Source organism: Nicotiana tabacum, chromosome 8 (assembly GCF_000715075.1).
Source record: "Nicotiana tabacum cultivar K326 chromosome 8, ASM71507v2, whole genome shotgun sequence".
In the NCBI taxonomy this organism is placed as follows: Eukaryota; Viridiplantae; Streptophyta; class Magnoliopsida; order Solanales; family Solanaceae; genus Nicotiana; species Nicotiana tabacum.
In genome coordinates this window covers 30,866,728-31,010,906 of record NC_134087.1, presented here as the reverse complement: position 1 = coordinate 31,010,906, position 144,179 = coordinate 30,866,728, and the positions used below count along the sequence as shown (strand labels likewise).

General features: G+C 39.6%; 5 protein-coding genes across 5 annotated transcripts; 2 read left to right on the top strand and 3 right to left on the bottom strand.

Moving 5' to 3' along the window:
• The first annotated feature begins 51,287 nt into the window (after positions 1–51,287).
• On the top strand, positions 51,288–53,166 carry LOC142163023 (uncharacterized). Its single transcript, XM_075220272.1, has 5 exons — positions 51,288–51,327; positions 51,396–51,801; positions 52,448–52,607; positions 52,764–53,069; positions 53,161–53,166. The coding sequence occupies exons 1-5, from the start codon at positions 51,288–51,290 to the stop codon at positions 53,164–53,166; spliced, it is 918 nt and encodes a 305-aa protein (XP_075076373.1).
• Positions 53,167–58,288: 5,122 nt separating this feature from the next.
• On the bottom strand, positions 58,289–60,345 carry LOC107820421 (uncharacterized). The gene has a single exon (XM_016646706.2). It carries the CDS (start codon positions 59,986–59,988, stop codon positions 58,765–58,767), a length of 1,224 nt encoding a protein of 407 aa, XP_016502192.2. The 5' UTR covers positions 59,989–60,345; the 3' UTR covers positions 58,289–58,764.
• Positions 60,346–70,501: 10,156 nt separating this feature from the next.
• Positions 70,502–73,907, bottom strand: LOC107820422 (histidine-containing phosphotransfer protein 1-like). Its single transcript, XM_016646707.2, has 6 exons — positions 73,747–73,907; positions 73,510–73,640; positions 73,329–73,397; positions 72,871–72,942; positions 71,404–71,476; positions 70,502–70,821 (listed from the first exon to the last, which is right to left on the bottom strand). The coding sequence occupies exons 1-6, from the start codon at positions 73,807–73,809 to the stop codon at positions 70,771–70,773; spliced, it is 459 nt and encodes a 152-aa protein (XP_016502193.1). The 5' UTR covers positions 73,810–73,907; the 3' UTR covers positions 70,502–70,770.
• A 1,859-nt stretch (positions 73,908–75,766) lies between these two features.
• On the bottom strand, positions 75,767–80,349 carry LOC107820418 (receptor-like cytosolic serine/threonine-protein kinase RBK2). Its single transcript, XM_016646704.2, has 8 exons — positions 80,215–80,349; positions 78,614–78,992; positions 77,939–78,190; positions 77,699–77,853; positions 77,316–77,395; positions 77,072–77,207; positions 76,837–76,986; positions 75,767–76,398 (listed from the first exon to the last, which is right to left on the bottom strand). Exons 2-8 carry the CDS (start codon positions 78,972–78,974, stop codon positions 76,228–76,230), a joined length of 1,305 nt encoding a protein of 434 aa, XP_016502190.1. The 5' UTR covers positions 78,975–78,992; positions 80,215–80,349; the 3' UTR covers positions 75,767–76,227.
• Positions 80,350–87,304: 6,955 nt separating this feature from the next.
• LOC107820420 (uncharacterized) lies at positions 87,305–88,840 on the top strand. Its single transcript, XM_016646705.2, has one exon. It carries the CDS (start codon positions 87,305–87,307, stop codon positions 88,838–88,840), a length of 1,536 nt encoding a protein of 511 aa, XP_016502191.2.
• Positions 88,841–144,179: the final 55,339 nt, after the last annotated feature.

Genomic DNA, 144,179 nt, shown 5'->3' with positions numbered 1-144,179 from the left:
GCTATAGAATATTTTCCATTAAATGCTACCAGGTTACAGACATTTATTTTGCCTTAGAACACCATTCCCTTCGGGGACAAACGAGATTGTTTCCTTCAGGTGAGCATTTAATATGAACATATTTTACCCTATACAGATAGTCCCCCGCTTTCCTGTGGCATAACCTTGTGTCACCGGCAAGTTGATAAAGATACCTTTCTTGGCGGAAAATTCTCTAGATATTATACGTGGTTTGTATACTAGTGAATCGATTTGATCCTAAAATGATTAATAAAATAAACAAGAATGTAAGATTTAGCATTGAAATCAAGATACGACCACAGAAATCCTGGTTCCAAGAGCAAAGCTTCCGGAGGCAGTGGTAACAATAGTAGTAAGCAAGAAGATAAAATATTATAGAGCTTTTGAACCGAGTATAGTATGTGCTTGTGAGAAAAATCGTGTCCTTTACAATGGTGGTTGAGCTCACAATTTATAATTGCACCTAGGGAAGAAGGTCCTAGAATCAAGCCCTTCTTAAATAATAATTATGAGGGTCATTGAAGAATGTGTAATATAAGGCAGTGCATGCCATATTCTCTGTAACTATATACTTAATGCTATAGAATATTCTCCATTAAATGCTACAGCGGTGGAAGTCATTTATTTTTCCTTTATGAACACCATTCCCTTCTGGGACAAACGAGATTGTTGCATTCAGACCTGATTGCTTTCTGTCTTTGGCTTCACGTGTCGCTTTGTCATGCAAACATTTAATATGAATATATTTTACCCTATACACTTACTCCACCAAAAATAATTCTCCAACTGGAAGATAATTTTAAACTTTAGTGTAAACTATGAAACGAGTTGGTAAGAACAAAAGCATAAATGGACTAAATGTCTAACGGCGACATTAAGAAATTTCAAAGAGTATAAGGAAAAAGTAAAATATTTTCACTAAAACAAATTATGTATTATGTTCAAATTTAATCTTATTTTTCCTAATGATCTTTTTTACATATTTCAAAAATTAACATTAATTTTACTACTTAAAATTTAAGTTTTAATGTGATGCTTTTTGCAAACTAACTTTTCAACGGAGTAATACTTTATGTTTGCGAATGGCGTATTGACAAAGTATGCTTGCGAATGGCTCTTCTAAAATAACTTTTGGAAATAAAAAAGTTGTAGGCTAACCAAGATTTGACTCCGGGGTTAACAAGTCAATCTACACTCGATTTATATAGTTAAATCTCTCTATAATAGTTTTTTTTGTTTCAATATTTTTTGGCTATTATAGTAAAGTGTTGTTATAAAATATATATATTACAATATAATATAAAACTTGATTCTAAAAAAACTTGGCTTTTATAGTGAATAAATGTTATAGAAAGGTCTGAATGTATTAAGAGATCTCAAAATCAACAACGTTTATCTCTTCCTACTAGAATTTCATGATTAAAAAAAAGAGAAAGTAACAATAATTATAAAAAGTGGTACTCTCTTGCAAAGAAGTAATTCATAAAGCTATATATAGAAGTGATGATTGCTGCCTTAGGCTAAGAGAAACCCTGAACTTAATCCCAGCTTTAGGCCCACAATAATGACATGCATTGGTGAAAGTAGCACGATTGTCAGTTCTCAGATTAGAACAAAAAAATAGTTAGTGTTTGCAAAGTTATTGAAAAATAGCCAATATTTTGCTGAAACATGGAAAGTTTCAGCATAATATATTGGATTATGGAGCTTCTACGTATAAACTTCCAGCATATTGTATTAGACTCTAGCATATTATGAAATTCCAGCATATATTATTGTTTACCGTGAAAATGGTAATTATAATTAAATTTGATTTTATGGTTCTAAAAATACGTGATCTAGTTTTATGCTAGATTTTAAGCAGTGGATGCTAAGTATAAGATTAGGAGACAAGATTATAGCTTAAAAATGATGTAATAACCAAACCGGGTGGTTGGAAATTTGGGCCTCGAGCCGGCATATATAGGGTATCGAGGTCGAGTCAGGTGGCCGGCTTAGAGAAATCGAAGGAGGAATACAGTTATGAGAGCTACGATGATGGCTCTTTATGATCAATGATAAGCAATTAATAAAGAACAACAAATAGAACACAATGAATATAAGCAATAAATGGGAGTAATAAGATCAAGAGAATATTTTAGAGAGCAGAGAGAATATTCTTGTATATTTTGTATTAAATATACGATCCCTTATAAAGTGACAAGGATCCCCTTTTTATATGAGGGAGAATCACAACATAGTACAAATATATTTATTACAAAGATATGGGGTTGGTACAATCATTTAATGCCTTGATTCGGGTCTGATCTAGCCCACTAGACTTTGTCAGCTCTAGCTACGCGCCTTGGGAACTTCACACTTTTTCACCATAATCATCGATCTATGCTGCCCCGAGGTCGGGCATCAATAGCACTTTGGGTGTGAATATCGACCATAATCTCGATCCCTTGAAGATGTACTCATGAGGCATCGTAGTGACCGAAAATTGGACCCTCTGATTTTACCGTATACATATAGTCCCCGCGTTTCTTAGAGTGAAACGATAAGAAATGACTTTGATATCCATCCCCTTGAACTTCTCGCGATGATGTCATGCATATGACATCATCTTTTGTGATAACTGAGATGTCCTGTCGATGCATTTTTCCTAGGAACACTCATTACTCTGCTAGTTTGTTATTTCAAAGTAATAACGCTGTCGCCGATCCGTCTTTCAAAAATATTGACTACACTTGTCGGTACATTTTTCAAAGAGTATTGATTGCGCATGTTGGTTGCACTACCCTTTCTCTATAAATAGAAGCTTTCTTGAATCAAAACTTCGCTCAGTCATTCTTCACCATCTTTCAAATCCTTTCTTCTCATCGCCCCCATCCAATTTTATTTCTCATGTTTAATGCATGTGGCCATAGGGTCATGCGACAACGTTTTTACTGGGTATGCAACGGCCCTTTCTCAGAGCTGTCTTTCTCGGAGCGGGATTACACTAACTTCTTGTTGTTGCTACTGATGTCGTCATTGGCTTGAGGCGACGAGATAGAGGCGCCAATTTCCTCCTACTTGGGAAGATATTTTGAATCTACACCGCTGCTCAAGAGGATGTTCGGACTTTACAATGCTGCTCACCTCCATACTCCGGCCTGGTGTGGCAGTTCATCCCTTTGCTTTTCGTGGGGTGAGGTGGCACTACCAGGCACTAACTTGCACGATACAGTGTTCCAGCTTTGCGAGAGTATGTCGTAAGTCAACTGACGTAAGCTTAGAAATGTGATCATCTTTGAAAGTACATAAAGTAAGTTAATAACGTTGCAATGGAGGTTACAAATAATCAAGATCACTAATACCAAGTACCAAGAGCGTTGGAAGGCTTAGAAGCTAAACGAATCGAAAAAAATAAGTTTCGTTGAAAGTCGACAAGCTGGGATGTTATAACATGTAATTTTGGGGTGAGACTAGGGTGCTTAAAATTATAAGGAGTTTATGTTATGAGTTATTTAAAAGTATGAGAGATGTGTGTTATGATTTGAAGTCAAGCGAGTTGTGGAACAAAAGTTGGAAAAGGTCATCACAAGTTACATTCAAAAATTAGTTAAAACTTAGATTAAATATAGTTGAGTTTTAACCCAATATACTTCGAAATAGGGGATGATCTACCTACCAAATTGAAGATATACGAGTCTATTTTCTAACACATTAAACCATTTGTTGATAAGATATTTGAGTGGAGAGATATTCGCATTTACACGCGATAGCGCAGACTGGTAGGTGACAAGTAGTTGCATCACCTACTTGCCAAAAGGAGAGGCCTCAATTAAACCTCCTAAAGTCGGCCAAGAGGGGACATTTAAAGGCTTATAAACTCATTTAATTCACTCATATTTCAGATCATAAAACCAAATCTAACCCCTGCAACTCCTCCAAAAAAATCCCTCACAAACCCTAGGTTATTTCGGATGTTACGGTCTGATTCTAGTGCCGAAAACCCCCGACAACTTGCTAGTTTCTTTTTCTTCTTCATGTGGCTGCGTTGGGGGACTGATTTTTTGGTGAGGAAGGACTAGGTTTCATGGTTATACTCATTCCAAGGTAAATTTATGCTTCTCCTTCCATTACCTATGCTTGTACGAGTTGCAACTCGACCGTAAAGACTAGACCTAGCGAGTTTCGAATGAGTGGTATGATGTTGGTTGTTGCATCACTGCTGGCTGGTTGTGAACTTATTTTTTAAGTTGAATTGATGGATTGTTTATAGGATAAGAGGCTTAATTATGTATTGTTGGTTGTGTTGCTCAATTTGAAAGAAAAGACAAGTCGAAACATGTTTTAGGAAACCGAAAATCAGTTTTCAGTTGTTGAATTTGTGGGACTGTTTTGTGGGCTATTTCATGTTGCTGTTGGGTTGTACATTTTGCTACTGTTTTTATGGAATTGGGGAGGAGAAAGAGTATGGATAAACACCACATAATGGCATGGTGGTTGGCTGGTCGTTCGTTATTACATTTTTTAGGTTATTGGACACTACTTTGATTGTCGTTTATGTATGAAGTGATTAAGGTGTGTGGACTGTTTTGTCGTATATTGTGACGGAGATACACATGGATAAGTTGTATATCATGTTGGGTCGTCATATGTTGAGTATTCCCTTATGTTTCATTCGTGTTATCTCATGACGAGTTTTCTGGCTCATTTACCCATGATAATATGATAAGAAATATATGTTACGTTGGTACTCGGTTGAGTAAGGCACCGGGTGCTCGTCACGTCCCATTTGGTTTGGATCGTGATAGAAGTGGTATCAGAGCAGTTCTTTCCTAGGGTGTCTACAAGCTGTGTCTAGTAGAGTCTTGTTTATGGGTGTGTTATGCACCACACTTATAAGCAAGAGGCTACAGGGCATTTAAGACTGTCACTCTTTCTTCTTATTCTAGATCGTGTGGTAGAGCTCAGTTGTAAGAATTCAAACTCCTAAATTCAACTTTAGTCGTAATACAACGATACCTACATCAACAAAGATGGTTGGTAAGAGATTGAATGTGGCTCTGAAAGAGCTGAGTTAGAGGAACTCGATTTTGCATCTTGCTTATGATGAGTAAATGTAAGGTTTTCAGTAGACTATGTATGTATTAAGACGCCAAAGATGAAGAGGTAAACCATATATAGGTAAATCTTCATAACATTAAATGCTAGTACTCCCCTAAAGGGGGGAAGACAGTGTGATATGGTAGTAAGTCGGAGTTATGTAGTTCACGTAACTACGAAATAGTAAATAAAGAATGAGGTAAAAATGAAAAAGGGATGAGGTTGCATTTATTCAGATCTTACAGATATGATACAACTCCAGAACATTATGCAAGAATGACGCCAGGGAGAGGCAGTAAGGTTTCCTACCCAGGATGTTATTAATAAATAAGTGTGAATGAATACTTGACACATAAAGAGCCTATGCAATAGGTAAGTTGAGACAAAGGACATAACATAAGAGACATTACGTAAAATATAGATATGAGAATGGACCAACGTGTAGTTAGTAGTGATTGGGGAAGAGCCCAGTTATGGCTAGACAAGAGGATACAGACAAATCAGCAGATCAGGCAAGATAAACGTAGTGAACCCCAATAGAGTGAATTAAGTCTCACAGATAGGACATCATGATCCTTCAGAAATATTTAGATAGGAGTTGGGTAATTAAAGGCACCGTATAAGTGCTACGGAAATAAAAGAGAGTGCCACTGGGAACAATCAAAAAATTTAGTTCAGAAGGAACCCTACGAGCACAAAGGCGTGGAGGTAAATAACTAAGGATAATTATAGGCGAGTAAGAACATCAAAAACAATTCCTTCGGGTATAAAATTTAATAAGCTTGCAGATTTACAAGAGTCAGAAGGTCTCCCTATGTACTACAACGAAAGCTAGCTAAGTAAATAAGGAAGAAGACTTCAACCTAAGCCTAGTAACTTGAAGAAGATGTGGTCTTGTAACAACAATCTCACTACAACGTTGTATGCACACCATATAAAAGTGGCACATATCGTGGCTAATGAATGGAAAAAAAATCAAAGGTGATGTTTGAGATAATATGAGGTACAAGAAATTACCGTATTTGTGGGAAATAAGACAAGCCAAGTATTCATGCAAGAAGTGGCAGAACGACCAAGAAAAGTAATTGCTTACATTTAAAGACAATTGGGAATGCACGAAAGGATATCTATGGTGCTAGGAAGTTAAAGGAAGGTTGCGAGTATTATAAATAGATATGTGTAGGTTGTAAGATAATGTATCATAGAGCGACAAGGTTTTAGGATGGTAAGAGTATGGATGAGAAAAGGTGAGTGAGAAGGTGACGAGAATAGGTAAGTCTTTGAGATTAAACACATCAAAATACATGAGAGCTAATGGTTTCCGTAAGTAATAGAAATCACGGTACAACATGAATAAACTCAGAGGAGTCTAAGACTAGGAGCAATTAGAAGAGACGAAATGTTGCCCTCGTGGTAGAATGAGGGTGTAATTGTGATAGATAAGAGGATGATGCTTAGGCTTTTGATTGAGTAACGATTTAACAAAAAAGGGATTCATGAATTGCACGGGATTAGAATACCACCCATAAGATGAATTGTGTTAGGATGCTATGAAATACGGTTATTGAAGTATAGTATTATCCCTAGATGGATCAGGAAAATCACTTCAGATGTTCCCCGATGATACGTGAGCCCTAGTGACAATGTATTACGTAAGAGGTTGCAAGTTATCAGTAGTGGATTATAGATCAACATTAAGGTGAATCAACAATAGATAGATAAAAGTTCCAAAGTATGAGATGATATTTGGTTGTCATCCTTAAGAATAACTGTAATGAGGAAGCATTAAAGGACATAGATTTATTCATATAGGATAAGCAGCGAGAGAGTGACTTGGATCTTGGTAGCAGAACTAGGTAATAATAAATCGTAAGCGTTATGGTATAATATGACCTACCTAGATGCATTAAAGACATAATAATAAATATTCGAGGCTATGACACAAGATATAGTAATAGTCGTAAGTTCGACAAAGTACCAAGCAAAGGACTTCAATACACCTATAGATGCCTAGAGGGACAGCTTGCCATAGTTCTGTATATATTCACAAAGTGAGGCCTAAAGATTGGCTAAAAGCTGGAAGAAGTAGGAGAGAAGAGTTTCATAGGAGCTCATATAAGGACAGAGTTGTACAGGCTGCAGGATAGAAGGTAGCAACAATTACGATATTGGAAGAATTCCGACCACATGTCGTGGTGTAAGAGAGAGGCCTAAAGGGGGAATGCCCTGGCCTTTGGATTTCTTCGTAGAACAGTGCCCTAGAGGGCAAGGACAATATTAAAATATTTGTAAAAGCTATAAGTTATGAGACTGATAAGCGCATCAGTCAATATTTGAGGGCAGATGTTCCAAAAGGGGGAATGATGTTACACCCCATATTTTTATACGTGAGAGTATGTCGTAAGTCAACTGACGTAAGCTTAGAAATGTGATAATATTTGAAAGTACATAAAGTAAGTTAATAATGTTTAAATGGAGGTTACAAATAATAAAGATCACCAATACCAAGTACCAAGAGTGTTGGAAGGCTTAGAAGCTAAACGAATCAAAAAAAAAAAAAGAAATTTCGTCGAAAGTCGACAAGCTGGGATGTTATAACATGTAATTTTGGGGTGAGACTAGAGTGCTTAAAAGTATAAGGAGTTTATGTTATGAGTTATTTTATAAGTATGATAGTTGTGTGTTATGCTTTGAAGTCAAGCGAGTTGTGGAACAAAAGTTGGAAAAGGTCATCACAAGTTACATTCAAAAATGAGTTAAAACTTAGGTTAAATGTAGTTGCGTTTTTAACCCAATATACTTCAAAATAGGGGATGATCTACCTACAAAATTGAATATATACGAGTCTATTTTCTAATACATTAACCCGTTTGTTGATACGACATTTGAGTGGAGAGATATTTGCATTTACGCGCGATAGCGCAGACTGGTAGGTGACAAGTAGGTGCATCACCTACTTGCCAAAAAGAGAGGCCTCAATTAAACCTCATAAAGTCGGCCAAGAGGGGACATTTAAAGTCTTATAAGCTCATTTAATTCACTCATATTTCAGGCCATAAAACCAGAGTTAACCCCTACAACTCCTCCAAAAAATATCCCACACAAACCCTAGGTTATTTCGGATGTTATGGTGTGATTCTAGTGCCGAAAACCCCGGACAACTTTCTAGTTTCTCTTTCTCTTTCATGTAGCTTCATTGGGGGATTGATTTTTTGATGGAGAAGGACTATATTTCATGGCTCTACTCATTCCAAGGTAAATTTATGATTCTCCTTCCATTATCTATGCTTGTACGAGTTGCAACTCGACCGTAAAGACTAGACCTAGCGAGTTTCGAATGAGTGGTATGTTGTTTATTGTTTTATCACTGTTGGCTGATTTTGAACTTATTTTTAAGTTGAATTGATGGCTTGTTTATAGGATAAGAGGCTTAATTATGTATTGTTGGTTGTGTTGCTCAATTTGAAAGAAAAGACAAGTCGAAACATGTTTTAGTAAACCGAAAAATCAATTTTCAGTTGTTGAATTTGTGGGACTGTTTTGTGGGCTATTTCGTGTTGTTGTTGGGTTATTCATTTTGCTACTATTTTTATGGAATTGGGGAGGAGAAAGAGTATGGATAAACACCACATAATGGTAGGGTGATTGGCTGGTCGTTCGTTGTTACATCTTTTAGGTTGTTGGACACTACTTTGATTGTCGTTTTATGTATGAAGTGATTAGGGTGTGTGGGCCATTTTGTCGTATATTGTGATGGAGATAAAGTTGGAACATGATGCATATCATGTTGGGTCGTCATATGTTGAGTATTCCCTTATGTTTCATTCGTGTTATCTCATGATGAGTTTTCTGGCTCATTTACCCATGATAATATAATAAGAAAGATATGTTACATTGGTACTCGGTTGAGTAAGGCACCGGGTGCTCGTCGCTGCCCATTTGGTTTGGGTCGTGACAGATAGTCCTCGAAGGGGGATTTTCTCGGATGCTTGAGGATAAAGATAGCCTTTAGGCTTTTGAGAGCAGTCCCCGAGTAGGGGCTCGCTCGAGTTTGGGCAACCTGGAAACTTGTTTTGAACTCAGAGTGAAGATAGCCTTAAGGCTTTGCAAATAGATTCCGGATGAGAGCTTACCCGGATTTAGATGGTCCCTAGGTTAAAGTAATCGAGAGGGAAGTTTTAGCTCGACCCGAGGACTCATGTAGCTCGAGGGCCAAGGGGTTAGGTAGATGACCCATACTTTCAATAGTAGAAATCCTCGAGGTAGGGTACCACCTTGAGGTCAAGACCATATGAGTAGGTTTTAAAGCTTATATTCTTTTTGAGAGAGATCATCGGGATCGGGTACCATCTCGGGTCTCATAGTGATATCAATGGCTCCTTAGAGTCTATCCTTTTCTTGATAGAGGACCTCGAGATCGGGTATCATCTTGAGGCTTATAATGATGTTAATGGTTTCCTGGAGCCCATCTTCTATTTGACAGAGGTCCTCCAGATCGGGTACCATTTCGAGGCTTGTAATGATATTGATTGCTCCTTGGAGGTCCTCAAGATCGGGTACCATCTCGAGGCTCGTAATGATATTGATGGCTCCTTAGAGCTTTTTTTGTGGAGGTCCTCAAGATCGGGTAACATCTTGAGGCTCGTAATGATATTGATGGCTCCTTAGATCGTTTCTTCTTCTTGGTGTAGGTCCTCGAGATCGGGTACCATCTCAAGGCTTGGTCGATGCATGGGTCCTTGACCCCAAAATGTTGTATGGTGGCGTCAAGTGTATGACATGGTTATAAAATGACTGAGGCGATCCAGCCAGCACATCTTTCCGTAGCGATAAAGGCTTTAGCCAGCATCTTTAATTGGCCTTTGAGGCAGGCGAATAGTCGCCGCTTTCTCCATATATAGGGTTGTCTTCTCCCTTTTAAAGATTTCGCTATTCCGGGTAGTTATCCTCTTTTATAGAGTTCTCCTTTCTTGCGTTAGGTCCTCCATCATTTCAATTTTGACGCCATTGCTCAAATTCCCACTCTAATTCTCTGGTGTTACCACAATCACAGCTGCTACGTCAGGGTTCGCTCGACAAGGAGAAGGGAGTTTCGCCTCCGCTACGTGCCTGGCTGGCGGTGTGTTGTCGGTGCCAGGCGAGTCATCCTCTAGAATTTTACTTCGAGGGGGATCTTCCGTCAGAAAAGTCTCCTAATGTTCGAGGTCATTAGGAGTATGCCTCAAAGTTTATTTCTTTAATAGGAGAGGAGCACCTTGAGTCAGTGAGGAAGGATTGTGGATGGGGAAAAAGGTAGTATTGCGAGTACCTTCCCCGGAAGAGAGCATCATCGACCTTGCCGAGGGGTTTTTGAACGTGTACACTTACCCTTTTACACTGGGCCCCCTTGATAGGGTTGTGCTCGACTTCTGTTGAAAGTACCAGATTACCTTGGCACAGATTCACCCTATCATTTTGGCGGATAATATTGATGATAAGGTTCTTTGTGGAAGAATCATGTCTTGAATTCACTCTTAGTCATATCAACAAGCTGTACCGGCCTTTTCACCATCGAGGTCTGCTAACTCTACGATGCCGATCCACGACGCCTTTCATCGTTGATGATGAAGAAGATGGAGATCGAGGATGGATGAGCCGATTCGTCCGAGTATGGACTGTCGATATTATCCATGTGGAGTTTCTGCTATTTCCTAAGAAATGGAATTTTACATGTAAATGGTACACTCGTGCCTTCGTAGTTTTGCTTGTGGTGAAGGCGGGCTCCGTAAATGCGCCTTCCTTTCCTTTTCTGCAGCAATTTTATGGATGTCGTGCGAGGTCCTCGGTCTGCCGGATTGTGCTTAAAAGCTGGCGACCACTCGACCTATAATGAGCATAAGTGGCGAGCTTTATCTAAGGATAGGTGGGAGTCAAACACCACGGTACATGCTATGTGATTTGCTTCCCCCCCCCTTTTTTGGAAGGGCACTTTTTCTTTCTGCGTACTAACTCTGTCATCGTAGGCATTGGGGAGTCCTTTAAGGCGAGATCGTGCCCTCTAGGAGACGAAAGGTCACCGACTTCAGGACCGAGGGATGATAATAATAGCATTAAGCAAAAAAGGTATTTGCAGGGCGATGATGATTATAGCAAGACACGCCCAGCCCAAAGGCTCAGAGAGGGTGTATCAGCCAAACCCGCAGCACCAAAGATCTTTTGCTTTCGAAAAATGGTCCCCCCTATGCTGTCATCTTCTTTTCTCGACGTAGGTACCTCGAGGAGCGAGGGATCCCTGGCGCCGACTTCTTCTCTCGTCGAAGGTACTTCTAGGGGCGTTCGATGCCAGGGGCCACATATGTTGGATGACCGTATACCAACCGGGAGTAGTTCTATTGGGGTTGACGGAGCCGGGCTAGCAAATGTGCGCTCTACTTTTGAGGGAGCTCAGCGGTTCTACTCCGTGGTAACTTTTAGCTAATCACATTGGTTTTATTGTTTTTGCAATTTTCTCTCTCTTATCATGTTTCTCTTCCACTGGCTTTTAACAAGCTCAAATTTGAGCTGCTTTGGGTGAGGTCAGGCTGCGAAAAGCCATAGATATGGAGAAATACCTCAGGCTTCTTTGCGATAAAAGGGAAGACGAGTTAGCATACCTGCGATATGAGGCGAGTCGCAGTTTGAACTATGAAAGCTACCTCGAGGAGCAGGTAACTTCTGTTTCAAGGGAGTGCGTGTTTATTCTTTTATCTTCTGAGGCTGATGTTTCGTTTACTTCAGCTGCAGAAAAAGACAAAGGATCTGGAACGCCTTAGGAAAAATGTTGGTCAAGCTAAGTACGAGCGTGATGAGCTAAAGGCTTGAGTGGACACCCAGATATCGGCTAAGAAAGATTCTTTGGCCAAGGTTTTTGCCCCCGAAGTGCAACTTCGCAACGCTTACTAGAAAAACTTGGTCCGATTGGACATGATTCCAAGGCTCGAGTCCGAGCTCCTGAAGATAAAGACCTAAGTTGTAGATTCCCAGGGTGAAGCCGACAATCCGAACTAAGGCTGATAAAAAGGTGGTTGTCTATTTGAAGGACGCTGCCGATGCTCGTGCTGAGCTAAGGGGGCTCTCGCCCATGAGAGTAAGAATAAAGAGTACGTGAGGTGTAAATCTCGGAGGGAAACCCTCGAGGAGATTCATTCAAAGGGCTTCAATCTCTCAGAAGAGATAAAGCAGGCGAAGGCGGAAGAATATGATGCTAAGTTCCTTCTGTCTGATGCCGAAGATGGCAAGAAAGAGGCCGATGGACCATAGTCCCCGAGGGGGACGTAGATTGGATTAGGCCTTTCCTTTTTTGTTTTGCGTAGAGTGCTTTCAAAGAACTTTGCAAATGAAGCTTGTATTCCCTCACATATATGTATAAAAGGAAGCCTCGCGGTTTTATTCTTCATGCATTTCCCTTTGCCTTGATTTTAGCCAGATGAACTGATCTTCGAGCTAAAAGGAATCCTCAGATTCATGGTATGGCCCTGGGGCTCATTGGGCTGGCCCGTAGGCTCTTACGCGCTTGGTCGGTACGACCTTTTAGTATAAACCGACGTTTGAGCTGTTGATACCCAATTTTTCTCTATAACATTTTTAAAATGTGTATATACCTTTAAAACCATGCATTAGCATCAATGGGTATTTTTCCATAATTTTTATACCCTTAAAAGAATTTAATTTAATATTTTTCTTCATATAAATAATTGCAAAATCGCATCACAAATAAATTTAGAATACGTCTTGATTTAATATTACTATTATAGGTCCTATTGAGTCAAGATTATTTTATAAATAGCCAAACTGGCACCTTTTGGCTATAATTGCAATAACCTTGCAATTATAGCCCATGCACACATTTTTCTTATTATTTTTCCAAGAAATTAGTCATTTGCATTTTTAAACACTAAATAACTATTTTAAAATTATTTCTACGCATGAAATTTATTTTTTATAATTATCAATTATTTTACAAATTATATTTTAATCAATTATTATGGGTATTTAATAAATAGCCTCTTCTATTTTCAATTTTTCTTGAAATTAACCGGCCCAATACCCCTTTAATACCAGCCCAATTCACCCAAGTCGAATCTGCACCTACCCGACCCAAGATCCCCATCAAATCGTGGTTGTTGATCCTTTAGATTAACTGTCCACATCAATACTTACCTTTTTTAATCAAAGGACCCCCTAAACCCTAATTATTTCCTCTATACAGCCGCTTTTGAATCCCCTCCTCTCTGGTTCTCTCTAAGACCAACCCCTAACCCTAATCGACGTCACCCAAAATTAGCCCTAATCCTTTGAATCCATGTTCGATCTATGGCGTCCTATGGCTGTACGAAGCCTCTACTTGTCTCTTATCCCCCTGGTTGTTCGATTATGTAGTTTTTGTGGAAGAACGTCGAAGAGATCTGGTCCAGATCTCGTTCAAGGCTCTTCAAGAGTTCGTCCATGGTTTTTGAGTAATTTCTATCGAAGTTCCACGGTTCGAATCTCTGGTTCAAAACCAGATTCTCTTTACGACTCCCCTTTCCCTCAAAACCCTAATCTTTGGACATGAATCCGTCCCTATCTTTGTAGATCTGGAATGATTCAGATTTTGTCAATGACTTTCTTTAAAGATCTCTTGTTTCTTTACTGTTAACCGATTTTAGCACTATATTTTGGGTTCTTTGCTATCTACTGTTTGATTCTCTGCATACTTGAAATGTTTTCAAGTTTCTGTGATTTTTCTTTAAGTTCCTCTTATTCCTCTACTACTAACCAATTTTTAAACACTACAATACTTCAGGTTTTTGACTTCTATGACTTCTGTTTGTTCAAATCTCTGTATGTTGACACACCTTTCAGTTTTCTCCTTTAAGTTTTTCCAAATTAGGGTTTCCCGAGAATTTCTTTCTCCAAAACGTTTGATAATTTTGAGTGTTTAATATTCTGTTTCTTATGTGTTTTAACCGATTTCATGAAGTTTGCTTTAACCCTAACCTGTTTATGCTAAAAAGCCCTAATTGTTTTCAACATTTTGTTTCTGAGTCGCTTGTGTACCAACTTTGCCCTATGCTTTGATTCTTGTGATTTTTCTTTAGCCTAATTAGATTTCTTGTGATTTTTATCCTAATGTGCCTCTACTAAGGTCCTTGGTTCGACTTTTTCTACTAATTCTATGTGTCTATATTCATTTTTTCGCCTATTCATGGTAAACCTATACTTTTCTCCTTAAATCAGTAACTGATTTGGATTCTTGATTTATCAATTTGCATTGCTATTGGTAGGATCATTAGGAGGAAGCGGGGTATTGCCCTGTGGCGGAGAATTGTGATAATACTACTGGACGGGCGAATGGTGGGTAGTATAATGAGTAGATGGATGTGATGGAATAGATCTGTGCCTAGAAGATTTAGGGGATAGTGAATAACACAATTTAAAAATATATATGGACTAGTCATACACATTTCAGGCGGAAGATAATACGGAGTAATAAAGATCGGCCAGCATGAATATGGTGTTGCAGAAACTGAAAATGGCGTGAAACCATCAGCACACAAGCCCAATCGAACATTCCTCGATTCACTAGCATAATCAGGATACGTCCTATCAAAATGTTTCCAAGATTCCCCATCTAAAGGATGACACATAACACCAGGTGGCCTTCTATTTTCAAAGCGTCATCTCATATGAGGAGCGGAACTCATCGATGCGTACAACCTCTTTAATCGAGGAATAAGAGGTAAGTAATGCATCGACTTCACATCAGTCTTCTTCCCGCTAGAAAGCCTCTTAAAACGAGGTTTTTCACAAAATTTACAACTTTCTAAATCTGCATCACCCTTATAATACAACATGCAACCATCTTCACAACAATCAATTCTCATAGTCGAGAGTCCTAACTTAGCAACCAATCTTTTAGCCTTATAAAAATATTCAGGAATGTTGAAAGCTTGGTCAACTAGTTCACCCATAAGGCCAATGAAAGAATCCATTCCTTCTTGAGAAATATTGGTATCTGATTTGATAGTTAATAATTTAACCGTAATAGACAAGTGAGAGTGCATACTCCCTTGTTTTAGTGGATGACTAGCCTTTAACTGTTCATAAAAATATTTTTCTTCTTCATTAGGAAGTTGTTCAATACTTTCGTTGGTTTAAACATCGAAGTGCATCCCTAAAACATCCGCAACCATTTCATGGTATCTCGGATGTTGAACGTTATTCCCCACCGACCTACTACTTTTACCAACAGCTACATTATGAAATACACCATCAGTACCATCAATTTCTCCATGACTAGTCCACACAAAATAATTATCTTTAAACCCTTTTTATAAAGAAGAGTCTTAACATCCTCCAGTCCAAAATAATGCAAACACTTGCACTTCACACAGAGACACCTAATCAACCCTCCAATCCGAAACGGTTCAAGTGACATTGCATGCGTAATAAATTCCTCAACCCCTTCTATAAATTCCTCCCTCAAAAAACGACGATTAGGATAATTCCTATTATACATCCAACTACGATATTCCATCTACATAAAGAACGAATAAATTACATGTTATATTGAACATAATTCAAATTAATGGTGCAGACAAACAATTAAGAGAAGACAAACACTTTATTTGGTTGGAATAGTACATGTCTTTCAACACAACAATAATAGTTGACACTTGAAAGCAACACAACTTGTATGAGAACGACACAATTAAGCATATACAAGCATAATAGAGAAAGAAAAAAGTAAATCATGATCGAACCATCTACTTAAGTGCGCGCTATCATCAAGAATTTTAAGAAAGAATATTGGTAATATTTGGTACTACTAGTTGATAATGGAATTCTGTGAAGTGCTATATATGACTTAGAAATCAGATCAGAGTAATTGTAACAATAAAGACATGGGAACATTCAAACAAATAAAACACATTTATCATGCGTATATAGTTAGTTAAGCAACATTTTCTATCTGTTAGTGTTAGTTTATTGCTGTAGGGAAAAGCTCAGATACAAGGTTAGATTATGTAGATGTTTTGTGAAGAACCAATTCTGTTTGTGGAAATAGCAAACATAATATTAGGAATTGTCTTGACCATCTTACACTAACAATACTAATTACACTAACTCATATTCTCACGACCCAAAATCTACTAAGGATCGTGATGGCGCCGGACACCGCTACTAGGCAAGCCCACCATAAATACTTAATTAAATTCTCATTTAAACAATTGTGAAAAACTCTGATTTTTCTTCAATTTTTACTAGTAAAAGATAATCAGTTCAAATTAAATATACATATCAAGATGTCAATACAAATACCCCATAACTATCCCAAAACCCGTTGTCACAAGTGCATGAGCTATTTCTAGGGTCGTGATGGCGTCGGACACCGCTACTAGGCAAGCCCACCATAAATACTTAATTAAATTCTCATTTAAACAATTGTGAAAAACTCTGATTTTTCTTCAATTTTTACTAGTAAAAGATAATCAGTTCAAATTAAATATACATATCAAGAAGTCAATACAAATACCCCATAACTATCCCAAAATCCGGTGTCACAAGTGCATGAGCTATTTCTAGGAAGCAATACAATACAACAACCATCCGGAATATAAATTGGAAAATAAATACAATAATCTGGAAGAAACTCTGCTGGCTGCGGGTCGTCTCGAGAAGTGCAGCTCGCCTAAGTCTCCGCATCAACCATGCTGCTATGCCCGTCAGGCCACTAGTGATGCATGTGCCTACGCAACAAAAATGCATAGCAAGTGTAGTATGAGTACGAAAACAACGTGTACCCAATGAATATCACATCTAATCTCGAAGAAGTAGAGACGAGAGGTCGACTTCGACACTTACTAGTGGTCCAATAATGATACGTCTATAATATAATGAATCGAGGATTTATATAAACATGGTTTGTAATTCAATAGGGTGAAACAAGTAAATAATTCTTTCTTTTATGTGAAATTTCTAAATTTCCTTTTTCATCATTTATACACATATTCTCAAGTCGGGAAGGGGAAATAACAACTTCAATTAGTTTCAAGGCAAGCAATACAAGCATGCGCAAATCATGCCGAGGTCGTATGGCCCGATCCAATAGAAATGTAAAATGTGCACTGTCGAGGGTCGAATGGCCCGAACCATAGATGCATCTATTACCCCTCTCATGAATCATACATGTGACGCAGTCAACATAAATAAACAAATACCCCGCTCGTGAATCATACGTGCGACGCGGTCACACATAAATACACACAGTCAAACAATCAATTAAGAGTTTATCGGGAATGCTTATTTCAATAAAAGCCAATTCTCTTTTATTGATTTAAGAAAAATGAAGTTTAATCCTTTTAGAAATTCATTTACCAATTAGATAGGATTTAAGCAATTCAAGTGTCAGTAAGATTACAAATATTTCAAGTATAGCATGCTTTTGGGTCCTAGACTACCTGGACTTAAACATAATAGTAGCTATGCACGGACTCTCGTCACCTCGTGCGTACATAGCCCCCACAAATAGGAGCACATAACCAATTATTTCACCTATGGGGACAATTTCCTCTTACAAGGTTTGAAAGGAGACTCACTTCGCTCTGAAGATCCATAACCGGCATTCTCCGCTCTTCCGAAGACTCGAATCGATGCACAATGCTCCAAAACTAGCCAATAATTATGCAAATCCATTAATATATGTTCAATTACTCATTACAATCCAATTTATAATAATTCCTAACCCCAATCGAAAAGTTGACAAAATTGCCCTCAGGCCCACATGCCCGGATTTCGAAATTTTTCGAAGATTAAGTTTATTCATAGCCTCACGAACTCAAATATATAATTTACTCTCAATCTCATACCCAAAATCGTGGTCAAAATTCAAGAATATCAAATTTCTAGGTCTTCCTCAAAACCCCAAATTTCTACAAATTTCCTTGTCTAAATCCATATATACATGCTTGGTGATGAAAATGGCACTCCAAAGTTGCTCCAAAATTGTCTCCCATGGAAAATAAAGTGAAAATGAGTAAAAACTCCGATTTTTAAAAGAACACTACCCAAGTGACCCTTCATCGCGAACGCAGAACATCCCTCGCGTTCGCGAAGCTCAGAAATTTCAAGTCCACAAAATCCTTATCCGCGTTCGCGACCCTTTGATTGCGTTCGCGAAAACCAGCTGCCCAGACCCATCGTGTTCGCGTCATCCTCTACGCGTTCGCGTAGGTCAAATGGCCTTGGGCCCAGCTCTCCCTTACTTTCTTCGTGTTCGCATAGCCTTGGTCGTGTTCGTGAAGGCTAAACTCAGCAGCCCCATTTACTTCTCTTCGCAAACGTGGCACTCACTTCGCGTTCGCGAAGAAGGAAACCAGAAACCAACAAACAGCAGTTCCAAAACAGCCCAAAATGATCCGAAACCACCCTGAAACACACCTGAGGCCCCCGGGACCCCGTCTAATCACACCAACTAGTCCTATAATATAACAAGGACCTTCTCAAGGCCTCAAATCACATCAAAAAATATCTAAATCATGAATCACACTCCAATTCAAGCTTAATGAACTTTAGAATTTCAAACTTCTACATTCGATGTCGAAACCTATCAAATCACGTCCGATTGACCTAAAATTTTACACACAAGTCATATTCGACATTACGGACCTACTCCAACTTCCAGAATTGGATTTCAACCACGATATCAAAAAGTCCACTTCCGGTCAAACTTTTCAAAAACCTTAAAATTTCTATCTTTAGCCAAATGACCTACGGTCCTCCGAATTCACTTCCGATCGCGCTCCCGATACCAAAATCACCATACGGAGTTATTCCCAGACTCGGAATCCCAAGCGGACATTGATAACATTGAAATGAACTTCAACCCAAACTTATGAAATTCCTTCAAAATGCTAACTTCCACAATAGGCACCGAAACATTCTAGGGTTTTCCAAAACCCAGTCCGGACATAAGCCCAAGTCCAAAATCATCATACGAACCTGTTGGAACCTTCGAATCCCGATTCCGAGGTCGTTTACTCAAAAACCCAACCTTAGTCAATTCTTTCAACTTAAAGCTTCCGAAATGAGAATCCTCTTTTCAAATCAACTTCGAACTTTTCGGAATTCAATTCCGACCGCGTGTACAAATCATAATACCTGAAGTGAAGTAGCTCAAAGCCTCAAACCACCGAACGGTACGCTAGAGCTCAAAATAACCGGTCGGGTTGTTACATTCTCTCCCACTTAAATATATGTTCGTCCTCGAACGTGCTAAGAACTGTGTTGGGTTGTCCGAAATCACTGTTTAACACCTCGAGCACCTACCCGTGCTACCACAACTTAGTTGGGAACCCTAGCCCGATTAACCCGAAGATATCCTTTTTCACTCAAGCAAATAAGCCTTAGAGCCCAATTCCATCATCTGGAATTCTCTGTCAGGCCTGTTCCAACATACGCTCACCGTATCAATAACTACACACTGCACCAAAACATGACTGCATACCTTACCTGAATTCACAACTTGCAACACTTTACTCACAAGACCACAATAACATTCTCTGATCAAATTAATCGAAATTCCACGAATCTGATGCTCCCATTGCACCTCATGACATACATAGGTCTTGCTGTAACTCTTACAATACCACCGCGTTGGAAGAGGTGTGTAGAAATTCATAACCAACTGCTGAATCAATAAATCATTGGGTCTATACTTCCAATAAGAACCATCACCTCATTCTGAACCAAATAATGGCCTTAGCTCCTTAATATACTTCATAAAATTAGATTGCACTGATCCTAAATCCAATGATCTCGTCTCGCCCAGTACGAACCGCTCAGGCAATAAGCCATCTCGGACATGATCAAAAGTCTCACATGATACCACAATATGCCAATAGTCTACCAATTCGAATGTGATACAAAGGAAATCCAATTGCCCCACTCGCGAATCATACATGCGACACGGTAAACATAATTAAACAAACACCCCTCTCGCGAATCATACCTGCGACGCGGGTACACAGCTAATATGAGTTTTCCTCAGAAACAAATAGGCAACAAAACACATAGAAATAGATATAGGGAACTGTACTCAACATCACATTGTTGTCGCGTGCAACCCGATCCAAAAACATACCTATTGCGGCGTGCCACCCGATCCACACATAAATTCACATAAGGAAATACACACCGAGCTAGATTGCTCATTACATCAAAATACCGAATGTCGGTCACCAGCACGTCAAGTGCACAATACCATCCCTGGGGAGACATATAGCACTATAAGCTACAAACTCAAGCACAACTGAGGTGCGATATACGATCTGAATCTCAAGAGCCATTCTGCCCATATAACATCATCTCTACACAGAACCTCAACACATAAGAAATTCACCAAGTCGTCTCACAACTCACACGGTGCAATACATCATTACATGAAATAGCTGACAACGAAATAACACCCTCACTACTCTTCCATAAGGAGTGCATGGCTGAAATGAACACATCTGGCCTGATATAGAGCCCATTCACATTTAAATCCATCCACAGACCTCAAGCTGATTCTAATCGCACTGAACCATGCTAATAACCTTTCAAAGGTACATAATCACCCCTCTTTTCTCATAACACACAAGAACAACCATCATAACCGGAGTAATCCTCCACAGTCCGCAACCCAATAAACCATGTGCCCTCCAGGCATCAATTCGCAATTTAACGACATCACTTCAATCTTCATACTTGATTTAACTCTTCAATCAATCAAGTGGCTACATGCCACACTAATACAACCTTCCCGTGAGGCACGCTCCCACAACCTTCCATAACAGATAACAGGTATGTACATCCAAACCACCGGCCGTACTAACGCTGAAAAGCGATCAAGAATCCTTAACTAGGATGCAAAGCCTTTTTCACAAAGCACCAATCTCAGGTGACGCTGAGGACAATACCAACTTACTTTAAACATCAAAACTCCCTTCTTGCTCATCTGAGCCCGTGACATCCTTGTCAACACTAAACTGCAACCTTGATCCTTACTTCAATTTCCATACCACTTACTACTCCTATCATGCCAATATGCGATAGAACACGATTTTTATCATAACTCCGGAACCACTAATAGGTTAACGCTTCATCATATAAAAACTTTTCACCTAACTCACTTCAGGAGAACCATAGTAACACACAGGTGAATTCTCATAACCATAGAATATGCCAAACTATAAGTAGTGGTCTAAGCCACCATAGCCCTTCCGGGATCCACCTCCACATAACATGCCATAACAATAGAATGCTTTTGAATAACATTAATTACGGCGGTCGACAAGCCTCACACGTTCTGTCACAATCACTTGCATAACTTGATCAGGTTGAAGGAACTGATCACTACCACCAATATGCCAACTCAACTATGGCTAGTCAATCTATCTTCGCCCAATTATCCTTGATTGCCTTTGAAATAATAATAACACCATTCAACACATAGCTCACTCCATCCGTACTCATCCCGAGTGACCTTGAATCACGAGACCATGCTGTCTCAAATTCCATGAACTATTTCATACCTGCCTTATGCGCACATTCGCATCCTCAACTGGTACGCCCATTCTGATAATCTCTCTACGAATCCGAAGTCCTTTCTCATTTTCCTCCCAAATGCAGCACTGCAAGTCAAAACATCATAGAACATTTTGGGCCTCTTCTCATAAGCCGCTACAAAGCTTGATCTTAACTGTACCTATAAGCTCGAAATCATTAGGTACCACACTTTACCCTTTTGAATCCACCAAGACCGTTGTTGAGAGACACCCGCTATGACTTGGCCCCGAATATAATCAACTCTATGATCTTCTAGCACATGAATACCCTCTCAACAAAGCACCCGGCAGAATCACTTCCCTTAAAACCTGCACCTATACAAGGCATAAATCCTGAATCCTTCCCCAAGTCTGAACATGAGCCAATAAGGCCAACCATACCACAGCTTTAACAATTCTTATGCTCAAATTACCACCTATGTTCTTTTCCCGTAGCTGAAATAACACATCAACATGCTAATAACTAGAAACCTCACAAGTAGTTAACCATGCAACTCAACCATAGGTGGTGGGACTCTCCCACAAAGCTTGAATCCACTATTACACACCTCTGGAATTCACCAGGATTCTTTATCTCTTATTGACATAACCTTGTGCAGTCAACCGCCAAAATTCTCGGAATCTTTCTGTAAAAATCCCTTTTTATATTCTGAATCATCAACATCATTCTCACGACCGATCTCTTTGTTGTATAACCAATAGAATTCTTCGCAGAAGCCTCGCCAACCACGCGACCGCTAACTTGCTCATAGGGAATAACCCACCTGTGGAAACCACTTCTCGACATCTTCCAACGTTGCTGCACGGGGTACAATCACTACGACATCAATAACCCATCTTGAGTCCAAGCTCACTCTCTAGCTGCACAAGTTCATTTACCCCTCGTGGACATCGATTAAATGTGTGACAACATCCTTCCAATTCAAAGTTATGTTTTATCCTTCTTCATTTCAAGCAGCTCTTTTCTGTTATATCAAATCTCCTGCCGCCTAATAGCCCATACCTCAAATTAAATCCATAGACCCCAATCACCCATCACTAAAATTCCTAAGTCGTTCCAAACTCTCCTTAAGGTGCGTAGTCATTCTAACACAAAGCCCATATGCAACTCCGCCACTCTCCCACTTTGGCGGAACTCACCCCTCTAATCGACCACTCGACCTTTACTTCTTATACCTAACCTTCTAGAAATTTTAACCACCGCCTGACACTCCCCACATGTCCTTCCTCATCCTTTGCTGCTCAGTTGTTGCCTTAATAAAATCTATCTTCGCATCACCTGAACCCACAAATCGCTGCTAACTTTAAACCTTTTCGGAGATCATCTTTCTTGAGCCGTCGACATTAGAAATACCGATTCAATCCTGAACTACCGCACCCCGCGATATCCAACCGTAGTTTCTCCAATATTATTTCAGAATATCCTATCCCAAGGGCAAATTGCAGAAGACCATAACACCGGCAAACTTAACACATACAATTGAGGACAACGACACTACACCACATATGAGAATTCCACCACGCTCAAAAATACCAAGTCTCGTTGCTCCATCACCCCCAAATTTGGACATTCATAGGCTAATTGCTTTTCTTCTACCGGAAATGAAATATTAGATCTCTGAATCGTGCACTAGGTAGACTTCCTTTCAAATTATTCACCGCCCCAACACATAGGCAAGTATCCTACCATCAAGTTAATATTGTGTGATAACCAATCATGAGCAATCATAGTGATATGTGCATAGTCTCAAAGCTCTCAGGAATATAGTTACTGAGCTGAAATGACAAGATATCCTCCCGCAAGGCAACGACAATAGCCCAATCAACAATACCGGGAGAAACATCCCACACCACATTTGTAGTGCCATTACAATCCTTCAATTCTCGATTTATAACGAGCGGTTCGCATCGCGTAAGATTGAGTATGAAGGAAACAAGGGCATAAGCCTCAAGGAATAAAATCGCACGATGAGGAATCAAGAAGGGAAGTGCTCCTAACAGTCTTGTAGCCTCTCGAAGATAAGTACAGACGTCTCTGTACCGATCCGCAAGACTCTACTAGACTAGCTCATGACTCATGAGACCTAAGGGAACCTAGTGCTCTGATACTATGTTGTCACCACCCAAAATCCGCTAAGGGTCGTTGTGGCGCCGGACACCGCTGTCAGGCAAGTCAACCAAAAATACTTAATTAAATTCTCATTTAAACAATTATGAAAAACTTTGATTTTTCTTCAATTTTTACTAGTAAAAGATACTCAGTTCAAATTAAATATACATGTCAAGAAGTCAATACAAAATACCCCATAACTATCCCAGAACCCGGTGTCACAAGTGCATGAGCTATTTCTAGGAAGCAATACAATACAACAACCGTCCAGAATACAAATTGGACATAAAATAAATACAATAATCTGGAAGAGACTCTACTGGCTGCGGGTCGTCTCGAGAAGTGCAGCTCGCCTAAGTCTTTGCATAAACTATGTTGTTACGCCCGCCAGGCCGCTAGTGATGCATGTGCTTATGCAACAAAAATGCACAGCAAGTTTAGTATGAGTATGAAAACAATGTATTCCCAATGAGTATCCCATCTAATCTCGAAGAAGTAGAGATGAGAGGTCGACTTCGACACTTACTAGTGGTCCAATACATCTGTAGTATAATGAACCGAGGATTTATATAAACAGGGTTTGTAATTCAATAGGGTGAAACATGTCAACAATTCTTTCTTTTATGTGAAATTTCCAAATTTCCTTTTTCATTATTTATACCCATATTCTCAAGCCGGGAAGAGGAAATAACAACTTCAATAAGTTTCAAGGCAAGCAATACACGCATGCGCAAATCATGCAGAACTCGTACGGCCCGATCTAACAGAAATGTAAAATGTGGACTGCCGAGGGTCGAACGGCCCGAACCATAGATGCGACTATTACCCCGCTCGCGAATCATACATGCGATACGGTCAACATAAATAAACAAATACCCGGCTTGCGAATCATACATGCGACACAGGCACACATAGATATACACAGTCAAACAACCAATTAAGAGTTTATCGGGAAGTACCATGTTGTCACGACCCAAACTCCACTAAAGGTCATGATGGCACCGGACACCGCTGTCAGGCATGCCAACCAAAATACTTAATTAAATTCTTGTTTTAATAATTTTGAAAATTATGATTTTCCTTCGATTTTACCAGTAAAAGATAACCGTTTCAAATCGAATATGAATGTTAAGCAGTTAATACAAGATACTTCATAATCATTCCAGAACCCGGTGTCACAAGTGCATGAGCATTTACTAGGGAATGACGTACAATACAGTAACTGTCCGGAATACAAGTGGACATAAATGAAAATACAGTACAATACTTTGAAGGAGATTCTGTTGGTTGCGGGTCTTCTCGATAATTGCAGCTCACCCAAGTCTCCATATCAACCATGCCGCTATGCAACTAAGCCACTAGCCACATATGAACCTGTGCAACAAAAATGCACAGCAAGTGTAGTATGAGTACGAAAACAACATGTACCCAATGAGTATCTCGTCTAATCTCGAAGAAGTAAAGACGAGAGATCGACTTTGACACTTGCTAGTAGTGTAATAGTAATATTATTAATGCGATGAAACTCAGATTTATTAAGAAAAATAGTAAATTCAAATAAGTCACGAAACAGGTAAGAGTTCCTTTTTATTAAAAGTCTCCGGATTCATAATCCATTAATTAACAATTATCTCAAGTCGGGGAGAGCAAATATCAATATCAATAACTCTCAAGGCAAGTAATACAAGCATGCGCAAATCATGTCGAAGTCGTACGGCCCGATCAAATATAAATGTAAAATGTGCACTACCGAGGGTCGAACAGCGCGAACCATAGATGCGTCTATTACCCCGCTCGCGAATCATACATACGACGCGGTCAAATTTAAATAAACAATCACCCTGCTTGTGAATCATACATGCGATGCAAGTACACATAGAAATACATGCTCAAACATCCAATTAAGAATTTATCGGGGAACATTTATCCAAATAAAAGCCAATTCTTTTTTAATGATTTAAGAAAATGAAGTTTAATCTTTTTAGAAATTCATTTACCAATTTGATAGGATTTAAGCAATTTAACTGCCAACAAGATTTCAGATATTCCAAGTATAACATGTTTTTGGGTCCTAGATTACCCGGACTTACACATAATAGTAGCTATGCACGGACTCTCGTCACCTCGTGCGTACGTAGCCCCTACAAATAAGAGCACATAACTAATTATATCACCTATTCGGACAATTCTCTCTTACAAGTTTAGAAAGGAGACTCACCTCGCTCCGAAATTTTCATAACCGGCTTCCAAGCCCTTCCAACGACTCCAATTGATGCGCAATGCCCCAAAACTATTCAAATAATAGGCAAACCAATAAAAATTCACTCTAATACTTGTAGCAATTCAAATTATATAAGTTCGCAACTCCACTCGAAAAGTTGACCAAAATTCCCTCGGGGCCAGAGACCCAGATTCCAAAATTTCTCGAAGATAAGTTCTACCCATAGCTTTACTAACTCAAATATACAATTTGCTCAAATTTTCATGCTCAAATTTTCATGCTCAAATTCAAGGTAAAAGTCCAAAATTCCAAATTCTAGGTCTTCCCCAAAAATCCCAAATTTATACTAATTTTCCATGTCTAAATCCATGTAAGATCACATATTTAACTCAAAAATAGGAAGAAATCACTTACCTAGTGTTGCTTGGTGAAAATCCCTCCTTGAGATCTCCAAAATCATCCAAGCCAAATGAAAGAAATGGGCCAAAACTCGTGTTTAAAACAATCTGTCCAGGCTTCATCGAGTTGTACCTTGCGCTGTGCAGGTTGTACATCCTATTACCATTTTCCCCTGTTGTACACCTTCTATTAAAACGCTCATAGCTCCTTGTGGAAATATCTAAATGACAAAAGGTTAACTGATTTAGAAACTAGACTCGAAGATCTTTCATTTGATAGGTTGTATACCATATAACTCTATATATATTCCGAGATATGAGCTTCTTAAGTCGGATCCATGCATTAGAAAATTCTATCGAAACTGATCTACCAGCCATCTTCAATTGATCATAACTTTCTGATAAAATGTCCACATAATAAATGCTTTAACTTTCTGGAAACTAGAATGGGAGTGAAACAACTTTTGTGTTTTACAAATTTTCATATTCCTTATAGTTTTCGAGATATAAACTTCCAAATTAGCCTCCTCGATTGCAACATTATTGTCCAAAACAGCAGCTGCAGCAGAAAAAGCAGCAGATTTTCAGCAGCTTCAAATTTCCAAAATTGATCCGTTAGCCTTCTGAAATCCACCCGAGACCCTCGGGACTTCAACCAATTATACCAACATGTCCTAAAATACAATACGAACTTAGCTGAGGCCTTAAATCACATCAAACAACGTCGAAATCATGAATCGTACTCAAATCCAAACTTTATGAACTTGAAATTTCAAACTTCTACATTCGATGCCGAAACCAATCAAATCACGTCCGATCGACCTCAAATTTTGCACACAAGTCATATTCAACATTACAGACCTGCTCCAACTTTCGGAATTGGAATCCGACCCCGATATCAAGAAGTTAAACTCTCGGTCAAACTTCTCAAAAACCTTCAAATTTTTATCTTTAGCCAAATAACTTCGAAATGACCTAGGGACCTCTGAATTCACTTCCGATCGCGCTCCCAACTCTAGAATCACCATACAAAGCTATTCCCAGACTTTGAATCCCAAACGGACATTGATAACCCTGAAATGCACTTCAACCCAAACTTATGAAATTCCTCCAAAATGCTAACTTCCACAATAGGCGCCAAAACGTTCCCAGGTCTTCCAAAACCCGATGCGGACATACACCCAAGTCCAAGATCATCATACTAACCTGCTGGAACCTTCGAATCCTGATTCCGAGGTCATTTACTCAAAAATCCAATCTTAGCTAATTCTTTCAACTTAAAGCTTCCGAAATGAGAATTCTCTTTCCAAATCAACTTCGAACTCCCCGAAATTCAATTCCGACCATGCGTACAAGTCATAATACCTAAAATGAAGCTACTCATGGCCTTAAACTACTGAATGGCGTGCTAGAGCTTAAAGCAACCGGTCGGGTCGTTATGTTCTCTCCCACTTAAACATACGTTCGTCCTCGAACGTGCTAAGAACTGCATTGGGTTGTCTGAAATCACTGTTTAATACCTCGAGCACCTACCCGTGCTAGCAGAACTCAGCCAAGCACCCTAGCTCGATCAATCTGAAGATATTTCACTTAAGCAAATAAGCCTTAGAGCTCAATTCATACATCCGGAATTCTATGCCAAGCATGTTCTGACATACGCTCACCGTATCAATAACTACCCACAGCACCAAAACATGACTGCATACCTTAGCTGAATTCACACCTTGCATCACTTTACTCACAGGACCATAATAACATTATCTGATCCAATTAGTCGAAATTCTACGAATTTGATGCTCCAATTGCACCTCATGACCCACATAGGTTTTGCTCTAACTCTTACATTACTGCCAAGACGGAAGAGGTGTGTAGTAATTCATACCTAACTGCTGAATCAATAAATCATTGGGTTTATACTCCTGACAAGAACCATCACCTCATTCTGAACCAAATAATGGTCTTAGCTCTTTAATATACTTCATATAATCAGATTGCACTGATCCGAAATCCAATGATCTCGTCTCACCCAGTACGAACCGCTCAAGCAATAAGCCACCCCGGACATGATCAAAAGTCTCATATGATGCCACAATGTGCCAATAGGCTATGAACTTGAACGTGCAAAGGGAGAACGAACTCTGGAAGGAACTACTCAACTCACGCACTAATATGGACTTTCCTTAGAAAATAGGAAGCAAGGCATACAAAAATAGCATATAGAAAACTGTACTCAACATCACACTGTTGCGGCATGCAACCCGATCCAAATAACATACCCATGGCGGCGTGCCACCCAATCCACATATAGAATTCATATAAGGAGATATACATCGAGCTAAATTGCTCATTACAACAAAATACCGAATATCAGTCACAAGCACGCTAAGTGCATAATACCATCCATGGGGAGACATATAGTTCCATAGGCTACAAAACGCAAGCACAACTGAGGTGCGATATATGTTCTGAAGCTAGAAAGCCATCTTGCTCACATATAGCCATCGCTACGTGGAACCTCAATACATAAGAAAATTATTGAGCCGTTCACAACTCACAGGACACAATATAGCATTACATGAAATAGCCGACGACGAAATAACACCCCATGTCTGAATACTCTTCCATAAGGAGCGCTATGCTAAAATGAACACATTCGGTCTGATATAAGGCCCATATTCACATTTAAATCCATCCACATACCTCAAGTTGATTCTGATCGCACTGAACTAGGCTAATAACCTTTCAAATGTCCATAATAACTCCCCTTTTCTCATAACACATAAGAACAACTATCATAACTGGAGTAATCCTCCATAGTCCACAGCCCAATAAACTGAGTGCCCTTCAAGCATTAATTCACAATTTAGTGACATCACCACAATCTTCATACTTGTTTTAACTCTTTAATCAATCAAGTGACTACACGCCACACTTATACAACCTTCGTGTGGGGCACACTCCCACAACCTTCCATAACAGAAAATAGGTCTGTACATCCAAACCACCGGCCGCACTAACGCTGATAAGCGATCAACAATACTTAACTAGGATGCAAAGTCTTTTTCACAAAGCACCGATCTCAGATGATGCTAAAGACAATACCAACTTACTTTAAACATCGAAACTCCCTTCCTGTTCATCCGAGCCCGTAACATCCTTGTCAACACCGAACTGCAACCTTGATCCTTACTTCAAATTCCATACCACTCGCTGCACCCAACATGCCAATATGCGATAGAACATAATTTTTCATCATAACTCCGGAACCACTAATAGATGAACACTTCATCATATAAAAACTTTTCACTTAACACACTTCAGGAGAACCATAGCAACACACAGGTGGATTCGCATAACCATAGAATATGCAAATCTCTAAGTAGTGGTCTAAGCCACCATAGCCCTTTCGGGATCCGCCTACACATAACAGGCCATAATAGTAGAATACTTCTGAATAACATCAATTACGGCGGCCGACAAGCCTCGCACGTAGAGTCACAATTCACTTGCATATCTTGACCACACTGAAGGAACTGATCCCTACCACCAATATGCCAACCTAATTATGGCTAACCGATCTATCTTCTTCCAATTATCCTTGATTGCCTTAAAAATAATAATAACACCATTCAACACATAGTACCTTCCATCTGCACTCATCCCGAGTGACCCTGCATCACGAGACCATGTTGTCTCAAATCCCACGAACCATTGCATACCTCCTTTGTGCACACATTCGCATCCTCAACTGGTATGCCCATTCTGATAATCCCTCTAAGAATCCAAAGTCCTTTCACATTTTCCTCCCAAATGTTGTACTACAAGTCAAAACATCATAGAACATTCTGGGCCTCTTCTCATAAGCTGCTGCAAAAGCTTGATTCTTAACCGTACTTGTAGGCTCGAAATCGTTAGGCACCACACTTTAATCTTTGAATCTACTAGGACCGCTATTGAGAGCCACCCTCTCTAACTTGGCCCCGAATATAATCAACTCCATGAATCTTCTAGCACATGAATACCCTCTCGACGAAGCACCCATCAAAATCACTTCCCTTGAAACCCGCATCTATACAAGGCATAAATCTTGAATCCTTTCCCAAGTTTGAACATGAGCCAATAAAGCCAAACATAGCACACCTTTAACAATTCTTTTGCTCAAATTACCACTTATGTTCTTTTCCCGTAGCTGAAATAGCCCATCAATATGCTAATAACCAGAAATCTCAAAAATAGGCGACCAGACAATCCAACCGTAGGTGGTGGGACTCTCCCACTTAGCTTGAAGCCACTATTACACAACTTTGGAACCCACCAAGGTTCTTTATCTCTTATTGACATGACCTTGCACAATTAAACCGCCAGATTCCTCGAAATCCTTCCTTTAGCATTTCATGAACACTCTGAATCTCTAGCAACATTCACACATTAGACCTCTTACCGGATAGTTAATAAAATCCTTCGCCGAATCTTCGCCAACCACGCGACCGCTGATCTGCTCATAGGAGACATCCCCCAAATTTGGAGACTACACGCCGACATCTTCCAACATCGCAGCACGGGGTACAATTACTACGACATCAATAATCCATCCTGAGCATGTGCTCATCCACCAGCTGCACAACTCCATTCACTCCTCGTGGACATTAATTAAATGTGCGACAACATCTTCCAATTTGAAATTATGTTGTATCCTTCTTCATATCAAGCAGCTCTTCTCTTTCATATTGAATCCCCCGCTGTTATGCTAGCCAATATTTCAAATTAAGCTCGTAGACGCAATCATCATCCACTAAAAATTCCCAAATCACTCTAACTTTCCTTAAGGGTGTAGTTATCTTACCACTGAATCCATGTGTTGCTCTACCACTCTCCCACTTTGGACGGACCCTCTTCTTTAAGCAACTATTCGACTTTCGCTTCTTACACTTGGCCTTCTAGAAATTTAACCACCGCATGACACTTCCCACATGTCTTTTCTTATCCTTTGCTGCCTAGTTTTTGCCTTAGATCAATATATATCTCTGTAGCACTTGAACCAATAGACTGCTACTAACTTTATACTTTTCCGAAGATCAAGTTTTCTCGAGCTATTGACATTAGAAACATCGACTCAATCCTAAACAATTATAGTCTAGTTGCCTTTCCTCCCCCAGGAATGAAATACTGAGTCTCTGAATCATGCACTGGGTAGGCCTCCTTTCAGGTCATTCAATGCCCCAACATATTTGTAAGTATCCTACCATCACATCAATACTGGGTGATTGCAACGCACGAATCATCATAACATCGATGCCAGATATCGAAACCTTAGGTAATGCTGATACCGAGCTAAAACGATAGAACGACCTTCTGCAAGGTGACGACAATAGACCAAACAACTACGTATGGAGAAACATCCTATACCACATCTGTAGTACTATTACAATCCCTCAATTCCTGATTTATAATAAGCGCTTCGCGTCGCATAAGATTGAGTAGGAAGGAAACATGGGCATAAGCCTCAAAGGAATCAAACCGCATGATGAGGAATCAAGAAGAGAAGTGATCCTAACAGCCCTGTAGCCTCTCAAAGATAAGTACAAACGTCTCTGTACTGATCCACAAGACTTTACTAGACTCGCTCATTACTCGTGAGACCAAAGGGAATCTAGTACTCTGATATCATATTGTCACGACTCAAATAACAACTCGCACCACATGTGTCTGTTGATACCCAATTCTTTCCTATGTATTTTTACATGCAAATACTTTCAAAATAGCATATATATACATATATAAGTATGTCCAAGTATTTCAATAATTTTTCTAATTTCTAAAAGATTTTTAAACTAATTTATTGCCCATTTTAGCAGCACGAAAACCAATAATACCGTCGCCAATCCAGTTCTCGAAAACGTATTCATTGCGTCTGCTGATACGTCTTTAAAGGCATTGATGGCTCTGTCGGTTACGTTTTTTAAAAAGCACTAATTGCGCCTATCGGTTACGCTGCCCTTTCTCTACAATTGGGAGCCTCCTGGAACCAACTTTTCAATCAAGTGTCTTCCAATATCCTTCCACCCTTTTATTCTCCTCATCCTCATCCATCGTTATCCTTCATGTTTGAGGCTAACGGCCTTAAGGTTACATGGCGACGTTCTCTTCAGCCACACCGTGGCCTTTTTCCTAGGCTTTCCCTTGCTGAGCGAGATTACACTGATTTGTCGTTATTGTTGTTGTTGTTAGATCGAGGTGATGAGATAGGGGGTCAATTTCTTCCGACTCAGGAAAATATTTGGACTCTACACCGCTACTCAGGAGGGTGTTCAGACTATACACCGCTGCTCACCTCCCTACTTTGGCCTATTATGGCACTTCGTTCCTTTTGCTTTTCGTAGGGTGAAGTGGAACTTCTGGCCGGTAACTTGCACTCACACTATCCCAAGAAGTGGACTCAAAGTAGTCATGCAGGTAAGGCCGACGCTCGCCAAATATTCTATCGGGCCATGATCTTCTTGGCCTGGTAAAAGCTTCTTCTCTTTGGAGGGCTATGGCTTTTTCTTCATCTTTTTCTGCTTCTTCACTTTCCTCTTCTTCATCTTCTCCCTTGGAGATACCATTTTGGAAGACCGAAATGAGACCCCCGAGGAGATGGCACTCGAAGATACTACTGCCGAGGATGTACTCCCGAGGAGATGGCGCTCGAAGATACTGCCGCCAAGGATGTACCTTCGAGAATAGATTAGGCTATTTGGCTTTTACTAAATGTATTTTTTTTGCTTCTTTGTTTCTGTGTAAGGACCCCTCGCGGGCTTTTGTAATCATATGTAAGGACCCTTTGTGGGCTTTTGTAAAATATGCTTATGAATACAAAGATGTTCCTCCAATTTATCTTTGATTTATGTTATATTTCCTTTTATTTGCGTTTGTGGAGATTCTAAATTTATGACTCCACCGATTGGTATTAATATCAAACTCGGTTGCAAGTATTTCTTTAGGCCCTTGATCGATTAATACGATTCCCCGTAGAACCCTTTCTCGTTCCTTGGAATGAGCCCGGATTGGATTGGTAAAATCGGGTCGTTGGGATTCCTAATTTCGAGTTGAATAAGGGTAGGGCTTCGAATCTTTTGGTACGAGACTTAGCCTTCAGCCTTTCGGGAGCAGTCCCCAAGTGAGGGCTTGTTTCAAATTCAGTGTAGATAGTTTTAAGGCATTGCAGATAGATTCTGGATGAGGGCTTCCCCGAGTTTTGATGGTACCTTGAGGCCAAGCCCATATGGGTAGAGTTTTAGCGCTTATTTTCTTCTTGAGAGAAGCCCTCGAGATCGGGTACCGTGTCAAGTCTCCTAATGATACTAATGGCCCCTGGAGCCTATTTTTTTTTTTGGTGGAGGTCCTCGAGATCGGGTACCATCTCGGTACATGCAGTGATGCCAATGGCTTCCTGGAGCCTATCTTCTTTTTGGTGGAGGTCCTCGAGATCGGGTACCATCTCGGGACTTGCAATGATGCCAATGGCTTCCTAAAGCCTATCTTATTTTTGGTGGAGGTCCTCGAGATCGGGTACCATCTCGGGAGTCGGTCGATGCGGGGGTTTCTGACCCCAAAATATCATATGGCAGCGTCAAGTGTATGACACGGTTACGAAATGACCGAGGCGATTCCACCGGCATATCTTTCCAAAGCTATAAAAGCTTTAGCCAGTATTTTAATCGGCCTTTGAGGCAGGCGGGTGGTCGTCGCTTTTTATATATATGTTGTCTTTGCCCTTTTGGAGATTCCGCTACTCTGAGTAGTTATCCTCTTTTATAGAGTTCTCCTTTCCTGCATTAGGTCTTTCATCATTTTAGTTTTGACGCTCTTGCTCAAATTCCCGCTCCAATTCTCTTGTTTTACCACAGTCATGGCTGCTACGTCGGGGTCCACTCGGCAAGGAGAAGGGAGTTCCGCCTCTGGGCATTTTATTTCAGGGGGTATCTCCTTGAGTCGGCGAGGAAGGATTGTGGATGGTGGGAAGACGTAGTACTGCGGGTACCATCCCCGGAAGAGAGTATCGTGGACCATGTCGAGGGGTTTCTGAACGTGTATACATACCCCTTTACATTGGGCCCCCTTGATAGGGTTGTGCTCGACTTCTGTCGAAAGTACCAGGTTACCTTGGCGCAGATTCATCCATCATTTTGGCGGATAGTGTCACACCTCCTTTTTCCGCCCCGCGAGGGGTGAAGGAGTTTTTTCCAATTAAAGGACAATCGAAACGGGATTTGTTTATTTATTTCAGAGTCGCCACTTGGGAGATTTAGGGTGTCCCAAGTCACCAATTTAATCCCGAATCGAGGAAAAGAATGACTCTGTATTACAGTCCGCGAACCAGAAATCCGGATAAGGAATTCTGTTAACCAGGGAGAAGGTGTTAGGCATTCTCAAGTTCCGTGGTTCTAGCACGGTCGCTCAACTGTCATATTCGGCTTAAATATCTGATTTTTATACAAATATGAACTTATGTGCAAGTTTTAACTCTTGACCGCTTTTATTATTATATTTTTAAAAAGAATGTGAACATCGTTTAAAAACATGTCTTTGGATTGCGTCACATGAAATGCACCCGCAATCCGGAACACAGTTTTATTCAATGTTTTGGGATTTGGATTTGGGTCGCATGAAATGCGCACCCGAGTTTAAGAAGGTAAGATTAATTAAATCGCGCCTAAAGTGATTAGCGTATTTATTATTTGGGGACAGCTGTGAAGTTCGCTAAGCGGCCGATCCCGAGTTCTAAGTAATTAACACATACATTTTATGAGGGCCCCGCAATCTATACATTTTATTAAGCGAGACTCATCTCATTTATTTTAAATGGACAAATCTTAAAGCAGCTACATTTTTCTATTAAAATTAGTCTCTAAAATAAAGAAAGAAAATCCTAATTAATTACTAGCTTTTTTTATTATTATTTTAAGAAAACATGGCATGCTAATTGCTAGATTAATACAAATATTGATAAAAAAGGAATTTTATTCAAAATTTCGAAATTATAAATAAAATAAAAATTCGACAACTAATATTCAAAAGAATCAAATATAGCTAAATTAAAACTCAGCATTGTTATAAAAAAAATTATTGAGATTAATTATTCACAACCATTTGAAATTAGATTTAACCATAATTACTAAAGCTTATTAGAAAGTTTATTAGACTTAAACATTCTTCTAATCTTGCTTGAACTCAAATCATGCCTTAATGCCTAATTTACGAAATTTAATTTAAATTCATGCCTTAGCTAAATTTATCTACTTATTCATGATTAACCTACTGTTAATAATCTTGAAACCTTCATAACTAGTGAATTAACCCGTTTTGCCAAACCGATTCATTAAAGACTAACTTATGTTATTTTTTCTTATTCCAATTATTATTCAGTAATACATGAAATAGCTTAAATACAATCAATAAAAGGAACAAAAAAACGAAATTAAAACTTCAAAATTTAATTCTTCATATGTATTCATGCTTCCACATTATTAGCTTGCAATAGCTAGTATTACAGTCGTGTACCTGGTATTGAAAACAAAAGAAGATGAAGATGAGAATCAGCAGCAGTAATAACAATACAGCACAGCAACAACAGTCCAGCAACAGTAACAACCCAGGAACCGAGTTTGCAAACCGGTGGAGTAGTAATCCCAAAACAAAAGCTTCAAGCTTCGATGAAACAACAACAATTAATGCTGATTTCAAACAATGAAAGAAAGCAGAAGATTTTTTTTTTAGTTTTTTTTTTATTTGAAAGTTTTAATATTTTTCGGAATTTTTCTTTCTCTCTTAAATATTCAGCTCTTTTTTTTCTCTCTTATTCTCTCTATTCTTCTCTGTTCGTATTCTCTCCTCTAAAAATCTGATTAAGTTTCTTTTATTTATATCTCATCCCAAACCCTTTAATCCATTAATAAAACCACACTTTCTCCTACCAAACTCATTATCTTCACACTCATCCCCCACTACATTAAACAAATATATCAACCTCACCCCATTACATCTTGTCCCCCATGCCTAACATAAACAAATACAATATTTCCCTCCACTACATTATGTCTTGTCCCCCATTATATTAAACAATTATATCACCCACACCCCATTACATTTTGTCCCCCATGCTTAACATAAAGAATTACAAAATGTACAATTCCTAAACTACCCCTCCGATCTTATTGCAATTACCATTTTACCCCTGAATGTACTGCGATTTACCAAACTACCCCATCAGCTATAACCAATCAATTAATCAATATTAACCAAAATATAACCAATATGACCAATTTCTAAACAATTTCAACAACAACTCATATGAACACAGATGAACAACATCAACTAATGTGAATGAATTAACCATATTGGGAACCAATCCTGGTTAACTTAGACCAACAATGGATGAGCAAGGAAACAACAATATTAACAACACAATACATGATTCAAACTAAATCAACGAATCAAAAACAAAAGAAACTCAACATTAAATCACTGGATTAAAAATGAACTTCAAACAAAGATGAATATGAACTAAATCTCTTTTAAACAACAAACATGACGGATTCAAACGATTTAACCAACGTTAACAACTTCTAAAAAAATACATAACACATGAAACAAACTGAAGAAATAATTAATTAAACTTCAATTTGTATCTAACCAACATTAAACTAACAAATTTTTACCTAAACAATAAACAAGAACAATAAAACAAATATGAAACAAACTGAAATAATTCACAAAATAATGAACAAAACAAACATTTGCCAATTTTAGATTCAAGAATATCAAAACGAAATACGGACAAAAATAAAAACTCAAAACCACTAAGCGAATCGAAACAACGACGAACTCGAACTATGTATGGACTGTTTCGACAAACCTCGACCAAAACTCGAACAAACGAGATGGTTTGAGTCTCGTTTTTGGACTGGCCTGAAGTAGCAGCGATGGAGCTCGGTCTTGAGAGCTCAACAGTGGATTGGCTCGTCGGTTGCTATGGAAAAGATGGAGCAGAAGGCATCGATGGGGTTTGCTTGGATGCAACGAAGAAGAAAGCAGAAGCATCTGCGTGAGCAGCAACAGCAAAACGGAGGAGAACGTGCAGCCATGCATCATTGAAGCAGTAGCAGCGTCGACGAAGCAGCCATGGGAGGTGAGCCGTTTGGGTCCGTTTGGGTCTGCTGGAGGTCGACGAACTGTTCGTCGTCGACGACTGGATGTAGCAGCTGGTCGTTTGGACGTGAGGTTGAAGGCATCCATGGACGTCGAGCTCAAGCTCGAGCTTGACGCCGAACGACGAAGATGAAGCAGAAAGCAATGTCCGCCATGGACGAGCTTGATGAAGAAGATGAGACATTAGCCATGGCTGCTCGGAGACGACGATGAGGTGTGTATGTGTGTGCGTGGTGACAATTGAGGCTGGGCAGCCATGGAGGGGTGTGAGGAGTTCGGAGAAGAAGAAGAAAAATGAGAGGGGGGGCGGATGAGTTTAGTGTTTTAGGGTTTGTTTGTTTTTTTGTTTTTGGTTTGTAAAAATGAAAAATGAAAATGAAGAGGGGTTGGGTATTGGGGTTATGGGGCGGATCGGGTCGACCCGGTTTGAAGTGGACCGGGTCATGAGAAGGTTGGACAATTTTTGGGCCTATGGCTTACAATTGAAGAAGTGGCCCAATCCGATTTTTCTTTGTAATTTTGCCCTCTTTTCTTCTTTCATTTTTCTAAAACTAAATTATAAAAATACTTAAATTATTATTAAGAACTAAATTAAGTTATAAAAGCGCAAATTAACTCCCAATAACAATTAACGCACAATTAAGTAATAATTAAGCGTAAAATTATATATTTGGACATTAAATGCTAAAAATGCAAAAGATGCCTATTTTTGTAATTTTTAATTTTTGTAAAACAAACTTAATTAGTAACAATTATAGAATTAAATCCTACATGCAAAATGAGACATATTTTTTGTATTTTTATTAATTTAACAAATAAACATGCACAGACAAATTATTCAAAAATATCACAAAATTGCACACCAAGAAAAATTATTTTATTTTTTTTTTGGGAGTAATTCTCATATAGGGCAAAAATCACGTGCTTACAGATAGTATTGATGATGAGGTTCTTTGCGGAGAAAGCAAGGCTCAAATTCACTCTTAGTCACCTCATCAGGCTGTATCGGCCTTTTCACCATTGAGGTCTGCTAATTCTACGATGCCGATCCACCACGCCTTTAGTTGTTGATGATGAAGAAGATGGAGATCGGGGGTGGATGAGCCGATTCGTCTAAGTACGGACTGTCGATATTATTCCTGTGGAGTTCCTGCCATTTCCTGAGGAATGTAATTTTGACACGTAAGTGGTAAACTCGTGGCTTCGTAGTTCTGTTTATGGCAAAGGCAGACTCCATAAATGCGCCTTCTTTTCCTTTTTTGCAGCAATTTCGTGGATGCCGGGCGAGGTTCCTGATCTGCTGGATTGGGTTCGGAAGTTGGCGACCCACTCGACTTGCAATGAGCATAAGTGGCAAGCTTTGTCTAAGGATAGATGGGAGGAAAAACACCATAGTACGTGCTATGTGATTTGCTCCCCCCCCCCCTTTCTCTCGGAAGGGCGCTTTTCTTCTGCATACTAACTCTGTTATCGTAGGCATTAGGGAGTTCCTTAAAGCGAGGTCATGCCCTTTAGGAGAGGGAGGAAGACCGCCGGCTTCAAGACTGGGGGATGATAATAATAACAATAAGTAGGTGAGGCCTTTGCAGGATGACAGTGATTGTAGCAAGACGAGTCCGGCCCGAAGGCTTAGAGAGGGTGTTTCAATCGAACCTGTAGCACCCGAGGGTTTTCCGCTGCTGGCTTCTTCTCCTGTCGAAGGCACTTTGAGGGATGTTCAATGCCAAGGGGCGCGTATATCGGGCGACCGTGTCCCAAACCGGGGCGGTTCTACCAGGGTAGATAGAGCCAGACCAGTAGATATACGCTCAACTCTTGAGGAAGCTTAGTGGCTTTACTCGGAGGTAGGTTAAGGCCGTTCGTACTGGTTTTATAGTTTTGTAATTTTCACTTTCTTACCATGTTTATCTTCCACATGCTTTTAATAAGCTCAAATCTGAGCTGCTTCGCCTTGAGGCTAGATTGCGAAAATCTGTTGACGGGGAGAAATCCCTTAGGCTTCTTTGTGATGAAAGGGAATATGAGTTGGCGCGTCTACGGTATGAAGCGAGTCAAAGCTCGAATTATGAGAGCTGCCTAAAGGAGCAGGTAGTTTTGTTCCGAGGGAGTATGTGTTCCTTCTTCTAGCTCCTGAGGGCTAATGTTTTGTTTATTTCAGTTGCAGAAAAAGACGAAGAACCTAGAACGCCTTCGGAATAAAGCTGGCCAAGCCAAGTGCGAGTACGATGAATTAAAGGCTCAGGCGGACGTTCAGGCTTCAACAGCGAAGGGTGCTCTGGCTAAAGCCTCCGCCTTTGAGGTTCAACTTCGCTTAGCTCGTGATAATAGCTCGGTTTGAACATATATGATTATAAAGCTCGAGTATGATCTTTTGAAGATAAAGGCCGAGGTTGTGGATGCCTGGGCAGAAATCGTAATAAGCCGAACTAAGGTTTAAAAAAAAGTGGCGGTGTACTTAAAGGACGCTGCCGATGCTCAAGCTAAGCTGAGAAGGACTCTTGACCGCGAGGGCAGGAGCAAGGAATATGCACGGCGTAAATCTCGAAGGGAAACCCTCGAGGGGATCCATGCTGGGGGCTTCGATCTCTCAGAAGAGATAAAGCAAGCGAAGGCGGAAAAATATGATGCTAAGCTCCTTCTGGCTTATGCTGAAGATATCGAGAAAAGAAGTTGACCGGCCGTATTCCCCGAGGGGGATGTAGATTAGGCCTTCCTTTTTTGCGTATAGTGCTTTCAAAGAACACTTTGTAAATGGATCTTGTATTTTTTCACATATATGTACAAAAGGAAGCCTTGCGGTTTTATTTTTCATGTATTCCTCTTTGTTTTGATTTTAGCCAGATGAACTAGTCTTTGAGTTAAAAGGAATCCTTAGATTCGCGGTATAGCCCGGGGGCTTATTAGACTGACCTGTAGGCTCTTACGTGCTTGGTCAATACGACCTTTTATTATAAGCCGGTGTTCGAGCCCTTATGCTTGTGCTCTTAGGCATGTTTGGTCAACTTTTTTGGGTTCAGTCTCCAAGTCGGGTATCGACTCAAGCTCATTCGACCCTCAAGTTTTTGAATTTCAAGCTGGCCCTTAGGCTCTTATGCGTTGGGTCGATACGACCTTTTGTATGGGCTGGCGATAATGGCTCTTACACTTTGGGTCAATGCGACCTTTTATGTGGGCTGGCGACAATGTCTCTTACGCTTTGGGTCGATGCAACCTCTAATAAGTGGGTTGGTGACAGTGGCTCTTACGCTTTGGGTCGATGCGACCTCTAATATAGGCTTTATTTTTCCCTCGATAAGGATTTTTTGAAATAATTTTTGCCTGACTCTTCGATGTTTTAATAAAAACCTCGATTGTGAGTCGTTATATGGCAATGATCGAGCACCTCGGGAGGTTTGGCTCGTGGCTGAGTATCTCGAAGCCTGTATTTAGGAGCTGACATGGTCGAAGCTCTTTTGCCTATATCGAGGGCAGCCTGTTTAACTGGTTCTTGTCGAAGTATATTCGAAGTAATTGAAGGCCTGTGATTTTATAGCGACGATCGGGCATCCCCGAGTCGCGCTTGTTTGGCTGGTACAGTCTTGTGACCATAGTCATTTGTGTTTGATCGGAGCTTTTCAGTCCCGAGTGAAGTAGTTTTGGCATCTATATCGAGGGTATGCCTTTTTAGGGGTCTTACAAGTTCGATATATAGCCTTAACTTTGAGATCGGGTTTATGCCTTTAGTAAGGTCTTACAAGTTTTTCATGCCTTTAAGGTCTTACAGTTTTGGATACTTGGTACAAGTATGGTTCATGCCTTGCTTGAGGTCTTACAGTTTTGGATACTTGGTACAAGTATGGTTCATGCCTTGCTTGAGGTCTTACAGATATTGTCACTTGGCACAAGTGTGGTTCATGCCTTGCTTGAGGTCTTATAAATATTATTGTTGCCTTATATAGGTCTTACTAGACCGAGGCTGCCCGCATATAGTCTTACGGCCTCAGGTTTTGATAAGTCGATGGATATGGCGATTGACAGCACTCCCCGAGTCGTCGAGGATTTCTCGACTCAGGAGATATTACTTGTAGACTTGGTATTGCCTCATTGAGGGCTTACGATTTTGGAGTTTCCGACCCAGAGGTCATGTGGCCTTGAGTTTTCGATGCCAGTCCCCGGGTGTTCGGGACGTTTTTGGATCTGGAGCTGTTTTGTGATCTTGTTGTTGCCTCATTGAGGGCTTACGAGTTTGAAGCTCTGACCTAGGGGTCGTACTGTTTTGCGTTGTTGACGCCAGTCCCCGAGTATTCGGGACGTTTTTTATAGAGGAGCCGTTTTTGCAAAAATATCGAGTTTCTTTTGAAGCGTGAAATGCTTTGATAGAAAGTATTCTTCGATTACTTGGTACAAGTATACATGTTTTCGCTGTCACGGGCCTGGCTATTCTATATGGACACGGTTCGTTTGACCGTTTGGCCCGGTACATCATTTTCCTATCGAGACCCCATTTGGCGTATCTTGGCTTCTCTGAGTAGGTGACCTTTCGGGGGGATGCCCCCCAGTATTTGAGGTTGATTGCAAAAGAAGCCCCGAATACTTGTTGAGTCTTTCTTAGGTAGAATATGGACGTTTCCTTGTTAAAAACTTTGCCGGTAAACCCCTTTTTGGGATAAAACCCCAGTTGAAGGAAAAGAGTGTAACGCATGCTTTTTGAAACCTAAGGCCTTAGATTTGGAGGGTTCTTTGGACATTTTGATAGGATAGTTGCACTCATGTTAGTGTAGAATGTAATTTCAAGAAAAAGGATATGGTCATACCTTAGAGTAGAATATGTCGGCGGTGTTTCGAGCCACGATATGTTTCAGTCGCTTGTGATGAGGACGCGGTATGGTCCTCTGCTTTGTTTAGTTAGGGGTAGCTGAGAGTGTAGCTTTTTATTGTTAGTTTACTGTTATCTTATCATTCGTCTCCTTAGAAGGTGGAGGTACCGGTGTCGGCTGTACATCGTGCACCACGAACATTTCTCTTGTCACATGTTGTTCCCCGTAGACGGTGTTAATCCCATCCTTTGTCGGAAATTTCATCATTTGATGGAGGGTGGATGGTACTGCTCTCATGCAGTGTATCCATGGCCTTCTGAGAAAGGCATTGTACCTCATGTCTCCTTCGATGACATGGAATTTGGCATTTTGGGTTGTTCCAGCCACGTTGACTGGGAGGGTGATTTCCCCTTTCGTTTGTTTTGCTCGCCATGTTGAATCCGTTGAGGACTCGAGAGGCGGGTATGATTTGGTCAAGTAGTCTGAGCTACTCTACCATCCTCGACCTGATAATGTTGGTCGAGCTACTTGGATCCACAAGTACATGTTTAATTTGAAATGTATTTACAAGAAAAGAGACTACCAGTGCGTCGTTGTAAGGCTGAGACAAGGTCTCGATGTCCTCGTCGCTGAATATGAGAGCATCCTCGGGTATGTAATCCCGAGTTTGCTTTTCAGGTGATGGATATTTTTGTTCTTCTCATCATGGGCTCCTGTGGGGCATTGATGCCTCCCAAGATCATGTGGATGACATGTTATGGTTTATTCGTTTCGTTCTTCTTGGCTGCCTCTCTTTCTCGGAACTGATTTTTGGCCCTGTCACCGAGGAATTATTGAAGGTGACCTTTATTGAGTAGTCTGGCTACTTCTTCTCAGAGCTGGTGACAATCCTCGGTCTTGTGGCCGTGCGTGTTGTGAAATTCACACACTAAGTTATGATTTATTTGTGAAGGATCTGATTGCACAGGCCTGGGCCACCTGGCGTCTCTGATTTTACTGATGGCGAACATGATGTCTGATACATCGATGCTGAAGTTGTACTCTGACAAGCGAGGTGCCTCTGTTGGCCCTATGTGCCTATCGAATCTAGCTCTGCTGACGAGTCCCCGAGGGTTCTGGCCTCGGTCCATCCTTTGATTATTGCGGGGTATGTTGGGCCTAGGGGCATTTCTCCTATTTTTGGTGTATGGCTGGTACCTTTCTTTGTTTGTCTTTGGCTCCATCGCTAAAAGCCTGCTTGGGTATACCGAGACCGAGGGGGCTCCCAGTTGGTTGTCTTCGACCCTGATCTTTGACTGGTATCGGTTGTGGACGTTCGACCAGGTCACGGTTGGATACTAAACCAGATTCTGTTTCAGCTGCTTCGAAGCCACCGAGCTTCGTTCATTCAAAGATTGAGTGAAGGCCTGCACTGCCCAGTGGTCAAATACCTGTGTTAGTTCCATTCATTCCATTTGTAAGCGAGATACGAACTCTCGTAGCATCTCGTTTTCCCTCTGCTTGATCTTGAAGACATCGGATTTCCGTGTAGCTACTTTGATGGCACCGGCATGTGACTTTATGAAAGAATCTGCCAGCATGGCAAATGAGTCTAGGGAGTTAGGAGCTAGGTTGTGATACCATATCATGTCCCCCTTTCGAGAGTGTTTCCCCGATTTCTTTAGCAAGACGGAATTGATTTTGTCGTCCTTTAGGTCGTTTCCCTTCACTGTGCAAGTATAGGCGGTGACGTGCTCGTTGGGATCCGATATTCCATTGTACTTCGAAAGCTCAAGCATTTTGAACTTCTTTGGAATGGGTTTTGGGGCCGCTTCTTACGGGAATGACTTCTGCACAAACTTCTTTGAATCCACACCTTTCAGGATCGGGGTTGCGCCCGGAATTTGGTCGACCCTGGAGTTGTAGGTCTCGACCTTCCTTTCGTTGGCTTCTATCTTCTTCTTGCCCGATTCAATCCTCCTCATGAGGTCCTCGAGCATCTTTACGATGGCAGGGTCGGTTGCCGACCCGTTGTTACTTGATCTCTCTAGTATCTGCTCGGCTGGGGGAGCCATCCCCGGTGCTACCGTGCTGGGAGTTTTTTGGTGACTTTGCAACTAAGCAATAGCCAGCTATTGTGCCTGCAACATTTAAAAATAACGTGAAGGTTAACCCCCTTCTTCCGTAGTTGGGATTTTCTGAGCTTCTTGTTGGTTTCCTTGGTGTGTGTTCCTGTTAGTGTGGGAGCTTATATCGGCGTGTTAGGCATCGCGTGAGACCGCGTTCACGGGAATTGGTTCTAGTACGTTCTCAGGGTTTCGTGGTGGTACACCAACACCTGGAACATCCACACCATTCTCTCCATGGTTCTCAAGATTGTTGTTTATTGAGTCAGACATTTCAACCTGAAATCAAAGATCTTGGGCAAGAAAAAGTGTGAAAGATAACTTGCGTTGTGTAGTAAAACCAGCAAGAAAATAATCACTATTATTTTTAGCCCTACGGTGGGCGCCAAACTAATTACCGTGAAAATGGTAATAATAATTAAATTTGATTTTGTGGTTCTACAAATACATAATCTATTTTTATGCTAGTTGTTAGGGCAATAGATGCTAAGTGAGGTACTTGGAATCAAAATATGTGCTTAAAACAAGATGTTAACCAAACCGAATGGTTGTCGATCGGAGCCTCGAGCTTGCTTATTCGGGACCTCGGGGTTGAGTCTACTGCCCCGCCAAGGGTCGTCAATGGAGACTAACAGTTATAAATAAATCAATGACGGCTCTTTATGGCCAATAACAAGCAATAAATGAAGAACAATAAATAGCACACAATGAATATGAACAATAAATGCAAGTAAAGAGGTCTGGAGAATGTGTTAGAGAGCAGAGAGAATGTTCTTGAGTATTTAGTATTGAGAAACAGGCGTTTACAAAATGACAAGGATCCCCTTTATATATGAGGAGGAATCCTAACATAGTACAGATGCATTGATTACGAAGATATGGGGCTGGTACAGCCATTTAATGTCTTGATTCATTTTTTGGACTAGTCCGCTAGGCCTTGTCAGCTAGATGCACGTGCCTTGGGAACTTTACCTTGATCTACCGAGACTGTCAATTTGTACTGCTCCGAGGTCGAGCGTCGATGGCTGATAACTAGGGATTTTGACGCATTTTATACTCCTTCTTGCTTACGCTTTGATTATAAATTCATACAAAATAGTCCCAAAAGGCTCATAAGTTGTGCTTGATTGCAGGTTTGATCAACAAAGTGACAAGATGTCAAAGATCAACTCAAAAGGAGTGAAACTTGCACAAGTACCAAAGACAAGACAAACTCAGGAAAAACAGGCCTAGTGTGGCCGCACTACACTTTGTGCGGTCCGCACTAGGGAGATTTAGAGAGCTGGTATTTCAAGCATTAAGGCAGTGCGGCCACAGAAGGTTTTGTGTGGTCCGCATTGAAGGCAATGCGGCCGCACTACCATTCTGTGCGGTCTGCAGAACCAAGGTTCAGAGAGGGTGAAGTTGGAGCTTTCAAGCCTGTGCGGTCCGCGGTCCAGTTTGTCCAGACTGCACTAGAAGCCTCCGAGGCCGCAGTCTATTCTGTCCGGTCCGCGGAGCCTGAGTTCAGAGAGTCAAGTTTTCAAGTTCAAGAGCCTAGTGCGGCCGCACACCATTTTTTGCGGTCCGCACTAACCCCGCAGGGGCAATTTTGTTTAGATTTTCCAGCTTAGTATAAATAGATCCTTTTTCTATTTTTAGGGTATCAGACATTGTAATACAGTAGTTGTGCTTGTGAGACGACTTTTCTTAGCCATTTTTGGGCATTTTTACTTAGTTTTCATCATTGAATCTTTATAGCTAACTTAGCTATTAACTAATATATGTTTATCTTCATCTATATCTCTGTTTTTCTCTTTAAGCATGAGTAGCTAGACCCATTATCTAGGGTTGTGGCTCAACCCTAGTGTGGATAATTGATGGGTGTTGTGATTTAGGGCTAGATTGGCTATGGGTGTTTGTTATTTGGGTCAATTTCATGTTTTAATTTATGAATTAGTGGTTGCAAACACTAGTTTGTGCTAAGTTGACTTGGGCTCTTCTTGAGAAAAAGAGCCTAAGTCTCCGAAATTGACTCAACAAGGAATTGGGATGGACTCAAGAGATTTGATAGTTCCAATTAAAGGGTTAAACCTCGAGAGAGTAATACCCGACTTGAACCCTAGTTGCTTGGGCAAATATGCATACCCAATTGGTCTTGAGAAAGTCAATTGGGCGAAATCACTCTTTCTACCGAGAGGTGTAGAGTGGGTAGTATCGAGCAACGGTTATAATATATTCCCCAATCATTTCAATCGTACCTTATATGCAATTACCCGTCAATTGACCACCTAGGCAGAAGTCACTACCCTAGTGCCTTTTAAACCATTAGATACAACTTTTAGCATTTAACTCTTAGCTTAACCTAGTTGCAATTGTAATTTGTAGTTTGATAATAGTAGAGTATAAAGAAAACCCAAAAATGAATAGAAGTGCAATTTGGAACAATCACGCAATCCTAAGCTAAATAGACACCCAATTCCATTCCCAGCTCTCTGTGGAAATCGATCCCGACCCACAACTCGGGTAAAAGCTATTGCGACCCTCTCTCGCTACTTATTAGTGGTGCGGAATTGGCTGTGATCAGCAACCACAACCAATGCATCAAAAAAAGATTCAGCAGCCTAACCCTTTCTAATGACAGAAAATTGGTCCCTCCGATTTTACCGTATACAAGAAGGACTCTTTACTCAAAGAGAATATCATCCACAATAAGGAAGGAGTTAGAAGTTGAAGTTAACTAGAACTCTTCCACCAAGGAAGAGTATAGCACTGGATCTCTAATTATTTCCTATTCTACTAATTTTATAAATTAAATGATGTTCTCACTTTACAGGTATGCACAAAAGCTGAAGTTAAATGTGAGTTGAGAGCAAAATAGCGAGGCATTTTGCAAGCAATTCTTGTGTGATTCAAGTGTGTGAACCTGAAGCTACATGAATCAGATAAAAGAACTAGTTCCAAGTGTCTTGTCTTTTATTCTAGTTCAATTGTAGTAGGTGTTCTTAATTTGTACCCTTTAGCTTTATCTAGAAGCAATTGTATTAGGTACTGTGAGTATTCAAGTTAGAGTTAACTTGAAGTTGTCGTAAAAGTTAGAGGCTGGTTGCCACAACTGGATTAGAGGTAATCCTTAGGTTTACGAAGAGTTTTTATAAATGTTGTTTTGGCTTAGTGATTTAGTGAATTTTTGGGGAAAATCCTACTAAGCAGTAGGTCGTGGTTTTTCACCTTTTGAGCCGGATGTTTTCCTCTCACGCCCAAAACTCGGGAAGCGCGATCGGTGCTCAACCGAGTGAACCCGGCCGAGCAAGCCTGTTAGATTTCCTTCTACCCAAACTCATCAATGAATAAATAAAAAATATATCTCATTAATTAAACATTGAGGGGATTTCATTAACAACCCCAAATTCTATTTCTATTAGCAGCCTCATTCATAATTTCCAAAATAGTATGAGTTTATAGATTTATTGAAAAACATGTTTGACAAATACTAACATTTATAAATCAATATTTAACATCAAATACCACCCAAAATATGTCTACGGAGCCTCTAAGTACAACAGAAGAGTAATATGAAAATACTGGTAACAAGGCCCCGGCTATACCTCAAAATACAATACATGAGAAACAAAAGATACATGACCCCGAAATGAAGTGGGGCTCACCAAGTCAGCTGGAAAGAGTGTACCGTTATCACTGATCAATGCCACCTGCTGTGGAACCACCTGCATCCATTAAAGATGAAGCACCCCGACAAAAAGGGACGTTAATACCTTCGAATAACACTAGTACGTAAAACTAAAAGTTCTCTTTCAAAATAGAATGACCATATAAGAAAAGGAAAATCATAGAAACAACAAGTCACCATCAATAATATCCAATTGCCCAATTGAAACATAACAATTTTTAAAATACAAAAATAATATATATTTTGGTTGGGAGATCTTTAGTACGGATAATACCACAATTAACGATACCACTATCCACAATACCATTATTCACAATGCCACTATTTATAATGCTGCTATTAATAATATCACCGTACTCTTGGAACGGAGTCCGATCACGACTCGATCGGCTAGATCATCTCATCCGAGACATTAACCACAGTCACAATCTCAAGAACAACCACAATCACAACCTCTGTGCAAATATACCACCGTTAATCTAGTACGGAGTTTGATCACGACCCGATCGGCTAGGCCGCCTTATTTGAAGACATCAACGACAATCATAATATATATCACATATTTATATCATAATTGTCAGCACAATCACCACCATGTGTGCGGCATAGCGTTCGATCACGACCCGATTGGCTAGGCCGTCTCACCACAATGTCGTGCAGTTCGACATCATTTGCTTTTACCGATAATCTCATCCAAATTGAGGGGAATAATTTCATCACATCAATCTCATCCCAAATAAGGAGAATATTCACAATTCACTCTTACACCAGCATGCGTAGTTTCAGGGTTAGGTTATTTCAACCAACCCATCCTCGGTGACTATTGATACTCCCAAAAATATTTTTATATTAATTTGAAAACAAAGGTAATATAAATACAAATGTACTCACCTCAACATCTTTCACATTGTATAAATCTTCCTTAGTATTTTCAACCACTCACAACTACAATATTTCCTTGGCTCTTTTGGCCATTCACAAGATTCTTTATTCATGGTACAATGGTCGTATTTCATATTTCACACTTTCATTTCTTTCCTTTCATGGGTCATCATCATAAATATCAATATACAGAATATTCCGAAAATCACAACTTTAAGTTCATTAGAAATGAAGACTTTAAACACAATAGATTTCTTTCCAATAAATGGAGCAAAATGATTGGCAATCGAAGCGCAAGTTAAAATCATAAACAAGTAACACGCAATTTATTCTTGAAATACTTTTTCCAAAGAGGGCAATACACAATTTCAACTGATGAATATGTAAGATCTCAAAACACGTTGGGAATACTTACAAGACATATCATTAGTTAAAACAACCAAATTTTTTGGATGACTTGAGTATATAAGCTTTTAGGCAAATCTATTTTCGAAGTCATTTATAACACTTGAATCATGGCTCATTTCATAACCTTTCTTACATCGATCATTTCATTTCATCAATGTCGTTGGCCACAAGTATACTTTCTTTCTAGGTACGTTGGCTACACTTTATATACCCAATTCACTTCCAATCATCTTTTTATTTTATCAACAATAAGACCTTCCCAATAAAGATTTTAGGTACACATATGAGCAATTAATAATCTTAAACATATTGAGATTTTCTCACATAATTTGGCATCATAACCTTCATTTAAAACACGACTCAAAGACATAGCATTTAATACACATATCACTCTTGAACACATTCCCAAAAGATAACATAATACGATAGGAACATTCGGAACACGTTTTGAATACCTAATTCTAGACACTTTGCTTACTCGGAATATATATTAAACATATATCTTTTAATACTAGCTTATTCGGAATAGCCAATTTTATAGTGAACAACTCAGGACTTACATAAAATTTATGAACACTGTGGGATTCAATTCTATGAGAGAAAGTTTAGCCAACATACCTTGTCGAGATTTCCTTAAGTTACTACAACGCCCCAACAATTCTAGCAAAAACAATCTATAGGAGGATAGTGAAAATCGACTAATATTAGAAGGATTCCCATGATGTAACTCTTTTAGAAATTTTGTCAAACACCTAACATGCGAAATAGACTACAAGGCTCTAAAATGGAGATCCTTTCATCCCTCAACCAATTTCAATAAGAAACTACCTAAAATAGTCCATTACTCCACATACTACAACTTTGTGTCATATGCATGGCCTATTTCCAATCCCACAATATATTTGAACTCATAACCTCTTGAATGAAAGCGTAGAAGTAGGACTTACCCGGAAAAATAATGATCTAGTGATTGACTTCCTTGATTCTTGAAGATTGGTGCAATAATGGATGATGGGGTATTAGGTTTTCTCCTTCTCTCTATAAAATGCTCTTACCTCTCTCTAAACTCACCAAAAAATCGTCTCAAATAAAGCCCCAAAGGCTACTTATTAAAATAGGGTCGTTTCATATTAACAAAATCCAAAATTTGCACAGCTGCGATGCATGGGGCACTGCGTGGTGCGGAGCAGTAGAGAAAAATATGTCTAGAAACAAAATTTGGAAGTGTTTTGGAAATTTGCACAGTCGAGCCGCATGGGGCGCCACGGTAGTGCAAAATTCTGCCATCTTTTGGTAATTTAGTCATAACTTCTTGTTGGAGTGTCCAAATGACGAACGGTCTAAAGAGTTAGAAACTAGAATCGAAAATCTTTAATTTGATAGGTTGTTCATCACTTGGCTTAGAATTAGGCCTCTTCTTGGACTTCAAATCACTTATAATATGCCTCGTACACTTATTATTATATCTAGTTGATATTTATCATATTAATAGCCCTCGTTTGCACACAAAATAATATAATTAGCATACATTAACTTTCTTAATAGCACTTAAGTACTTCGAAATTTTCCGGGGTGCTAAATTTTCACGTAAAAATACTTGTTTTATTTACTTTCCACATTTATTATTTTTGCAATAGTAGTATAAGGAACACATAGAAGAACCAGGTCCTTCTATAATTCGTGCATGCGAAAATTGGACACCACTTAAATCACCCCCTCTTGTGTGGCATTGAAGTATAAAACATCAATTTATATCAGAGAAGGTTATCCTTGAAGAGGCTAATACCTTAGTAGAAGATCAATATGAGTGTACCACCTGAAAACTGGAAAGGGCAATCCACTGGTAGGCCACCACTTTTTAAGGGCCAATACTACTCTTGGTGAAAAAATAATATGAGAGTCACATTATAGGAGAGAACTATGAGCTATGGGACATTGTCACCGATAGTCTATTGGCTACCTTGAAGAAAAATGTTGAAGGAGTAGATGTGCCAAAGACAAGAGCTGATTACACTACTGAGGACTTGAGGACGTGGAAGAATAATGCTAACACTAAGAAATGGCTTGTTTGTGGACTTGATCCAAATGAGTACAGTAGAATCCAAGGCTGTACCACTGCTAAGAAAATATGGAACACACTGCAAGTGGATCATGAAGGAACACCTCAGGTGAAGAGATCTAGAGGAACTCTACTGTACTCTCAATATGAGAGTCTTGCTATAAAGGAAGGAGAAACCATTCAAGAAATGTACACTAGGTTCACTACTCTAACAAATGAGCTGAAATCTATTGGAAGGATTATTCCTGAAGAAGAAAGGTCGAAAAAATATTGACAAGAGTTTTGCCTATCACTTGGGAGAGCAAAATCACCACCATCCAGGAATCAAAGAATATTGTCAGTCTCCCACTGGATGAATTAATTGAAAATCTTACTACCTATGAACTTAGGAGATAGACCATGAAGATGGATATAACTAAGAAGGAAAGGAGTTTGGCTCTCAGAATCACTGAAGATTCTAAATGGCCATGATCATTAAAGACTTTAAGAAGTTCCTAAGGAGAGGAAAGGGGTCTTCAAGAAGTATTAGCTACAGCAAATCAAAAGCTCCTGAGAAACTAACCAATGATGGCTTCTAAAAGTGTGGAAAGAATGATCATTACATCAAGAACTGTCCTCTGTAGGAAATTGAGTGGAAGAAGAAAAGAGCAGAACGAAGGAATAGGAAGAAGGAACATGTTCAACCCAAGAAAAACAACAACAAAGGATCAACAAAGGCTATGGTTTCTGCTTGGGGAGATAGCTTAGATGAAAATGATGATGATGATGATGATGATGATGATGATGATGATGATGATGATGATGATAATGAACGGGAACTTATAGATATTGGAGAATCTGATGAAGATGCTGAGGTAAGTATTTTTAATCTCAAAGACAAGATTAAATTTTTGTCTAAGGAAAGGTTATCTAAGTTGATCCTAAAGCTAATTGATGAATATGAGGATGTAAACAATGAAAAGGAACAGATGTCAAAAGAGTGTGTAGTTTTAAAAGCTAAGTGCAAAAACCTGGAACATAAGGCTAGTGAAACTGAAAGTGAAAATGCTGGGTTGAAGAACCAGGTAAATGAACTTGACACAAATGTCCTAGAACTTAGATTTGAAAATCTAAAATTAAAATTAGGAACATGTAAAAAGACATGAGTTGATCACACACAACTCACTTTAGAATAAAATATAAAGAAAATGAAAGATGAGTTGTACAAAAGAGATTAGCAGATAAGAATCCTAAAGGAGGATCTAAGCAAGGTCAAGAATGAGCTAGACAGAACCTGTGAATGGAACAGATCCTCTGATACACTTTCATGGCTACATGAACACTATAGTAGCAAAATGAAAGGACTTGGCTTTGGGAACCCTACATCTAAGTGGGATCCCAATAGCAAGTACATCGCACTTACTGAGAACAAAATTTGTACACACTGTGGTAAAACTGGTCACTATAAAAGTGAATGCACTGCAAAAGAAAAGGCAATTCAAAAGAACCAAAAATTTGTTCAAGGGAAAAATAGGTTGCCAAGTTGGGTTAAAAAGAATTTGATTCAATCTTTTGCCTATAGAAAGGGACCCAAAATAGTTTGGGTTCCTAAGACTAACCCCTGATTTTCTTTTGCAGGTCTAAGTGAAGGGGAGTAGCCAAATATGGTACATAGATATTGGCTGCTCAAAGCATATGACAGGAAGCAAGAACCAATTCCTTTCACTTGAGGACCTTAAAGGAGATAATGTCTCCTTAAAAATAGGAAGAAGGGTCAGATCATTGGGGTTGGTAAGGTAGGTAAGACTAACTCTCACTCTATTGAGAATGTCTACCTGATTGATGGATTGAAGTACAGTCTAATAAGTGTATCACAATTGTATGGTAGAGGTAACATGGTTGCATACACCTCTACAAAATGCTTTGTGATTAATCTTATCCCTGACAAGATAGTTTTGCAGGGAAAAAGAGTGAACAACATATATATTGTGGATTTTTCCACACTCTTAGATAATGAACTCAATTGTTTAAGTGTGTTGGATAATGATCTCCTCCTTTGGCACAAAAGACTTGGACATGCCAGTCTAAGTCAACTCAACAAATTAGTCTCCAAGGACTTGGTGATAGGACCGCCTAACATTAAGTTCAAGGAAGATAAAGTTTGTGAGGCTTGTGCAAGGGGGAAATAGGTAAGATCCTCTTTCAAAAGAAAGAAAATGGTAAATACCACCAAAATGATGGAACTGGTCCATATGCATCTTTGTGGGCCAATGAAAACATTGAGCACATGCGGCAAAAGATATGTTATGGTGCTTGTTGATGATTACACTAGGTTTCCTTGGACACTGTTTCTAACATCTAAAGATAAAGCATTTGACATATTCTCTTCTTTTGTTTAGAAAACTCAGAAATAACTAGGTAATCAACTTGCATCAATTAGGTCTGATCATGGTACTGAATTTGAAAATGCTAAATTTTCTGAATTTTGTGATGAGCATGACATAGATCATAATTTTTCCTCTCCTAGGACTCCACAACAAAATGGATTAGTTGAAACAATGCAATAGGACATTGGAAGAAATGGCTGGGACTAAGTTTCCTTCTAGTAAACTACCTCATAGTTTCTGGGCAGAAGCTGTGAACACTGTATGTTTCATAATAAATAGGTGCATGACTAGACCTCTTGTTGAGAAGACTCCCTATGAGTTACTTAAAGGGAGAAAGCCAAGTATGTCCTATCTTAGGGCATTTGGATGCAAGTATTTTGTACACAACAATGGTAAAAACTCCCTAGATAAGTTTGATCCTAGAAGTGTTAGGGGAGTATTCTAGGATATTCTTCACATAGTTAGTGATTTAGTGAAGTGTTGGAGAAAATCCTACTGAGCAGTAGGTCGTGGTTTTTTCACCTTTTGAGTTGGGTGTTTTCCACGTAAAAATACTTGTGTTCTATACTTTTCGCATTTATTATTTCCGCAATAGTAGTATAAGGAACACATAGAAGAACCAGGTCCTTCTATAATCTGTGCACGCGAAAAGTGGACACCACACAAATCACCCCTCCCCCTCTTGTATGTCATTGAAGTATAAAACATCAATTGATATCAGAGCATGTTATCCTTGAAGAGGCTAACACCTCAGGAGAAGATCAATATGAGTGCACCACCTGGAAACTAGGAAGGGCAATCCACTGCTAGGCCGCCACTCTTTAATAGCCAATACTACTCTTGGTGGAAAAACAGGATAAGAGTCACATTATAGGAGATGACTATGAGCTATGGGACATTGTCATCAATGGTTTATTGGCTACGTTGGAAAAATGCTAAAGGAGTAGATGTGCCAAAGACAAGAGTTGATTACACTGCTGAGGACTTGAGAAAGTGGGAGAAGAATGATAAAGCCAAGAAATGGCTTGTTATTAGACTGGGTCCAGAATCCATTGCTAAGCAAATAAGGGACGCACTACAAGTGCTCATGAAGGAACACCTCAATTGAAGAGATCTAGAGGAATTCTACTGTACTCTCAATACGAGAGTTTTGCTATGAAGGAAGGAGAAACCATTCAAGAAATGTACATTAGGTTCATTACTCTGACAAATGAGCTGAAATCTATTGGAAGGATTATTCCTGAAGAAGAGAGGGTTGAAAAAATATTGACGAGAGTTTTGCCCATCACTTGGGAGAGCAAAATCACTGTCATCCAAGAATTAAAGAATATTTCCCCTCTTCCACTGGATGATTGATTGAAAATCTTACTGCCTATAAACTTAGGAGACAGACCATGAAGATAGATGTACCTAAGAAGGAAAGGAGTTTGGGTCTCAGAACCACTGAAGGTTCTGATCTGGAAGATGATGAAATGGCCATGATCACCAAAAACTTCAAAAAGTACCTAAGGAGAGGAAAGGGGTCTTCAAGAAGTGGTAGCTACAGCAAATCAAAAACTCTTGAGAAACTAACTACTAATGGCTGCTACAAGTGTAGAAAGACTGATCATCACATCAAGAACTATCATCTATGGGAAATTAAGAGGAAGAAGGAAAGAGGTGAACAAAAGAACAGGAAGAAGGAACAGGTTCAACCTAAGAAAAGTAACAGCAAAGGATCAACAAAGGCTATGGTCGCTACTTGGGGATATGGCTTAGATGAAAGCTTAGATGATGATAATGATGGTGATGATGATGATGAACGAGCACTTATGGCTATTGGAAAATCTGATGAAGAAACTGAGATAAGTATTTCTCATCTCAAAGCCAAGAATAAATTTTTGTCTAAGAAAAGGTTATCTGAGTTGCTCCTAGAGCTAATTGATGAATTTGAGGATGTAAATAATGAAAAGGAACAACTGTCAACAGAGTGTGTAGTTTTAAAAGCTAAATGCAAAACCTAGAACATAGGGCTAGTGAAACTAAAAGTGAAAATGCTGTGTTGAAGAACCAAGTTCATGAACTTCACACAAATATCCTAGAACTTAGATTTGAAAATCTAAAATTAAATTTAGGAACATGTAAAAAGATAGTTGATCACACACAACTCATTTTAGAAGAAAATATAGGAAAAATAAAAGATGAGTTGTACAAAAGAGATGAGCAGATAAGAATCCTAAAGTAGGATCTAAGCAAGGTCAAGAACGAACTAGACAGAACCTGTAAATGGAACAGTTCCTCCGATGCACTTTCACAGATACATGAACACCATAGTAGCAAAAAGAAAAGACTTGGCTTTGGGAACTCTACACCTAAGTGGGATCCCAAAAGCAAGTACCTCACACTTCCTGAGAACAAAAATTGCACACACTGTGGTAAAACTGGTCACTATAATAGTGAATGCACTGCAAAAGAAAAGGCAAGTCAAAAGAACCAAGAATTTGTTCAAGGGAAAAATAGGTTGCCAAGTTAGGCTAAAAAGAATTTGATTCATCCTTTTGCCTATAGAAAGGGACCCAAGCTAGTTTGAGTTCAAGAGACTAACCCCTGATGTTTTTTTTTTGTAGGTTCAAGTGAAGGGGAGCATCCAAATATGGTACATGAATAGCGGCTGCTCAAAGTATATGACAGGAAGCAAGAACCAGTTCCTTTCACTTGAGGACCTTAAATGAGGTAATGTCTTCTTCGGAAATGGGAAGAAAGGTGAGATCATTGGGGTTAGCAAGGTAGGTAAGACTGACTTTCACTCTATTGAGAATTGTCTACCTGATTGATGGGCTGAAGTACAGTCTAATAAGTGTATCACAATTGTGTGATAGATGTAACATGATTGCATTCACCTCTACAAAATACTCTGTAATTAATCTTATCACTGACAAGATAGTTTTGCAGGGAAGATAGGACTGCCTAACATTAAATTCAAGGAAGATAAAGTTTGTAAGGCTTGTGCAAGGGGGGAGCAGGTAAAATCCTTTTTCAAAAGTAAGAAAAATGGTAAGTATCACCAAAACGTTGGAACTGGTCCATATGGATCTTTGTGGGTCAATGAGAACATTGAGCAGACGTGGTAAGAGATACGTTTTGGTGCGTGTTGATAATTACTCTAGGTTTACTTGGACACTATTTCTAACATCCAAAGATGAAGCATTTGACATGTTCATTTCTTTTGTTAGAAAAACTCAAAAACAACTAGGTAATCAACTTGCATCAATTAGGTCTGATTATGGTAATGAATTTGAAAATGCTAAATTTTCTAAATTTTGTGATGAGCATGACATCAATCATAATTTTTCTGCTCCTAGGACTCCACAACAAAATAAAGTAGTTGAAAGAAAAAATAGGATATTGGAAGAAATGGCTAGGACTATGCTTCTTTCTAATAGTTGCCCCATAGTTTCTAGGCAGAAGCTGTGAACAAGAGCATGTTACATCATAAATAGGTGCATGGCGAGACCTCTTGTTGAGAAGACTTCCTATGAGTTACTTAAAGGGAGAAAGCTAAATATATCACGTCTTAGGGCATTTGGATACAAGTGCTTTGTGCACAACAATGGTAAAGACTTCCTGGGTAAGTTTGATCCCAGAAGTGATGAGAGAATATTTTTGGAATATTCTTCACATGGTAAAGCTTATAAGATCTATAACAAAAGAATTATGTGTATAGAAAAAAGTGTACATCTAATTTTTGAAAAGTCCATTAAATATGAAAACTACAATCAGAAGATATACATCAGCACCAAAAAAAACTAACAGAGTTGAGGTTTTTGTTAAATTTTTTAAAATTAAACATGTTTACAAGTAAAACAGCCCCTTAACAAGGCCAAATTTCTAGCACAAGGAAGAGGAAATTAAGAGAAGGTGTGGACACAGCCAGACAAGAGAGAGTTAATGTCTTTCACGAGGAAAACTACGTTCCATTAATCACATAAGATAATAATGCATCTTAAGATCAAAATAATAAAAGAAGTCTGACTATCAAATATGTAGACTGTAACGTATATTTTGTCTTTGACAGTTGAGTGTCCCCCTCCAAGCCCAAAAACAAACGAAAAGCTGGAAAAAAGCATCCCTACCACTCCATTCTCAGTTACTGTAAACCAGCAAAAAGGAGACAACATCAACACCTAGGCCTGAACAAAGATGCACGTACTTATACACCCACCCAGCACTTGGATTTTGAACGTTAGATAACAACATAACATACACAGAGAATACACATAAAGCAATCATTGTTAAAGACGAATTCAGAATTTGTAGTAAATAGTTCTAGTGTATCATTATACTTACTACTCCTTTGTGACAATAAGTTTGAACTTGACATAACGATAAGATATCCAAAATTGTTCAACAATATATATATATAAATCGAGCCTTCTTATCCAAAATTGTTCAACAATATATATAAATCGAGCCAGAGTACATTTGTAAACGCTGCCATTACCCTGAATCCGCCATTCGAGAACTCCTCCACGCAGCCTTCTTTGATTGATCAGCTTGTAAAGAACAACAAAAGGTAGATAATTTCACTGGAACTAACAACCATAAATCCAATGGTTATTCAAGAAGTTGAATAAGAAGCAAATTGTTATAGCTAATCACCAAATGAAATGCCATAATTGATAGTCACACTTTGGCTTACCATAAAAACACATAACATAAAAATAACAGGATGGTCACTCTACACCCTTCCCTTTTAGTCAAACTTTCTCTCCTTTATGCACATTTACTTTTTTATTTTTTAACCTCATAGTAATTTCACCCAAAAAATTAATAAATCAACGAATCAAATACAAAGAAACACATTAATAACCATATTTTATCCAGTAATATTGTTTGTTTTGTCACCCTTTTGGCCCTTCCACTCCACACACTGATCAGTAGGCCTACTCTTCTGCTTCCCGGCTTTCAACGGACAAGCGGTCTGAACCGGCGGTATCATGCAATTATACTGCAAACACAATGAACTGCTCACCGGAATTTCCACCGTCGGATTAATCTCAATCCCTGTCAGAAAATTATGCTGTACATACAAAACCTGCATTCCAGCCGATAATAACCGGTCCACCAAAACCGCCGGCACCTGACCAGTGAACCGGTTATTATTCAAATACAAATTCTGCACATTAGAAAACAATGGCGATATCTCCCCGAAAAACCTGTTAAAACTAATATCCACCGTCGGAATAGTCACTTGTGACATTGGTAAAATCGGACCCGTAAATAAATTCCTCTGTAGCTGAAGATTTGTGAGTGGAAAAGTAAACAAAATCCCGGGAATGCAGCCGGTAAACCGGTTCAAGCTAAGATCAAGATAGTTCAACTGGTTCAGCCGAGTTAACAGAAAATCAACTGGACCGGTAAACTGATTCCATGATAATGACAAGTATTCAAGAGAAGAAGGAAGTGACATAGGCAAAAGAGTACCAGAAAGTTCGTTATGTTTAAGGTCTAAACGGGTTAATCTTTGAGAAACAAAAGGTGGGATCGAACCGGACAAATGGTTGTGACAAAGTATAACGTTGGATAATGCTGGAAGTGCACCAATAGCCCAAGGTATATTTCCAGTGAGCTGATTAAAACTAAGATCAAGAGTTTGTAGCTCCCGGAGCTGACCCAATGACGCCGGAATATCGCCGGAGAGAAAGTTCCGGCTAACTCCAAGAAATCTCAAGTTCTTCAACTGAGACAAACTTTCGGGTAATGCACCGGTTATCCGACCCGGAACTACAGTAAACTCAGCAAGAGAAGAAAGTTTCCCAATAGAAGGATCCAAAGTTCCGGTTAGACCCGGTGACCCAGCTCTCGGGTCACCAAGATTCAATGCGATCACTTTATCTCCATCACAGTAAACTCCAGCAAAATTACAAGGCTCAGAAGTAAAATCCCAAGAAGCAAAATAATTCGAACCTGGTAAATCATCTAAGCTTTTTCGAATAGCTTGTAATGCCAAGAAATCAATAGGGTCTAAAATCCCATGTACAAAGAAACTATTTTTAAGAACAAAAAGCAATGGAGTCAAAAATACAAAGAATGGTACCATAATTACCGTATAGATGAAGAGAAGAATGATACAAAGGAACTTATATAAGGTAAAGATTGAACTTTTTGGTTTGTTTGGTTTACTTTTCCGTGAGAAGCAAAGAGTTCTCGTGTCAAATGGGACCTTGTGATTGCTTTAATGGAAACCAACAGCAAAGGAAAAAAAAAAGTAGCTTCACAGAAAAGCAAAGCAAAAGCTTTTTGTTTATGGTTGAATCAATGAATCTTATTCAATACAATTGGTATAAGAAATTTGTGTTTTTTTTTTTGGTGGCTTAGGAGAGAAGAAGAAGTGAAATGAGAATAGCAGATAGAGAGTTATTGTTTCTACGGTCACTTTCTTGTGTGTGTACAAGACAGGAGGTACAGAGTTAATGTTTTTTTTACTTATTTTTTGTTATAGTTAATGTTGTGTTTTGTTTGTTCATTGGGAAGAGGGGTGGATGGCCAAACGGTTGTACGTGCCTAGCTGGATATCACGAGCCTGAGGTTTGGAGTGACAGATCATCAGGTTCGGTGATTGAGGTAATTCAGACGAGGTCCACGTGAGCTTATGCTTGCACAATCATCAAAGTCTATTTTTTTGTTCTCTTTATATTTTTCACTTTTCCTTTTTTATTTTTCTTTTTTGCTTAGTTTCTTGGTATAGTTAATTAAGTACTACAGATGTTTAGTACAAATGTAATTTATAGCCTGTTTCGCCATGGAGAAATTAGCTTATTTTGAGAAGTGCTTTTGAAAAAAATGCTTTTAAAAAAAGTACTTCTTTAGAGAATTAGTTTGTGTTTGGCTAATCTTTTTAGAAAGTGTTTTTAAGTGTCAAATTACGAATAAGGGCATGAATAGATTTACTTAATAATTAATATTATAAGTAAATAAATAATATCAAAATTTTGTTATTACATGCAATAATTAAAAAAAATCATTTTATTTAAGTAAAACATGAAAATAAAATTAAAAAATACTTAATTCTTTTAATATAAGTTAAATATATTAAAATTCCTTTAACAAATATAAAAGCATTCACCCCTAAAGTCAATATATATTAGAAAGTTTCCTAAAAATAAGAAGAAATATTTATAAATTAATATCCTAAGTATTAAGTTTAAGGGTTATTTTGGTATATACTATATTTTGTTAAGGGTATTTTAGGTAAGAAGAAAAGTCAAAACTGCTTCTGCTTCTGAAACTGCTTCTGCTTCTTCCCAAAAGCACTTTTTTTTCCAAATAAGCTTGGCCAAACACCTCAAATTAGAGAAAAAAAAGTGCTTTTGGGAAAGAAAAAAGAAAGCACTTTTTTTGTCTTGAGAAGCTTGGCCAAACAGGCTATTAGTCAATGAAATATTGTTAGATGTCTTTAATTTCTGGCAATCACTTGCTTTCCAATTAGTTTTCATATCTACTCTAGTTTTTGTATTATTTTTAGTAAAATGTTACGTGTGATCATAGTACTGAACTTTCGATTGTATCTACCACCAAAGGTTGGGGAATGAATGAGATTATTCATCCTTAGTAAGAGTTTTCAAATTTAAGTCGGGAGAATAAAAAATTTCTGGTAAAAAGTGTTCTACGTTAATAGGCTCTACCCAACGACATGAAATTTAATTAGTGAAACCAATAAATTCTTGATACCAAATGGTATAGAAAGAACTTTAGGCTCTATTTGTTCCATTAAGTGCATTTATTTTACGTATTTATTCAATTTAAACGTTACCGGATCATTAGCAGATTACATTAAATTAATTTTGCCATAACTCCATAACCTCCACAATCTCCTTGTTTTTTTGGTTTGTTTCGTATTATGTCTGATATTGCTTTGCTCAGAGTACATTATTACGGGATTGTGGATCCCCTTCTTCCAAACATAAAAGGATAATAATAATAATAATAATAATAATAATAATAATAATAATAATAATAATAATAATAATAATAATAATAATAATAATAATTCAGCAAAAAGCTTTTTTATGGTAATAATCTTATCACTATCCTCGGAATAAATGTTTAATTATTACTAGTTGCAGTTTCATTGTCATGCTTAAAACAGAAAGATAAAAAAAGAGACGGAAATTTCTGTGTGTAATTCTGTGTTCATAGTGGCCAAGTGTCTGGTTGAGATGTTTACACAAATTAAGTAAAAATTAAAGGCGATGAAACAGATCTCATATTCCATGTCTTAAATTTTTCTACCATAAAATAAAAACAGTCAAATCCCTCTTTCTGATTTATTCGTATGGGAAGCATGCAACAAGTATGGCGGCTACAGTACAGTCTCATTCGTAGCCATGCAAGCAATTACAGTCAACAACACGGAGGAACTGTGAGAAGAAAAGCAATCGCAGCTGACGGACGGTGCGATTTGTTGCAGTTGATGGACGGTGCTATTATAATATTCGGCAAAGGCCCAAGACAGTCATGTAATACGAGAAATGTTTAAATATATACTTCGGTATATTTTGGGTTCAAATATAATTTTGTCATAATATTATTAGTTCAAATATACCCTTTTCTATTAAGTTTGTTCAAAATAGACATTCAATGCTACGTGACACCTATATTTGATGAGGTGGTTGCCACATGGCATGCCACCTCAACGCACTTAATCTATATATATAAAACTAAAATTTAAAATACAATATTTTCATGGTAAAAGTAATGGTGACAATAGTGGTGGAGGGGAAGAAAATTTTAGTAGTGGAAAAAAATAGAAGGAAGGTATAAAATAGGTTAGGGGCGCTGAGATGGCAAACCATGTGACATCCACCTTATCAAATGTCAGTGACATGTAGAATTGGATGTTCACTTTAGACAAACTTAACAAAAAGGGGTATATTTGAACTAATAGTATAACGACGGGGATATATACAGACTCAAAGTATAACGTAACGAGGAGTATATTTAAATCTTTTATGATAGTATAGGGGTAGATATGGGCCTTTTCTGTTACACCCCATGTTTTCGTACGTGAAAGTGCGCTATATGTAAATTGATATATGTAAGCTCAAAAAGGGATGAAATCCTTCTACAAGGCTAAAGAAGGTTTATCAAAGTATTAGGAAATTTAGGATGAATAAGACTTTTTAATCATGATTTAAATGAGATTAAAGTCGTGATATGGCTATATATGATGTTTGGATATGAAATACAAAGTTTGGAAAAATCGTATTTAAGTTGTGGAAAAGCCAACTAAGGATTTGCCTTTTAATGAAGCGTTTTGAGCAATACATTTCATCTGTTATATGAGGTCATTTTAGGACATATTATATACCAAAATGAAGGTCTTGGAACATAGTATCCAACGTTCCAAACCATTTATTCATATGACATCTGGGCAGAAAAATATGCACTTTTAAATTAGGGTCGCCAAGGCACGTTGCCGCACTTCGGAGAAACTGACAAGTTTATAGGCCATGTTGAGACACAATTTCTCCCAATCTATTGAGAGTTACATGGATATATTTATATGGAATTAAATTCCTGTGTGTCTAGTTTCTAACGCTGCAAACCGTTTGTCAATACGATATCGGAGTAGAGAGATACAAATGTCCAAAGTGGTACTGCTCAAGCTGCCAAGCAGGCAGCTTACCCACATGCTTGGAGAATTGAGGCAGTGGGCTTATAAGTTGTCTTTACCCATTACATTTCGTCAATATCCAGATATTTCTTACATCAAAACTCTCTCAAGTTCTCCAAGAGCTGGTCCAGGATCCCAATAACAAGACTGAAGAGAAATCAACACAAATCATCATCAAAGATATTAAAGACTACAAGAGAATGCTTTTATAGTATTGTGGTGTGATTGAAGGCTATTGTGAGCTAGATTGAGATAGGGTTTCGAGTTGTAGCTGATGTACAAGGTATGTACTCAATTGTGCCTAAGGTTAATCTTGTGTTGGTTGTGTTGTTAGAGTGAAAAACTATAAGATAGCACTTGAAAGAACATGGGATATGGTTGTCTTTTTGGTTGGACTGTTTTGTGACTAAATATATGGTTTGTGGTGGATGAAAATTGTGAGAAATAATTTAATAATATGTGGCTGATGTTGTTAAGCTTTTCTAAGTGTTAATAAAGTTGGTTGAAGAAGAAAAGATGAAAAACAAGTTATTGACGATAAAAATTAAGGTGCTAGATGTATGAGGTTGTTTTAGAAGGTATTTTGTAGATGGTTTAAACTTGAAATAATATGGTACATATAAGTATGATGTTCTGAAAGTTGTAAACTAATTTATGGAATAAGAGTTGGATTCAATTTATATCTTGTTATGAGTAAAAACGAGTTTGCCGCTCAATATAATTGTTAAGATAATCAGAGAAACTCATATTGGATTATATCATTGTTGTTGCTATTGTTTGTTATAGTTGTTGTCGTTGGGTTGTTGATGACCCTTAGTGGTCTTTGGGTTGTATTAAAATAGGGGAGTTGCTGCCCGATTTTTCTTAAATTATACGACTAGCCAAATACGATGGTACGATATTATATGTTAATGGCAATATCATTTCACTCGTTGTAGATGAAAGAAGTTGTGTTGAGCTTGGTTGAGTAATAAGGAAGAGACCACACATGTATGCTAAGGCTAATTCTTCCTTCTTTTGGCATGATCCAAGTAACGATACGTGAACATAATGCTATTTCATAAGCGTTTCTACTCTTAATAGTAAGGATATCTATGTTATTCATTCCTATAAAGTGACATTCAAGCATGTCTAAGTATGTTCCTAAGTCCCTATTGAGGTATATGATAGTGACGTTAATATTTAAAATATAGTGATATATGCATATTCATGCATTTACCACTGTGTTATGGCCGAACGGGCAGTTATCACCGGTTGGGCAGTTATGTATCATTATTTACCACTAGTTGGGCAGACATGTATATTCATTTACCACCGAGCTACGACCGATTGGGCAGTTATGCATTTACCACCAAGCTATGACCGGTTGGGCTGTTGCATATTTACCACCAAGCTACAGCCGGTCGGGCAGTCATGCATTTACCACTGAGCTACGGCCGGTTGGGCAATTACATATTTACCACTGAGCTACGTCCGGTCGGGCAATTACCACTGATCAGTTGGGCAGTCATGCATCATAAGATATGGATAGCAGTCATGCCTCATACAATATGGATAATGGAAATAGTCTCAAAGAGAAGCATTATATATATATGTAAGTATAATAAGTATGCATATACGGTGACACTTCAGAGATTCAGGTTGATTCTTATATGTCTTTAATTAATGTTGACTTACTGTTATGTTTCAATTCCGCCATACATACTCGGTTCATTATTCTTACCGACGTCCTTTCGTTGGGGATGCTGCATTCATGCCTACACGTATAGACAATCAGTTTGATGAGCCCTCATAGTAGACGAGGTCAGCATTCAGCGAAGGATCGGTAAGACTCCACCTCATTCGGAGTGCATCCGAGTCTATAAGTCATTGTGTCAGAGTTTTGCTACAGACTTATGGGTAGGCCGGTTTCCTGTCGCATTTGATGTCAAATAATCTTACAGGCTTTGTAGACAGAGGTTCATTTTGTATAGTATGTCAGAGGCCTTGACGACCCATAGGTATTCATGTTTTAAGAGAGATGGTTCATTGATACAGTGTTTTTCCACTTATAGTTATACATTACGAGTTGTGGCCATGTTGGTCCATGATAGTTAAGAAAGAAAAAAAATGAGTTACAGAGTGGTTCGCTCGGGCCAGTACAGTACCGGATACCAGCCAAGGCTTCCCAGGTTTGGGGCGTGACATTTTTCTCTATAAATTTGAGAATTTTATATATAATGTGTATAATTATATATAATCATTATAAAATCTATTTATACCCAGCTCAAAAAAGTAAACAATGTAAAGATCAAATTTTTAGTAGGGCCTTTTATGCCACCTTTGGGGCCCAGTTGGAATGGCCATATAGCCTTCTTATGTAAAAATAGCACGGGTTAGCCAGTTTTCAGATTGGTCATTAAAAAATAGCCAACGTTTGTAAAGTTATTGAAAAATAGCCACTATTTTTCTGCAATACGGATAGTTACAGCATAATATACTGGAGATCGGTGCACCTGTGCATGAACTTCCAGCATATTATGCTGGAACTCCAACACGCGAAAAGTTCCAGGATAATATACTGGACTGATAATACTGGATTATTTTTCCGGATTTTGAATAATATTTTCGTTCAGATTTATCTTTACATGAAAAGTGATTAAATTTCAATTACTTTTGAAATTGTAGCTATTTTTGAATGACCACTCGTAAATTTGGCTATTTTTGAATTTCTCTTTCCCAATATAGTTATTTATCGATTTTGATATATACTTTGATAAGTATCATTTTATTTAATTGATATTTTTAGCTATATATAAACAGTTGAATTTCTTTGATATATGTTAAATTTCTAATGAATTGACGAAAAGTGTTTAAAAGTAATTTTCGGTAATAAAAATAGGAAGATTAGTAGATAAAGGAAGTGGTGCGGGAAGAGAGTCACATCAAATAGATTCTAAAGTGGCTAATAATCAGTTAATATGGCCCAAGCAAATACATATTATAGAGTAATGATATTTGCTTTTAAGGAAATGGGGCTTCAATTCTTCATAATAGTGACTAGAGGTTGTTATGATATTATGGGTTCTCATTCCCCACTATTTCTTGTTCAGTTTCAATATTCAAGCCAAAGCAAAGTAGTTACAAATGATTCCTTTTTGTGTTAGAAAAAGAGAAAAACGTCTCCTTCCAATATTCTTAAATCCAATAAAAGCCTCTCTTTTGTCACTGTTTTCCCTTCCCTTTCTTTTTTTTTTTTTCCAAAAGACGAATAACTATAAAGGTCGCTATATATATGTTTCAATTACTTAACAGTTCAAAGGAGAGCAAATATGTCCCAATTCGCAACTATATCATTGACTAATAATAATTGATGCCCAATTCTACAATTATTCAGCTATCAGACATTTGCTTTTACAAAAGCCAAAAGATGCCCAAGATTTAGATAATCAAACAGAAATAAAGGGAGAGAAAAAGAACGGACACTACGTACGTAGAACAATAACATATGAGAGGAGACGAGAGTGCTCATTTCTTTAAGTATTTAACTGATATACACGGACGGACAGCTACACGTTAATATAACAATTTTGCACTATATACTTAAAATTGTCATCGTATATTATTTAAATCTATTTTATAATTGACCACAAAAAATTCATTAGAGGAAATGCTTTGTGGATTATATAATGCTTAAGCTTTACATGCAAGAAGTAACAATATACCTAACACATTATTACTTTTTTTCTTTTATTGTCCCCTATATTATTTATGATTGTATCAGGACGATGTACCTCACGATTTTATGTTTGACAAACACAAATCTGGGGACACTTCTTTGGGCAGAAATGTAAATTAGTCTAGGCAATACAATGATTATTTCTCTGAGCAAATATTTTTCCCTAGGTTTTGAGACTACTACTGATCTGAGTAGTCATCTTTAAGTCTAACCAAACAAATGTGCATAGCTCCCAAATTATGAAGGCAAACCACTTCCCTCATGATTATACTGTTACCTCAAAAAGGCCCTTTTTTCCTTTACATCATCAGCAATACTAGCAACTAATCATTTTTTTTTTTGCCCTTAATTATTTGGTATTCAAAATTCATCGATCCAATTAAATTTGATTCGGGCTGAATAGGCTTTGTGGGGAAAGAAGCGCTCTATCAAAAAGTTTGTCATTCTCAAGTTTGAACCTGAAATCTCTTAATAAGAGCGGATGAATTCTAATCATATCACCGAATCTTTGGCTGTGCATTTGGCCATATTTAATATATTCAGAACTACTACAATATAGATCCTCCTAAATTAGGAGGGTATATATATATATATATACATAGAACTACTAAACCTAATTTTATGTAGCCAACCGAAACAATTGGAACAATGATACTCACTACCTAAGAAGTTAATTAATGAATGAGGATAATAGTTTATTGGAGTTTGGAACTGTAGCAAACGTAATCTTTAAGATAAGTCATGTTACCAAACCATTCTTTCATTTTGATACTTCTATGTCAAGAATATATGGGTCTTAACATTAGAAACAGCCTCTGTCTTTATAGAGTAAGGGTAAAATTGCATTCACACTATCCTCCCAAGCCCCACGTATATATATCATAACTGAAATAGTAAATGCATAGAGACGTGTTTGTTTAAATTGACCAACCCCAACAACTGTGGGCCTTTTGCAGTAAAGATGAGAGGGGTGGACCGAACAATTTTGGATAGCATGAGCTAACTTTGTACAGACAACAGAGAGAGTGAAGGAGGAAAGTAGAATGTGCTCATTTATGAAGCTTACATATCACGTCTCTTTCATCCAACTAGGCTGCTGCGCAGAGCCTGATCTAGGCGGTTGGTTTAACAGAATCCATTACTTTCGACTCGTAATTGGTATACATGTATAAGAATATTTTAAAATATAAAGATACAATAAGATCAGTCATTAACTCTAGACTAGATTATGAATTTGTCTATCTTGGTTTTGAGCTCTCTCTCATTTACTCATATTGAGTTGGCCAATGGTACTAGGTAAGTATCGTAGTATTATTTTTGCACATATAACTTCGAATGAGCAATGCACATGCTGTGTCGTTGACAAATACTAACACTTTAGCAAATGGATTTTTCATGTTTGTACGTTCTGTTGAATAAATTAGAGGTGTACTGAGCTACTGACAAAGGTGTGGATTAACTTTGTTGAGAGATACTATTATTCGAAGTTAATAGTAAATGTTCATTAAAAGTCTTTTGACAGAAATTGGGATGCCGTCTTGGTCTCGAAATGCTAAACTACGAATGCCAACCATCTCAGCAAATGCTAAACTCCATTTCGTCAAGTTAGGAAAACCAATAATTTTCTTGGCCAAAGGTGTTTTTTTTTTTTTTCAAAAGCACTTTTGGACAAAAATTGGGGTGTTTGACCAAGCTTTTGGAAGGAAAAAGGTGCTTTTGAGGAGAAGCAGAAACAGTTTTGGAGAAGCAGAAAAAAGTAGCTTCTCTCCAAAAGCACTTTTTTGAGAAACACTTTTCAGAAAAATACACTTAGAAACAGTTTTTTAAAGCTTGGTCAAACACTAATTGTTGCTCAGAAGTACTTTTCAAACTAATTAGCCAAACACAAACTGCTTCTCAGCAAAAGTACTTTTGAGAAAAGCACTTTTGAACAAAAGCACTTCTCAAATAAGCTGATTTTTGCAGTTTGGCCAAACAGGCTATAAACCAATTTTCCAGCAACTATTGCACCTAAGTAGGGGCGGCAAACGGGCGGGCTGGGTCGAAAACGGATAATAAAAAACGGATAAATTATTCGACCCGACCCATATTTAATACGGATAAAAAAACGTGTTAACCGTCAGATAATATATATGGGTAACCATATTATCTATGGCTCCATGAATATGATCACTTTTAGGAGAACTCCTGGTCTCCAAACTTGAGGAATCCTCAATTTGAGATTTTACAAATGTAAAAGTTAAACTCATTAATTATCCATTGATTATCCATTTTTCAAATGTATAATATGATTTTTATCCATATTTGACCCGTTTTTAAAATTTTCATTATCCAATCCATTTTTAGTGGATAATTTCTTTTAACCATTTTGCCACCCGACACCTAAGATTCGTTAAATAACTTTCCAAGATGTGGAATTACGTAGCTGTTGGCTAGATTAGTTATTGGTCTGGACCGAAAGTGACTATGAGCTATATCACACCCTATCCCTTTATGATACTATGGTAGCAGGACCAACCCTAAAATGAGCCTTGTTCCATTCTTCCTTCCCTTGATATACAGATAATTATTAACTAAAAAGGAAAAGGAAAAACAGAGAGCTATCCCAATTTGTGAGGAAACAAAGTATTTATACCCTTTTTCCCTGTTTAAGAGGCAAAAGAACTCTAGTTTGTCTTAAAGTAGTGCTAGGCTTCATCACAACAAGGACAAGAAAACCAAAAGGATGTTCTTAGGCTAAAAGAAGTTAGGAAATCCATGAATTTCACGTTCTAAATTAAAGTAGTACAACAACGTGTTTATGAAAAAGCAGATTTATTTAACTAACTACAGATCAGTGAAAGCTACTCTCATTGACTGACCTCCAAAGAAGAGCTTTTACCATCTTGTAAACTCTAGTCCATAAGCAAGTTCATGCAGGTGACTAACCTCGTAATTAGCTACATGGTGCGGCTCAACGGCAAATCTAAAATAGGTTCTATGTGTTCAACTGAATCAGTTGCTTTTGGCTCAAACAATGTATACAATTATAAATATTGAAAAAGTATGTGTGTAATAAGATCACACTAACCATAGATACTAGATTTGCCTCTGTTGTGGGGCTAGGGGAGGTGGAAGATATCATCCATGTGCATCAACACTGTCCTTTATAATTTGTTAACAACAAGGTGAACACCTCAAGTTCTAGTACTTAATAATGGCTGAAGCTTAACAAATGAATTCTGATAACTGAATGCCCCTAGTGAATAACCATTGAAAGGAGAAAAACTTCAACTGCGAGTACATAGATAGCTTACTACCAAAAGGCGAAAGGAATTTTGAAGTGTTTAACAATATAGGAATCTGTTATTCACAATGAATCTTTACATCTACAACTACTAGAATCCAGCAATCAAAGCAGCTTACGAAATCTTGAAACTCATTTGCAATGCCAACTCCCTTCCTCTCTACTATCATTGTAGTTTGGTATGGCTTAAAATCATCAGCACCTATGACAGGACAGGGATCGTACCACCCGCTGCCAAGATTTGCTGCTCCAGCTGCATTTTCATAAAACAAGCAGTGATTTGAGCTGATTTTATAGACTTTGGGAAGGAAACAAAAAAATCCTTTCTCAAAATTAGCTAATGATATATTGAAAAAATCGGAAACATAATTGGTAATGTGAAGAAATCAAAGACAAGGTGCTAAAAACCTTATTGCGAAAAAATGGAGACTTCAGGGAATCAAAAGCTTTTAAGTTTTAATGAAGCCAAAGAGGAACTGAACCATACTCTTCTCATGGAAGAGAATTCGAAGTCGGAAATCTGGCATCTCAAACAATAGTTGGGTGGTAAAGTCATAAAGATCAAATAAAATATGAATGCTGAGAGGGCAGTTTCACTATCTCATTAAACACCGGCCTCAAGGCAAATTCCATGTTTGCTTATCAAAGGCTAGGACCTATAACACATATTCTGTCAACTATATCATGAAATAAATTTGTGAAATATCCAAGTTGATGGTTGAGCATCAGAACACCCGACTCGCTGAATTTTTAGTATCGTATACTAAGTAGCTTCTTCTTCAATAATATGGTACTTAATCTTCGGAATCCCATGCATTCATAGAAGAGTACTTACCCTCAACAAGGTCTCAAGTTTGTTCTTCACAAGAAAATATTCATGTTTCACGTGCTGCAGACATTGCACACACCTGCACAAGGAAAACAGATGTACAAAGCTGAAGCATTTTGCAGTGCCATGGATACATCTCAAAAATCGAACTTTGATGCAACATGATCACAAAAACAAGACAGTATGAAGACTTGAATCCGAACTAAAGCAAAATAACGTCGGGGCTCGTCATTTCTTACAACCATCTGCAATAATTTATGCTATGTCAGGCGGAATTAATAAAGAGGCTTTCATTTTTATGTTATCTAATGGAGTTTGAGAGTTCCTACAAGGGAATTGAATCAAGACGTAATACCTATCTATCCTTTTATTTGTCTTGAAACCCAAAGCCACAGGTACATGATGTTAGTTGCTGACTCATGGACTGTATTTACATAACATATGGTACATATATCTTCAATGCTTTCTTCCAACATAATACTAAAACATAACTATGTGGAAATGCTTCAACTGAGTTGGCCTTCATATTCATCTTGTGAAAGAGAGAAGTTTGTGTACTCAGCTAAACAATGCAAACTTAAGCAAATTTTGAGACGGAAAGAAGCGCAAATGCTACTTTTAGAGATCTTGCAGAGATTGCGGTTCATAGTGGTGTCCTCATAAGGGGCAATGATAATTAAGTGAAAATTTAGAGACTCACTAGAGAAACTGGTCTATTATTGTGATTTGATAACTTCGAAAGTGAAAATTACTGCTACTTTGGCAATTCAAAGAATCTGGCTACTATAAGAGATAAACAATAATGGAGTGGCATGCTACACTTCAATATCCTTAACCAGCCAGAAACATCTATACTCAAATCCCTTTGTGCTTCTATACCTGCATACACTATATATAGATATATATTCTCCCAAAAAGCGTAAACTTCATTTTGTTAATTACTTCAACAAGGTTGATTTTGTCCACCAAAGCGAGACAGAAGCACAACTTTATCCCAAAAACACAAAAGAAGAGATAGAAACACAAAGAGACCAGGAAATTTGAGGGTGATGGAAGACAGAGACGGGACAAACACGGGTGATTGCAATTACAATGGAGTAGAAATATCTGGAAAAGAGAAATCGCAAAGTTCTTGACATGGTACCCTCGTGAATGAAGATCCATATTAGCCTCAAATAGCATCTAAGTTAGCCAATGCCCTATAAACCTGTTTCTCATTCATTTAAGAATATACCACATGATAATAGGTAAATCTTATACATGCACTATCTCTCGACAAGGTTTATCGCCATGCCAAGTAATGAGTCTAATGATTACAAAAGACAATGACCAATGCCGTACATGGTAGAAAACAAAACTCTCATAAACTATTTTTCTGAATATCTAAGCGGTCAAATTTGTCTATGAAATTTTCTCAAATTCCCATATGAATAGGGAGGAAGGAAAATTGTAAGGGCATAAAGCAAAACTCACCCTTCAAGGTTCTTCTGTTCACAAAAGTTTCTGAAAGCTATACAAGCATTCGTTACTCTTTGTGCACCTACGCTGCTCGACATAACAGAGATTCAGGTCAGACAAAGTAATAGTGATACTAAAAGAAAACCAGAAAGTCTTCAATTCAACTATCCACTTACTAACAACAAACCCTGTGAAATCCCACAAGTGGGATCTAGGGAGGATAACCCATACCCTGGGGGTAGAGAGGCTGTTTTCGAACAACTATCTAGTTACTGTGATCTAAAATCTAATAGCATAAAACTTAATCTCTGAGTACAATAAATTTACCAAGTAGGTATTACATGTCAGCTAAATATTCAGAAAAGTAGTCCAAATGTAACTGGAAAAATACAAAAAATCCTTCAACATCAATTTAAGTAGTTCAGTCAACGACAAAGACCTAAAAATGTAAGGGACCAACTAAAATTAAGTACCTGGAACTGCTACCCTTGAATTGGTGGACATGGGAATCAACTTGCTTAAAATCCACGGCCTGTTGTTGACTACACAATTTTTTTTTTTTAAAAAAAAAACATAATGAGCCAAAACTTCAACTTTAATAAAACAAAAACAAGGAAAAATAACCCCAGAAAATTATAAGACACTTAATCTCACAGTGTAGCTGCCAGATTGTTGATAATCTTTTCTGAATCTTCAAAGAAAAGTGTCACTACTTCAAATACAAAATCAGGGCTGCTCTCATCTTGCAATTTCTGAAGCTGAAGAAACTGATCATCCAAGAATCCCTTTATAAAAGAAAAAAAATCATTTTTTGAACAAGAAAAACGAAACCCACATCAGAAAAGCCTCAATTCAACAAACCAAAACAAAATTGGGGAAAAAGAAACTGACCTCATGGTACAAAGCATTAATGAAGTCAATAAATTGTTTCTGCAATTTTCCAACAATTTCCATGATTTGGGTGTCTTCTCAATACTCAAAACTCCAACTTTGTACTATTCTGTTAGTACTATTTTATTTTATGTGACTTAAACTTTGCAGATCTGGCAGATGCACGAGAGCTACAGATGTGACAAATATATGTGGGTCCCTAAAGTATGTGAGAAAACCAAATGATGGATTTGACTACATTCATTATGATAATATAATAGGAAATACATTGAAAAGGTTTCACTTTTAGTCCTAATATTAACTCGTACTGCTGCAAATTTTTAATGTGGAGAAGAATGAGTTAATTTAATTCCTTTTCTTGCTAAAATCAATTAATTTGAAATTAAATTCAATAGTCGACGGTCAATGGCCAAACAGTTACCTTTATTGACATATAATTAAATACTTACGCTATTAAATCATTTAAAAAATAATTATAGTTGATGATATGATGTAAGTATCGATTTGTTAAACGTAAAAAGAGCGTGTATGACTGTTGAAATTGATCAAAATACACTAAACATGTAATTTTTCGATGTCGTTAGTAGATAAACTTAATATTTTCAATGTAGTCTTCTAATTCTTAAGATATGGACGAAATTAGAAACGGGTTAAGCTATGGAAAACACGAGGTTGCAGATTAATTTTTGGTTGAAGCATAATTTCTGGACAAACTCATTTCAGATATAAAGATGAATCCCGGAAGAAGAAGGAAAAAATAAAGATAAGAGGGAGGATATAATTTTTGGCTATATAACTGCATTGGAAGTAGGGGTGAACATGAATCGGATTGGTTTGGATTTTTCAATTACCAAATAAAATCAATTGTCTCAGATTTTTAAATCTATAAACTAAACCAAACCAACAAAAGTCGAGTTTTTCAATCTCGGGTTTTTCGGGTTTTTTCCGACAAAATCTTCATAGCATAAAATTTATAATTTGTGCTATAATATTTCTTAGGTCCTAGTAGGATAAAATTATATAAGATGTTACTCAATAAAATAATATAAAATAATATGAGATGAGTCATGATTATACTAAAAAAGTCAACAAATTGCATAAAATAAATATTGCTAATTAATAAGCCATAATAAAAATAAATATAATCTAAAAGTACTAAATCATGTTAAAATAAGCACGACTAATAAGTACTAAGTATTAAATACATGACTAAATAATATTAAAAGTAAGTTATGTATTTTCACTATCTAAAGTAATGAAAAATAAGAAAATAAATATCCAATACTATTGTCATTCCTAGTATCGAATTGAATTTTTTTTTAATTTTTTATTGATTTGATTTTGCTTTGGAATTTATTTGAGTCACTAATTTTTATGGGCTATAAAACATATTTGACCATTCAAAAATTCTAAATCAAAGCTTGAAATAATACATTAAAAGAGAGAACTATGAAAAAGGTTAAAAAATATTTATAAATTACTCACATTACAATAATTATTTTTATGTATAAAATAATTTAAAACTTGTATACATGTAATGTCGGGTTGGTTTGATTTTGGTTTGGCTTTTTTAGTTAAAACCAAACCAAACCAATTATGGTCGTATTTTTTTTCTAACACCAAACCAAACCATAGTCGGATTTTTTTTCTCAATTTGACTCGAATTATCGATTTGGTGCGGTTTTTCGGTTTTTTTTGTACACCCCTAGTTGGAAGTAAGAAGCAGATTTTTATAAGCTCATTATAGCCAGAAAAAATTTGTAGTCAAATTCAAATAATTTAAAATTTTAATATTGAGCACACTAATGTTAATATCATTCTACACTCTCATTTTATTGACCGATGACAATTGCACTAATGTTAGTGTCATTCAGGGAGTTCAACGGAACTTGCTTTGGCATATTTATGTGTTTTTTCTCCTTAAATTATGTCATTCTTTTCTGCCGATAACCTCCAATTGCATCATAGAATTAGAAATAAAGAATTCTTTCACTATAATTATAGTGACTATTATCACTTCTTTTTTAATTTTAATGTAAATGTGTGACGACTACATTTATTTACCATTGTCAGTAGCTAGAGGACGCCTTTGGCTTCCAGTAGTCGCGGACTGACTGTAGATCCTTGCCAGGGGCGGAGCTAGCTCTTAGGTTAGGGGTTTAGCCGAATTCAGTGGCTTTGGTCCAAACCCGATATTTATCTTAAGAAGTTCATTGAATATGTACAAATTGTTAATTTAGAACTCACTAACTTAAAAGAACTAAAATTCCGAACCCATAAACTTCAAATCGTGCTCCGCCTCTCATCCTTGCGTTCGTACTTTGGTAGGTCTCATGATGGGGCAGGGAGAAAAATACGAGCAGATGCATAATTCCATGCTTTCCATTAATCGAAGGTCCTAAATCCCCTATTCCTCTATTAAAGAGTGTGGTTTGTTTTGTCAACCCAACATTACAGTTTGCGCCTTAAGTCAGAGTCATCTCAGACTTCAATTGGTATCTGTTGCTGCATGCTTAAACCACTTAAACCCCTGATCATTTTGCATTCTTCTGCACTAAAGAGTTGTTCATAATGCCTCTTCCAATGGGAGGATTTTCTACATCTCCTGATTATATCTAGGCTGCCACGGTTCCCTTTGAGAAGCTGCAGAACCTGTATCCAAAGCTCAATTCAGTTCTTCACAAATGACACAACAACAACAACGACCCAATGAAATCCCACAAGTGGGGTCTGGGGAGGGTAGTGTGTACGCAGACCTTACCCCTACCCCTACCCCTACCCAGAGGGGGTAGAGAGGCTGTTTCCGATAGACCCTTAGCTCAAGAAGACGAATAGAAGATGAAAAGAGACAATATATCAATACTATCAATAAAAACCATCGAAAGAAAAAATGAGAATACATAAAAATTGCCAAGATTGGAACCATTATAATATAGAGTATAGCATATGGAGTAAAAGAACACCAATAATATTCGAAACCTAGAGTTCAATACATCCACCTCAATTATCATAGTGGTTTGATCAGGAACTTGTCTGAATAGCCTTGTGTGTATAGAAATTTAAATTGATCAAGTAATGTTCAGCACTTGCCTGACTTATTCGCGGACGTCTAATGGAAGACTGTTGTATACACAAGGAAGCAGCCAAGACCATGAGGTTCATCTGCAATAAGTTGTAGTCATCAGCAAGTGAAGGATCAACAAGCTCTCGAATTCTGTTCTTCTTCAGCAGGGGTTTGGCCTAGGAAAAGCAAAGAGGAAATATTCAGAAACTGTTTTTCAAATACAATGGTGAGTAAGATAATAGAGAGAGTATAGAGGCATACCCATATGACAAGGCTTTGCTGTGTGTAATCAAGTGCTCGACGTCCAGTTATAAGTTCCAAGATTAGCACTCCAAAAGCAAAAACATCAGTTTTTTCATCTACTATGCCATGCATTAAGAACTCTGGAGCAAGGTAGCTGCATCATCAATTACAAAGTTCAATAAGAAGATTTAGCAACACACAAACTGATACTAAATTAGAAACCTTAGCTGCAAGTACAAGAAATTGAGGAAGCTCTACGAACCCAAATGTGCCCTCAAATTTCGATATAGTGAGGTGAGTCCATCGCTCTGGCAACCATTTAGCAAGGCCAAAATCACAAATCTGAAATGGAAACAGAAAATTTTCGAGGTTCAAGCACCTGAGACCCTTATAAAAGATTCGTCAGGATAAATTTACTTGATACCAAAGGTCAGTACAACAACAACAACAACAACATGTCCCGTGAATACCCACAAGTGGGGTATGGGGAAGGTAAGATGTACGTAGCCTTATCCCTACCCTGGAAGGACAGAGAGTCTGTTTCTGATAGATACCAAAAGTCAGTAAGAGAGAAATTTAAAATACTATTTCCAGTAAGTAGAGTTTAGTTGATACCAATAAGCTCTATAATAGTCATAATATTACCTGAGGTTCAAAGTCCTTAGTAAGCAATATATTTGCAGCCTTAATATCTCTGTGGATAATTCTTCTTTGACCTCCCTCATGAAGATATCGCAGCCCTTCAGCCACCCCAACAGCTACCTTATACCTGATTTTCCAGTCTAGTTTCTGCTTTGACACTTTAAAACACTAAGCAAAATCAGTAAAGAAATATAAACCAAGTAAAAAATAGACACCATATTTGAGACCATGAGAGGGACGAACCCTGCAACATATTGGCCAAGCTTCCATTAGGAGACAGCTCAAGAACAAGATAGAATCCACCTTCAACTGCATAACCAATCAATTTAGCAGTGTTTGGATGGTTGACATGGGCCATTATCCCCAGCTCAGATAAAAAATCCCCAGTTCTCTCATCCTGCTTTCCCTTCGTGAGCCGCTTAATTGCAACAAATTGGCCACTTTTTAAACATCCTTTGTAAACTTCTGCATAACCACCCTTTCCTATCAAATTTTCTACAGAACAAAATTGCAAATGGCCATCAGAAGCTACACGAGAAGTTATCATGATACAACAAATTTAACCGAAGCATAAAGGTCCAAATTTATCCCGATACTACATTGAGTATTTTGCTTTTACCTCGTAGACTTTGGGGCTATTCATATCCTTGTCATTAGGAAATCATCTCGTATTTTCCCCTTGCCCTAACAAAGCTCCAACCTTAAATAAAACAGCAGCTTGGATTGGGTGAATTTCACGTGTCAAAGTATTCTACCTACTTCAGGTTGAAGGTTGGAGCTCTATTAGGGTCAAGGGCAAATGCGGGATTTGCTAACGAAAATGGTAACAAAGGGCATAATTAAGATATTTCGTATAACAAAGGTACGTTTGATCCTTTTCACTTTAATAAGATGTGAAATTCCAAGCAGATTACTAACCTTGGTGGAAATTGTTGGTTGCAGCTAGGAGCTCAGAGAGGGTGAAATTCCTCCTCTGAGGCCTGAAGTAATTCAAATCAGCATCAACAATGGGATTTTTCGCAACCCCAACTAACTCTCTCATGCTGCTACTAAATCGTTTCGATAGTTTGAGAGAACTCAGAGGATCCTTAGCTAAGTATCTTCTTGATTTAGTTCTAAATAGCTCAAGAAATCCAGCCCATATGGAAACAGGTTTCTCATGTTTTGCAACTTCCAATTCTGAAGTGCTGGCTTTTGAAGAGTCTGATTCTGATACTGCAGTCCTCAAAAAATCCTCCAAAACTGTGTCTGGAGAGCCATTTAACTTTTCTTTCTCCATCTCTACAAATTCAAAGTCCTAGCCAAAAATAGCAGAAATACTTGGTACATTAATAATTCAACAACAATAACAACATACCCCGTAAAATCCCACTAGTGGGGTATGGGGAGAGTAGAGTGTAGGTACACCATACCCCTACCGAAAGGGTAGAGAGTCTGTTTCCAAAAGACTCTCGGCTCAATTCATTTCTTCAAATTTATCTGACACTATTTCCATTTAGAACGTTCCAAAATCTTTGACATCACTCAATGTGTAAACGGCTTCATTCAACTATTCAAGATTTAAACTTTGATGTGATGCTTTTCCATCGTACTAATTTTTCAACTATACTTCAACCTTTTCTCCAATTACCTCTAATATAAGTCCAATTAATATCTTAAACTTTAGCAATATGCCTCAATCTCAAACAAGTCGGGTCGGCTATATGAATCCTCAGGTTTCTCCATTTCTTCGTGTCTAATAAGTACCATCATATATAAAATAAACAGAGTGAGTAACAGACAGCAGAATAGTTTTCCAGATCATGCATAGCTAGCAAAAGGAGAAATAATATTATGCAAAATTCATCTTAACTAGAAATAAACAGACACTGTTGTTTTTGTTACACCACCAACAACAACAACCCACTAGAATCCTACTAGTGGGGTATGGGGAGGATAGAATGTACGCAGATCTTACCCCTACCTCGAAGGAGGGATAGAGAGACTGTTTTCGGAAGAACCTCGGCTCAGAGACAATAGATTCGTAACCACAACAGAAACCAGAAAAATAGTATCAGCATTGTAAAATACAACAAATAAATAGAAGGCCCCAAAAAAAATGTGGAACACAACAAAAACTGCTAGCAGTCCTAGACGAAACACTATCACACTAGCCCGGCGCGGCGCGGCGAGGAGAAATGATCGACTACCCCTAACGTACAACTCTAATGTTCGACCTCCCCACCTTCCTATGGCTAATTACTCACAATTAACATATCCCAGAAATTTTCACAGTATTAAGAAAGAGAGAAATTTGTTATGACAACAAAAAGCAGAGCAGTAACAATTGAACAAAACGAACACAGAAACAGAACGAAGTTAAGAGGAACAAAGTTATACTGATATATAGTGTAGAACTAAATCACATGCATGAAAAAAAACATACCCATAAAGCAGAAGAAACAGACGAAGCTTTGATGAAAAACAGAACAGAACTGAAAGGTGGAAGAAAGAGATAAAAATGGAAGTAAAAATATTACCAAGATACATAGATGACTGATGATCAACTTATTTTATATTTTTCACTTCTACTGTTAGAACAGAAACGAAACCAAGAAAGGAAAAAAGGAAAAAAGAAAAAGGAAACAAAAGGAAGGGGAAAAAAAAGAGAGGAGACAAAAGGAAGGGAAAAAGGTATAATAGGAAACAGGAACAGTCTTTGTTGCCTTTTTCTTTTTTCCATTTTAATGTCTGTTTTTTTAATCTATTAATGTTGGCTCCGATCTTTAATTTCAGTAATATACTTCTCTTTTTGGTTTATTGTTTTTCTCCTTGTGTTCTATTGTTATTGGTATTATTGGCAGGATGTTTTATTTTCTTCCAGAACAAGCTAACTTACTCCCTTCGTCAACAACTATCAAAAGAGTGCTAAAATATGAGGTAAATACTTATTTTTTAATTCAAACAAATTAATATTAGTAATAATTAATATTTAAATAAGAATATATTTTACTACTTAACAATAATAATACTGAGATATTCATTTATTTGATGTTAAATAAATATGACGAGCATGGAAGTTTTTACGAATGCATTTTTTTTTGTGTGTGGGTGGGGGTGGGGGGGGGGGGGTGGAAGGGGAAATAATAAAGAGGATGAAATAGAAGTTGCAAAAGATTTTTATGAGGGAAAGAATGATGAAATCTTAGTCAGTACGAATGTTTGTAAAATACGTAGCTTTTATTGCAGTAATTGCGGCCCCTCTACTCTACGGTAGGTTTATCTATATAAGAAAACCCTAATCATGTTGATGTATTAGGTTTGCATTATACGTCTAAAGAAACAATATTACTTGGGATGTACCTTTCCTTTCTTGTTTGAGCAAATAAATGCTAAACTAATTAGTAACAAATTAATAGAGTGAATCTCAGTTGAACTTAGTAATTTCTAGATCAAATGGAACGAGATTCTACTAAGAACAGTTTAGGAGCGTTAAGTGATATGTTCAATGCGTTATGATCGACAAAATATATAATATCCTAAAAATGCAATGAATGCAAGAAATGACAATGGTTATATAGTATAAAGGGACTATCATCCAATGATTGTGTGATTGGATGCCTCCTCTTTCTGATGACGTGAAACGATATGCATCCGATATGAATGTGGAATTAAGATAATTCTTTCGTATATTCCTCTCTTCTTTTTACAATGTGTTCTCTCTTCTTTGAAATGGAAGCCCCCTTTCTTGTTGACTAACTCCTCCTATTTATAAGAGACATTTTCCAAAAAATTCTAAAATGTACAACATAAAGAATATCCAAAAGGCATATGTAGACATATAAATTTTTTGGGTCTAATCCATACAAAATTTGGATTAAATTCAATTGGATTAAATAATTAATTTGGGTACAAGTTAAATTAATCTATTTTATTATCTTCAAGCCCAAGGTCCATTTCATCTTAAGGCCCAGACTCGTACCATGTGTCAAGTGACACGGCATGTCCAGTCAAATCCAAAGCCAACAAGATAATGCCACGTGTTAAATGATGTGACAGTCCAAGTCAAAAAGTAAGAACCAACCACAGGTTGCTAAATGACAAAAATGACATGGGCCGATCAGAATCAAGCAAGAGAGTTCATATCTAGCTGGACTGTCCATCCCTTACAACTATAAATAAAGGGGTTACATAACTCTCAAGGCATTCCGAGTTGGAGGAGAGCATTCCGCAATTGGTGAAGGAATCCACAAACAGAGAGATCAATCATCAAGTGCTTAGTTCTTCAACAAAGGAGTGATCAACAGAGTTCTTCCCGGAGATCAACCCATAACAACAAAGTGTTGCTCGATGTTCTCGGCGATTAAATACATCACAAGGAGGTTTGCATCATCCTACATTCGAGAAAGATGCTTCTCAAGCCCTCGAATCACGGAGAATTTTAGAGAGGAGAATCAAGGGATACATAGAATTATACTCACAAATATTTATCAATAAAATCTTTTTTTCTTCATATTATTTTTGTTGCAATTTATTTTTCGTCTTACAAAAATTTGTTACGAACAAATTTTGGCACGCCCGGTTGGACAAGTTCAGCCATTCATCTCTCCTTCTTGCAAGTTGAAAACTACAAACTTCAGATCTACTGCTACAATGGCCTTCCGCAAGTGAGTTGTTTCATGCAAAGATGCTACTGTTGCTGCATCTGCTGAGCTCAGTCATGTTGTCCCAATCACTCGAAGCAAGTTCAAGGCTAGTGTCTTGGATGGATCTGAACACTTCGCCTCCTTGGAGATGGAAAAGAAAAGCAGATCTCATATGACGTTCGCAACCGCAATCTCTGAGGGCAACACCCCATTCTCAATGTTTGACGAACTTTCTCAAACAGCCTCAAACCATGGTGGATTTGAGGATTTTGGTGGATTCTTCAGTTTCAACGAAAGTCAATGCCTTGATGACTGCCGCAACTAATGTGGACGAAAAGTTTGCCACGATGGAACAAACTATAGAGGTCTTGAAGAAATCTGTTGAAGACAAAGACCTTCAAATCGCTCAACTTATGAACAAATTGGAGGCCTATGCACCTGGAGAGTCGAGCCATGTCCCTCCTTATTCACCTGTCTTCACCTCCCAGAAAACAGCTGTTGAGGAATCATTTGCAAAGTTAAACATTCAAAAGGAAAAGCAATCTACTTCAGTTGCGATGTTATCTGTCCAATAATTGCAAGACATGATAACAAATACCATCAAAGCTCAATATGGCGGACCATCGCAAAGTTCGTTGTACTACTCTAAGCCTTATACTAAGAGGATTGATTGTTTAACCATGCCTACCAATTATCAACCACCAAAGTTGCATCAATTTGATAGCAAAGGGAACCCAAGGCAACATATTGCCCACTTTGTCGAGACTTGTAGCAATGTTGGAACGCATGGTGACCTTTTGGTAAAACAATTTATTCGTTCTCTGAAAGGGAACGCATTTGACTGGTATATTTACTTGGAGCCCGAGTCCATTGATAGCTGGGAGCAACTTGAGAAGGAATTCCTCAATCGTTTTTACAGTACCCGAAGAACTGTAAGCATGATAGAGTTGACAGGCACCAAGCAAAGGAAGGATGAGCCCGTGGTGGATTACATTAATCGTTGGAGGGTGTTAAGTTTGGACTACAAAAATTGCCTTTCAGAAATATCTGCTGTGGAAATGTGCATTCATGGAATGCACTGGGGCCTTTTGTACATTCTACAAGGGATCAAACCGCAAACTTTTGAAGAACTCGCAACACGAGCGCACGACATGGAGTTAAGCATCGCAAGTCATGGAAAAGCATCTTCATTTGCATATCAAGAGGAGTTCAAGAAAAATGTTGCATAGAAGAACCAAACCAAAGAATCAATGGCGGTGAAAGCAACTTCTGTGAAGGTCACTGCTAAGCAAAAAGTGAAGGAGGATAATACCCCGAGTCAATATCCCAAAGAGGAGAAGCGTCGTCCCACCTTGAAGGAATTAGAGGTGAAGGTTTATCCATTTCCAGATTCAGACGTACCCACAACCCTCGATGAACTGCTGGACAAGAAAGTCATTAATCTCCCTGAATCAAAAAGGCTAGAGGAAATTGGCAAAGTTGGCGATCCGAAATACTGCAAGTTTTATCGCGTCATTAACCATCCTACAGAGAAATGCTTCGTCTTGAAGGAGAAAATCATGTCTCTTGTAAGTGAAGGAAAAATTATCATAGACATGAATGAAACAGCCGAAACAAATCATGCAAGTAACTCGTTCAAGGAAAGAAGTGTTCAAAGTTGCATAACATGTCAAGCACTGCCTTCTTACAATTTGGAAGTTTCGAGCCCGTTGAAGTTGATCTTCCAAGGAAAACTCTTGAAGGTTCACTAGAGCTAGACAATCGCTCCAAAGACAAAAACGATGAGGGCTAGATTTTAGTCACTCACAAGAAGCGAAAACATCAGGCAGTTTTGAGGCTACGAATTCCTAATTCAAGAGCGATGATGAGCAATGCAGATAGGCTACAATCACCAAGGAATATCAAATCTTCTATTAACAAGAAGATTAACAGCGCCTTATCGCCGAAGTTCCGAAAGCCCATCACATTGTATGAATTCTTTCCTGGAAAATTCCTTTTTGGAGGTCACGTTGGTGCAACTCATGTAGTTTCTAGTACTGACGAAACAACGAAAAGAAGAGATGAGCCTGCTCCAATGTAAACACAATAACTTCATGATAACAGAAAAGTTGTCACATGTTGTGCAACAATGTCATTCACAGATAATGACTTGTTGCTGGGGTCTAAGCCACATAACAGACCTTTGTTTCTTGTAGGGTCCATTCGGGAACAACATCTCAATCACATACTTGTTGATGATGGTTCGGCTGTCAACATCATGCCAAAGATGGTGCTAAAAAAACTTTGGATCTCTATCGATGAGCTATCCAAAAGTAACCTAACAATCCAACGTTTCAACCAAGGGGGACAACGATCCATAGGTATGATCCGCGTAGGATTATCCATTGGTGAGATGAATTCAAACACCCTGATTCACGTCATAGATGCTAAAACATCATACAACTTGTTGTTTGGACGTCCTTGGATTCATAAGAATGGAGTGATATCATCTACTTTGCAGCAATGTTTGAAGTACAGAAGAGATGGTGAGATAGTAAAAATTGATGCAGACATCAAGCCTTTCACTGAGACGAAGTCATACTTTGTAGACGCAAAATTCTACTTAGATTTTTGTGAACCGAAAGTAGAGAAACCATCAGCAGATGACGAAGATGATGTCAATTCAGAAGAGGAAAATAAGGCTCAATGGACTACCATCAAGCTGCCTAAGAAGGGAATGGAAGAAGTCTCCATTAAGCTATCATCATCTGAAGGTGACATACAGACAAAGACTGAGGAGCATCTGGTTTTTCGCTATGTTCCACGTGAGCGTCGAAAGAAATGGCAACCTTTGCTACAAGAATGTACTCCAAAAAGCAAATGAGTCACAAAGATATCCAACATTTGTAGGAGCATATGACTGTCCCAGTTGCACAAATCCCATCTGTGACTTGTGAGTCTGCTAAAGGCAATCTCCATGTCAATAAAATAAAAAGGGCACTACGTTGCCACTCCAAAGTTTGGGTTAGGGTTCAGTTTGGCAGAGCCTCTTCGAATTTCATCAAAGAGAAGCAAAGAGATATCTTCATTACAATACACCTCGTAGAGGAGATGAAGGAAGTTAAGGGAAAGAAAAAAAACAACGGGCTTCAGTATTTGATCGCATTGGAGGCTCAACCTCTCCGGTCTCAGTGTTTGAAATGCTAAGTCACAAAGGTGAACGTGTATCTTCCATCTAAAAGAAGTTTCCACTACCTTAAAGACCTCTATCTTTTGTCGCCTAGGGACCACAATGAAGTCGCCATCTAGAAAGATACTGTCAAAACATAAGGAGCAAGTCCATGAGGAGCGGGATCATTTTGAAGTTGTTGCTGACAAAGAAATTTATTGTACTTTCCCATCACGTATGAAGAGGAAGTCTATTTTGTCAATATTCACAGATGGTCCACTGAAGGTGCAAAGAAGAACCATTGTTTACACTTGCCAGCCTTGTAAAGAATCAAAGAAAGAGAAAGAAGCCATGCCAACCATCCAAGGAAGTCAAAGAGAAAAGTCAGACTTTGTGGAAACATCCTATCACATAACTGTAGAAGATAGCCCATGCCTTAACATTGATGATGAAATACATGAGGCTCCCCCTCAACTAGAAGATGGTGGGCAATCAACTGTGGATGAGCTTAAGGAACTCAATTTAGGTACTTCAAAAGATCCATGACTCACCTTCATTAGTGCACTTCTCACGCCTCAAGAGGAGGAGGAATACTCCAAGTTGTTGACCGGGTACAAAGATGTCTTCGCTTGGTCGTATAAAGAAATTCCTGGTCTTAGTCCTAAGGTAGTTGTCCATCATTTAGGGATCAAAAGTGGAGCACGCCCTGTGAAGCAGTCATAACGCATGTTTCGACCCGAGCTTGTATCACAAATTGAAGTCGAAGTCAACAAGCTCATCGAGGTAGGATTTATTCGAGAGGTAAAGTACCCATTATGGATATCGAATATTGTACCTGTCAAGAAGAAGAATGGTCAAATACGTGTTTGTGTTGACTTTCGAGACCTAAACAAGGCATGTCCAAAAGATGACTTCCTGCTACAAATTATTGAACTCATGGTCTATGCTACAACAGGGCATAAAGCTATGTCATTCATGGATGGGTCCTCCGGATACAATCAAATCAGAATGTCTCCAAAAGATGAAGAGTGTACTGCTTTCCGAACTCCAAAAGGGATATATTGCTACATAGTGATGCCCGTCGGCCTGAAGAATATCGGTGCCACCTACCAACGCACGATGCAAAACATCTTTGACGACATGCTTCATAAGAGGGTTGAATGTTACGTCGATGACTTGGTGGTGAAGACGAAGAGTAGGCGTTACCACCTTGAAGACCTTCGAATTGTTTTTGAAAGGTTAAGAAAATTCGACCTGAAGATAAATCTACTCAAGTGTGCATTTGGAGTTACCTCAAGAAAGTTTCTGGGCTTCATTGTGCGTCATCGTGGAATTGAAGTTGATCCTGCAAAGATTGACGCCATTCAGAAAATGCCCAAGCCAAAGAACTTGAGAGAGCTTCGAAGTCTCCAAGGAAACTTAGCATTCATCCGGAGGTTCATCTCTAATCTAGCCGGACGGTGTCAACCCTTCAATCATCTATTGAGAAAGGATATCCCTTTTCATTGATATCAGCCATGTCAAAATACTTTTGAAAGCATAAAAAAATACTTGTTGAATCCACCTGCGTTAGGGGCACCAATGTTTGGGAAGCCGTTGATACTCTACATCGCGGCACATGAACGTTCACTTGTAGCACTACTTGCTCAAGAGAATGAGGAATGAAAGGAACAAGCCTTGTACTACCTTAGCCGAACTCTGATAGGAGATGAGAGGAACTATATGCTTATTGAGAAAATATGCTTAGCGTTACTTTATGCGATAAAGAATCTAAGACATTATTTTGAAGCATACATCATCAAACTCATCTCTCGAGCAGATCCCATGAAGTTCGTGATGACTCGACCTGTTCTTTCTGGACACCTAGTAAGATGGTCCATATTGTTTAACCAACATGAGATCACATACATACCTCAAAAAGCTATGAAAGGACAAGCACTAGCCAATTTTCTGGCTGATCACCCTCTTCTGGCGGAATGGGAGCTTTCAGATGAGTTTCCAGATAAAGACGTTTTGTTCATCGAAGAGTTTCCACCATGGACAATGTTTTTTGATGGACCTACATGTCGTAACGGTGCGGGGGCAAGTGTGGTGTTGATCTCTCCAGAAAGACAAGTCTTGCCATTCTCCTTTGTTTTAGGTGAAACATGCTCCAACAATGCCGCAGAGTACCAAGCTTTGATCGTCGGTCTCAAAATGGCATTAGAAATAAAGATTCTACAGTTGGAGATCTACGGTGACTCTAAGCTGATCATCAACCAACTTTTGGGGAGTTACAAGGTAAAGAAGGAAGATCTATTGCCATACCATGAATACGCTTCTGGTTTACTTGAAAAATTCGACCAAGTGTTCTTAAACCACGTCCCAAGAGAAGAAAATTGCAAGGCTGATGCTTTGGCTAACTTGGCCACAACGATGGCACTTGGAGAGAATGAGTCAACAAAGGTATATGTGTGTCGTCGATGGGTTATTCCTAGACTTCTGGATCTTCAAATCAACGAAATCCATCATACGTCTGTTCAAGTGATTGAAGACGAAGATTGGAGGCAACCACTGATAGAGTACCTTGAACATGGAAAGTTACCTGAAGATCCACGACAAAGAATAGACATCAAACGAAGAGCACCACAATTCATCTTCTATAAGGGGACATTGTTTCGCCGCTCTTTTGAAGGACTATTCTTGCGATGTCTTGACAAAGAAGAAGTCTGCCAAGCGATGGAGGAAGCACATTCTGGCTCATGTGGAGCACACCAATCTGGTCCCAAGCTCCATTTTTGCATCAAAAGTATGGGCTACTACTGGGTGACAATGGTGAAGGATTGCATGGATCATACCAAAAGATGTCAAGCATGTCAATTTTATGCCAACTACATCCACCAACCTCTAGAGCCTCTTCACCCAACTGTAGCTTCATGGCCTTTTGATGCATGGGGACTTGATGTTGTTGGACCACTTCCAAAGTCATCAAAGGGACAGATGTACATATTGGCTGCTATAGACTACTTCTCTAAATGGGCTGAAGCTGTTCCACTCAAGGAGGTGAAAAAGGAAACCGTTGTCGATTTTATCAAGTCATATATAATTTTTAGGTACAACATACCAAGATACATAATCACTGATAATGAAAAGCCATTTGACAACAAGCTTGTGAAGAGTCTATGCGAGAAGTTCAGTTTCAAACAACATAAGTCTTCAATTTATAATGCACCTACCAATGGCCTTGCTGAAGCTTTTAACAAGACGCTTGGTAACCTTTTGAAGAAAGTTGTTGCAAATGGCATGAGAAAATTGGTGAAGCTTTGTGGGCATACCGGACAACCTTCAGAACTGCTACACAAGCAACTCCTTACTCTTTGGGATATGGCGTGAAAGCAATCCTTCTGTTAGAGCAACAAATTCCATCATTGTGGATCGCAATCCAAGAAGGACTCATATCTGAAAAGAATGTTCAACTTCGCCTAGCAGAGTTAGAGGCATTGGATGAGAAAAGATTAGAAGCGCAACAAAAATTGGAGTGTTATCAAGCTCGACTAGCTAGAGCCTTCAACAAGAAAGTGCGGCCACGATCATTCTAAGTGGGAGACTTAGTCCTAGCTATTCGATGACCCATAATCCTCAATAAAAGCATAGGTGACAAGTTTACCTCAAAATGGGATGGGCTATATGTTGTGAAAGAAGCCTATTCAAGTGGCGCATACAAAATCATTGATAAAGATGGTCTTAGAGTTGGTCTGATCAATGAAAATTTTCTAAAGCAGTACTTCCCATGAAAGTCACCAACGCTCCTCGACATACGAGCCTAAACTGCAAGTCATGACGCTCCTTGATGTATAAGCCTAAACTGCACGTTGCTACACTCCTGGACTGCATGAGTCTAAACTGTGTACGGCCCAAAAAATAGTCTACTAGGTTGAAAACCTTGAAAGAGGCGGCCTAGGAAGAAAAAATAAGTCAGCTAGGTTGAAAATCTCGCGAGAGGCGGCCTAGGCAAAAAATTTGGACATAAAAAAAAGAACTCACCCCTCTGAACTACGTTATGAATTGATCCTCTTTACTGAGGTATATAGGTAGCTTAGAGCTTTATTCTAAGTTCAGTCACGTGAGTTTTAAAAAAATAAAAGTTTGGCGTCATCGGATCATTACATTATTTCTTCCAAGTGTAGAGGCACATATCTATGAGGAAAAGAGACGATTTGCTTTGAAGTATAAAAGATGTTTTATTACTTCAATAGTACAAAAGTTGATACATAATATAGAGACAAAAGGAATTAGACATTTTCCTATACAAAAGCCTAAGTCATGAAAATGACCGTAAACTAGCCTTTGTGGCCGACTCGTCTTGAATGCTTCTTCCAAGTCCATATGACGTCTCCATATTTTGATACACTATCCTCAATTCCCCGTATATAATAAGTCATCTCTATTGAACAACCTTCAATCACCACGGGATCCGCCATTGATAAACTTCAAAACGGTCAACAAATCAAGTGCAACCATTGGTGAAGGGGTGACTCCGCATCTTGTATGACATCTCAGACTGATATCTGGACTCGACAAACTTCTTTGCAAGTCTGCAAAAGAAATAAATAAATAGATAAGATTTGTAAAGCACAATATCTAAAGTTACTATATTCAAGACTGTAGAGTCAATTTCAAGAAAACAACAACATTCATAGGACAACTCAGAGAGCATAGAGATGGGAAGCGAGCTCAACGAATGACGAGATCAACTTTGGAAAACTACTGTGGTCCATCCGGAAGACGTTCTACCCCAAACATTTTATATGTTTTAGATTTAGATGTCTAGTTTCCAACAACGCAATCCGTTTATGATTCGGAGGCTTCTAGCTCAAAATACGATTTTTGTTGTCGGAACTACACAAATCTAAAAGTTACTGCAGCTAGGTGGACTTTGAGAATTTTCTGTTTCCAGCTCAGAAGAAGTTCTGCCATGAAACTCATGTGTATTGCATCTCTATGAGTATACTTTCTAATGGCACAAACGGATCCCAATTTGGAGTCTCCTAACTCGAGATATAAATTTTTCCACCAAAACATGCAAAGCTGAAAATCAATTTCTCGGACAGATGGGTCAAGTTCAGAAAGTTTCTATGGACAATCTACTAGGAATTCTTCTATGATATCTTCAGAATTTCATTATCTCTGAGTCTTCTTTCCAATGGCATAGACGACTCATGATTTGGACATTCTTAGCTTGAGATATATATGTTTTGATGACAGCATACGGTGTTGTAAAGTCAAAATGTCAGATATGTATACCAGCTTCAAAAGTCGACTCCAACTAATCCTCGAGGAATTTATCCGTGAATTCTTTAAAGGATGTAACTTTTCAAGTTTTGATTCTTTGAAAGCAAGAAGCTTCAGATTTCATCGCTCCTACATCAAGGAATTAATAATTTTGCAAAGGTTCAACAAGCACTAGCCCCCCAAGGATGAAATATGGTCGCTCGAGCTCCAAGCCTCTTTCTTGCCAAGTCGCAAGGCTGAGATGCACCATGTTCTTGCTCGTATGTCGCAAAGTGGGGATATGGATCATCGATCAAGCTCGCTTAGGAATACTGTAATGTCTCTCGTCAAGCTGCAAGAAGGGATGTACCAAGTTGTTGTTGTACTCTCTTGAAAACCTACAAAAATAAGAAAATATTTTGGAGCCCTCGGTGCCAACAAGATGACGCTTTTACAGATACGGTGCGAGTAGACGATCAGCTCGATTAACGGATATCGGTGTCATAGCACGATATTTTTTCTTCTACAGACACGATGCCAGTGATACGAAGCTGTTGATCCCATATGATTGATTGGTGCCAATGACACAAAGCTTTGATTCAGCAGCAAGTACCAGAGTCAATGACACGACACTTCAACGCAGATGGTGAGCATTATGACGTGCACTTCTCCGTCAAATCTGAATGGATCATACGCTTCATGAACCTACAAAAAAAGGAGTGTTGATCATTCCCTTCTTCTCATGATGCATATTGGATAACTCGCCATGCATATCATCTCCGAGCCTGCAACAAAAACTCGCCATGGTGAGCATTGTGACGTGCACTTCTCCATCAAATCTTGATGGATCATACGCTTCATGAACCTACCAAAAAGGAGCAGTGATCATCCCCTTCTTCTCAGGATTCATATTGGAGAACTCACCATGTATATCATCTCCGAGCCTGCAACAACAAAAAGGAAAAAAGAAGTATGCTTCCCGAACAATCCTCTTGATTTCGGCACTTGATTGATCAAAGATTTGTTGCGTCTGGGTCAAAAGGGCTGAAGCTTTGACGTTTATAGATGTTGTATTTCATTGAGTCTTCTTACCAATGGTGTAAACAGCTCGTAGTTCAGATGCTCATATCTTGAGATATGAGTTTTTTTAGCAAGACCACGCAAAGCTGAAAACTCGAGCCAGCATGTCAGAACTCGTCTTCCAGATTCAGCAAATTATCTGGGAAAACCTAGGGACATACTGACTGTGATTTCTACGTATGTTGTACCTCCAGGAGTCTAATTTTTAGGGCCACAAACGGCTTGTGATTTGGACGCTCCTATCTCGAGATACAATTTTTTTTGCGCAGGATGCGCAAAGCTGTGAGATCAACAAGATAGACGTGCACGCCAACTTCAAAACTTAATTTCAGACAATACATAAAGAATTTCGCTCTTAATGTTTGATATGTTGGATTTCTTTGAGTCTAAAATCAGTAGAATCAAGCGGCTCGTGATTTGAACTCTTCGATCTCAAGATATGAATCTTTTGCCGAGAGTGCAAAGTTGTGAGCTCAACACGGGCCAGACGTGTAGATCGACTTTGAAAATTAATTCTTGCTGATGAAAAAGGATATTTGTGCTAATTTTTTGATATGTTTCAGTACTATGAGTTCAGTGTCGGTAGAAGTAAGCGGCTTATGATTTGAAGTCTCCTATTGCAAAATATGAATTCTTTTTCTTGGGGGCACAAAGCTGGCTGACTAGTACTTCAATTAAAAAGGGCATGACTGATATTCTTTCTGTTTTAGAGAAAAAACGAACAAAGAAGAGAAAGCAGACTACGAGCAGCCATGTTAAGCGTGAAAGAAACCCTATGTTCACGACTCTCATATGTCAAGGTAATGGAAACAAAGATCCCTTATAAAGATTGTTTATGATGGTGGAACTTTCCTTATGGAAAAAGAATTCTTCTTAAAGTAAAATAGGAAATTCTTAAAAGTTTTAAATGGTAAATATTCATTAGAAGGTAACTTCTGAAATGTATTTGAATTCAAGTCAAAGTGGACGAGGGGAAAGCTTCATGCATCAGTCTTACATGATTTTGTCATAAGAAATGGATCATTGGAGGAATTGTCAAAAATTGTTCAATGTAACCATGTTTTGGTTACCATAATTTTTCTATAAAGGTTCCTAATAAAGTATTGTTTAAGTACAACACACTTGGCATCAAAGTTTTTTTTTTCAATTCAATTTAGGCTTCACTGGAGAGTCACGATTGCCCAAAGAATTCAAGTCCTTTATTTATGGGCAAGAAAGAAAGTGTTCTTCCCATGGATACTTCAAGCCTCGTCTTCGACTTTCGACAAGCCTATACTTGACAAATCTTGAAGTAGGGGGCATCTGTAGACATATAAAATTTATTGGGTCTAATCTATACAAAATTTGGATTAATTCAATTAGGTTAAATAATTAATTTGGACTTTACAAGTTAAATTAGTTTATTTTATTATTTTCAAGCCCAAAGTCCATTTCATCTTAAGGCCCAGACTCGTACCATGTGTCAAGTGACATGGCATGTCCAGTCAAATCTAAAGCCAACAAGATGTTGCCACATGTTAAATGATGTTGCAGTCCAAGTCAAAAAGTAAGAACCAACTGTTGATACCTAATTTTTCTCTATATATTTTTAAAATGACATATATGTGCATATATAAGCACCCCAAAGGGTTTTGGCATTTTTAATGATTTTTAAATCAATTTATGGCCTATTTTTACATCATAAAATCCCAATAATTATTCCCCAAAAACTTGCCATTTTGGAAAATAATTTACTTTATTCTCATAATTACCTCAAATATAGTTGGCAAGATTTTGTTTTCATATTTTTACAAATTCGTCTGGTATTTTAAAACTAAATTGCATGTAATTGCAATGCTAGCCTCTTTAAGGTTTAATAGCATTTTTCTTAAATATAAATTGATCCCAATATTTTAAATTAAGGTTTACATATTATTTATTAACTCAGTACCTTTAATTTGCTTTTAAAATATTTTTACTATTTTTATAAAATAATAGGGGAAAAACTGGCTATTTCAATTTTAGCCTCAATTCGTTTCAATTTTAACCACAATTCCATCTCAATCTCAGCCAACTTCAAGCCCAAATTGGACCAGCCCAATTCAAATTGAACCCGACCCCTGACCCGTTAACTAAACCGTCCGTTTGTATCTTCAGATCCTGGCCGTTGATCATTTTGATCAACGACCCTCATCCCTCCTTTCCTTTTCAATTTCGAACGACCTAACCCTATCTCTCATTTCTCTTCGACCGCCGCCCTCAAACCCTCCCTTTCTCTCAAACGCTTTCTAACACTCAAAAAACCCTAGCCGTCTTCCTCGTCTTCTCCGACCAAATCTCACCGGAATCCATGGCTTCTCAGGACATGGACGGCCTATGCTCACCTCCCTTCACCCCCAAATCATGGTTGTTCGAGATTTCGAGGTTCGACCTCAACGATGCCCGTTTAGATCCTCCACAATCTGAGGTCCTATGGCCTCTCCGGCTCCGTTCCGACGTGTTCGAGCCTTAAAAAAGCATAGCTATGGCTCAGACCTGTTCGAGACCAGACCCTTTCCAAGCCTTCTCGTTTCTAGGGTTTCTGAGAAACCCTAAAGCTGTTCGAGGTTCCTTTTTCTTTTATTTTTCTTAGATTTGTGGTAAATCTGTGTTATACTCGAAGTTTTAAAACTTTTCCCCAATTTTTCTTTTTTAAAACTAGTCTGTTTCGATTTAGGGTTTTCAAAAATCTTAAAACGACTTCTGTCTCTTCTTCTTCTTCTTCTTCTTTTCTTTGTGTGAATCTGTATATGCCATGTTTCTTACGAGTTTTTCGCTTATGTCTTATGTTCTTTCCTCGCATGTCTTCTCATATGTTCTTGTGTTTTGCCGTTATTACGCATGTTCTTCTGTTTTTGTGTTTTGTTCTTTCTCCTACTGGGTTCTATAAGCATGCTTTATGTGTCTCCCTCGCATATCCCTTTATTGTATTTTTTACTGAGCTTTTGCTCCTTGCCTTCCTTCACTGGATTTTTTGTTTAAAGCCTTAAGCATGATTCTTCTACTATTTTCCTAAACCTGTATTACTTGTCTCTCCTGAACTTGTTTAAGCAACAAAGCTTTGCCTAAATGTATTCCCTGTATTTCGAATTTGCTTTCCTCTTTGCTTATTCTCTCATGAGTTTCTGAGAGAGGCTATTGAGCCTATTCTACTTGTTGTTCTTCGCCTATGTATCTGATTTGAGTCAGAAAACCCTAGTGTTGAAGGTTTTTTTGACAAGTTTGGCTGTGTGCTTGGGCTAGGGTTCCATTCAGAACCCTGACCCTCTTTCAAAGACTCACTTTGAGTCTATGAACCTAACTTTCCTTGCTACTCTGATTTCTTTGCTAGTGTTGCAACAACTCTCTCTTGTCTCTTTATGATTTTTATATGACTTTCTCTTCTTTCAAAAGGCCTTTGGCCAGCCTGTGATTGATTCTGAGTCCCTTTTCAAAAGGGTATGATTGATTGTTAATGATTTTCTTCAAATTAAGTTTCTCTTCACCTTTTCGTGGTTGGATCCATTCATGTCAAGGCTCAAACCTTGATTTTTACTGGTTGTGATTGATTGCCTTCCCTTATTTAGCCCAAACCGTGTAATGTTGAACTATTTCCTTAAATGAATTTCCATGTATTTACCCCTGTTATACTGCCTTAGAAAAGATTTAAAATCAAAATCCTTTCCTTATTTGTCATGCCCGTTTGAAATCAATCCCTTGGCTGAAGGGAAATCTGTGTGATTGACTTTCAAAATTATTTTCTTACCTTCTTCTCACTTGTCTTCTGCACTATAAAAGGGGCTACCCCTTTTGCACTTAAAACGGATATACAAAAAAAAAGACTTCGAACTTTTCAATACTTTCTCTACTACTACTTTCTCAACCTCTGGTATTGAGCACTCTGCTCCTCTTCTCTTTCTACTTTCTGAAACATTCTTGAGTTCTCTTTGAACTCTCAAGTATTTGCTGAAGATTCGATTTTGCTCCTGCTGACTTCTGGCTATTTACTTGCTTTTGTTGTTCTGCTATTCTAGTACTTGCAACTGGTATGTCATTCTTAGTTAAATAATGCCCCCTTAACTATGTGTTTATTTCCTAGCATGTCATGCTCTCTATTTCACCATGTGTTTACATCTTAGTCTGTTATGCTTTCTTTCCTTATGTTGCTGCAACTCTGTATGTACTCTTCTCATGTGAATCCCTTTCCCTTTTCCCCTTTGTATGTGAGTATAGTTCCAGCCATAACAGCACTTTGATAGTGTTGTCTATGACTCTGAACTGGGTTCTTTGAACCTCCTAAATCAATCAATTCCCACTCCCTTCTCCCCTTTATGTGTTTGATCCTGAACCTGAGTCTGGTGGTGTCCTAATCACCATCCAGACCTAGGTTTGACCCTCAAGGGTCTGCTCCTAACTTGTTTGACCAAATAAATGGTCAGGGGTGTGCCAGTCTGCACCTGTGGTTGGGTATGACCACCATTTGTTATGGCTCCCCAATTCCTTTTCACTTTGAACTTACTCCTAGCTCTAAGTTCTGTCCCTCTCTTGCAAGCCATGCTTTGGGACCCTTGAGCTCCCACTGAACTTGGATGCCTGAGGGCTGGCTATTCCGCACTACAGTATTGTAATTCTAAATGGTATCCTGAGTGTAAGCAATGCCGGGAATCCTTGAGATTCCTTGGAACTTTGAAACACTTTGGATAAAGAGAAGGCTTTGGAAATCCGAAATTGGTTAATCACATGTTATTGGACATTAAGATTGAATTAGGCTGCTCGGATCTAGCTGTTAGTTATTAATGTATTTATTTTCTTTCTTTTGGTCTGTAATAATTTGTATAAAGAATTTGGGGAATATAGTAAAAGGGTGTGGGATGGGTTTTACATTCTTGCATCAGTAAGGGTAGAAACCATGCTTTAGGATTTTAATTTTTCCTGCCTATAGGATTGTTCAATGTTTCTGATTCCACATCACCTAGAGACCATGCCTATAGGGTCAACGCTTCATTGTGTTACAAATCACATAGAAATCATGCCTATAGGACTTAACGTTCATGTAATCAATGCATATAGAGATCATGCCTATAAGGAATGCATATGCATTAGGCAAACTGTAGGGTTAATTAACACAATCATCTTTTACAAGTTCAATAACAGGTTTTAAAAAATCAAAATAGATATCATGCCTATAGGATTAGCATCAAACTCGTCTGATTCGCTTAAAGTAATAATGATCTATTAACTGGTCCTTAACATCTTAATACAATAACGATATTAGAAGTCTTAATTCTTTGACAAAAACTCTCTTGACTCAGTATGCTTTTAAATCTCTCAAATCGACATCTTTTTCTGAAACAGTTTCTTTCTAAACATTCTGCCTAAACGTTTTACTCGTACCCTGAAATTGTCTTTTAAAACAGTTGCAACTTACCCTTTCCTTAGATATTTCTATCTCTAAAACTCTTTCACAACCATTTCTGTGTTTTATTTTTACTGCAGTCTATACTTTCTTTTCAAAACTCCTCTGCATTAGACTACTTTTCCTGAAACCAGTACCTTTTAAATCACTCGCTTGAAATACCTTAATTTCTGACAATTGGATCCAAGTTTCCTAATGCAGACTTTCTATCTAAACATATGGGTTGAACCAGTCCGTTCGCTGTTTAAGTTTAATTTAAAGACCAAATCAGTATGTGCCAAGACATGCTAAACTAAGTGTTTGTTTGATTAAGGGGTTTACTTGAGCCTTACCTATTTGTTTTGTTCATCCTTATATTTGTTACTTGTTTTGTATGTCGCAATTAGAATTTTAACCTTTGAACTCCATATATGCCTATATCCCTTTCCTTCCCCTTTAGGATTAGAAGTCCTGATACCCCGGGACTGATTGGTTGGGACGGGTACTAGCATGCAATAAGTAAACGAGACTGATCGCGTTTAAATACCTTAACGGGGTGGGAAGGGTAGATATAGATATGATGACCGATGCACTAATATCACGTGCGACCCCTCTTCTGAGGAGTGATCGCTGGGTATTGCATTGAAGTGATCCATATTAATTATAAACTTAGGACTCCCCTCCCTTTATTTGCTTTCATCGCTTCTTGTAAAACTGTTCAAATCTCTTTTTCATGAATTTATGCCCTCTCACTTACCTTCGAAAATTTTCAACTTGGTCGCAATGTTATGTGCGAATCCTTATTTGAGCCTTGATTTTTTACTTGTAAAGTCACAATTATAACATGGCTGGGAACCACACTAGTGGATCTTGAGGGGTGCCTAATACCTTCCCCTTAGGATAATTTCTAGCCCTTACCCTAATTTTTGGTCTCTTCATCTCAAACTCTTCTTAAAGTGTCCTAATGCACTATAATCATTAGGTGGCGACTCTTCAACTGCTAAACCCAATTCTCTAAAGGGAATAGAGTTGTCCTCCCAATGTCGTATACCTGATTTCTGACCCACGGTTAGAGAAAAAGGGGGCATCGACAACATGGCGACTTTGCTGGGGATTTTCTTTAGGCTTTTACCATTGCATGTTGCTTGTGACTTTATTATCTCATTAATTGCTTTATTTACTGTCTTTCATTCTTTCACTACGAAACTGACTTGGCTTTTCATGTCTTTTCTTTACTTTAGCTGCTTTCCTTTACTACTTTATTTCAATGTTGTTGTAATTACTGCAATTATTGTAATCATTTATCTTATGAACGTGAAAATACATGTCAATTTGTTTCATTCTTGTAAACTGCATCTTCAACATCATATTCCACTCGTGCCAAACAAACACCATAACAACGCTTATAATGGGTGGTTGCGCTCTTCCAATATTATCACCCTTTAAATTCGGCAAAGGCATATTTGCAGTAAAACCAGTCGATCAACGGTGCAGTCGACGGTTTCGTGCCTTTCCCCCTTGAGTTGTCCACTCAAGGGTACCTGTCTAATACCCCAATAGGAACCTTACTCTGTTTAAATTGTGCATGCATCAAGGTCAAACCTAGTCGAGTCAGTTATGTTGTCCACATAATGACTCATTAAGATAGCCTTGTCCCAAGTCCACTGGGTTTCCTTGAAACCCAAATGGACACCACCATATTCTGTGCATTTATTTGGAGAACAAAATGCTTGCTATGCTAATTATTGGTTTAAATAGTTGAGTCTGGTGGAGTAAGGGTCTAACACTCTGTTTTGCAGAAAATGAGGCACGACGTCCCCAGATTTGGCATGGTAACCAACATTCATCCAAGGCTGCTAAATTGGTGGGAAGACCTCCACTCCAGTGATCAGACACTCGTCCGCAAATACCTAGGGAATCTGCCCTCTCTTCTAGAAATCCATCCGGACAACAAAATCATTGAGGCTGCAACTCTGTTCTGGGATAGTGACAGGTCCATGTTCCGCTTCGGGGACCTTGAAATGACTCCTTTGCTGGAAGAAATAGGAGGTTTAGATGGTATTCCTTGGGAGACTCCGGGTCTGCTTATGCCAGAAAATCGTAAGGGTAGGGGTTTCCTTAATATGATGGGACTGAAGAAGAACCCAGACTTGACATGTTTGAAAGACTCGTACATCCCATTCGACTATCTGTACGAGAGATATGGCCATAGCAAGTCATACCACACTTATTCAGATGAATTTACCCTCACGTCACTGGGGCATATTCACAAAAGGGTCTTCGTATTCATGTTTTGCTTCCTGGGGATGATAGTGTTCCCTATGAAGAAGGCTAGGATCCACACCAGACTGGCCATGGTAACTAAGACTCTGATGGAAGGGATTGGCAGGCAGCCTTTCAGTATAGTGCCCATGATTATCACGGAGATATACCGAGCCCTGGACAACTGTCAGCGAAGGGCCAGTCATTTTGAGGGATGCAATTTACTACTTTAACTCTGGCTCATGGAGCACCTCTAGAAGGGAGAATACCGGCAGGAGATCCTGCGCAGAGAGTGGGATGATGACATTGCCTTCCACCTGCCAAGGCGTATGAACTATATGCCTAACATGTTCGCTCAGCCAGAAGACGCCGGAGGATGGGTAGAGCTATTTGAGAATCTGAAGGAGGACCAGGTACAGTGGATGGTTGAGTGGTTCCCTACGGAAGAGTTCATTGTTCGATCCCGAGATGCGCCATTTCTCATACTCATTGGTCTAAAGGGAACTTATCCCTACGCTCCCCTCCGGGCCATGAGGCAGGCTGGGAGAAAACAAATCATACCAAGGGTCGACAAGATGAGTCACTTTAAGGCTGATTTCCAGGACGGTGATAGCCCTCACAAATGCCAACCTGTGGCATTGCAAGATCATCTTATGGAGAGAATATATTGAGCCAGACAGGTATCATGCCGGGTGTGTACCGCATTATTTAGGGTGGTTGGAAGATAATCACAACGGTATGGGTCAGCCCAGGTTCATTCACGAACACAGAATCATCGACGAGAAAGCTGAAGCACGGGTTAAGTACAATCAACTGCGCAAGAGAATTCGAGAGTGTGAAAATGAGCACTGGGAAATACAGGAAGCCCACCAGAAGCTGATCGACAAATGGAAGGATATGGATGTCAACACCAACAAGCGGTTAGGGTATCTGGAGCGGGGTCTAGTAGAATTAGAAGGAAAGTTCTTGAAGAGGGTCGAAGACTGCCAGAATGCCGAGGAAAATACGGGCGGGCATTTGGCCCGAGCCTACTTACTGTTAGGATTGCGCGAGCTAGTGCAGATGTACGAGGGAGGCAAGAATACCGAATCTGGGGAAGGTCATTCTGGGACCAAGTAGTAGGACTTTTATTTTCTGCTTTCATAATGTAATAAGGCCACTGGCCATTGGTGATATTTTTATTATTCAGTTGTTTTAAGACTCGTCTTGTTTTTATCAATAAAATGAGGCATTTAGCATTATAAGTTCTCCAAATTTAATTTGTCGCTAGGCCTACCTCGGGCACAACGAGGCACCAAAATTAGGAAACGACTTATATTCCTGCACGACGTGTTTAAATATCACAATATTTTCTTCCTCAGAATCCGCACTAACTTTTTACCTTTTTGTTTTTCTTTTATTTTTATTCCCCTCCCCAAAGGTTAGTTCGTGCATTCTGGCACCATCATCATACAGTACGAGATCCAAGGGCCCTCCACCTCCTCCTCCTCCAAGTCCTATCAGAAACAGGAACAAAAGTAAAATGGGAGATACAAATACTAGAAAGGAAATTGAGAAGAATTCTCAGAATACTCCAATTACCAAGGGAACTGTTGCTCATCTTGAGCAGACATTGCTGAAATTCCAGGAGGAATTGGACCAAGTCCGGAACTTGGCAAGCCTATCAATCACTCTTGCCGCTCCTGATGTTAACGCCCAGAACCCCGCACCTCTATAGAACACCCCACAACCACTAGTACAACCCGCTTACACCCAAGCCTACAACACATGCAATAACACTCCACTACTCATTCCTGAACCACAAAACACAACAAACAACCACCTCCACAATACTCCTGTCTTTGTGGACACTATACCCCACTACACCCAGCCAATCTCAGGCGCATCTGACTCAGACGATAAAGACTCCCTTATCAGGAATTTGACCACTGAACGCAAGAAGCTAACCAGCTGGGTCCAGGGTGTCGAAGGTAGCAAAGGCGTTGAGGGGTTGAACTACGAAGATATTTGTGTTCAGCCAGATGTTGAACTCCCGGAGGGGTACAAACCTCCCAAGTTCGAGATGTTCGACGGTACAGGTGATCCCAGGGTCCATCTAAGAATGTATTGTGATAAGCTGGTAGGAGTTGGAAGGGACGAGAAGATCCGCATGAAGCTGTTCATGAGGAGCCTGAAGGGCGATGCCCTATCTTGGTACATCAGCCAAGATTCAAAGAAATGGACAAGTTGAGTGAGCATGGCATCCGATTTTATGGACCGATTCAGGTTCAACACAAAGAACATACCAGATGTGTTCTACATTCAGAATCTAAATAAGAAACCCATAGAAACCTTTCGCGAGTATGCTACTCGTTGGAGGTCAGAAGCTGCTAAGGTCAGGCCAGCCTTAGAGGAAGAACAGATGAACATGTTATTTGTCCGGGCTTAGGATCCGCAATACTATGAAAGGCTGATGCTGATAGAGGGTTAGAAATTCTCCGACATCATTAAGTTGGAGGAGAGGATCAAAGAAGGTATCAAGAATGGTATGGTCACTAATCTCGACGCATTACAGGCCACCAATAAAGCCTTACAGTCTGGCACGACAAAGAAAAGGGACAACCATGGATCCATGCCGCTGGAGCTGTAGCATCGACCCTGCATCAGGCAGTGAAGTTCGAATGGAATTACCAAGAGGTGATCATTCATGGCGATGGTAGCAACCCCATATATAGTCGCCAGACCATCCCGATGATTGGAGGCAGAAGGAGAATAAGCGGAGAAACATATCACCACATTGAAAGAGTCAACGCTGTAGAAAAAGATAAATGGTGGGATAACAAGATTGAAAGTATCCTGAATTGGTGTGGATACGAACCTGGAAAGGGACTCGGCAAAAACCTCCAAGGAATCGCCAAACCCGTCAAGCTGAAGAAACATGGCACTACATTTGGTTTGGGGTATGAGTACACTTGGGAGGAGTTCAATCACTGGTCACCACCATGGCGCGGTCCCTACTATCCACTGGAGCATCCGATACCTCGCCTAGAGCAGATTTTCCATCCAGCAGATACTATATATGGGACAGAGGAAGATGAAGCATTGGCAGCCATTAAAAATCTATTTCTAGAAGACGATAATGTGGACTACTATGTTATTTTCAAGGAGGAATTGGTCGGTCAGGACCACCAGGGCCCGGAAAGCTTCGGGGTAGCAAGGCTAAACCAAAGCACCATGAATCACATTTTTACTTTTTACTAGCTGATTTTATTTCCGCATTGTCTTTAATTTTGAAAAGAGCTCTGATATTCAAAACAATTATGAATCTAATCGAAGCATTTCAGTTTATTATATATCTCGCTCTTATTATTTTCCTATCATTCACTTTATTTTACACATCATTACTAATGAACCAATGATTGTGACTTGCAATGAGACAACGTAACAAACGGATACGGACTCAGAAGAGGATGATATACCGGAAGAGGTCGTTAGAGGAGTTGAGAATTTTGAAAATAGGCCTAAGTCTAACTTGGATGAAACTGAGGTCGTTAATCTGTGAGGTGTAGAGAATGTCAAAGAAACGCGCATCAGCGTTCACCTGCCACCATCAGAAAAGAAAGAGTATAAGGAGTTCCTAAAGGAATATGAAGACATATTCGCCTGGTCATATGATGATATGACCAGTCTCAGCACATCCATTGTAGCTCACAAATTGCCAACAGACCCGACATGCCCACTGGTAAAGCAGAAGCTCAGGAAATTCAAACCCGACATGAGTTTGAAAATCAAAGAAGAGGTTACCAAGCAAGTCAAAGCCAAGGTTCTCAGGGTGGTAGAGTATCCGACATGGTTAGCCAACATCGTGCCAGTACCAAAGAAAGATGAGAAGGTTAGAATCTGCGTCGACTACCGGGATCTCAACCGGGCCAGTCCCAATGATGACTTCCCCTTGCCGAATATATACATCTTGATCGACAACTGCGCCAAGCATGAGCTACAGTCGTTCGTCGATTGTTTTCGCTGGGTATCATCAAATATGGATGGATGAGGAAGATGCAGAGAAAACGGCTTTCATCACGCCGTGGGGAATGTATTGTTACAAAATGATGTCATTCGGTTTGAAGAACGCTGGTGCCACCTACATGAGAGCCATGACTACCATCTTTCATGACATGATACACAAGGAGATCGAGGTATATGTGGATGACGTCATCATCAAATCCAAGAAAGCCAGGGATCACATGGCAGATCTAAGAAAGTTCTTCAACAGACTGAGGAGGTACAATCTAAAACAGAATCCTGCCAAATGTGCATTCGGGGTTCCTGCTGGAAAATTATTAGGTTTCATCGTGAGCCATCGAGGAATAGAATTGGATCCATCAAAGGTCAAAGCTATCCAAGAATTGCCACCACCAAAGAACAAGAAGGACGTGATGAGTTTCCTAGGAAGAATCAACTATATCAGTCGGTTCATAGCTCAATCCATGGTCATTTGTGAACCAATCTTCAAAATGTTGAAGAAGGACGCTGCTACCAAATGGAATGATGATTGTCAGAAAGCTTTTGACAGAATCAAGGAATACCTATCAACACTGCCGGTCTTGGTTCCGCCTGAGCCAGGAAGACCCCTATTGCTTTACCTTGTGGTATTGGATGGAGCATTCGGTTATGTTCTGGGACAACATGATGAAACAGGGAGAAAGGAGCAAGCCATCTACTATCTCAGTAAGAAGTTCACACCATACGAGGCTCGGTATTCCCTTTTGGAACGCACTTGTTGTGCTCTGACCTAGGTCGCGCAGAAGTTGAGGCATTACTTCTGTGCTTACACTACTTATCTCATATCTAGAATGGACCCTCTGAAGTATATCTTCCAGAAGCCCATGCCCACTGGCAAGCTCGCCAAGTGGAAAATCCTGCTAAGTGAATTCGACATTGTTTACGTGGCCCTGAAAGCAATCAAAAGGCAAGCCTTGGCAAACCATCTCGCTGAGAATCCCGTAGACGGAGAATACAAGCCCCTAAAAATGAATTTTCCCGATGAAGAGGTATCTTTTATAGGAGAAGATATTGCAAAATCCTATGATGGTTGGAGGTTGTTTTTCGACGGAGCTGCAAATTTCAAAGGAGTTGGCATAGGAGCAGTCTTAGTATCAGAAACCGGCCAGCACTACCCGGTATCCGCCAAGCTCAGGTTCTCTTGTACCAATAATATGGCCGAATATGAAGCCTGCATCTTGGGGCTCAAAATGGATATTGACATGAACGTTCAAGAGTTGCTAGTGATTGGGGATTCAGACTTGCTCATACTTCAGGTTCGAGGAGAGTGGGCAACTAAGAACTCAAAGATACTTCCCTACTTGCATCATGTACAGGGGTTGAGGAAAAGGTTCACAAAGACAGAATTTCAGCACGTCCCCAGACTCCAGAACGAGTTTGCTGATGCATTAGCTACTTTATCGTCCATGATCCAGCATCCAGATACAAATTTCATTGACCCTATCCCAGTAAAGATTCATGATCAGCCAGCTTATTATGCCCACGTTGAGGAAGAAGCAGATGGAAAACCATGGTTCCATGACATCAAGGAGTACTTGACAACAGGGGAATATCCAGGACTTGCCAACGCTACTCAGAAGCGTACACTTCGTATGCTATCCAGCAACTTTTTTCATAGTAGAGGAATCCTGTACAGGAGAACTCTCGATTTGGGTCTACTAAGGTGTGTCGAAGCAAAAGAAGCATCCAGGCTATTGGACAAGGTGCATGCAGGGACCTGCGGGCCGCACATGAATGGTTTTGTCTTAGCAAAAAAGATACTCCGAGCAGGGTATTTCTGGATGACTATGGAAACAGACTGTATCCAGTATGTTCGCAAATGCCATCGCTGTCAGATACATGCAGATATGATAAAGGCGCCTCCAAACGAGCTTACTGCGACAAGCTCACCATGGCCATTCGCCGCTTGGGGAATGGATGTTATCGGACCTATCAAGCCTGCCGCATCAAATGGGCATAGGTTCATCCTAGTGGCAATCGATTATTTTACCAAATGGGTCGAAGCAGCATCATACAAGACGGTCACTAAGAAGATTGTGGCGGGTTTCGTCCGCGACTGCATTGTTTGTCAGTTCGGGGTTCCAGAATCAATCATCACCGATAATGGTTCCAATCTCAACAACGACTTGATGAAAGCAATGTGTGAAACTTTCAAGATCAAACACAAGAACTCTACAGCCTACAGGCCGCAGATGAATGGAGCTGTGGAAGCAGCCAACAAGAATATCAAGAAGATACTAAGGAAGATGGTCGAAAGGCACAAACAATGGCATGAGAAGTTATCATTTGCCTTATTGGGATACTGCACTACAGTCCGCACATCGACCGGAGCAACTCCCTACATGCTGGTTTATGGAACAGAGGCGGTCATCCCCGCCGAGGTAGAAATCCCCTCCTTAAGAATCATACAAGAAGTAGAATTGGATGATGCAGAATGGGTAAAAGGTCGCTACGAGCTGTTAGCCTTATAGATGGAAAAAGGATGAATGTGGTTTGCCACGGTCAGTTGTATCAGAACAGAATGTCCAGAGCCTTCAACAAAAGAGTTAAGCAAAGGAAGTTTACACCAGGGCAACTAGTGTTGAAGAAAAAATTCCCACATCAAGAGGAAGCCAAAGGGAAATTCACTCCCAATTGGTAGGGTCCGTACATGGTTCACCGGGTTCTGACCGGAGGAGCCCTTATTCTTGCAGAAATGGATGGAGAAGTCTGGCCGAAGCCAATCAATTCAGATGCAGTAAAACGTTACTATGTGTAATCCTCACATTTTTCTTATAGGATGTAATTTGAACTATGCCTGACCTGATTCCCGTTTAAGAGGGGATACGTAGGCAGCCCTATGGGTTCGATCACAATTTAATAAAAAATTCCATTTTCCCCGCTACTAGAACTGGGGCAGAATTTTGAGGAGGACCCTCAAAATTCCGAAGTTGATTTTAGTTCATGCATCGCCAGAAGCGCCAGCCTAGTAAACTGGGGCAGAATTTTGAGGAGGACCCTCAAAATTCCGGAGAAAAGGGGTTGCAATGTCTTGAACCATGTCGCAGTCGTTGGTTCATCTAAAGAAAACTATTTTTGATTATATATTTACTAGAGCATGCATAACTATTATCTGAATTGCTATTGTTTAGCGACGCTACCCCAATAACACACAACGTCAAAGGCCCGGGGAAGACGAACTAACCTTTCCCCTTACAGAACTCACGATTTTTCTTTGGATGCAGGCATTCGACTCATAATATCATCAGGTATATTTATGAACGCATACTTTCCCAAGAATGCAACTTCTCAGAATCATCACTTGCCCGCAATTGCTATCCATACATAATCTCCCCAGCAGTCATATTGTCGTAATCGGCTATCAGCTAAGAGATCTTACTACTAATCATCCTTTTACATCCCTGCATCGCATAAGTCTACCTTTCTGCCTTCCGAAGTTAAGCTCTACCTCCATCTGCATCACATAAGGCTACCTTTCTGCCTTTCGAGACTAAGCATTGTCTCCATCCGCATTTCCCTGCATTGCATAAGGCTACCTTTCTGCCTTCTGAGGTTAAGCTCTACCTCCATCTGCCTCGCATAAGGCTACCTTATCTGCCTTTCGAGACTAAGCTCTGTCTCCATCTGCATTTTGCATAAGGCTATCTATGTGCCTTCCGAGGTTAAGCTCTACCTCCATCCTGCATAAGGCTACTTATCTGCCTTTCGAGACTAAGCATTGTCTCCATCCGCATTTCCCTGCATTGCATAAGGCTACCTTTCTGCCTTCCGAGGTTAAGCTCTGTCTCCATCTGCATTTTGCATAAGGCTATCTATGTGCCTTCTGAGGTTATGCTCTGTCTCCATATGCATTTTGCATAAGGCTACTTATCTGCCTTTCGAGGTTAAGCTGTACTTCCATCCTGCATATGGCTACTTATCTGCCTTTCGAGACTAAGCTCTATCTTCATCTGCATTTTTGCATAAGGCTACTTATTTTCCTTTCGAGGTTAAGCTCTACCTCCAATCTGCATAAGGCTACTCATCTGCCTTATGAGACTAAGCATTATCTCTATCTTGCATGGCTGAAACATCGCCACTTTATTTTTCGAACGGCTGAAATATCGCCACCTGCATTTAAATTCTCGCTTTGGCTAAAAGATCGCCACACTTTGCATTCATTTAGCTGAAAGATTGCCACCTTCTCATGGGCTGAAAGATCGCCAACTTATTCAAAGGCGTCATAGTTCGGAGGCACCATCGGCATAGCCCGAGAACACCATTTCATGGCCTGCGAATCTTTACTTTTATGCTCTTCATGGCCCAGGACATCATAGTCCGAGGACGTCATCCTAACCGTCCGAAGACAACATTCATGGTCCAACGGGAACTTGCATCATGTTTTAATTATGCACAATATACGACGCTTTGCTCATTTGTAGGTACACCAGCTAGGAAACGGCCGTCTCAACAAGAGCGATCCCGCTCCGGTCCTCCGCAGCCTATTCGACTCCAAACACCTTTTCAAATCTAATCATTTCATCCGTCTTTTCGAATCTCCATCGACACACTCCGTCAATGGTTCCTGAACTACATATGGACTGAGTCCTGTAAAACCAGGGATATGTAGGCAGCTCAGAAGCCAGGGCTCGGTCAAAACTCTTTTCAATCACCGATCCGGTCAAAATTGGCCATCTTGTCTTTACCCGACAACTCTTTCATCCTCCTCGGGTAAAGAGGGGCAGCTGTTGATACCCAATTTTTCCCTATATATTTTCAAAATGACATATATGTGCATATATAAGCACCCCAAATGGTTTTGGCATTTTTAATGATTTTTAAATCAATTTATGGCCTATTTTTACATCATAAATCCCAATAATTATTCCCAAAAAACTTGCCATTTTGGAAAATAATTTACTTTATTCTCATAATTACCTCAAATACAGTCGGCATGATTTTTGTTTCATATTTTTACAAATTCGTCTGGTATTTTAAAACTAAATTGCATGTAACTGCAATGCTAGCCTCTTTAAGATTTAATAGCATTTTTCTTAAATATAAATTGATCCCAATATTTTAAATTAAGGTTTACATATTATTTATTAACTCAGTACCTTTAATTTGCTTTTAAAACATTTTTACTATTTTTATAAAATAATAGGGGAAAAACTGGCTATTTCAATTTTAGCCTCATTTCGTTTCAATTTTAACCACAATTCCATCTCAATCTCAGCCAACTTCAAGCCAAATTGGACCAGCCCAATTCAAATTTAACCCGACCCCTGACCCGTTAGCTAAACCGTCCGTTTGTATCTTCAGATCCTGGCCGTTGATCATTTTGATCAATGACCCTCATCCCTCATTTCCTTATCAATTTCGAACGACCTAACCCTATCTCTCATTTCTCTTCGACCGCCGCCCTAAAACCCTCCCTTTCTCTCAAACGCTCTCTAACACTCAAAAAACCCTAGCCGTCTTCCTCGTCTTCTCCGACCAAATCTTACCCGAGTCCATGGCTTCTCAGGCCTTGGACGGCCTATGCTCACCTCCCTTCACCCCCAAATCATGGTTGTTCGAGATTTCGAGGTTCGACCTCAATGATGCCCGTTCAGATCCTCCACAATCTGAGGTCCTATGGCCTCTCCTGCTCCGTTCCGACGTGTTCGAGCCTTAAAAAAGCATAGCTATGGCTCAGACCTATTCGAGACCAGACCCTTTCCAAGCCTTCTCGTTTCTAGGGTTTCTGAGAAACCCTAAAGCTGTTCGAGGTTCCTTTTTCTTTTATTTTTCTTAGATCTGTGGTAAATCTATGTTATACTCGAAGTTTTAAAACTTTTCCCCAATTTTTCTTTTTCAAAACTAGTTTATTTCGATTTAGGGTGTTCAAAAATCTTAAAACGACTTCTGTCTCTTCTTCTTCTTCTTTTCTTTGTGTGAATCTGTATATGCCATGTTTCTTACGAGTTTTTCGCTTATATCTTATGTTCTTTCCTCGCATGTCTTCTCCTATGTTCTTGTGTTTTGCCGTTATTACGCATGTTCTTCTGTTTTTGTGTTTTGTTCTTTCTCCTACTGGGTTCTATAAGCATGCTTTATGTGTCTCCCTAGCATATCCCTCTACTGTATTTTTTACTAAGCTTTTGCTCCTTGCCTGCCTTCACTAGATTTTTTGTTTAAAGCCTTAAGCATGATTCTTCTACTGTTTTCCTAAACCTGTATTACTTGTCTCTCCTAAACTTGTTTAAGCAACAAAGCTTTGCCTAAATGTATTTCTTGTATTTCGAATTTGCTTTCCTCTTTGCTTATTCTCTCACGAGTTTCTGAGAGAGGCTATTCAGCCTATTCTACTTGTTATTCTTCGCCTATGTATCTGATTTGAGTCAGAAAACCCTAGTGTTGAAGGTTTTTTGACAAGCTTGGCTGTGTGCTTGGGCTAGGGTTCCATTCAGAACTCTGACCCTCTTTCAAAGACTCACTTTGAGTCTATGAACCTAACTTTCCTTGCTACTCTGATTTCTTCGCTAGTATTGCAACAACTCTCTCTTGTCTCTGTATGGTTTTTATATGACTTTCTCTTCTTTCAAAAGGCCTTTGGCCAGCCTGTGATTGATTCCGAGTCCTTTTTCAAAAGGGTATGATTGATTGTTAATGATTTCCTCAAATTAAGTTTCTCTTCACCTTTTCGTGGTTGGATCCATTCATGCCAAGGCTCAAACCTTGATTTTTACTGGCTTTGATTGATTTCCTTCCCTTATTTAGCCCAAACCATGTAATGTTGAACTATTTCCTTAAATGAATTTCCATGTATTTACCCCTGTTATACTGCCTTAGAAAAGATTTCAAATCAAAATCCTTTCCTTATTTATCATGCCCGTTTGAAATCAATCCCTTGGCTGAAGGGAAATTTGTGTGATTGACTTTCAAAATTATTTTATTACCTTCTTCTCACTTGTCTTCTGCACTATAAAATGGGCTACCCCTTTTGCACTTAAAAGGGAGATACACAGAAAGACTTCGAACTTTTCAATACTTTCTCTACTACTACTTTCTCAACCTCTAGTATTGAGCACTCTGCTCCTCTTCTCTTTCTACTTTCTGAAACATTCTTGAGTTCTCTTTGAACTCTTAAGTATTTGCTGAATATTCAATTTTGCACCTGCTGACTTCTGGCTGTTTACTTGCTTTTGTTGTTCTGCTATTCTAGTACTTGCAACTGGATGTCATTCTTAGTTAAATAATGCCCCCTTAACTATGTGTTTATTTCCTAGCCTGTCATGCTCTCTCTTTCACCATGTGTTTACATCTTAGTCTGTTATGCTTTCTTTCCTTATGTTGCTGCAACTCTGTATGTACTCTTCTCATGTGAATCCCTTTCCCTTTTTCCCTTTGTATGTGAGTATAGTTCCAGCCATAACAACACTTTGATATTGTTGTCTATGACTCTGAACTGGGTTCTTTGAACCTCCTAACTCAATCAATTCCCACTCCCTTCTCCCCTTTATGTGCTTGATCCTGGACCTGAGTCTGGTGGTGTCCTAATCACCATCCAGACCTAGGTTTGACCCTCAAGGGTCTGCTCCTAACTTGTTTGATCAAACAAATGGTCAGGGGTGTGCCAGTCTGCACCTGTGGCTGGGTATGACCACCATTTGTTATGGCTCCCCAATTCCTTTTCACTTTGCACTTACTCCTAGCTCTAAGTTCTGCCCCTCTCCTGCAAGCCATGCTTTGGGACCCTTGAGCTCCCATTGAACTTGGATGCCTGAGGGCTGGCTATTCCGCACTGCACTATTCTAATTCTAAATGGTATCCTGAGTGAAAGCAATGCTGGGAATCCTTGAGATTCCTTGGAACTTTGAAACACTTTGGATAAAGAGAAGGCTTTGGAAATCCGAAATTGGTTAATAACTTGTTATTGGACATTAAGATTGAATTAGGCTGCTCGGATCTAACTGTTAGTTATTAATGTATTTATTTTCTTTCTTTTGGTCTGTAATAATTTGTATAAAGAATTTGGTGGCAGGTGTCACACCTCCTTTTTCCGCCCCCGCGAGGGGGCGTAGGAGTTTTTCCAATTAAAGGACGATCGAAAGGGGATTTATTTATTTATTTCAGAGTCGCCACTTGGGAGATTTTGGGTGTCCCAAGTCACCAATTTAATCCCGAATCGAGGAAAAGAATGACTCCATATTACAGTCTGCGTATCAGAAAATCCGGATAAGGAATTCTGTTAACCCAGGAGAAGGTGTTAGGCATTCCCGAGTTCCGTGGTTCTAGCACGGTCGCTCAACTGTCATATTCGGCTTGATTATCTGATTTTATACAAATATGAACTTATGTGCAAATTTTAACTCTTTACCGCTTTCATTATTATATTTTTAAAAGAATGTGAACATCGTTTAAAAATATGTCTTTGGATTGCGTCACATGAAATGCACCCGCAATCCGGAACACATTTTTATTCAATGTTTTGGGATTTGGATTTGGGTCGCATGAAATGCGCACCCGAGTCTAAGAAGGTAAGATTAATTAAATCGCGCCTAATAAGTCTAACGCGTTATTATTTTGGGAAGGCCGTGAAATTCGCTAAACGGCCCGTCCCGAAAACTAAGTATTTTAATATATACATTTAACGAGGGCCCCGCAGCTTGTGCGTTTTATTTGGCGAGGCTCGTCTCATTTGTTATTCTTTTAAAGAATTTGCAATGGCGTGGAAATGCATCTCGAACCACGTCACAATCAATGTACCCGTGATTAAAGACATATTTCAACGTCATTGAGATTTGGATTTGGGTCACATGAAATGCACACCCGAGTTTAAGGAAATAAATTATTAAATGCATGCCTAAAGAGACTAACGCGTTATTATTTTTGGAAGGCCCTGAAATTTGCTAAACGGCTCGTCCCGAAGACTAAGTAATTAAAGCAATACATTTTGTGAGGGCCCCGCAATCTGCGCGTTTTATTTGGCGAGGCTCGTCTCATTTTTATTTTAAAAGGATATCCTAAAGCGACTACATTCTTCTATTTTTTGTCCGTCTCTAAAATGAAAGAGGAAAAGAGATCCTAATCCCATTACATACTTGAAATTGTTATAGTCGATCTCCGAACAAAATTTATAAAAATCCGAATGCGAGGACGCGTATGGGTCATCCGTTTGCCAAATCATGGGCCTGGGTCCAATGCATATGGTATTACACTGGACCTGGGTCATCCTCGTTCCGATATAGGCATAACTAATTATTTCTACACCTATTCATGAGTTTGCAAAGCTGAAAGATAAACTGATACTATTTCATTTAACAGTTTGTTGTAAGTTTTAAAGTAAGCGATTTGTTGGCATGAAAGAACTTAAAGATCTATTTTTAATCCTAATTCAAACCATTTGCGTACTGAAATTAGACTGTCATGACAATTAGAAGTCTATTGGCCTAATTCTAGTTTGACATGCATCTTTACAAACAAACTGAAATAAGCAGGGTGCTTTTTAGCATCATATCCTTCTTTTAGCTAAGGGACTACATAGGGAGTTCACAAACTAAATGATTGCATATATGAAAACGGTCCAGTTATACAGCTCCTTGGCAGGAGTCTACATATCAGTGATACATAAAATGGCTTAAGTACAATCAGTAAAGAAAACTAAATTCAGTTTATAACTTCAACTTCTTCATGTGTGTATTCATGCTTCAAATGTCAACTTCAAACATGGAATTACATCAGCTTAGTATGTGTACCTGGATTTAGACAACAAGAAGAAGAAGAAGAAGAAGAATATCAGCAGCAAGCAGCCAGGCAGCAGTAATACAGCAGTAACAAACAGCAACAGTATAACCACTAGTTCACGAACAACCAATAGCAGTTTCAACAATGATAAACCCACAGGTGGTCGAGCACCAACCAACAATCCCAGAACAGAGTAGTAAACCAGCAGAAAAACCCAGAATATTCAATGCAATAGTAACAATAGTTCAATAATCACAACAACTCGACGAATAACCAACAACAGCTTCAATAGCAATAAGACCAGAAGCAGTCCAGCAGCATACAGAAGCCCAGAATACAGTAGTAATCCCGCAGAGAAATTAGAATACCCCAATGAAATAGTAACAGCCCAACTAGATAACCGACTTGACAAAAGATAGCTTGACAATCAGCAATATCCAACCAAACAACTGACCAGCTGCCTTTTCTTTTAAAGGGCTGTCCAGTGTTGACTCTTGATTTTCAACCTTAGTCTCTTATGCAGTTTCAGACAGTATTTAGTTCACAGTTTTTCTGAATTTTTTTTTGTTTTCTTTCAATTTTTCCCAACCCCTTATTAGTAAAAAATGAGCTCATTTATAGGCCCAAAGGACCTTCACAAGACTGCCTCGTATCCATACTTCCTCCCCATACCCTTCAACTTCCCACGCCTAAGTATCTTCTTGATGCAAGTCATTTGGTTCCCCACTATAGCATGCTTGTCATATTGATTCATTCAAGAGTCATGGGCTTTTATTAGATTATTTATTTTGACCCATGTTCCTGTGTTTTGCACCCCACTAATACTAGATTAATAGTATTTTTCATTAACCAATTGACAGCCCATTAATCCTAAGCATTTGCCAGTCTTTGACACCCCAAATTATCCCTTAAGCCACTGATTATTGATGCCTTACCCCATCCCCTTCACATCGCTGAGTCTGTCAACTATAACCATTTTAATCCTAATTCGAACCTCACCAACTAACAAACTACAACCTATAATTAGTTTAACACTGGATTTAGACAGCCATTTAATCAGAATCAGACAGTATGAATCAAGTCGTTGCCTTCCAAGACTGTAAGACACAAATGACAATATGTATCGAATCGACTTTGCGAGTTACAACGTATACTAATCAGTCGACAACAAAAGTAGGCTAAAACAGAGCACACAGGTGATTCATGTGTTTTTGGACGAAACATGGAAATTATGAAACTTAATTATTCGACGATGTTACTCAAATCGACTATACAAACTATTACATGTAACAAACAATCGACAAACAACATAGACTAAACAGGCCACCAAATTATTTCAATATTCGGGACATTTAGCAGGGAGTTTACGAAACCTAACTATTCGACGAAATTAGTCGAAACGAATAGATATCTCATAACACACACTTAACACTGAATAGAAGAGAAATCGACCACATAAAAGGGTCTTTGAAGATGGAGAGGGTTGACAAAAAAATAATCAAAAATCAAAAACAAATCTACTAACATACGAATAACACATAAACAGAAGGAAAGAAAAGAAAATTACCTCGAAAGCTTACAACAAAAATGAACCAGGCCTGACTTTTAGGGTTCTTGAACTCCGATTTAGGGTTCGAAGAGTTCTATCTAGATTCGAACGAGACCAACGTTGATTAGGGTATAAAGGATGTCAGGGGAGTGGCTGGTGTGAATTTGGGACTCATTAAGTGATTTAGGGTTTTGGTTCGAATCTTGATCGAAGATTCGAGAACCCTGGAGATGATTCGAAGTTAAATGACCAGGGATTCGTGTTCAGGGTGGTTTGTAGGTTCAGTGGTGTAGCTACGGTGACCGGTGGCGTTGTTGCCGCCGGGTTTACGTTGAAGGGAGCTATGGCGGCTGCTAGGGTTTGGGGGTGTTTGGGATCATCTCTGAGAGACGATGAAACCAGGGGGTGTGTTTGGATAGGGGGCGGGGTAATAGGGTTGGGCTTATATATGACTTAGGGGTTTAGATCCTGGCCATTGGATCAGGTGAGATCGATGGCCAGGATCTATTCATTGAAGGGGGACGACGTTGTTTGGGTGTAGTGGAGGGTGAGACCGGATATGGGAATGGATCGGGTCAAGTCAACGAGTCTAGGGGATGTGATCCTGGCCGTTGATCCATTTGAGATCAATGGCCCTGCTCAACTGGGACAGAAACGGTGTCGTTCGGGCACCTCTGAGGAGACGGACTAGTTTAACTCATTGGGCCAGCTCATTTGGGCCTATTTTTATTTTTATTTCTTGGCCCAAACCGAGTATTCTTAGTATTTTTAACTCTTTTTCTTTTCTACTTTAATTAACAACCCACAAAATTCTAAAATAATTTTTGTAAAACCAAAATTAACCTACAACAATGTTAAACCTTAACAACAATTAACACACAAGGTCCAATATTAAAAATAAAATTACACCACGACACACATAAATGACAAAATACAACAAAAATGCATATTTTTGTGATTTTCTTTCTTTTAAAATAAAACAGGTTTTAATTGACTCCACAATGCACAATTAAATCTTGAATGTGTATGAAACATGTATTTATACATACATACATATATATATATATATCAATCACACCAACGACAAGCTTTTACGTACCAAATAATTACCAAAATGTCACGTAAATTCTAAAAATCATACACAGGTGGATTTTGTTTTTATTTTTTGATTTCTTTTGGAGTAATTTCCGTGAAGCAAAAATCACGTGCTCACAGCTGCCCCTCTTTGCTTGAAAGCACAAAGATCTTTCGCGCAAAGATAAAGTGAGCGGCTACGAGTGATTTTGCCCTGTTGGAGTACTCCGTGTGAAGCATTTTTTGAAAAAAGATTTAACCGAACCTTTGCTTCAAAGGTCTCCTACATATCCCTGGCTAAAAGGGAATCAGGTTAATGTAGTTCGGGAAGTTTTGGTAGCTGGGACTACCATGTGACTGTAATGTTTGATGTTGTTGTTGTTGTATGCTGTTACTGCTGCTCTACTGGTCTCCTTATTACACCGTGCTAACAAGAAAAAAAGGTGCTAGACTAGACTATTGATCACAAGATCCGATCTATCTTCAAACTTGTTCTTGTTGTCTTGCTTTCCTATCGACTGGTATTTCTTCTGGTGCTTCTCTTTTCTGACAATTGCTGGTGATGACACTGGTCTTTTGCTTTTCCGAATACCAGTATTCATCATTTTGTTCTGTCCGCTGAGGATGCGGTCATCTTCATTCTGCTGGGGATTTTTGTTGTAACCTTCTGCCTTCCGGTGGGTTACTGCTTGATCTTGTGAGATATTCCTTTGTTCTGCAGGCGGGCTCCTGACTTCATCAATATTCAACATATAACAACCTCCGTTCTCCAGGCGGACTCCTGACTTCTTCAACTTCTCAAAAAACAGCCTCCATTCTTCAGGCGGGCTCCTGACTTCTACAACTTCTTAAAATAAACACCTCCATTCTCCAGGCGGGCTCCTGACTTCTACAACTTTCTTAAAACAGTTCACCTCCATTCTCCAGGCGGGCTCCTGACTTCTTCAACTTCTTAAAATAAAACAGCCTCCATTCTCCAGGCGGGCTCCTGACTTCTTCAATTTCTCAAAATAAAACACCTCCATTCTCCAGGCGTGCTCCTGACTTCTACAACTTTCTTAAAACAGTTCACCTCCATTCTCCAGGCGGGCTCCTGACTTCTTCAACTTCTTAAAATAAAATAGCCTTCATTCTCTAGGCGGGCTCCTGACTTCTTCAACTTCTTAAAATAAACACCTCCATTCTCCATGCGGGCTCCTGACTTCACCAATTTTCTTAAAATAATTCACCTCCATTCTCCAGGCGGGCTCCTGACTTCTTCAACTTCTTAAAATAAACACCTCCATTCTCCAGGCGGGCTCCTGACTTCACCAATTTTCTTAAAATAATTCACCTCCATTCTCCAGGCGGGCTCCTGACTTCTTCAACTTCTTAAAATAAAACGGCCTCCATTCTCCAGGCGGGCTCCTGACTTCTTCAACTTCTCAAAATAAAACAGCCTCCATTCTCCAGGCGGGCTCCTGACTTCTACAACTTCTTAAAATAAACACCTCCATTCTCCAGGCGGGCTCCTGACTTCAACAACTTCTTAAAATAAACACCTCCATTCTCCAAGCGGGCTCCTGACTTTACCAATTTTCTTAAAATAATTCACCTCCATTCTCCAGGCGGGCTCCTGACTTCTTCAACTTCTTAAAATAAAACGGCCTCCATTCTCCATGCGGGCTCCTGACTTCTTCAACTTCTTAAAATAAATACCTCCATTCTCCAGGCGGGCTCCTGACTTCACCAATTTTCTTAAAATAATTCACCTCCATTCTCCAGGCGGGCTCCTGACTTCTTCAACTTCTTAAAATAAAACGGCCTCCATTCTCCAGGCGGGCTCCTGACTTCTTCAACTTCTCAAAATAAAATAGCCTCCATTCTCCAGGCGGGCTCCTGACTTCTAAAACTTCTTAAAATAAACACCTCCATTCTGCAGGCGGGCTCCTGACTTCTTCAACTTCTTAAAATAAACACCTCCATTCTCCAGGCGGGCTCCTGACTTCTAAAACTTCTTAAAATAAACACCTCCATTCTCCAAGCGGGCTCCTGACTTCTTCAACTTCTTAAAATAAAACGGCCTCCATTCTCCAGGCTGGCTCCTGACTTCTTCAACTTCTTAAAATAAACACCTCCATTCTCCAGGCGGGCTCCTGACTTCACCAATTTTCTTAAAATAATTCACATCCATTCTCCAGGCGGGCTCCTGACTTCTTCAACTTCTTAAAATAAAACGGCCTCCATTCTCCAGGCGGGCTCCTGACTTCTTCAACTTCTCAAAATAAAATAGCCTCCATTCTCCAGGCGGGCTCCTGACTTCTACAACTTCTTAAAATAAAACAGCCTCCATTCTCCAGGCGGGCTCCTGACTCCACCAATTTTCTTAAAATAGTTCACCTCCATTCTCCAGGCGGGCTCCTGATTTTGACAACTTCTTATTGAGAGAATATTTTCGTAATGAGAGAAAATTTTCCTGCCCCAGTTTGATAATCTGCTTTGTGACTCTGTCTTCCTGCGGTCAATAATATTGCTTCTCCCTGTTTAAAATTAAAGAAAAATTTGTTAGTTTAACATGGGGCGAGTGGTCGTGCCACTTCTGCTGAGGATGGTTTTTCCCTTTTCTTTTCCTTGCATTGCTATAAAACTTGTTGGGGCTGATATTCCCTCTGGGGATGGTTGTCGGAGTTGTCCCTGTATCTTGCAAATCTACTGCGGACCATCTTGGAATTTGATCCATAACTTCCCTTGGAGATGTGGGCCTCTTAAGATCTAGACCCCTTCGTCTTTTGGTCTTGCGACAAATTTCTTTTCGTTTTGTCGCCTTATCTTTGGCTTGTCCTTTTCGCATTTCGCCTTGCACCATTTTGGCAATTGGTAGTAGATTCTGAAAATCCTTTTTCAAAAATGAACTGTTGGGGGGAATAAAATCCAAAAATGAAAGAGTGATAATAGAAAAACGAAGTCTTTCTGAACAAAACGCTGGGAAAAAGAAAAGAAAAGAACTTATCTGAATGGTATAACCAATCCCAACGATCATATCGTGCATTCCAGATCGATCAACCCAGTCTTTTGTATCGATCGACTTTTCGGATGGTCTCATCTTGCTGGGGATAAATGAATATTCGACTTTTGCCAAAGGCGGACCCTTTCCGTCAATCTTGCCTTGTCGCCTCATACTGCCCTTCGAGGGGTTTTCACTAATAAGACTCTCTCATTTCTCTCAACTCCCGTCGCCTCATGGTGCCCGTGAAGGTTTTCACCAATGAGACTCTCTCATTTTATTTTATTTTTCAGTTGGGGATTGGAGCGTGTCGATACGATGCTCTTTGGTGGGGATTCTTCCGGCTATCAATTCGTTTCCAGTTTTTTGATCCTTTTCTCTGATGGGGATCAGAGTGTTGCTCCTAGCTTCCACGTGCATGAACTTGGCACTTCTCGAATACTAATCGGAAGGTCTTTTTTGGACATCAATATGGTTTTTTATGTATGGCTAAAAAAGGAAAAAGGGCATCAAAAGGCTCAAAATAATTTTGACGGGTAAAATATTACAACTCTTGGAATCAAACTTTCCTTCCCAAAATTATAAACACAACTTCTGCCCCAATTTTCTTGCTTGGGGGTTCTTATTTTCTGTTACACTATGACCGAGCCGTGAGGCACCTACGTATCCTTCTTTGAGGAATCAGGTCAAACGTTGTTCCCATCTTCTTTGTTTTTTTCTTGTGATTTTTCTTTTGTCTTTATTATTGTTTTTCTCTCTTTTTATCTTTTGTTTTGATTACTGATTCCAAAAGAGGGATATGAAAGAATAAATAAGGCTCAAAAGGATAAGCAAAGGTTAAAGTGTTTTGATAGAAGAAAGAATTGCCTCCGTCATCTCATTCTCCGATAAATGCCAACCCCAAACAAATGTCAATTACAATCAAAAGAGATTATACATAATATCTCTTAACTGCATCGGAATTGATAGCCATGTCGATGCATTTTCCTTCGATATCTGTTAAACATAAAGCGCCATTGGACAATACTCTGGTTACAATGAATGGTCCTTGCCAATTCGGGGCGAATTTGCCCTTTTCTTCCGCTTGGTGTGGCAGGATTCGTTTCAACACTTGTTGCCCCACTTCAAATTTTCTGGGGCGCACCCTCTTGTTGTAAGCTCTTGCCATTCTCCTTTGATATAACTGGCCATGACACACGGCTGCCAATCTCTTTTCATCAATCAAGCTCAACTATTCCAAACGGGTTTTGACCCACTCATCATCATCAATCTCAGCCTCGGCGACAATCCGAAGGGATGGAATTTCCACTTCCGCTGGTATCACTGCTTCAGTTCCATACACCAACAAATAAGGGGTTGCACCTACTGAAGTCCGGACGGTAGTGCGATAACCCAACAATGCAGATGGTAATTTTTCATGCCATTGTTTGGATCCTTCTACCATCTTCCTCAGTATCTTCTTGATGTTCTTGTTGGCTGCTTCAATAGCTCCATTTGCCTTGGGACAATATGGTATGGAATTATGGTGTGTAATCTTAAACTGTTCGCATACTTCTCTTATCAAACTGTTGTTGAGATTAGCACCATTGTCCGTGATTATCACTTTCGGGATCCCAAATCTACAGATGATATGGGAATGGACAAAAATCCACCACTGCCTTCTTGGTTACTGACTTGAAAGTTTTGGCTTCAACCCACTTAGTAAAATAATCGATGGTCACCAGAATGAACCTGTGACCGTTCGAAGCTGCCGGCTCAATAGGCCCAATGACGTCCATCCCCCATGCCACAAATGGCCATGGTGCTGCCATTGTGTGCAATTCCGTTGGTGGAGAATGAATCAGATCGCCGTGTATCTGACACTGATGGCATTTCCGCACGAATTTGATACAATCATGCTCCATGGTGGGCCAATAATACCCTGCTCGAAGAATCTTCTTCGCCAATACATATCCGCTCATATAGGGCCCACATACTCCAACATGTACCTCTGTCATAACCATCGCAGCTTGACTGGCGTCTATACATCTCAGTAATCCCAAATCTGGGGTTTTCTTGTATAATACTCCTCCACTGAGGAAGAAACCACTAGACAATCGCTGAATGGCTCTTTTTTGGTCTCCGGTGGCCTGCTCCGGGTATATCCCCATCCTGAGATACTCTTTGACGTCATAAAACCATGGCTCTCCATCCACTTCTTCCTCTATCATGTTGCAATAGGCATGCTGATCGTGAACCTGGATGTGCAACGGGTCAACATGAATTATGTCTGGGTGGTGCAACATCGATGCTAAAGTGGCCAATGCATCGGCAACTTCATTGTGAACTCTTGGGATGTGTCTGAACTCTACTGATCGAAATCGCTTGCTCAGATCATGCAAACATTGTCGATATGGTATGAGCTTCAAATCCCGTATTTCCCATTCACCCTGAATTTGATGCACCAGGAGGTCCGAGTCTCCCAAGACCAAGATGTCTTGGACATCCAAGTTTGCCGCTAATCGCAAACCCAAAATGCATGCCTCATACTCAGCCATGTTGTTGGTACAATAGAAATGCAGTTGAGCTGTAACAGGCTAATGACGTCCTGTTTCAGAAATAAACACTGCTCCTATTCCAACTCCTTTCGCATTTGCGGCTCCATCAAAGAAAAGCTTCCAACCGGGTTCCTCGGGTAACTCCAACTCATCTATCTGCATTACTTCCTCGTCGGGAAAAGACGTCCTCAACGCCTCGTATTCCTCGTCAACAGGATTCTCAGCCAAGTGATCTGCCAACGCTTGGGCCTTCATGGCTGTCCTCGTCACATAGACGATATCGAACTCCGTGAGTAATATTTGTCATTTTGCTAACCTTCCTGTGGGCATAGGTTTCTGGAAAATATACTTTAACGGATCCAAGAGGGAAATGAGATAAGTAGTATATGAGGATAAATAATGTTTCAACTTCTGGGCCACCCAAGTTAGGGCACAACATGTCTTCTCAAGTTGAATGTACTTAACCTCATATACTGTAAACTTCTTGCTGACATAATAGATGGCTTGCTCTTTTCTTCCCGTAATGCCGTATTGCCCCAACATGCAGCCAAAAGAATTCTCCAAGACCGTCAGATAAAGAATTAATGGTCTTCCCGGCTCAGGGGGAACCAATACAGGTGGGTTTGATAAATATTCTTTGATCTGGTCGAATGCCACCTGGCATTCCGCCGTCCATCCTATTACATCATCCTTCTTCAACAGCCGAAAAATGGGTTCACAGGTTGCTGTGAGTTGAGCAATAAATCTGCTGATGTAATTCAACCTTCCCAACAGACTCATTACTTCTGTCTTGTTCTTCGGCGGTGGCAACTCTTGGATAGATTTGATTTTTGATGGATCCAGTTCAATACCTCGCCGACTGACAATGAATCCGAAAAGCTTCCCAGATGGAACACCAAATGCGCATTTGGCCGGGTTGAGCTTAATATCATACCTTCGAAGTCTTTGAAAGAACTTCCTTAGGTCTGCTACATGGTCTTCCTGATGTTTGGACTTTATGATTACATCGTCTACGTACACTTCAATTTTTTTGTGTATCATGTCATGAAACACAGTGGTCATTGCTCTCATGTACGTTGCCCCAGCATTCTTCAAACCAAATGGCATTACCCGGTAGCAATAAGTTCCCTACGGCATAATGAAGGCTGTCTTTCCGCATCTTCCTCATCCATCAGAATCTGATGATACCTAGCATAGCAATCCACAAAAGATCCGATCTCACGCCTGGCACAATTGTCGATCAAGATATGGGTGTTGGGTAAAGGAAAGTTGTCTTTAGGGCTTGCCCTGTTCAGATTGCGGTAGTCGACGCACACCCTGATCTTTCCATCTTTATTTGGTACCTGCACCACATTAGCCAACCAATCAGGATATCGAGTGACACGAATAACCTTTGCTTGCAGCTGCTTGGTTACTTCTTCTTTAATCTTCACACTCATATCCATTTTGAATTTCCTCAATTTTTGCTTGACGGGAGGGCATGCCGGGTTAGTGGGTAATTTGTGAACCACTAAATCTGTGCTTAACCCCGGCATGTCATCATACGACCATGCAAAAACATCTTTGAACTCAATAAGTGTTTTGACCAATTCCTCCCTGATATTTGGTGCAATGTGGATGCTTACTTTAGTTTCTCTGATATCGCCGGCATCCCCTAAATTGATGGCTTCTGTGTCATTTAAGTTGGGTTTGTATTTTTCTTCAAACTGGCTCAACTCCCTATTTATCTCCTCGAATGTTTCATCCTCATTGTATTCCGATTAATTATCATAATCGACCTCTTGTATGTTTAGCTCGGAATCAGATTGATCTTTTAGACTAGGTTGAAGATCCGTTGTGCATGCCATGTCATTAGAATCAGTATGAAAAGAACTGTTCAGAGAAAGAAACGAAAGAAGCAAAATTAAAATAAATAGTAATAATAAAAAAATAAGAAATAAAGAAGAAACTCTTCGTTTTATGGAATTATGGGATAACAAGGTTTCACACTGTATTCGACATAATAAAAAGAAGTCTGGATTACAACCCTGGAATAATCCAGAAAACAGAAAAGGAAAATCATAGTCAACTACCAAGACTCCCTCCAAGTAGGAAGAGGAGTAGTCATCCAATTGTTGACCTTGACCCTGGGACCCACAAACTGTATGTCTGCCTTACTGGAACCCTCTCCAGCTTCTATCATGTTGACGTCGGCAAACACTCTTCCAAAGCTTTCATTCAAATCCCCGTTTGGCCCCATCAGAGGTCCAAGAACTTCCGGGACTGGCAACTTTTTGCACCCTGCTTTGACAAATGACCTGGATAGGCGTAGGACTGGTTTAGGAAGGACCCAAACTCTTTTCTTCAATTTGCGGGCTCGCTTCACATCCGCTGCGGTGGGCTTGAATCCCAACCCAAAAGTTTCCAAGTTCTTGGGCAGAGAAACTGGCTGGATCATTCCCTGCAGATCAACCCCCAGACCTTTCCCCGGTACAAACCCACTATTCAACATTTCTGACGCTATCATAACGGTTGCGGCTGTGATTCTGGGAAGTGGAAGTCCCTCGCCCTCAGGAATTTTGTGTACCGAGACTGCATCAAAAACCTGATAAACCCATGGGCCCTTATCATCGTCGGTTTCTATGAAGGGCACAATAGTATCATCAACGGCGTGTGTGCCGTCATCCCCGTGTACCACAATCTTTTGTCTATCCCATTCAAATTTGACCACTTGATGTAGTGTAGAAGGCACCGCCTTAACTGTATGGATCTATGGTCGCCCTAACAAAAGATTGTACGACACTACCACATCTATTACTTGAAATTCCATGGTGAACTCGACTGGGCCAATGGTTAGTTCCAGTACGATATCACCTACTGTGTTAATGTCGCCCCCATCAAAACCTCGGACGCAGATACTATTATGGTGGATCCTGTCATTAGCAACCTTTATCTTGTTGAGAGTGGACAGGGGACAGATATTGGCACTGGACCCGTTATCAATTAATGCTCGAGTGACCACCGATTCTTCGCACTTTACCGTCAGATAGAGTGCTCTGTTGTGTTCAGTACCCTCTACCGGTAACTCATCCTCCGAGAATGTCACTCGGTTTGCTTCAAAGATCTTGTGCGCTACTTTCTCCAAATGGTTCACTGAGAGCTTGTCCGGGACATAGGCCTCGTTCAGAATCTTCATTAAGGCCTGACAGTGATCGTTTGAATGGATTAACAAGGATAGCAACGAAATCTGGGTTGGGGTCTTTCTCAATTACTCTATAATTGATTAATCTTGTGACTTCATCTTCTTCAGAAATTCCTCTGCCTCTTCCTCTGTTACAGGTTTCTTTATTGTTTTAGGATTGACCCTTCTCAACTCTGCGGGAGCAAAACACCTTCCCGATCGAGTTAACCCTTGTACTTCGCATACGTCTTCCACAACCTCCTTCCCCCTATGCGTCACCGTCACTTGACTGTAGTTCCACGGCACAGCCTTCTCACTTGTCATCGGCAACTGTATGACTGGCCTAATAGCAACTGGTCCCACATGGACCCCTTTTACTACCAACCTTGGTTTGTTTGCTACTCCCTGCAACATTGCGCTGACTGACTCTGGCCTCTTCGCAGTAATAGATGACCCTTTCCCTGCTATCACGAAGGGCTTGTCATATACCTCTCCCGACTGTACCACTGCCTTTCCACTGGTCGACTCTTCATTAGTACTGGCACGAATCATCATTACCGTTTGTGAAGGTGTTTTTGGTTTCCCTCCCTCGCGCACTAATTCGATCATGTGAGCTTCATGGTGCACCGGTAACGGATTTTCATTGATGTTGGGTGCTCCTGGTGCCTGAACCTCGATCCTATTTGTGTCAATAAGATCTTGTATGGCAGTTTTCAACCTCCAATATTTCTCAGTATCATGCCCGGGAGCACCCGAACAATATTCGCAACTCACTGAATGGTTCAGATTTCCGGGGAGGGGACTTGGCAATTTGGTTTCAACAGGACTTAGTAGGCCTATCTGCTTCAACTTGTGAAACAGAGTAGTATAGGTTTCTCCCAACGGGGTGAATGTTCTTGGCTTCTGCATCCTTTCATTCCTGAAAGCCTGACTTCCACGGAAGCTCGGTCTTGAAGGATTCCTGTAGGTCCTAGGCGGCGGATACGTGTTTTTTGAAGGTGAATGTGTGTTTTGTGGAGGTGGATATGTATGTTGGGGAGCCGGTGCCCGCCATTGAGGACGAGCCAGAGGCTGGGTGTAAGTTTGGGCGTGATGGACGGAAAAATATTGTTCTTGTGGTGGGTAGTAGGGTTGTGGCGGGTTGTATGGGTAGTTTGGCCTGTGGGGTCTGGGTTAGTTGTAGTGTGGTTTGCCGGACCTGGACCAACTGCTTGCCTCAATCATGGCAATTTCTTCTTTATTCCTCCTTCCCAGCGCACCTCCCGTGCCGCTCTGAATAGCCTGGGTCGTCGCCTTGAGCGCTGAGTAATTCAGGATTTTGTCAGACCTCAGACCCTCCTCTATCATGACCCCTATCTTTACTACTTCATTGAAGGATTTTCCAACCGTCGTCACCAAGTGACCAAAGTAAGTTGGATCCAGTGTTTGCAAGAAATAGTCCACCATTTCTCCCTCTCTCATGGGAGGATCAACTCTGGCCGCTTGTTCTCTCCAGCGGAAACCGAACTCACGAAAACTTTCCCCAGGCTTCTTTCCGGTCCTCAGCAATGTGAGACGGTCAGGGACTATCTCGAGATTGTATTGAAAGTGACCCGCAAAATCTTGCGCCAGATCATCCCAAGTGTACCATCTACTGGAATCTTGCCTGGTATACCATTCCAGTGCCGATCCAGTTAAGCTTTGACCGAAATAAGCTATCAGTAGCTCATCTTTGCCGCCTGCCCCTCTCATTTTGCTACAAAAGCCCCGCAAATGTGCCATAGGATCACCGTGCCCTTCATATAAATCAAACTTAGGCATCTTGAACCCAGCCGGGAGTTGGACGTCCGGGAAAGGGCATAGATCCTTATAGGCGACGCTGACCTGGTTGCCCAATCCGTGCAGGTTCCTGAAGGACTACTCCAGGCTTTTGAAATTCTTCATTACCTCATCTTGTTCTGGGACCTTAACCGGTTTTTCAATTTCTGCAGGTACCTCCAAGTGTGGATTGTAAGTATGGGGTTCTGGTGCGTGGAATGTGGGCTCAGGGGGATAGTATTGCGTATCGTGAGCCTGAAACAACTGCTCGCTGGTTGATCTTTGCAAGGTGGCTGAGGTGGGTCCCATAAAAGTGGGAACATTTGGTGTTGGGAGAGGTTAATGGGGTGGTGGAGCTTGGGAATCATGGGGGCTTCTCTCCTGATGATAACGGTGATTTGGGAGGCTTGTTGAAGGGTCGGAGTGGGGGTATTCCGGCATGTGCCCCAGTGGCTCATGGCTCTTTTGTGCTTTGGCTAGAGCTAACTGCATTGCATTCATCTCTAGTCCCATCCTTTCTATCTTCTACAACGCTTCTTTTAACAACTGGCTCAACGGCCTCTCTTCCTCGGTACTATTTTCTGAAGTAGTCATGCTTGTTGTTACCGGTCCTTTGGATCTGGTTTGGTAAGGGTGTGTTGCCAGAATGCTTTAACAACTAACTGTCTGGATTTGTGGAAAACAACAAACTTGTTAGCGTTAGAGTTTAACAGATTTGATAATAGCACATTGGGGATGCAATGCTCCTAGGCAGTTAACCGTTTCTAACATGCTTTGCTTCAAACAACATGCGTCATCCCGGCTTGCTTATTTGTCCCTTTAAAGTACTTTGGGAACCCCTGTATTCTATTTTTGTATTTTCTTCTTCTTTCTTTTCTTTCCGTTTTATTAATGGCGGTCGAATCTTTTGTGGATTGCCTACGTATCACGTCCCTGCGTGAATCAAACCGGGCGTAATTCTGCCACAAAGTAAAGACACACAAAAATTCTTTCGGAATCAATTAATTCATCACCAAAATTTGCTATTACAAATTACTTCAAACAAGGAACAGTAATAGTACAGACTCCAAAGTTCTTAACCCGACTTGATTAAAAGAAAATAAAACAACATATGGGAAGACAACAAAGCCAATTAAACAAGACTCGAACAAAAGATTAAAATTCTAACTTAGGGGCCCGCGAGGCATCATTCGGCCTTTCCGAGGCCCTTGGTGTAAGGTCTCTCTGCAAGCTCTTCAACTCATTCATAATCCGGTGGACGCAGCCTATGATGGAAACAAGGAGGGTTTTCCGAGGTATTTGCTCACATGCTAGGCATCTCATGTAGATGTAGTGCCCAATCTCATCAATCCTTCCTCGAATGTTGTCCCTTTCAACGAACAATTGGTCTATTCGCCGGTTTTTTAATCCCAGTGCTTGAGCATTGTCGGCAAGTCGATCCTGGAACATCTCCATTTGTCTTTCCATTCTGGTCATTGCATCGTAACAGCGTCTTCTGTCGGCTTGGGCATCTCATGCTTGTTTGAAGATCCGCTCCTGAAGAGTGGAGTTCGTTTTCCTTAATATCCCAATGCTCATTTCATAATAATGGTATGACTTGATGCAAACGCTGCCTCCGGGCCATTGTACCTTTTGCCCATCTGACCCTCATTCTGGCTATGCAAGCTTCCGATCTCTCTAATTCTTCTCGGCTTTTGCTGACCTGATTTCTCAAATCTGCTATCAATCTTTCATCGGAGCGACGTTTCTGTCGGTCGCTGTTACTCTTACTGACTTGGCGAATGCGGGCTGGTTCTCTTTGGCTAATTTGTTCTTTTCACCCTGCTCAGAGGCGACTTGCACATTGTTCTCAAATGTAAGCCTTTCGATTTGTCGCTTTAGCATCCCGATTTCAGCTCGGTAACCTTTCTCCCTCCTTAACCAGCCCCACTACTCCTGCGAATCATCCGTGAATTGTTGGACGTGGGCTCTTTTAGCAGGTCTCTGACGAATCTGGAACCTTCTTTCGAACCAAGCATCGTACTTTGGGTCTACCTCACCTTTAGCCAGTTCTCAAACCATGGTCTTGGGTTACAAGAATCTACATTCGTGCCACAACTTTCTAATCTTTCCTTCGGGAAATACGACTCCCGGGCTCAGCTCAATGGCGTGCTTGCTTAGATCTTCATCAGTAGGAATTACTTGAAACCTGCCTAGCTGGCGCAATACCTGATGAGGAGCATATGGTTGGATGCTGCGAAGTCCCATTAAAAGAACATGACATTCTTCAGCTGCCATGTATATCACCTCAGTATCAGTCAGCCAACCGAATGCCCATTCAATTTGGTCGGCTGTTGTTGACCTTAATCGTGTAAACCATGCTTCGACACCTTCAGGAAATCTGACGCCTGTCATGCGCTTCTCAAAGCCGCTGATACAATTCCTCTCAGTCAACCCGTGGTTCATGTATCCTGCTCGGTGATGGAGGTGTTCTTGCATCCATAGCTGAAGTAACAGGTTGCACCCCTGGAAGAACTTGCCTCCTTCTCGGCATATAGTTAAAGCTCGGTAGATTTCGGACAAAATCAAAGGAACCACAGTACTGTCGGTTCTTTTGATTGCAACATCGGCCATCCCTACAAGGCCTATCTCTACTTTCTTATCCTTGCGGGGACAGACCACGATTCCCAGGAATGCTGTGATAAAAGCCAAAGTACGTCTTGCTTCCCATTTGTTTCTGTTCTCGCCATGAGTTAATCCGAGGTTTGGTTCTTTAAAACCCTGAGGAGTTCCGTACCGTTGATACAAGAATTGGAGAGCACAACATCCTCTCGACAAATCATCATTTTGTACCTTCTGACTAATGCTTAGCAAATCCAAAAACGCGTGCGGAGATACTGGCCTTGGTGAAAGTAAATACTGCCCTCTTAGCCTCCCATTCAATCCCGCATATCCGGCGACTTCCTCTAGTGTAGGTGAAAGTTCAAAGTCAAAAAAACGGAATACATTACGAGTTGGGTCCCAAAACGGTATTAGAGCTTCAAGAATATCTGTCCTTGGCTTAATACTCAGCAAATTGACAAAACCTCCCAATACTTTTCCCACTATCTCTTTACTATCGGCTTCCAGATCATTCCACCACATGTGGAGTTGTAGAGGGACCTCGCTAAAGGCCGAGAATGATTCATTTTGCTTCGTGCTCATCCTGCACATTTATTAGGGTAATTAAAGAAAAACTCTTACTAGACTCAAAACAGAACTATCTATATTTGATTTTTTTCTGGATTTTGAAGATGAAGGACTTGGTTTTTCAAATACGGCCTTTCAACACTTCAGGGGCGAAGATTTTAAGGCTGCGTGAGTATACCTGTCAAAAAATCAAAAAACAAAAACAATGGCCGTTTGTGCAAATTCAACCTTCCGGAGTCCCTTTCGGGAATACTCAGCTATACATGGCAAAACAGCCTGACTTGATCTGATGAAATTAACATTTAATAATCACAATAACTCGACAAATAACCAACAACAGCTTCAATAGCAATAAGACCAGAAGCAGTCCAGCAGCATACAGAAGCCCAGAATACAGTAGTAATCCCGCAGAGAAATCAGAATACCCCAATGAAATAGTAACAGCCCAACTAGATAACCGACTTGACAAAAGATAGCTTGACAATCAGCAATATCCAACCAAACAACTGACCAGCTGCCTTTTCTTTTAAAGGGTTGTCCAGTGTTGACTCTCGATTGCCAACCTTAGTCTCTTATGCAGTTTCCGACAGTATTTAGTTCACAGTTTTTCTGAATTTTTTTTTGTTTTCTTTCAATTTTTCCCAACCCCTTATTAGTAAAAAATGAGCTCATTTATAGGCCCAAAGGACCTTCACAGGACTGCCTCGTATCCAGACTTCCTCCCCATACCCTTCAACTTCCCACGCCTAAGTATCTTCTTGATGCAAGTCATTTGGTTCCCCACTATAGCATGCTTGTCATATTGATTCATTCAAGAGTCATGGGCTTTTATTAGATTATTTATTTTGACCCATGTTCCTGTGTTTTGCACCCCACTAATACTAGATTAATAGTATTTTTCATTAACCAATTGACAGCCCATTAATCCTAAGCATTTGCCAGTCTTTGACACCCCAAATTATCCCTTAAGCCACTGATTATTGATGCCTTACCCCATCCCCTTCACATCGCTGAGTCTGTCAACTATAACCATTTTAATCCTAATTCGAACCTCACCAACTAACAAACTACAACCTATAATTAGTTTAACACTGGATTTAGACAGCCATTTAATCAGAATCAGACAGTATGAATCAAGTCGTTGCCTTCCAAGACTGTAAGACACAAACGACAATATGTATCGAATCGACTTTGCGAGTTACAACGTATACTAATCAGTCGACAACAAAAGCAGGCTAAAACAAAGCACACAGGTGATTCATGTGTTTTTGGACGAAACATGGAACTTATGAAACTTAATTATTCGACGACGTTACTCAAATCGACTATACAAACTATTACATGTAACAAACAATCGACAAACAACATAGACTAAACAGGCCACCAAATTATTTCAATATTCGGGACATTTAGCAGGGAGTTTACGAAACTTAACTATTCGACGACATTAGTCGAAACGAATAGATATCTCATAACACACACTTAACACTGAATAGAAGAGAAATCGACCACATAAAAGGGTCTTTGAAGATGGAGAGGGTTGACAGAAAAATAATCAAAAATCAAAAACAAATCTACTGACATACGAATAACACATAAACAGAAGGAAAGAAAAGAAAATTACTTCGGAAGCTTACATCAAAAACGAACCAGGCTTGACTTTTAGGGTTCTTGAGCTCCGATTTGGGGTTCGAAGAGTTCTATCTAGATTCGAACGAGACCAACGTTGATTAGGGTATAAGGGATGTTAGGGGAGTGGCTGGTGTGAATTTGGGACTCATTAAGTGATTTAGGGTTTTGGCTCGAATCGTTGATCGAAGATTCGAGAACCCTGGAGATGATTCGAAGTTAAATGACCAGGGATTCGTGTTCATGGTGGTTTGTAGGTTCAGTGGTGTAGCTACGGTGACCGGTGGAGTTGTTGCCGCCGGGTTTAGGTTGAAGGGGAGCTATGGCGGCTGCTAGGGTTTGGGGGTGTTTGGGATCGTCTTTGAGAGACGATGAAACCAGGGGGGTGTTTGGATAGGGGGCGGGGTAACAGGGTTGGGCTTATATATGACTTAGGGGTTTAGATCCTGGCCGTTGGATCAGGTGAGATCGATGGCCAGGATCTATTCACTGAAGGGGGAAGACGTCGTTTGGGCGTAGTGTTGGGTGAGACCGGATATGGGAATGGATCGGGTCAAGTCAACGGGTCTAGGGGATGTGATCCTGGCCGTTGATCCATTTGAGATCAACGACCCTGCTCAACTGGGACAGAAACGGTGTCGTTCGGGCACTTCTGAGGAGACGGACCAGTTTAACTCATTGGGCCAGCTTGTTTGGGCCTATTTTTATTTTAATTTCTTGGCCCAAACCGAGTATTCTTACTATTTTTAACTCTTTTTCTTTTCTACTTTAATTAACAACCCACAAAATTCTAAAATAATTTTTGTAAAACCAAAATTAACCTACAACAATGTTAAACCTTAACAACAATTAACACACAATGTCCAATATTAAAAATAAAATTACACCACGACACACATAAATGACAAAATACAACAAAAATGCATATTTTTGTGATTTTCTTTCTTTTAAAATAAAACAGGTTTTAATAGACTCCACAATGCACAATTAAATTTTGAATGTGCATGCAACATAAAATAAAACAGGTTTTAATTGACTCCACAATGCACAATTAAATCTTGAATGTGTATGCAACATGTATTTATATATATATCAATCACACCAACGGCAAGCTTTTACGGACCAAATAATTACCAAAATGTCACGTAAATTCTAAAAATCGTACACAGATGGATTTTGTTTTTATTTTTTGATTTCTTTTGGAGTAATTTCCGTGAAGCAAAAATCACGTGCTCACAGCGGTAAAAGGGTCTGCGAGGGGTTTTACATTCTTGCATCAGTAAGGGTAAAAACCATGCTTTAGGATTTTAATTTTTCCTACCTATAGGATTGTTCAATGTTTCTGATTCCACATCACCTAGAGACCATGCCTATAGGGTCAACGCTTCATTGTGTTACAAATCACATAGAAATCATGCCTATAAGACTTAACGTTCATGTAATCAATTCATATAGAGATCATGCCTATAAGGAATGCATATGCATTAGGCAAACTGTAGGGTTAATTAACACAATCATCTTTTACAAGTTCAATAACAGATTTTAAAAAATCAAGATAGATATCATGCCTATAGGATTAGCATCAAACTCATCTGATTCGCTTAAAGGAATAATGATCTATTAACTAGTCCTTAACGTCTTAATACAACAACGATTTCAGAAGTCTTAATTCTTTGACAAAAACTCTCTTGACTTAGTATGCTTTTAAATCCCTCAAATCGGCATCTTTTTCTGAAACAGTTTCTTTCGAAACATTCTGCCTAAACGTTTTACTCAGACCCTGAAATTGTCTTTTAAAACAGTTGCGACTTACCCTTTCCTTAGATATTTCTATCTCTAAAACTTTTTCACAACCATTTCTGTATTTTATTTTTACTGCAGTCTATACTTTCTTTTCAAAACTCCTCTGCATTAGACTACTTTTCCTGAAACCAGTACCCTTTAAATCACTCGCTTGAAATACCTTAAGTTCTGACAATTGGATCCAAGTTTCCTAATGCAGACTTTCTATCTAAACATATGGGTTGAACCAGTCCGTTCGCTATTTAAGTTTAATTTAAAGACCAAATCAGTATGTGCCAAGACATGCTAAACTAAGTGTTTGTTTGATTAAGGGGTTTACTTGAGCCTTACCTATTTGTTTGTTCATCCTTATATTTGTTACTTGTTTTGTATGTTGCAATTAGAATTTTAACCTTTGAACTCCATATATACCTATATCCCTTTCCTTCCCCTTTAGGATTAGAAGTCCTGATACCCCGGGACTGATAGGTTGGGATGGGTACTAGCATGCAATAAGTAAGCGAGACTGATCGCGTTTAAATACCTTAACAGGGTGGGAAGGGTAGATATGGATATGATGACTGATGCGCTAATATCACGTGCGACCCCTCTTCTAAGGAGTGATCGCTTGGTATTGCATTGAAGTGATCCATATTAATTATAAACTTAGGACTCCCCTCCCTTTATTTGCTTTCATCGCTTCTTGTGAAACTGTTCAAATCTCTTTTTCATGAATTTCTGCCCTCTCACTTACCTTCGAAAATTTTCAACTTGGTCGCAATGTTATGTGCGAATCCTTATTTGAGCCTTGATTGTTTACTTGTAAAGTCACAATTATAACATGGTCAGGAACCACACTAGTGGATCTTGAGGGGTGCCTAACACCTTCCCCTTAGGATAATTTCTAGCCCTTACCCTAATCTCTGGTCTCTTCATCTCAAACCCTTCTTAAAGTGTCCTAATACACTATAATCATTAGGTGGCGACTCTTCAACGTCTAAACCTAATTCTCGAAAGGGAATAGAGTTGTCCTCCCAATGTCGTATACCCGATTTCTGACCCTACGGTTAGAGAAAAAGGGGGCGTCGACACCAACCACAGGTCGTCAAATGGAAAAAATGACATGGACCAATCAGAATCAAGTAAGAGAGTTCATATCTAGCTGGACTGTCCATCCCCTACAACTATAAATAGAGGGGTTACATAACTCTCAGGATATTTCGAGTTGGAGAAGAGCATTCTGCAATTGGTGTAGGAATCCACAAACAGAGAGATCAATCATCAAGTGCTTAGTTCTTCAACAAAGGAGTGATCAACGGAGTTCTTCTCGGAGACCAACCCATAACAACAAAGTGTTGCTTGACGTTCTTAGCGATTAAATACATCACAAGGAGGTCTGCATCATCCTACATTCGAGAAAGACGTTTTTCAAGCCCTTGAATCATGGAGAGTTTTAGAGAGGAGAATCAAGGGATACATAGAATTGTACTCACAAATATTTATCAATAAAGCTTTTTTTCTTCATATTATTTTTGTTGCAGTTTATTTTTCATCTTACGAAAATTTGTCTCTTTCTAAGTTTAAACTACCATTACTATCTTATTTCAGCTGCCCGCTTTTGGTCATCATCCTTTGTCACAATGATTGTCAGTCATTATGTTGTGGTGACCCCATCCCATGTCTTGTTTATCCGTTGTCGTGGTTTCCAAACTTGGACCCATACAGTTAGTCCCTCCGCTTGTTGAGGTCGTGGCCCTGCACGTCCTTGATAAGCGGACATCATCCGTTTCCGTTGGAGAATTTGGTTGTTGAATTGCGCCGATTTGGTCAAGGTCGAGAGAGTGACACATTCCACGGAACCCTGATTGATGTAGTTATCAAGGTGTGACGTCACTCCCACGCGCGTCATCATTATGAACCTTCCCAAGATAGCGTCTGATTGCTTGTTGCTTTGGTTTTAGCATCATTGGCAGTCTTCTGCTTTGATTCTCGCGCCATCCAACCCTATAAATAGGCGAATGTTTTGTTTTTTCAGAAACTTTTGGCCATTTCCTTCCTTGTGTATACATTGCCCACTTTGGTTATCTTCCTCAGTTCTTTAGCTCAGTTCCTATAGCTCTACTTCTCGTCTTTCTATTCGATCATCGCTGTTCATCTTAGGTTTATTGGCACACCCTCTATTACCAGAATGCCCCGAACCTACCGTGCACATGATGAGGTTTCCGACGCCACTCTGTTGTCTATGGCCCCTCCTTCCGGTAGTGAGGATGTAGCGATTAAGAAGGGTAATAGTTTACCCACCGTAGAAGAGATACTCCCCAGAAACCCTATGTCCAAGAATGATTTCCACAAAGATCCCACTCCTTCCCCCATTCTGGTGATCTTTGCGACCAGGCCCACTCACATAAATAAACTCTGGTCTATATATAATATTCTTCCTCATATCGAGATGGTTCCAACTGGGAGGGACCCTGCGGTGGTCCACAGATCGGGATATTGTGATTTTTATGTGTATCCTTTTGTGATCGGTCATACCATCCCTCTTGTTCCACTGGCGGAGGAGTTCTGTCGATTCTATGAAGTCTGCCTGACACAACTATCTCCATATACGTATAAGATCTTTCTGGTACTGACGAAGTATGCAGAGTTGGCTGGGTGTGAGGTTGGCATTCAACACCTTTTACATTTATTTTCCCTGAGTTTTCATAGGGGTATCATGATACATCTGCGACATCGTGGGACTAGGGGATTGGTGGTTGGAATGGATGACAGGTCAAGCCAAAAGTTTTGGCATAAATATTTCTTCATCAAAACAGAGCACTTGGTAGTGGACCCCGATGTATTTCCAGAGCAGTAGAATCATAATCATAGGTGTTGGTGGTGTACGCTTGTTGTTTACTTTCGTTCTTTTTAATTCTTATTTACCCGTGACTTTTCTGTACAACTGAGAGGCGTGCACCTTTTCCTGTCGTCAACATTGAGGATTGGGTAGCTCGCGTGTTACCTCACGTGATGGGGACTCGAGATTGGCCCGCCTTCCTCAAACATTTTGGGCTGAAAATTCTGTCTGGTATGTGTTTCTTCTGCTCTGACCTTTAGTTGTTTGCCGTTGTTTATTGAGATAACTTCTTTGTAGTGATAGGTCATAGGACTTCCAAGAAGAAGGCTTCGGTCCCGGCATTTCGCCAGGCTGTCGCATCGGCGGGGATGCAATTTACCTTAGCTGAGTCCGTTCGAGGAGATCGTACTCAAACTGTACCAACAAGGGACTCTCCTCATGATGTTGTTATACGGGATGAGATCTCTTCTCAGCCTATCTACCACCTCATGGATGAACCTTCCAATAGGGATGAATCACCGTCGAGAAAAAGGAGGAGGGTGGAGCTCGAGAAGACTGTCGCCGTCGATCTTGAAAAGAAAAGAGTTGTTGCTTCGGGAGTGGCGTCCTACCCTAGGTCAGGCACAGGGGCCTTTTTTATGGCAGATGACATTTTGGCGGGGAGGTCCCCTAGGGCCGAAGGGGTATGTCAAGGCGGGGGATCTGTACGATCTGCTGAGGGTGGTGCGTCATTTGCTGTCAGAGGGGATAAAGTGGTACATGCCGAGGATGACGGTTTAGGTTCAGACATCGATCCCAAAGATGTGCAAGCTTTCTTGGAGCGACATACTCGTGTGGAAGTGAGGACGGAGGGTCCTGACCGACACATAGTTATCCTTGTGGATTATGACTTGTTGGCAAATTCTGAGCAGGCAGCGTCAGTTCTTGCCCCTTAATGCGCTGCTTCCGAGAGTGCGGCGCTTAAGGTGATGAGTGATACAAAGCTATCGTGGAGTATTTCCAGTATGGCTTTGCAGGTAAGAGTTTTTCTCTCTTCTTTTTTGTTTTTGAACTCATTTTGTATACTTAATCTATTTAAGCTAGCTTTCTTTCCTTTACATGTTAGACTCCCATCATGGAGATCGAGCGTGATCAGAGGGATAACAGAAGATGACCGTTTTTGGGAAAGTAGCCTCTAAATACAAGGAGTACTGCACCAAACATCGTGCATTGGCCGATCTCTTCACTCAGGACAACGATTTTCAGTTGTTCCGTGATGGGCTTAAGCAGAAGGAGAAAGAGTTGGCTCAAAAGGTCGAAGAGCTGAAAGAGCGGGACAAAGAGCTGATGAAAGCCATTGCCCGATGTAGTGAACTTGAGGCGGCTCTTAAGGCCAAGGAGACTGAGTTTGAGGTGAGAAAGGGGGTGATGGCCAAGAATGCGGACCTTCAAGTGCAGGTGGCCACCTTAACTGCTGAGCTTGATCGAAAGGAGGAAGAGGCGAGCTGAGTGTTAAGGTTGATGGATTGGCTCGTGCTAAAAGGGATAGGGTGACTGCCATCTCTGAGGTAGCGGTTTTGGAAGACGCCTTTCACGTTTGTAGATCTGATCGGGACAATGAGATGGAGACGTCCGCGCTCAAGGTAGCGAGGTTTGAGGAACGTATCCAAGATATGGAGGCAAAGTTGTCCGTATTGAACGAACAAGTTACTGCTTTGAAGGCGGAGGAAGTGCGACGGTAGTCGCAACCCTGACGTCTCATGCTTCGGCTGATCCCGTCGTGCCGCAGGAATTATATGAGATGTGGGTCCACACCGAGGCTCGACTTGATATGTAAAAGTCCCTGTAAGCCAATGAGAAGGTTTTCGAGGCAGAACTTTGGATGTGCGTGTTAAAGCACATGCAGCTCGTGAGGCTAGTGGTTACAACCCCGGTACGCCTGGCGGGGATGATGTTATGATGATGATGCGGACAGGCTCGCCTCCGATTCTTGGTATAATGAGGAGTATTCCACGGAGGATGACATGGCGTAGGTCTTTGTTGTATTCATTTTTTGCTTTGCTATTTTTGTGAGGGCGTCCTTGAGCCCTTTGTAAGAAAAACTTTTGTAATATATCCTGTTGTAATGGACCGATTACTTTTTTGTTGTGTACCTCCGAATTGTTATTTTTGTTTGTTGCGAGGGGGTCCCTAGTTTTTCAGCCTCGTGTGATGTTTTGTCGTAGACGACCGTAGATCTTAGTCACTCAAACAAGGTTGTATAAAGTAATTTGGGCGATGTCAGATGTCAAGTAATTGAACGACATCGAAGATGATTAGATCAAGGTCAAAACTTTTTTCTTTACGCAACGGTCTTCGGCCGTAGGGTGTTATTTTGAGTTGCTCGAAATGTTAACCCGTTGTAATTCGAACGAGGTCGAATATTAAATGATTCGAGCGAGGTCGAATTTTCATTTGGCGATGGCCTTTGGCCATAGGGATGTTATTTTGAGTTGGTCGAAATGTTAACCCGTTGTAATTCGAGCAAGGTCGAAAAATGAATCGAGCGAGGTCAAATTTTTTATTTGGCAATGGCCTTTGGCCGTAGGGGTGTTATTTCGAGTTGGTCGAAATGTTATCCCGTTCTAATTCGAGCGAGGTCGAATATTAAATGATTTGAGCGAGGACAAATTTTTCATTTGGCGATGGCCTTTGGACGTAGGGGTGTTGTTTTGTGTTGGTCGAAATGTTAACCCATTGTAATTTGAGCGAGGTCGAATATAAAATGATTCGAGCGAGGTCAAATTTTTCATTTGGTGATAGCCTTTGGCCGTAGGGGGGTTATTTCGAGTTGGTCAAAATGTTAACCCATTGTAATTTTAGCGAGGTCGAATATTAAATGATTTGAGCGAGGTTGAATTTTTGGTCGTAGGGGTGTTATTTCGAGTTGGTCGTAATGTTAACCCATTGTAATTGGAGCGAGGTCGAATGTTAGATTGCAAAAGAAGGTCGATGGAGAGTAAAATGTTGCTTTATTCTATTTGCTGGAGTATTCTACATGTCGGTTTCATACATATATTGGAGTTTCCCTGTATCTAGTCCCTTCATCGTCCGGCTTGGAGAGCTCATCGGCAGGCAGGGCGATGAACTATATTTTAAACTTTGAGACGTCCCCCTTATCGCCTCGTTAAAAACCTCTCCAAGAAAATCCGATTGGGACAAAATCCGGCTGAGGGAAAAAGAGTACGACTTGAGGGGCGCCATTTTTTAGAATTTGAAGTGTTTGAGATGAGCGACATTCCAATTATTTTGTAGTAGTTTTCCTTCCATTGTTTCTAATTGGAATGCCCCTTTGCTTGTTGCCGCTGTGATTTTGTACGACCCGTCCCAATTGGTTCCCAGTTTTCCTTCTTTTGGGTCTTTGGTCGCTTGTATTTTGGCCTTGAGGATATAGTCCCCGGGTTTGAGTGGTCGTATTTTGGACTTCTTGTTGTAGTACCTTTGCGCTTGTTGTTTTTGGGCTACCATCCTTACATGAGCCATGTCTCTTTGTTCTTCTACTTCGTCGAGGTCTTGTTTTCTGTTCTCGTCATTGTTTGGTCCGCTTTCATTGGAGTATCTCAGGCTAGGTTCTCCGACCTCAACGGGTATAACGGTGTCAGTCCCGTAGACTAATGAATATGGCGTTTCACTTGTGCTTGTTTTTGGTGTGGTGCGGTAGGCCCATAATACCTCTGGTAGCAGTTCTGGTCATAGCCCTTTGGCGTCCTCAAGCTTTTTCTTTAGGATATTCAATATTGTTTTGTTGGAGGATTCGGCTTGACCGTTACTAGCGGGATGGTATGGTGTGGAGAGTATTCGCTTGATGCACCATTTTTCGAAGAACTCGATCGTCTTTTATCTGGTGAACTGAGGTCCATTATCACAGCTGATTTCTTTGGGGATGCCGAAGCGGCATATGATGTTTTTCCAGATGAATGTGATGACTTCCTGTTCGCGTATTTGGGCGAACGCACCTGCTCCCACCTATTTAGAAAAGTAGTCAGTTAAAACTAAAAGAAAACGTGTCTTACCTCGTCCTGCTGGGAGGGGTCCGACGATGTCCATTCCCCATTTGATGAATGGCCATGGTGAAGTGATAGAGTGAAGGAGTTCGCCCGCTTGGTGTATCATAGGTGTGTACTTCTAGCACTGCTCGCATATCTTGACGTAATCCACGGCTTCCCTTGTCGTGTTTCTAGAGTCCCTAAAAACATTAGAGTTGATGGGAAATTTCCATTGAAAGCCCCGTTTCAAGCGAGCAAGATCGGAATTGGGAGAGAGTCGGTGGTAATGGTTGAGGATGATGATGAAGCTGATGAGGATGTTGAGGATGATGTTGTACCACATCCGAGAGCTAATGAGGCGGGCCCATCACAGGCCCGCCAAAGTACCCGCATGACAGCCCTGGAACAAGAAATGGCTGGTCTATGCACTTCTGTCACTGACATGGGCACCAGAGTTGACACTCTGACCACTCAACAAGCAAAGTCAGAGAAAACGATTGTGGGATGGCTTCGAGCGTTAAGATAAGCATGTCACCTCGATCCTGGCACTATCTCTGATCAGAATTGAGCTTCAAGGAAGTCCCCTTACCTTACTATGCTTTATATTTGTTGACATGGGGACATGCCAAAATTTTAAGTGTGGGGTGGGGGGTGGCTGTTGTTGTAAAAAGATTGTATAACTTTGTATGATGTTGCTTTCTTTTTGATTGGTTGGTATTGTAGGGTCATGTTAGTTAACTTCGACTTGGCCCGAAGACGGACACCTTGCAATATGTCTCTTGAGGGACATTAGTCGAACAAAAATATTAAAAAAAGGGAATATAAGGACTCTTCCTGATGACGGATCCTTTAGACAATTTCTTGAGGGAAGCAAGTCTAGAGAAAAGAACAAAAAGATTTTTTTTATTATTTTAGGTAGTGTAGTAACTCCCCCTTGGTTTTTCTTTGGGCCACAGTTCTTTTCCAAGGGTTTAGCTTGAACCGGGTATAGGTAGTTTTTATTTATTTTGTTTTTAGTTTCTAGTTAGTATTGATGGGCTACGAGCTGAAATAGAAAGAGAAATCTTTGGCGTTAAGACACCTGAACAAAGTCGACACTAGAGTGTAACGCTTAGTCTTAGGGGTTGACTCTTGCTAAAGTGCCTTAAATTTGTATGTTTGTAACTGACTTGAACACTCAAAAGAGAGTGTCTTGATGAACCAATCTGGAGTGAGTCATGTGCCATATGTGTGCGAGTTGTACTATATTCTATGCTTTACATTTGATGCTTAGAACTTGCCCCGTGTATTTGCAAAGCAAAATAGTAGCTTCATTCAGTCTTAGAAGTGATATAGGCATTTCTTTGTTAAGCTAGATATATAAAATAAACCCACCAAAATGTAATACATTATAGTTAACCCCGTTGAGCATATGAGCATATTTCTTTGGCAACCACATTGCGAACCTTACCCAATTATTTGAGTGGCCTATCTATTTAAACCCATGTACCTCCCATGAGCACGTGAATGGTATTGAATTATGCAAAAGTTAAAGTGTGGGGTGGTGGTTTGGTTTTGACTGTTGCACAATTTTACCCACTCTCACACCTCTCGATAGAGAGAGTGATTTTGCCCAATTGACTTTCTCAAGACCAATAGGGTAGGCAAATTTGCTCAAGCAACTGGGGTTCAAGTCGGGTATTACTCTCTCGAGGTTTAACCCTTTAATTGGGACTATCAATTCTCTTGAGTCCATCCCAATTCCTTGTTAGGTCCATTTCGGAGACTTAGGCTCTCTTTCTAAAGAAGAACCCAAGTCAACTTTGCACAAACTAGTGTTTGCAACCACTAATTCATAGATTAAACCATGAAATTGACCCAAATAACAAACACCCATAGTCAATCTAACCTTAAATCACAACACCCATCAATTACCCACACTAGGGTTGAGCCACAACCCTAGCTAATGGGTCTAGCTACTCATGCTTGAAGAGAAAAACAGAGAAATAGATGAAGATAAAGACATATCAATTAATTGCTAAGGTAAATACAAAGATTCAATGATAAAAACTAAGTAAAAATGCCCAAAATGGCTAAGAAAAGTCTTCTCACGAGCGCAGCTAACGTCTGATAATATCTGATACCCTAAAAATGGAAAAAGGTTCTATTTATACTAAGCTGGAAAAACTGAACGAAATTGCCCCTGCGGGTTCAGTGCGGACCGCACAAAATGGTGTGCGGCCGCACTAGGCTTTTGACTCTGCAAATTCAACTCTCTGAACCCAGGCTCCGCGGACCGCACAGAATGGACTGCAGCCACGGAGGCATCTAGTGCGGTCCGCACAAACATGGTCGCGAACCGCACATGCTTGATCTTCAGAACTTGGCATCTCTCTGAATTTTGGTTCTGCGGACCGTACAGACTGGTAGTGCGGCCGCGGTGCCTTCAGTGCGGGTCGCACAATATCTATTGCGGCTGCACTGCTTTAATGCTTGAAAAAACAACTCTCTGAATCTCCCTAGTGCGGACCGCACAAAGTGTAGTGCAGCCGCACTAGGCCTGTTTCTCCTGAGTTTTGTCTTGCCTTTGGTACTTGTGCCGGTTTCACTTATTTTGAGCCGATCTTTGACATCTCGTCACTTTGTTGATCAAACCTACAATCAAGCACAACTTATGAGCCTTTTGGGATTATTTTGTATGAATTTATAATCAAAGCGTAAGTAAGAAGGAGCATGAAATGCGTCAAAATCCCTAGTTATCAACTCCCCCAAACTTAAGCTTTTGCTTGTCCTCAAGCAAACAAAATAAGACCCACCCCTTAAGGGAAAATCCAAGAATTTTCAGTTATCCTAAAGTAACCTCAACTAGCATCAATTGAGACTAACAATTGCCCTAAATACAAATGAATCATTAACAACATTTAACTTTTGAAAAACCATGGATCAAGTGTGACACAAGAGCATCAAGAGTTGACTCAACACATCAAAGAACTCTCTCAATTTCTTTGGTCATTGTGGAACTCAAACTCATACATCCTCAACTCTCCCTAAGCAAACCTCACCTTTTTGAATATTGGTACACAAACCGAGGTTAATGGAAATTCACTCATTTCTCTCAAGAAAAAGTCGCAAGTCCGGCTCTAAGTACCATATGCTTGCCCCTTATGTAAGTATTCACTAATGTAAGCTTCATTCAACTCAAGATCCTATAGGGCTTTTGTGGATTCATTGTGAAGGTTTTTGGTTCAGGGTAGGAATTGTTTTGATCTAAGTGGGTTCCATCTTCCTTTAAGCACTTCTTTTGATTCATTTGACACAAATTTTCTTGACTTTTTGAGTCATCTCACTTCATTCTAAGGGGTTAGAGAGACACGTTGTCACTCTTTCTTATGCAATTCAAACCATTTCTCCTTTTTCACCTTCCACACCTTTCATTCTTTTGCTTTTCTTGAATCCTTTTTTATTCTTTTTCACATTGAGCATTCTTTTTGTCTTTTGTTTTTCTTTCTTTTTCATTGCTTTTCCTTTTCTTCATTTTTGTGCCTTTTACCACTTTGTTTTCATCCTCATCTCTACCCCCAAACTTATACTTTTGCCATGTGCTCAAGGAAAGATCGGGTGCCAAGAGAGGGTATCTTTTAGAATGAGTATAGGCTTGTATCATGGTTCTTGAAAGAATAAGGTCTAAGGCTCAAAAGGGTTAACTAGGGATCACATCAATGGTAGGCTATGGAATTTGTTTAAACTATCATTTGGATCAAGGAGAGCCTATAATCACGTCTCAAGTCAAAATTCACTTAGGATTTTGCCTCAACAAACATTCGGGGCAAGTTCTAGACCAATGGATCGGGACTTGGATTTGCAATTCAATTACTCACCATACAAGCTAAAGGATCGCTAAAGACATAGAGTCGGGGGCCCACAACAACCTTAGATTATTTGAGCACACAATGGTCCCAAAAAACCACTTGATAATTATCGGTCAACACAAGAGTCTCAAGGTCATGACTTTCACCATCCTAAACACAACAAATGTCTTTGACCATGGGATCAAAGGCAAATGTGCTAGGCCCAAGTGAAGGTTTGCTTGAGGTACCCTTAGCTACAAACTATTAAAAACAAAAACAAAAACGGACTCAAACCCTTAAGAAGGTTGTCACGCCATCCATCATTGGGAAGAGCCACCCGGTTCACACAACACTCCACCTTTGGAAAGAACCGTGGTATTAAGAAAACCAAAGGTTTATTGAACACGTCCAAAACAAAACAAAAAGCTATGAACATAAATAAGAAGCTACAAACGAAAAATTTTGTGAAAAATAGAATGAATATATACAAGAGGGGATTTAAATATACAACGAATGGGATGAATATATACAATGTGATATAACTTTATATACATACCCAAAGAAAGATAAAAAGTGCGATAAAAGTAACTAAAGATCAAATTATATACAGACCAAATGAAAAATCAAGA

What these genes read in the sequence shown, in the direction of transcription:
- LOC142163023 (XM_075220272.1), top strand. Translation starts at nt 51,288, where the DNA reads ATGAGTGTACCACCTGAAAACTGGAAAGGGCAATCCACTG. An exon ending in ATTATTCCTGAAGAAGAAAG is followed by an intron (nt 51,802 to 52,447) that starts GTCGAAAAAATA and finishes GTCTAAGGAAAG; the next exon opens with GTTATCTAAGTTGATCCTAA. An exon ending in ATGCTGGGTTGAAGAACCAG is followed by an intron (nt 52,608 to 52,763) that starts GTAAATGAACTT and finishes AGAGATTAGCAG; the next exon opens with ATAAGAATCCTAAAGGAGGA.
- LOC107820421 (XM_016646706.2), bottom strand. Translation starts at nt 59,988, where the DNA reads ATGGTACCATTCTTTGTATTTTTGACTCCATTGCTTTTTGTTCTTAAA.
- LOC107820422 (XM_016646707.2), bottom strand. Translation starts at nt 73,809, where the DNA reads ATGGAAATTGTTGGAAAATTGCAGAAACAATTTATTGACTTCATTAAT. An exon ending in AACAATCTGGCAGCTACACT is followed by an intron (nt 73,398 to 73,509) that starts GTGAGATTAAGT and finishes AAAATTGTGTAG; the next exon opens with TCAACAACAGGCCGTGGATT. An exon ending in TTCAAGGGTAGCAGTTCCAG is followed by an intron (nt 72,943 to 73,328) that starts GTACTTAATTTT and finishes TATGTCGAGCAG; the next exon opens with CGTAGGTGCACAAAGAGTAA.
- LOC107820418 (XM_016646704.2), bottom strand. Translation starts at nt 78,974, where the DNA reads ATGGAGAAAGAAAAGTTAAATGGCTCTCCAGACACAGTTTTGGAGGAT. An exon ending in AACCAACAATTTCCACCAAG is followed by an intron (nt 78,191 to 78,613) that starts GTTAGTAATCTG and finishes TTTGTTCTGTAG; the next exon opens with AAAATTTGATAGGAAAGGGT. An exon ending in CTTGGCCAATATGTTGCAGG is followed by an intron (nt 77,854 to 77,938) that starts GTTCGTCCCTCT and finishes AGTGTTTTAAAG; the next exon opens with TGTCAAAGCAGAAACTAGAC.
- LOC107820420 (XM_016646705.2), top strand. Translation starts at nt 87,305, where the DNA reads ATGACTCGACCTGTTCTTTCTGGACACCTAGTAAGATGGTCCATATTG.